The 144,179-nt window shown below is 40.6% G+C and overlaps 5 protein-coding genes across 5 annotated transcripts; 4 read left to right on the forward strand and 1 right to left on the reverse strand.

The window, feature by feature from the left end:
- Positions 1 to 2,712: 2,712 nt before the first annotated feature.
- Positions 2,713 to 25,364, reverse strand: LOC124259424 (probable leucine--tRNA ligase, mitochondrial). Its single transcript, XM_046693567.1, has 25 exons — positions 25,095 to 25,364; positions 21,973 to 22,086; positions 21,130 to 21,234; positions 20,671 to 20,799; positions 19,808 to 19,899; positions 19,466 to 19,526; positions 18,724 to 18,813; positions 18,224 to 18,367; positions 16,788 to 16,901; positions 16,417 to 16,539; positions 15,995 to 16,019; positions 15,469 to 15,579; positions 14,799 to 14,905; positions 13,967 to 14,020; positions 13,421 to 13,531; positions 11,956 to 12,074; positions 11,634 to 11,800; positions 10,782 to 10,955; positions 10,135 to 10,226; positions 7,427 to 7,517; positions 6,672 to 6,829; positions 5,517 to 5,594; positions 4,372 to 4,527; positions 3,757 to 3,825; positions 2,713 to 3,041 (listed from the first exon to the last, which is right to left on the reverse strand). Exons 2-25 carry the CDS (start codon positions 22,075 to 22,077, stop codon positions 2,739 to 2,741), a joined length of 2,778 nt encoding a protein of 925 aa, XP_046549523.1. The 5' UTR covers positions 22,078 to 22,086; positions 25,095 to 25,364; the 3' UTR covers positions 2,713 to 2,738.
- A 238-nt stretch (positions 25,365 to 25,602) lies between these two features.
- Positions 25,603 to 52,926, forward strand: LOC124259427 (nibrin-like). Its single transcript, XM_046693569.1, is given in 19 exon segments — positions 25,603 to 25,743; positions 26,189 to 26,268; positions 26,602 to 26,735; positions 30,896 to 31,038; positions 31,539 to 31,698; positions 32,967 to 33,070; positions 33,732 to 33,849; positions 34,489 to 34,682; positions 34,812 to 34,903; positions 35,929 to 36,031; positions 37,707 to 37,779; positions 40,182 to 40,246; positions 40,847 to 41,097; positions 41,099 to 41,949; positions 47,454 to 47,534; positions 48,534 to 48,725; positions 49,468 to 49,581; positions 50,981 to 51,030; positions 52,808 to 52,926. Coding segments are annotated over 18 exon segments (2,793 nt in total). The 5' UTR covers positions 25,603 to 25,743; positions 26,189 to 26,237; the 3' UTR covers positions 52,845 to 52,926.
- A 3,451-nt stretch (positions 52,927 to 56,377) lies between these two features.
- On the forward strand, positions 56,378 to 77,244 carry LOC124259426 (phospholipase A2 group XV-like). Its single transcript, XM_046693568.1, is given in 7 exon segments — positions 56,378 to 56,488; positions 60,002 to 60,158; positions 64,388 to 64,506; positions 71,901 to 71,999; positions 73,578 to 73,759; positions 73,761 to 73,806; positions 75,670 to 77,244. Coding segments are annotated over 7 exon segments (1,218 nt in total). The 5' UTR covers positions 56,378 to 56,388; the 3' UTR covers positions 76,185 to 77,244.
- Positions 77,245 to 89,009: 11,765 nt separating this feature from the next.
- Positions 89,010 to 102,599, forward strand: LOC124259386 (ankyrin repeat domain-containing protein 7-like). The gene is made up of 6 exons (XM_046693511.1): positions 89,010 to 89,231; positions 93,912 to 94,010; positions 95,786 to 95,884; positions 101,585 to 101,683; positions 101,972 to 102,070; positions 102,450 to 102,599. The coding sequence occupies exons 1-6, from the start codon at positions 89,010 to 89,012 to the stop codon at positions 102,597 to 102,599; spliced, it is 768 nt and encodes a 255-aa protein (XP_046549467.1).
- A 929-nt stretch (positions 102,600 to 103,528) lies between these two features.
- Positions 103,529 to 114,988, forward strand: LOC124259432. The gene is given in 10 exon segments (XM_046693574.1): positions 103,529 to 106,442; positions 106,815 to 106,897; positions 106,899 to 106,962; positions 107,390 to 107,579; positions 107,799 to 107,898; positions 109,862 to 110,135; positions 111,033 to 111,116; positions 111,855 to 111,936; positions 113,541 to 113,656; positions 114,461 to 114,988. Coding segments are annotated over 10 exon segments (3,957 nt in total). The 5' UTR covers positions 103,529 to 103,617; the 3' UTR covers positions 114,600 to 114,988.
- The last annotated feature ends 29,191 nt before the right edge of the window (positions 114,989 to 144,179 follow it).

Here is a 144,179-nt window from a genome sequence, read left to right on the forward strand (position 1 = left end):
AATGGTGACATGAGGTAAGTTGTTTCAAATCCCTATTCCATTCCCTCAGGTGATGTTAGTAAGGTTGCAAAAATGTGAAGGCAAACTTACCTTAATCATCTCATAAAGATATCAAAACATAATCCTATTAATCACAAAGTATAATCCAATGGATGTTAAGTAATCCAATGAGAAATACACACGCAGGTATGAGAATGGGAGTATATCCACTACTTGTAGTCACTTCAGAGGCTGATGTGTGAATGAGTGAGTGAGTGAGTATGGTTTTACACCGCTTTTAGCAATATTCCAGCAATATCACGAGGGGAGAAACAAAAATGGCTTCACACATTGTACCCATGAGGGGAATTGAACCCGGACCTTCAGCGTAACAAGCGAACACTTTAACCACTAGGTTACCCCAACACGCCAAGGTGAGAATGAATTTCCAAACACTGTTTCGGTCTATAAATTTTGTCTGAATTTATAAATAACCTGTAGGGAAAACCATATTCTAAAAGTAGAACATGACTCCCATCTAAAAATAGGCTGTTTATATGGGTAAGGTCTAAGAATAGACTCATTTGTTCATCAAACAATAGGCTTGGTGTTGATGACGTCATAATATAAAATGGCCGATTTGGGACTTAATACCTCATCTTACAACAGCTTTTGCTTCGAAAATTGTAGAGGCAACATTGGTCCACATGTCACTGGTTGCATGTCAGTTGTGATAATCAACTCAGCAATATTCCAGCTATGTGGCGGTGGTCTGTAAATAATCGAGTCTAGACCAGACAATCCAGTGATCAACAGCATGAGAATCGTTCTTTGTAATTGGGATACGATGACATGTGTCAACCAAGTCAGCGAGCCTGACCACCTGATCCAATACTAATCCGGGATCTTCACTGGTCGATTCTTTACTGTTCCTATGTGTAGTATATGTTGAGTTTGAGCAATCTGAATCATTGAATAAGCGTTATTTGTAGCAGTGGCGCTGTACCAGTACCTTGCAGATACACGATCATTGTGTGCTGTCCACATTAATAGCCACGTGCTTGAGTATCATGCTCCCAAGAGCACAAAAACAGCGAATTGTTTGCAGTACGTTAACATGAAACTATGAATCTCAATCTCTCAAGTCGAGGTGGTGTCTGCAGGAATATATATTCAATATTCATTATTTTATTACATGATTAAATCATTTCACTGCATTATTTCTGAAGCAGTTATATTTTTCGTTAGTATATAAACTGAAAGCCATTAAAAACGCACTTGATATTTGTTGTCCTAGAACTTACAAAGGTTCTATTGAAGATTTGGTTCCTGCGATACAGAGGATGTAGGGGTAAAAGGCTGTTATTCTGTCCCAGAGCATTCCTCACATATGAACTTCGATCCTTAAAACTGAACCTTTGACATTTCTCTTAAACACAACCACATTCAAGAAACACGTTGTGCACGTGCATTACCTGCACCCAGGCCCATGAAAAGCACAAGGAATTGTGAAACTCAATCACTTTGAGAAAATGCCACGCTTGACACAAGACGAAAGGAATCAGGCTATCAGTATGGTCAGTCAAGGTGCTTCAGATGTGAAGAATGCCAGGCACTTTAATGTGCATCCATCCACTGTTGATCGACTCAGACAACGCTTTTGGGCCACCGGAAGTGTTGCTGATCGTCCTCGACCTGGTGCAATACCTGTGACGACAGCTCGACAGGAACGCAGTATATCTGAGTTTCACACTTGCGAAATCGGTTAAAAACAGCTGCTGATACGGCAAGAAGGACAACTGGGCCAAGACAACGTCATGTCAGCGCCCAAACAGTGCGAAGACACCTTGCTGCCTTCAACATCCCATGTCGTCACCCGTACCGTGGTCCAACCTTATTGCATCGCCAATAACATGACTTGGCAACAGGCCATGGCGAGATACCATTTCTTTAGATGAATCCAGATTTAACGTATCAATTTGCAAATGGATGTCAACGGATTTATCGACGTCGAGGAGAAAGACTTGCGCCAAACTGTGTGCATGAACATGATCGTTTTGGAGGGGGTGATGCCATGATCTGGTGTGCTATCAATGCCAACTTCCGATACCAGATGTTAGTGGTTAACGGCAATCCGAATGCTCAACGTTATGTGGACAATATCCTTCGTCCGGCTGTTTTCACAATGACGGATCAACATGGCGGTCGTAACCAGTTTGTGTTTCAGCATGATAATGCACGTCCCCATGCAGCCAGGGTAACAAGGGACTTTTTGAATAATAAGAATGTTCGTGTGATGGACTGGCCTTCATTGTCCCCAGACATGAACCCAATCGAGCATCTGTGGGATGAACTTGGGAGTTCGAATCAACTTGCACCAAGGACAGTTGCTGAATTGACATAGGCCCTTCAACATCACTGGCAGACCATCCCACAGCTGTTCCTGAGATATGTGTGTCTTTCAATGCCCCGGAGACTGCAAGCATGTCTTGTAGCTTACGGTGGACACACACGATATTGACTGGAAGTGACCCCTCCTTTGTTTGTTGTTGCGTCACTGATGTTGTTGTTGATTGGACATTTTCAGATGAAATTATTCACAGATGTTTACTTAAAACATACCTGCCAGTTACATTTATATGTGTTGATATTTGTGTGAGTAAAAAAAGTATGAATATCAAATTGCGTTTTTAATGGCTTTCGCTATATGCTCAAACCAGAGACCATATAATATATGTACATAATTTATTGACAACAAATCACATCACACTTTGCTTATTCTGTTGCTTCATTTGTTTCTTTTTTAGTTGCATTTCCTTTTTCCTCAGTTTCTTTTCCTGTTTGGTCAGTTTCTCCTTCCTCTGGCCTGTCGACGGCACACTGAAGTCTATCACCGCCTCATACCCAGGCTCCATGTGAAACTGGACATCCTCCAACTCACGACCTTCACAGTACTCCTGATACACAGAGCTCATCTTGACAAGGTCATGGGCTGCTTCTAATGTCAAGGCCTCCAGTTGTTGCCTGGCAACGAAAACCTGGCTTGACTCCTGGCCATTAATCTGCAAGGGAGACAATCAGTAAGATATGAATGTAGCAACCATACAATTTTATGTGATGAAGCTCACAGATGATAACTGCTCTCTTGAAACCCATGAGTATAGTGCTACAATATTTAAACGCACAATGTCACGCTTTTTCGATAATATTTTGGTCTATGATATATATATATATTGGGGCATATGCACTCACTTTAGCTTCCTATTGATACAATAAAAACTTATTATCCCTTACGATGTGCTTGAATCCATAATTGAAACTTCGAGGCGAACAGCTTCCAAACAGATAACACTTGCCATATACGGAATGTAAACAATTGCTCTGTACATAGAAAATATTGTAATCTTAATACGTAATTCTTTTTCGGAATAAATTATATGGTGGCTTCACTGGGGGCTGATAGTTAGTATTAATGAGAGAAATGCAATATTGATTTTTTGAGAAGTGTGAAGTGATAGTGTGCCTTTAAGATCCAACCATCAAGCAATGACCTTCTGCTAGTGCAGGTAACCCTAGAAGCAAAACCTAAATAGTTCAGAGTGCAGATGTTAAGATTGTAAGAGACGAGATATTTTAAGTCACAATCAATTCTAATTTCTTTTCCTTGAGTACTAAGACATGTTCCTCAACTTGATCTTAGCGCTGTGACTATGCTAACACTGCTTGCCCAGACAGTGATGCTTCCATGGCCTACTAGTCTAGAACAGCTCCACCCACCTTGATGACAAGGGGCAGAGGGTAATCCTGGTCCACGTCGGGCCACGCCTGCTCCAACACACCCTTGTCCTTCAACAAACAGACGTGTATTAAGTCAAGTATGTCAAGGATGAATTAGAACTTCATTGGCTCAATGGCTTCTTCTGAGATGTTACGGATGAATGGCAGCATCAGCTGGACAACCAACATGAGGCCATGAGGTGAGCTCACTTAACTTTCAGCAGTGAATGAAATAAGGCCCATCCGACCGTCCAAGACGGGCCTGATTTCTGATGGACGGTCTAAATTTACAGCTAGCCAACCCAATGGTCTGGTAAAAAGTTTAGATGTTCCATACATCTGAGTAAATTCACCATATCTTTGTGTCTGGTCTGGTTAAATCCATTTTGGGCTGGTAACATTTTGAAGATACCAGCCCTGATGTCTGGCTGGGTTTTTGAATTGCTTTCAGCCAGGTGAGCAATAAATAGGGAAAAAATTGTGTCAGTGGATGGTGGTAAGGCTTTTGAAAATGTGCACACTTGTAACTCCAGCCATGACTTCCATACACCTGTTATAGTTGGGCTTGTCATGGTTTGAGTGTAACATTACATATCTAACATTTGGATTACCTACCCAGAGGTAGTGATGACAGTGTTTGTTGGGTATACTCGCTAGCCCCGCCCACATCTCGGACGCCAGGTGGGGTGCCAGAGGTGCCATCATCACCACCAGGTCACACAGACCACGCTCAAACTGGACGCTGTGTCGCATCAGGGTGGGCTGGGTTTTCTGAGGAAGTTCAATGCAGAGATGTAACATGATTTCCTTTCTGTCTAAAACATTAAAATCATGCAAAAGTTTACACGAAAGACTTCAAATGCCTAATTTGTTGTGGCCGACAATTTAACCTTCTGGAATAGCAGATGATATGAGATGAAGTATTGGATATGAAAATATTTCATATGATGAAGTATTTCATATGATGTGAAGTATTTGATATGAGAAGTATTTCATATGATGTGAAGTATTTGATATGAGAAGTATTTCATATGATGTGAAGTATTTGATATGAGGATTATGGTACCATATGATAAAACATTTGTTATGAGATAAAGCATATTAAATGAGTTGACACAATTGATACGGCATACGTGATTAAGCTTTTGAGTTTGCATGAACTATATAATTAAAATATTTATACCTGATACAGCACTTAATGTGATTAAGCATTTGATTTCAAAAGAGATGACATGATTTGAGATTCGTGTTACACATTAATTGATTGGTAACCTATTCTCTTGTTAGATATGTTTTTCAACCTTTACTTGCACAGTTAATGTTGCATTTAAGAATCCAAGATGTGACACCACATGTTTGTTTGTTGTTTAACGCTGCACTCAGCAATATTCCAGCTAAATGATGATGGTCTAAACAATCGAGTCTGGACCAGGATATTCAGTGATCAACATCATGATGACATGTCTGAAACAAGTCAGCGAGCCTGACCACACGATCCCGTTAGTTGCCTCTTACGACAAGCAGGGGTTACTGAAGATCAATTCTCCCCCGGATCTTCACGGGTCTGAGCAGATATGAGCTGAAACATGACCCCACAGATAGGCCAGGGCTGCCTACTCTTTTTGGGGTATAGAGAGACATGGATGTTTGGATATTAGAAAAGGTGCGACATTTCAGTGTTTTAATCAGAACTTTATAATAGTTAGGGTTACATGGAGCAAAACAGAGCATCAGAAAACTGTTATTGTGGAGGTACTGACTTTGAGGGCATTAGTCAGGCCCTGAAGACGAGATATTGCAGCATTCAGAAGAAAGGTCTTCCCCATATGGAAGCTGACCTGAAACAAAGTGTTAGAGTAACTGTTATAGAACACTGAGGAAGTTACAGCTGTATCAAAGGTGTGTGTGTGTGTGTGTGTGTGTGTGTGTGTGTAAGTGTTGAATAATTAAGTCTTGATTTGATGAGCCAGTACAATGTGAGCAATAATCTACACAGTCAACGTACAACGTACCATGAAATCTGTCATACAGCCTGACCAGTCAGATCCACTGTGACATCTAATGACCAGTAATGGGTTTTGGGAACTTATTCTAACCCACTGAATGAGAGGAATGTGATGGTGGTGCTGTTGTCAGATAAAGAGGAGAAGTCTGACGTAGCTACCTGTAAGACTGGTGACACTGTTGTGATGAAGTATATGTCTTATCTCTTCTGGATGCTTTTACTTTACATGCCAATGACCTTTGTTTTGATTCACCAAGTGGGTAAAATGTTATGACGCCATTTCTGATTTCACTCGCCATGATATTTGCTGGAATGTTGCAAATCCACATTCATTGACTCATTATTCTCACTTCTACTGACACCCATATTTGACAAAGTGAATGTGCGTCAAGTCTTATACCATTTTAGGGTTTTCCCTTTATCTTTCCTTCATGTAAAATATTTTTTACCTCCCAAGAGGGTGACAACTGGAAAAAATATTACCCGCTGCCACGGTAACGGCCAAACTCTCTGCTGAGAAGCTGTATCGCTAACAATCATATGACGTCATAATATGACGCATGCAGAGTTGAAAACCATTCGATTAGCTGTTTTTGAGTTCACTATATACGCCTTTTTGTAGCAGTGTCATCCCTCGCCTACCGGCTCAGGTGACACTGCTACAAAGAGGCATACATCAGACCATATTACACTCGAGAGAAGCATAAAACTCATTGTGTTATTACACCACGCACACCCAAAAAGGCTTGACATATTGTGATCATGTGGGAAATTAAACCTATGCAATCAGCAGGATGGGCTGATGCTTGGAACTAACCACCCATCAGAGCAACTGCCAAAGACAGGAAGACTTTGGGTCTCAAAGTCTCTTCTGAAGGAGAAATATGGTACTTAATCCATATCACTTTACCTCTTTCAGGAAGTAATTCCTGTTCTCAAACATAAACGTGTTCACTTTATCGATGTCCTCTTGTGACGGTTTATTGGAGTTATCTCCCCTGCACTGTTCTATCAGGTCAGCTACAAGGGCCCACATTCTGCCCTGCCAGTGGAGGATTCCCTTGAACTCTGGGGACAAGACAACACGCTATGAAGCAGGCTTACCACAACAAAAGTTGGGCAGCAAGTACTGGGGTTTATCTTGACCTACTCAGATATTATGCCCAAAGCCTTCAACAAATATATGAAAAACAGTAACATAATTATGTAATTTTTATGATAAAATTGATATTTCATACTTATCCTGACTCATACTTATTGCATATCTCCCTTTCCCTCCGAAGGTTGAGTGGAAACCTCCCAACTGTCCCCTTTCACCACTAACTGGCTTCCCTGTAAGCCTAGTAGGGGCAGATTTCGGAGAGAGTGACAATATGGCCGCCGGTCACATGGGACGTAATGGTGGGAAGGAGGCAGAGAGGCCCTGTTGGGGTGAGTAGGTTTTTGACTATTCTTGGGAACATAAGGACAGAGGTTTCCACTCAACCTTCGGAGGGAAAGGGACATAAGCAATAAAAGATCTCACTGAATGTTGCACCACTGATCTTGAACTTTAAATAAGTCATGCCTCCTTAATAATAACAATGAACTGAAGAAACAAGTATCTCAGAAGTTCAAACATTTCTGAATTCATCCTAGAGTACCATGGTACTTGTGACCTTGTACCTTCGTTGGACCACTTCCTGTTTGACTGTGGGGCAACGTTGGACAGGATACACAGGCGGGTGGAGTCAATCCCGAACTCAGACATCACTTCCTGTAACAACAGCTTACTTTAAATACTGACAGATGAGATTTTTTAAAATTCTTTCCGATTTGCTGCTGCTCCAACAAATAATCTCAAAAACACTGTATTGTTATTCACCTCATAAGAACATTTGTGCACAAAACTCCCAGACCATGTTCAAAAAAAACATAGAAAGGTGTTCTAAAAACAAAATCTAAATGGCCTTTTAAAAATTTTCTATGTCTTTTAGATCTGTGGTACTAACAGATATTTTGAACCCCATTTTGTTAAAATCAAGACATGTAAAAAATCAGAAACAAAATCTGGCCTTATGACCCTTACATAATTCTTCAAATATCAAGATGTGTCTGAAAATGAAGATATTCTCTGGACAAGGTAAGATTAGGCCCATATCATCTGGTAGTTTAAAAAACATTCACTGATTGCTATATGAAATAAAGGTCTGAACAACTGATATAAACCACTCAAAAGAGGGCACACAACACCCAATCCTTTACTTTCACTGCAGTTAGTCCGTCATAACCAAATATCCTCAGCAAGTTTATGTTATTTGGAACTTTTATCAGCTCATCTCGATACATTTCATCCATAAACCCACTCAGGTGTAATTCTCCATGTATCATGACACGTCAGTGTGGGGGAGGAAGTCAAATGTTTAGCAGGTTGTACATGCTTACCACTTCTGGGAAATCCAGATTGATGTTGACGACCAAAGACAAAAGATTTGAGTTAACACACAACTTGTCACAATGTTGTATTTCAAATGCCCTCAAAACAGATACAGACATCTATACAATGGAAATACTTACAGGGTTCCCTGCAGAGTATTTACTGCACTGAACATTTCAAGCAGAAAGACGTGATCAATTACCATTCAAGGGAGATAACCTAAACACATTTAACATCTCACTTGAACGCTCATGCAACTATCACCACATCGATATATGGTTGAGTGTTGTACTGAAGTAAGTGGAGATTCAACAGTTTGCTACCTAACTTTACTCTCAACATTTCTGCTATATGATCCTGATTGTTGACAAAATTTAAGGCACTCAGCAATATTTCTGCTACATGACAGTTTTCAGTGATTGTTGACAACTTTATCACCACACTCAGCATAATATTTCTGCTACATGACAGTGATCAGTGATTGTTGACAATTTATCACCACACTCAGCAATATTTCTGCTATATGACAGTGATCAGTGATTGTTGACAATTTATCACCAAACTCAACAATATTTCTGCTATATGACGGTATCAAGTGATTGTTGACAATTTTCAAACACTCAGCAATATTTCTGCTTTTACATGACAGTGATCACTGATTGTTGACAATTTATCACCACACTCAGCAATATTTTGAGTGTTGTACATGACAGTGATCAGAGATTCAACAATTTATCACCACACTCAGCAATATTTCTGCTATATGACAGTGATCAGTGATTGTTGACAATTTATCACCACACTCAGCAATATTTCTGCTATTTGACAGTGATCAGTGATTGTTGACAGTTTATCACCACACTCAGCAATATTTCTGCTATTTGACAGTGATCAGTGATTGTTGACAATTTATCACCACACTCAGCAATATTTCTGCTATTTGACAGTGATCAGTGATTGTTGACAATTTATCACCACACTCTGCTAGCAATATTTCTGCTACATGACAGTGATCAGTGATTGTTGACAATTTATCACCACACTCAGCAATATTTCTGCTACATGACAGTGATCAGTGATTGTTGACAATTTATCACCACACTCAGCAATATTTCTGCTATTTGACAGTGATCAGTGATTGTTGACAATTTATCACCACACTCAGCAATATTTCTGCTATTTGACAGTGATCAGTGATTGTTGACAATTTATCACCACACTCAGCAATATTTCTGCTATTTGACAGTGATCAGTGATTGTTGACAATTTATCACCACACTCAGCAATATTTCTGCTACATGACAGTGATCAGTGATTGTTGACAATTTATCACCACACTCAGCAATATTCTGCTACATGACAGTGATCAGTGATTGTTGACAATTTATCACCACACTCAGCAATATTTCTGCTACATGACAGTGATCAGTGATTGTTGACAATTTATCACCACACTCAGCAATATTTCTGCTACATGACAGTGATCAGTGATTGTTGACAATTTATCACCACTCAGCAATATTCCAGCTACATGACAGTGAATTGCCCGACAATTTATCATCAGGGCAGCAATATTCCAGTTTCATCACTCTCGTTGAGTGCTAAGATAGTTTCAAGCTCTCTTAGTGCTAAGATAGTCATACATTAACATTAACTTAACTTACAACTATCTTAAGCCAAGAGAGCTTCGAAAATCTAGGCCCTGTTCTGGACCTGACAGGCCAATGGAGGATTCGGGCAACGTCCCATGCTGTTGATGACCGATGGCCCGCAGTCAACCAAGTCACGGAGTCTGACCACCAGATGAAGTCAGCAACGAACAAGCTTAGCTTTCTGGCGACCAAGTCTACACCGATAGAGATCCACAGGGTTCAAGGTCATCTTTATTTGTGGCTGTAGTTTCAGAAGTAACACGAGGAAAGGTTTTAGACCCGATTTTCTCCTGCCATGATCTCACCTGAGGGTCGACCCCATTGTGCTTGGACTTGCTCATCTTCTCCCAGTCGACCACCACCTGGTTCCCGGTCTCCTTCTCCACCGGCTTGCTGCCTGTAGAGGACACGACAATACATAACTGTAGTGCAGCCTCAGTACATCACTGTATTCACTGTTCCTCCATCACCCATGTATACATATTTTGTTGCAAAATGCCGCACTCAGTTAACCCCATGGCTACCAAACCACCCGATGCCTATGTTCATACATGCCAATGCAGACCCACCTAGTGGCTGGTGGATGGTGTATACAAACCTGTGCAGTACTGAGTGAGTGAGTGAGTTTAGTTTTACGCCGCTTTTAGCAATATTCCAGCAATATCATGGCGGGGAGACACCAGAAACGGGCTTCACACATTGTGCTCATCATGTGGGGAATCGAACCCTCGATCTTCAGCGTGACGAAAATCAAACGCTTTAACCACTAGGCTACCCCCAAATTAGAGTGGTTGGCATCTGCCCCTGTGCAGTACTGACTATGAATGTTCTTTAATTCAAGGACTTCTTGAGGGATTTTCAAAAATTGCGTTACTACTAATATCTCCACTGTCTATTCTTCATGTAGCCTGATACCGTATACATTTTCATGACAAACAAGGCTGTGAATTACCTGAGAAGTCTACGTCCTTCGGCTGTATATACCGGCCAGTGCCCTTGACCCTGAAGGTCTGTCCCATCACCATACCCTGGGTCAGCAGGTTGATGAAGGGTTCACGCTGAGGCACAAGGTCAAGGCTGTGCAGGAAGTGGTTGAAGAATCGAGCAAAGTACAGATGTAGGACAGCTGCAAGAACACAGATATATTCACACATATTCATTAAAGAAATGTTCATTATTTAATTGAAATATTCCAAGAACTCTCAGCCACATAAACCTTACAAATATTTCTGAAAATTAAAGCCATGTATTACTTATAAACAGATGCTTCAGGTTTTACAGGGTGTCAACATGGTTGGTTGTATTGGGTATTCCAGAAAACTGACTGACTGACTGAGTTTGGTTTTATGCCGCTTTTAGCAATATTCCAGCAACATCACGGCGGGGGACACAAGAAATGGGCTTCACACATTGTGCCCATGTGGGGATTCGAACCCGGGTCTTCGGCGTGACGAGCCAACGCTTTAGCCATTAGGCTACCCCACCGCCCCTTATTCCAGAAAAAGACAGGAGACTTATATTTTTACTGAAAAGACGACTTCAGGTGATACAATGTTCCTGGACCCACAATCAGGTGGTCAGGCTCGCTGACTTGGTTGACACATGTCATCGGTTCCCAATTGCTCAGATCGATGCTCGTGCTGTTGATCACTGGATTGTCTGATCCAGACTTGATTATTTATAGACCGCCGCCATATAGATGGAATGTTGCTGAGTGCGGCATAAAACTAAACTCACTCACTCACTCATTTCTGGACCCACAACACATTTTTTTTTTAATGAAAAATTACACTCTTCTACTCACCATGTTCCTTGCCTCCAATGTAGAGGTCGACTGGCATGTAGTGATGTGCCAAGTCTTGTCTAAACGGCTCCTTTGTGTTGTGGTAGTCAAGGAAACGCACAAAGTACCAGGAAGAGTCCACAAATGTATCCATTGTGTCCGTTTCACGTCGGGCAGGGCCTCCACACCTAGTGACCACAAGTCTCTTATAATTTAACTTATAACTCTGAGGCAAACTTTATTTAGGCATAGAGTTTTGTCACTTACAAAAAATGAACGGCTTTCAGAAACGCAACCATCTTACCTAAAAAACACCTTGCATCCAAACAAAACACGTACTTACTTTGGGCAGTTAACACTTCCCCATTCTTCATCACTTGCGAGAGGCGACGCCCCCCTGCCGGTCAGCTGAGTGATCACTGGGAGCTCCACAGGAAGGTCAGACTTGGGAACTGGTACTGCCTGGAATAAGGAGGGATAGTACAATATATCAGTAACTATAACCTGACTCTCTACAGGGATCACCATCATCATGATCATCATAAAGCGTCCAGTATGTTTTTTCTCTATCATCCCCAACCTACAACTGGATATCATTATTAGTATGGGGGTAGTAGACTCATAACAGCTGGACAATCTTATTACATGGGGGTGTTGTAGTCTCACCTTACAGCTGGAACAATGATTATCATATGGGGGTGTTGTAGTAGACTCACCTTACAGGTGGAACAGTATTATTAGTATGGGGTGTTGTAGTAGACTCACCTTACAGTTGGGACAGTGTATTATTGGTATGGGGGTGTTGTAGTAGACTCACCTTACAGCTGGGACAGTGTATTATTGGTATGGGGGTGTTGTAGTAGACTCACCTTACAGCTGGGACAGTGTATTATTGGTATGGGGGTGTTGTAGTAGACTCACCTTACAGCTGGACAGTGTATTATTGGTATGGGGGTGTTGTAGTAGACTCACCTTACAGCTGGGACAGTGTATTATTGGTATGGGGGTGTTGTAGTAGACTCACCTTACAGCTGGGACAGTGTATTATTGGTATGGGGTGTGTTGTAGTAGACTCACCTTACAGCTGGGACAGTGTATTATTGGTATGGGGGTGTTGTAGTACTCACCTTACAGCTGGAACAGTGTATTATTGGTATGGGGTGTGTTGTAGTAGACTCACCTTACAGCTGGGACAGTGTATTATTGGTATGGGGGTGTTGTAGTACTCACCTTACAGCTGGGACAGTGTATTATTGGTATGGGGTGTGTTGTAGTAGACTCACCTTACAGCTGGGACAGTGTATTATTGGTATGGGGGTGTTGTAGTACTCACCTTACAGCTGGAACAGTGTATTATTGGTATGGGGTGTGTTGTAGTAGACTCACCTTACAGCTGGGACAGTGTATTATTGGTATGGGGGTGTTGTAGACTCACTCACCTTACAGCTGGCTGGACAGTGTATTATTGGTATGGGGGTGTTGTAGTAGACTCACCTTACAGCTGGGACAGTGTATTATTGGTATGGGGGTGTTGTAGTAGACTCACCTTACAGCTGGGACAGTGTATTATTGGTATGGGGGTGTTGTAGTAGACTCACCTTACAGCTGGAACAGTGTATTATTGGTATGGGGGTGTTGTAGTAGACTCACCTTACAGCTGGAACAGTGTATTATTGGTATGGGGGTGTTGTAGTAGACTCACCTTACAGCTGGGATACAGTGTATTATTGGTATGGGGGTGTTGTAGTAGACTCACCTTACAGCTGGGACAGTGTATTATTGGTATGGGGGTGTTGTAGTAGACTCACCTTACAGCTGGGACAGTGTATTATTGGTATGGGGGTTCCCCAGTACCTCTGTCGTGAGATGAGCCAGTCCCTCAAACGTGAGCTGACAGCATGGCCACCAACACCAAGCGTCTACACCAGCAACAAAACAAATTAGGTGAAAATACTGAATACCATATTTATACAAAACATACAAGCATTGGAATTAACTGTCAAAATAAATTTTGAATTAAAGACACAATTTGGGAACAAATAGACAAGAAATGAATGCAATCTGCATGCATTTATGCCTGACTTTAATCTTTCAATGGTACATTTGTCATTATAACTTTAAACTAAAGTAAGTGTAGTAGGGAAGATATATTTTTAATGCGACATGATTTATATATCTGAAGATCATACATCGCAGTATTTACTTCCCCCTCCAATATAGAATCCAGCACGCTTGAGTACCATCATGCACGTATGGACCAAACAGGACATAGCTGTTTCCATGATACAGTTTAGTATTGCAGACCATCTTGAAACCAATCACCCACTCTCACCCCATCACAAACATGATCTTACCTTGGCATGCTCCATAATGGCCTTTCTTGCTTCACCAGCCGTCAGACCTGAAAACTTTAACAAAATCAAAGTCAGACTTGGATGAGGATTTATAAAATATGACAGAGATGCATCTTATGGACTATTTGTTTGTGGACACATTCAGCAGTATGTCACATTTATGACAATGTATCGTAAATAATAGTGTCTGGAGACTGTTATTAGGGTATGTTGGCAGACTATCAGCTAAAGTCATTGGATGTGATGACCTGATCCATTACATCACTTCTCGCTGCCACCACAGGTTGCTGGGGACCCATACCTGTCAGTGAGTGAGGCCATAGTAATGTGTGACACTGCTTATAGGTTGCTGGGGACCCATGGTTAAAGCATTGTCTTTCCCAGTTCGAGTCCCCACATGGCCATGTGTGAAGTATTTCTGGTGTCCCCCATTGATGTTGCTGGAATGCTACACTGCTTATATAGCAATGTTCCAGAAGTATCATGGCAGGGGACACGTGAAATGTGAAAACCTGGGGCTTCAACATGTCCACCGAAAGGATGGACCATGTGCTCTAGGCCTCTGTTAAGTATTTGAATTCATGGAATTTAGATTTTAGGTAACTTCTTTGAGTGGCATTTAGAAGCTGGTGTGATGAACAACAGGAAGAGTTCTATGGATATACAACTTCTGTAATATAATATGAGCACTTGCATGATAACAGTGTTGTAGCTACACTGAAACGTTGCTCATATTAATAATAAAGAAGTGGTAGATCCGTAGAACTCTCCCCGTTGTTCAAGACATTAGATAGTTACGTTACATACGTCAATGTGTTAACTCTACACATACCTCCTGTGAGTTGACAATAGTTCCTTGTGTATCATCAGACACAGGCGTCCACTCAAACCCCAGGCTGCCAGCTACTTGCTGGTCCACCTCACTCTTACTGGGAATACCTGGTGGAGTGAGTGAGGGAGGGAGTTATAAATAGTATGTCAGACATATCACGGGATGTCAACATAATGTGGGAGGAAGCAGAGACTCTTTCCACAAACCCATATTGGCACTGAGGTGACGATCGCAAACATGACAACTTAATGTGGCGGGAAAGTGATCACAAGCCATTGTTGAGCACATGACTTTATAAGGGTTATTTTTCTTTATAGGATCACCCAGATGTGTCACTGTACGCATCCCTCACCTATATGTGTATCGTTGAACTCATTGTACTGTACAGGATCACCCAGGTGTGTCACTGTACGCATCCCTCACCTATATGTGTATCGTTGAACTCATTGTACTGTACAGGATCACCCAGATGTGTGTCACTGTACGCATCCCTCACCTATATGTGTAGATGTGTGTCGTCCCTCACCTATGTGTATCGTTGAACTCATTGTACTGTACAGGATCACCCAGATGTGTGTCACTGTACGCATCCCTCACCTATATGTGTATCGTTGAACTCATTGTACTGTACAGGATCACCCAGATGTGTGTCACTGTACGCATCCCTCACCTATATGTGTATCGTTGAACTCATCGTACTGTACAGCGTCTGAGACAACAACGGGAAGCTCCTCGCCAGTCAGTGGGTGGACTGCGCGAAGTCTTGTAACTATGGTAACACCTGGAAAAGATATGGATTTATTGGAAATCATTACATTTTTTAACAGAAATAAGTTACATATTTCATTCAAAGTGAGCGAAAATTGATTTACAAAGTGGTAAGCAACAAAACAGTCGCATGAGTGAGTGAGTGAGTTAGTTGGGTTTTACTCAGCTTGTAGCAATATTCCAGCAATATTACGGTGGGGGACGCCACAAATGGGCTTCACACATTGTACCCATGTGAGGAATCGAACCTGGGCCTTTGGTGTGACGAGCGAACGCTTTAACCATCAGGCTACCCCACCACCCCTACAGATGCATGATGCATGCTCAAGGGAAAATATTTGGTCCCTGGGAACAACTAATGGTCATACCTGATCACATAGTCAACACAGGTCGTGATTATCTGTCAAACATCCAGCAGAAATACTCACTCTCATCCTTTGGGTTTCCATGTTCCTGTAAATGAACAATACATTATATGTCACACACTTAGATCTTCCAGGACATTGTCAGTTTACAGTATCTACTAGATATGACCTGATGAGCGAATATTGTTTTATACCTTCAACAAAATGCCAGCAATATTGTTGAACAAAACCCATGTGTGGAATTGAACCCAGTTCTCCATTGTGACAGACTAACTCTTTGCTCAGAAATATCAAGAAGAGATAAAGGTTGTATTCTCTGACAACAAATCATGTGTTTTATATTTACCATAGCAGCCTCAAACAATTTTCTCTCACTATCCTGAAAATCATTGCATGAGGACAATGGCACGGCACCTTTACAAATTTCAGTATCTACTGTCACATATCTCCCATCTACACACCCCATCACCTGCTAGTCAGCATACCTGGCAGTACTGTGGGCTGTTGAACCTGTGTTCTGGGGAGAGACAGATGTGGGATGCTCCGTACACCAGCTCGGGGCTGTCTGTGAACACAGACAGGGGCTCGGGGAGCTCCTCCCCTTCAAGCTGTGACAGAAGGTCAAGGTCATATATCAGAACAATGGCAAACTTATAACGAAGGGCATCCATTTTTATGTGTTATGTTTAATGGATTAGAACTATTTAATTGTATATAATTTCATGATATAAGCCTGCTTATTCAACATTTTCATAAGCTTCATTTCTTTTTGAATATTCATTAATAAACTAAAACCATAACATTTGCATGTTTGTGAATGTGAGAGCAGTTATATAGAATATAACCCGCTTCTGACCTTGAGTTTGAAGTCAAAGCGACAGCCATTGCACTCTCCGATCCAGTGTCTCTGGAGCTGGACCACATCCTTCCACAGGACCTTGTTGACTTCCTCCAGGCCGTCCCATAGACTCTACACAAATACGGATAACACTGCCCCATAGACTCTACACAAACACAGACAACACTGCCCCATAGACTCTACACCCTATAGACTCTACACAAAAACACAGACAACATTCCCCTATAGACTCTACATAAACACAGATAACACTGCCCCATAGACTCTACACAAACACAGACAACACTGCCCCATAGACTCTACACAAAACACAGACAACATTCCCCTATAGACTCTACACAAACACAGACAACATTCCCCTATAGACTCTACACCAACACAGACAACACTGCCCCATAGACTCTACACAAACACAGACAACACTGCCCCATAGACTCTACACAAACACAGACAACACTGCCCCATAGACTCTACACAAACACAGACAACATTCCCCCTATAGACTCTACATAAACACAGACAACACTGCCCCATAGACTCTACACAAACACAGACAACACTGCCCCATAGGACTCTACACAAACACAGACAACATTCCCCTATAGACTCTACACAAACACAGACAACATTCCCCTATAGACTCTACATAAACACAGACAACACTGCCCCATAGACTCTACACGATAACACTGCCCCATACACTCTACACACACATTGATAACACTGCCCCATAGACTCTACACAAACACGGATAACACTGCCCCATAGACTCTACACAAACATGGATAACACTGCCCCATAGACTCTACACAAACACAGATAACACCATCACATAGACTCTACACAACAAAACAATGATAACATCATCCCAAAGACTCTACAACATACAGTGACCTGCATATAAAGGTGCATGAGGACAGCGCAACAGGTGTTCTGGCGTTATCACTTAAGGCACCTGCCACAGGTTTGACAAACTACACCTGTAGGTCTAACCAGAGACCATCTCTATTACTAGTATATGGTCTCTGGTCTAAACAGTACTTCACCACAAGAAGAGAACAGTTAAAACCATAACACCAACGTAGCTTCTAGCATTGAGGCATGGCAACAAGTGTTACAAAGATTCCACAAATAATGTTAGCATACCCTTATCAATGTATATGGATTAACAAGGTGTGCTGTAATTTTTCAAAAACATTTTTAATGACAAGCTACTAAAACTGTGGCAACAGAGGTTGTACATAGATATACCATCACTTGTAAACAGCAGTTTGCTTCCACTGTACATTTATTTCATAAGCAAGGACAAATCCTTTTCGGGATTAACTTTACAAAGGTCCACCCAAAAAGATTTTTCACATTCTTGATCATGAGGAATGTAATGAAAAGTTCTGAAGTTCTGAAAACACGTCGGCAGTGATTTCCTGGTGTACCTGAGCATATGCCGTCGTGCGGATGTACCACTGTCGGAGGTATCGCTTCTCCACCTTCGCTCCAGATCGCCATGAAATCCCTGCATCACTGATCTGCTCATCTGCCAGCACAGTCTGGTCCACGGGGTCCCAGTTAACTTCAGCCTTGACACATACGAGAGGAATTATAAAGACATCAAATGACTTTGGTTTTTTTATCAAAATGTTCTAGCCACATCACGGCGGGGGACACCAGAATACAGTCATTTAGGCTCAGCAGGTTCAGAAAATTAATCCTTTGGGATCAGAAGCTTCCGACAAAGTATTGCTTAGACTTAGGAGGATCACGGCTGATGAGGACACGAGCAACATACGGAAGTTTCTTGATAATAGTTGGATAATGTTCTGTAGCTTCAATCAGCTCAATTGCAGCAGACTGTATTTGAGACAAATTGAATAAAACGGTTTAAAATTTTCATTTTAATCATTACAAATGAGGTTTGGTCATTGTGGCATCTTACATCTTTCTGATAAACCAGTCCAGCTTCAAACATCTTCAGGAACAAGTACTGTGTCCAGCGGTAATACTGGGGATGGCAAGTTGCCAACTCCTAGAAAATAATAAAGCCACTTTAAAAGAGACTGCATTCCTTGGCCTTGTGCCACAAAGCAGTCTTAGCACTTTGACTGTCCTAATGCCATATACATGGAGTGAGTGAGTGAGTGAGTGAGTGAGTGAGTGAGTGAGTGAGTGAGTGAGTGTGTGTGTGTGAGTGAGTGAGTGAGTGAGTGAGTTGGGTTTCACACCACTTTTCGCAATATTTCAGCAAAATCATGGTGGGGGACACCAGAAATGGGCTTCACACATTGTACCCATGTGGGGAATCAAACTTCAGCATGACAAGCGAACGCTTTAACCACTTGGCTACCCCACCGCCCCGTGAGTTAGTCTTAGAACATAAATCACTTTGTGGACAGGTCCTGAGACAAAATCAGAGTAAAGGATCATGTGAAGTGAGCTAGTTGGGTCCAGTCCACTTTGAGGTGTATTTCAGTCATATCATGGCGTGTCAACTCAACATGGGCACAGTGGAAGGAAACCTCAAGTGATGATGATAACGGACATTTGACCCCAAAACACTGGTATGTTGTTGGCAAAACAGGTGACCCACATCCAAAGTGTGACTAAATATATAGATGGAGATTGCACACTGGTAGAGAATCTGAAGCAACATTACCCGCTCCCATCTGAAGCAACATTACCCGCTCCCAGTCGAAACTGCATCCCAGTTCATCCAGCTGTTTCTTGGTGCTTTCAATATTGCTGAAACGAAAACACGACTTGATCAGATATTTGAAAAATATGACAATCAAGGATTGCCCAATTAAGTGCCACTTCTCGACAATATTCCTTCAGCCCTCCTTGAAATAATGAGATAATCAGTTCCTAAATAATGATCACATTCATAAAGATATTTCACCGCAACATGCTTAACGAATCTAAGATCGTTAATGAAGCTTGAGCTGATAGCACTTCTGTTCAATATTTGGTAAATTTGTGTCTCTATGTTGATGGCCAAATAAACAAGAGTTGTCTACCCTTACCCATAGGTCCACACATCCGGCCTTTCCCCTCTTTCTATGGCAGCATTTTCAGCAGGCAGGCCAAACGCATCCCACCCCATAGGGTGGATCACCTGAAGAAGTGGACAGGCAAAACATGCGACAATCAATCAACAAATGGTATGCAGACTTGGCTGGGGCTTGAAAATCCTTTGAAAGACATTCCAGATTTGTCATAGCATATTTGGACCCGTGAAGGTCCGAGTTAGAATATTGATCTTCAGTAACCAATGCTTGTCGTAAGAGGCGACTAACGGGATCGGGTGGTCAGGCTCGCTGACTTGGTTGACACATCATCTGTTCCCAATTGGCCAGATTGATGCTCATGCTGTTGATCACTGGATTGTCTGGTCCAGACTTGATTATTTACAGACTGCTGCCATATACAATGTACCTCTAATAATGCTGAATGCAGCGTAAAACTAAACTCACTCACTCACTCATGGCATATTTGGCACTGACTTCACGTGGCCTTTCCTATGTTTACATTTTGACTCAATATCAGCAGATCCTGTTTCAGAAAGGGATACAACTCTCATTAAGTCATGTTGGACAAATTGGACTGCCAGGTCCCTGGTTATTATGTTTGCATATAGGTCATCTCTTGATTTATCAGTACGGCTCTTGGTATTAACACATTCAAAAGGTACACCACATTATATTACTGTTGGGTGTCATAAAATCCAACTCACTCATTCACAACAAAATAGTACATGATGTATGATATACATGTATTTAATATGAAAAGTTAGTATAAATAAACAAAAACTGCTTGTTTACAGAGGTGACTAGGGTTAAGTCATGACAATCAGATGTTAATAATGGAATGTGAGTCTCCCACCTACCTCCTTGCCTGTGAGCCTGTGGTATCTGGCCATGACGTCGCTGATGGTGTACACTCGGACATGACCCATGTGCAGCTTACCACTTGGGTACGGGAACATAGACAGGACATACTGCTTTGGTCGATCAGTCTGATAAAGAAAATAAATTTTTGAATGCAAGACCATGAATATAAACATATTTCATTATGACAAAATGTAATGCTTACTCACCTTGTTCACATATGAAAACTTTCAAAATTTCTAAAATTGACACTCACACCAACCCTATTAATGGTTAACAGAAATCCAAATAAGTTTTTAGCAAATAGAAGTCTAAACAGTTGCACCTGCTTTTTTATTAAAAAATGCACACAGGACACATTGAAACTTGAAGGTGTTTGTCAGCTGAAGCATAATTCTGACAGGAGTCAGGAACTAGTGTCAAATATGCCTTGCCTCTGTGTCATATGAATAACTCACCTTTATATGATCTTGTTTCAAATGTTTTGATGAATTTTGTTGGTTCAGTATTGGATGCCAGTGTGACTCCACAGCTTGACGGACATCTAGATTGAATGCTTTTTCCTGCCGAGTAATGAATATCAGTATGTATACAATATACTTGTAACCTCTGCATGTAAACGTGATAGTTGTCATGCTGAGATACCCTCACTGTAGACAATATACACTGCTTGAAGTCAAAAGTTTGTTATGTTGGGAAATATGAAGAATAGATATTTATTACCCTTAAGATAAATTTTTCAAATTCTAATTGGTCGATAGTCAAAGCATACCAAACCATGTAGGTGGATTGCCAGGGTGTACGAACCGTACACCCCGTCAAAGCTGTCATGTGACACACTACACAGATTGTATGAATGACCTTGACCTTAGATGGAATGTGGCTGCCAAACAGCTGATAGCTTCGAAATTTTAGAGTTGGCGTATACAATTATGAGTATAAACAGAGTAATAAAATTGTTGCCATAATTTCTTATTTGTTGGTGTCAATAAATATATCAAAAATAAAATGTTTCTGTATTTCACGTGTCATTTAACATAACCTCAAATTCAATAATTTTTATCATAAACTAAGCCATCCCGAGTTATCTCCCTTTATGACCGTTCAGGAAAACTCAAGGCGAAAGGTTTTGTATCTCATTCTGCCGATGATTGAATGTTGTTGTTTAAAGATAAGCTAAATAAAAGATCTTAAAGGTAATAAATTCGCAAACAAGGTCTGATTTTAATGGATGTAAAGTATTTGGTCATACTGACAATGACAATCAGTGACAATAGGTTGTAATATCAATAGATACCCACCCATTGTCCGGTTTTACTGAAGATGCTGCGACAAGAGTTACTATAGTTGATCTTTAATCTCAAATATTTCAAAGTACTCCATGTCAGTGTCTTTGAAGACATCATCTTGTTTTCCTAAATATATGAAAGAAATAAACAAGTCAGTGGGGTTGTAGCACACGTATATATAAACACACACTCACACTTAACATATTTTGTGGTATTTTACCATTGTTGTACATCAATCTGTATAAGACAAATAACTGAAAAGTTACCTAACCACTACTATTGACCTATGATTCAAAAACAGACATACTCATCACCTACCACTCATCATCATTTTGTTTATGTTATTTCTGATATATTCTGTGTTCAAAGTGCAAATTACTATGCAAACATGGCCTTTTTTCAGTCCATGGAGAAAGCTTGTGTCAATTTCTGTTGGAATGCTCCATGAGGGAATAAGAATAGATGTAAACAGGACTCTCTCATGAACTACATCAGTTTTCACTATCCTCTTAACACCATGCACTATGTTTTCATGTGCACCTCTTCAGCTATACAAATGAATTGCTCTATCTCCTGTATCACATTCAGATATTTTCCTCATTCTAAAAATAAGACATTAATGCATCTAGCATTTTGTTATTTGCTTTGAATTTAAAACAATATTCCAAAATTTTGATCTTGCCCATGGCATTCTGTATTATGTGGTACAATGGATTTTACTACATATTCAAGTGGCACCAACAGTCAATTGTCTAAATATTTTTGTGGTTTCTTTTTCCATAAAAGCGAATGTATGTTCGCAACATATTTTTGTGTTTTCGAGCATAGATAAAAAAAAGTGGGTACAGTTCACTCGGTCATGACATGCTCAGCCCTGAGCGATGTCTGAAACACAGATAAGGTTGGTGACAGTCTGATGGATGGTGGTATGCCGCTCCACATGATGATTGTTCCAGGGAGGAAGCTTTGTAGGAAGAGTTCTGATTTCCCTCTTATTTGTGCAATGTTGTTATTAGATGATCCTCTTGTACGGGAGTCAACTCCGTGAATGTACTTATGTAGGTCGGTAACGATGATGTTATTTATAACCTTGTAAAAAAAGGTGGCTCTGGCCCTAGCTCTCCTGAGTTGAAGGGTTTCCCATCCAAGGTGTTGTAACATTGAAGTGACACATCCTTGATCATAATCTGTGTAGTTGTTGCACACAAATCTGGCTGCTTGCCTCTGTACCCTCTCCAACGTATTTACATGAAGCTGTTGATAAGGGTCACAAACTGTGGAGGCAAATTCCATGATAGGACGGGCTAGGGTGGTATAGGCAAGCTCTAAGGTTGCGCCTCAGGAAACCTACAGTTCTTGTGGTGCTCTGGATATACGTCTTCCAAATGTTGACACCCAGGTATTTTGCGGTATCGACGGTTTGAATCCGTGAAGGTTGTAAGAGTGACGTAATATCTTCCGTTTCTTGGAGATGTGCATGGTTACGCATTTGGATGGATTAAAAGCCATTTGCCATCAACTTTCCCACGTCTGAAGGTTATCCAGGTCCTGCTGCAGTTTGAGACTGTCTGAAGGATTACGTATGTGTCTAAATATGATACAATCGTCAGTGAAAAGTCGTACTTCAGAGTCCACTGAATTAGGTAAGTCATTGATGTAGATCAGAAAGAGTAGAGGGCCAATGACTGTGCCCTGTGGTACACCAGATAGTAAGTCAGCTTCAGAGGATGACATCCCATTGAGAACAACTGTTTGTTTCCTGTTCTTCAAGAAGTCTTTGATCCATAGCAGTATGTTGTTATGGATGCCGTAGTGATGTAACTTAAGTAGTAGCCATTGATGCAGAACTTTATCTAAGGCTTTTGAGAAGTCAAGCAGTACTTATTTGAGTTAAGTTCTTATTTGGTGTTATCAAAATATCAAACAATATTTAATTTTGCTCTCAAAAGTTTCTGACAAATATTTCTATATTCTAATGATAATGAGAAAATGCCCAAGAAGTCACCATCACTTGAGCTACAAGTGAGTCCGGTAATTCTGCACAACTGTAATAGCGTACTTCCGTATCGAAGGTAAACATCGTCTGCTACCACATTTACACTTGAAGTCGGGACATTTCTACAAGGGACTGCTGGCTTTGAATCACTAAAGGTAAGTAAATAACAGTAATTGACAGATAAATTGACAGTTTTATGAAACTTCGTTTTCTTCAGACTTTTAAACCTTTTTCTTCATTATTCCTAATTCATATGAAACACTCTTCCTTACATTGATGAAGCGATTTTTGAAAATAATCTGGCCCTAATACGCTTCCATACTTCGGATCTCCAGCTGGATGTTATACACATCAGTTGCTGCGAAGAAGTACCGGACAGCAAGCGATGTCGACAGAGCACCAGTAAGGTTAACCGTATGGCATAATGCAACGTTAGAATCTTATAGTCGTCAATAAAACTGATATTTCTAGGTAAAGATGATACATACCACAGGGGTGGAAATAACCCATTGCCCGACGCCCGAGTCCAGTGGTTTTTTTCTGTCGGGCAAGCAAATTTGTATATCACACTGTACTGGTGTCCAGTTGACTTTCCAATATTAATTATGTTGTTTATTTAAAAATCAACAAGAAAACGGCCGGTATAGTGGAAAAATTATCAGGGCAAGTGATTTTACATGTGCCACTGTACCAGTGTACACTAGCAATTTTAAAGTTATTTCCACCCCTGATACCATGTTGAGTCACGTAAACCACAAAAAATAAGAGACGTTAGTTGCCGTGTTGCGATCGATGTGCTTAGGAGCGCGGAATTACCGGACGGCATTGTATATCAAGGTGTCCGCTATACTGATAGGTCCATGGTGATAACTGGTTGCTTAGATGCTTGGCTGTAATTGCTTCCTAAGAGTATGAAGCTACTGCAGTCTTAAATTGAATTTGCATTATATTTGGAAAGGACCTCTAGCTTTTTAGGTCATTGAACGGATGTCATTAAATCAATGTCAATTCAATAAATTTCATACACTTTAGCAAACAAAATTTCACCGAATCTCGACAACCCCCGTCCGGTAAAATTCAATCTTGGTCTTATTTTCTATTTTCATGATGCAAATATTACAGCACATTTACTACACACCTACAAAACGCAGGAATAGACAGGGGCTTCATCAAATAAGGACGACAGTTACATGACAGATACAAAACGACGTGATGAAATATCAATCTGTAAAGTCTGCATGCCGAACAACATGGGCGCCGCCATTTTGGTTAGTGCTAAAGTGGGGCGTGGAGTACGTGGATAAGGTATGAGTTGATGTTGTTTTTGCCATGCCTCAAATAATTTTAGTCGCCAATTTCACCAGACTCGATTTTCTCAAGTAAATGGAGTCATTAAATAAACTCTGGTCCATATTTCAAGTTAGAATTAAGATGTTCTTCCAACAGTGTTCCATTGCATAGTTCAAGTTTTGTAATGATGCAAACTAGGCTCCATCTATTGATTCAATAAAGCAAACTTAAAAACAACGCGTTACAACCCGCTAAGAGTGAATAAAAACATTCATAGGTATCGGAAATCGCTGTCCGGAGCTTCAAACTCTACGGCTTGCTCCGTTTAAACGGAACAGAACCAGACTAACTGTTCCCGCGAAAGGTCAAGATCATCGACTGAACAGGAAGTGATGGACAAGACGTAATTGACAGATGATGTAGTAATGTAAACATCATCTCTCCGTGGTGTCAGCTGCTGAGATCACCATAACATTTCAGTGTTTGTTCACAGAATTGTGCGTCGCTGTCAGTTTTCTAAAAGCTTGATAATCAGTTTGTGTAGACGTTCGTGGCTTCTAAATACATTTTACTGTTAGGCTTCAAAATGATCTACGTGTATTGATAAAAGATCACAGGCTCTCATGGGATGCTGTTATTATTCATAATTTGCTAAAATATTTTTAAAAATCAACATTTCAGATACGCTCCCCTAATTAGACCTTTGTACAATGTGTGATATATATAGAATGTGGCCACCCAAATCACATGATGCATCATTTTGGATTTTACTGCAGTAGCATTGCTAATTTGTGGTTACACATATCTTTGTCCAAATATTCCATTAAGTGTATTTTGTAAGTGCTGAATATATGTGCTTTAACATATTTACTTTATGGAGTTTCTATGGACCTGCAATTTGCAAATGTCATTAAATTTACATTTACTTTTTGACTATTCCAGTACTTTATCTGGATATAGGACAGAGGAACACTGACGTAACAGTTCCAATATGTGGTACCTGGTGGCTGCAGATAACCCAGGTAGGTTATGCTGAATGAGTTGTAATTTATTGCAGTAATGATTTATGTATTGTGAAATACCGAAATATAGTGAATCACTCTTTCATGTGTAATTTTGTTATAAACCTGAAGAACAATTGTCCAGATGACTTGGTCTGAAATGGAATGATACATTGGACTTGCCTGAAGAGTCACAGGAAATTTTGTATGCATATTCATCCAACCCCCTTATCACTTATTGTATTTGATTCCCAACACCCTGGTCTTTTGAAGTGGGAGCTCAACAGCTCCATCCTGGAAGGTGTCCAAGTCACATGTTGCAGAATAGTTCAGAACATGGTTCATTTCTTCCAGATCTGAAGTATGTGTTGCTGGTTGGCAGAGAGTACTCCGTAGGACGTAAAGACTGTGATATTCTCCTGACAACTGATCCCACAGTCAGCAGAAAACATTCTGTACTGCAACTGACTCATGCAGAATCTAACCTGGTAATTCAAAGACTTTGTTTCAACAATTATGATAAGGATATTGTTCTTCATTCAGAGTATTGACCTTTATGGGATAGGCCATCATAGGGTCTATTTTTATGAGTTTTATGAAAATAATGTCAGCTTGCATAATTATTTACTTGGAACATTTGTAACCTTTCATACTAAATTTATGTTTTACTCTATATATTTGACAAATCAGTGTCAATATATTTGCAGAAGAATTACACGAACAGTGTGTTATGTTTTTAAGTTCATCTTCCTTGACAGATAAAATACCTCTTATGATACATGATAATTCCAGATTATTTTGGGCTGAAGATTTAGGAAATGGTTAAACATTTGCACATTAAGTATTTCCGTCATTTGTAAACATGGAGCATTATTTTAAAAAACAAGTAGTAATATAATGGGGGTTCTATTACAGGGTACCTTATAGGCTTATTTCGACGTAATTCCGCTCCCAGCGCCTAGTGTAAAATAGTTATTTTCGAGCAGAGACATCATTCGATGTACAGCCGAGCTCGCCAGCCTAGACCCTCATCTCATTTTCGCTAGGGCTACCCATTTTTTCAGCAACTACAAATCAACTACTGACTAGACCTGCCGAGTGGAGTTTCCTTTATTCGGGGTCTCGCTCGGAAATTCCCAACGCGTCTAGGTCTAGTCAGTAGTTTATGCGCGTGTGTCCGTATGCGTAAGTCGTGACGCTGTCAATGGCGATCCACTGTTTGGTATCCAGGGGTGACAAGGAGGTTTTATTCAGGGTGATTCAATAGATGTTGTGTTTGTCGCTTCTCAACGCATTCATTCAGTGTTTGAACTTTTTATTCTTGAATAGAGCTTGTTTGAAGAGGGCGTGTTTGATGTGTTGTTTCACAACATATTTCTTGACCACTTTCGCCTTTCGGATCTCACCGTTGTCGGCTTTCAGGATGGAATACATCTTGGGTCTCAATCTGACGTATTCGGCGATGGGTGTGCCTGCGCATTCATCCTTCATCTTGCCGAGGACCTTTTTATTGGTCGTGCTGTGTAGGGTGTGGTCTTGGGGGTAATCGCTGGTGTCGTACAGGTGCATGTGTTTCGCCATGTCCTCGTACACGTCCTCGGTACGTATATTCAACAACAAGGAATCGGTGTCCGTGTACAGCAGCTCGCATCGATCGCCGTACTGTTGTTTGAGTCGGTTGTAGTAGAAATTGTACATGAGATGTTTGGTTAAGTCGAGGATGCTCATCCCCACGTAGACGGGCCTGTTGAGCTCGATGTGGCTTTTGTTCATGTGCAGCCCTGCCAAGTCGTTATCGAATAGCTTGCTTCGGTTGAATGCCGGGCTTGCGATCAGTTTTCTGAGTTTTTCCTCCTGGTGCAATAGCACAAATTTTACGTTGACACGTTTCCTCAAGTTTTCCATGGTTTTGCCGAATACCGAAAACTTGAGTTTGTAGATGTTTTTCTCGAAGTCGCTCGTGGCTCGTTTTCTCAATTCGGTGTTCAACCGAATGTACGATTCCATCCATGGTTTTTGATGAAATTTGAGAACTCGGTGTATTTTGGTCAGCTTCATACCCAGCGACAGGTACAGCTGTAGGTTGCGATAGTGCACGACGAACTTGGTCTTGTTCATCAAGTTCGGGACGAGTTTTTCCACCTGAGCCAGTGTGTTCTCACCCAACAAGTCTCGCTGATAATCGGACATCCAGTCTGGATCGACCATCAATCGTTCGGGACCCAGCGGATAACTGTTGTGCGATTCGTGCAATGCTTCGGGGTACTCCAAATCCACTTCAAACAGGTAGCTTATCTCGAAGTTGTCGGGGATGGCCATAATGTTCTTCGGATTATAACGCTCGCTATTAACCGATTTGAACCCGCCCGTAGGCAAATACTGACTCATAGCCTAGCCGTACAGGTTGTTGGCATCGAGATAGATATGATTGGCGGGCTTGTTTGAATCGTAGTTTTTCACCTACGGGTTGTTGGCTTTCGCGTACCGTTTTGAGACCATGGAAATCCTGCCGCGCATGCCTTTCTCGACGAACAGGTGCATGTCGTAATCTGTGAACAATTCCAGTTTGACGCCCGTTTTCTTTAGCAGTGCATCCCGAGAGAGACCGGGGCTGGTGTAGTACCACGCGGGGTCGAGTTGATGCTGTTTCAAACACGTTTTTCTGAACATCTCGAACACGACGGGCAGCAGGAGCACGTCCGTTTTCAAGTTGTCTGTTTTCTTCCAGGGATGGCGCGACAGTGTTCACCTGTTTGATGAGAGCTTCGAAGTCGGCGTAGATGACGTAGGGCACGGGCATTTGATGTTTGTGGTTGATGAATTTTAAGATGTTTTATTTTCTCGAGGCATATCAATTCTGATCCCCGTCTCTCCCATGCCTCGGCAATCCTCCCAGTGCGATTCTAATAAATCAGCGCTAGAATACCCATGCAGGCACCATTCGCAGAAATGTTTCTTTCTGGCGTGTTTGGATTGGTCATACAACGATCGGCTCAGACTTTTATCGCTAACCCTTAAAATAAAGGCGGTGATTGTTTACCGGTGGCGGTAATAGCCGCCGCGTATCCAGCGACCCTTCATCGATCGAGGAATTCAGCCTCGACTTTACGGGTATAGACATGCCTACCCCAATCTCCCAAATCGCTCGAGTGGAAAAACAAAACCCTGAGTGAGTGATAAAACCGTGCGCAGAATCAATTTATTTCTTGTTGAAAAAGACGGCCAGTACCACTACGCAGCCATTAAAAGTCTGAGCCGATTGTTGTATGACCAATCCAAACACGCCAAGACGCGATTACCTCTCCTCAACCGATTTTACAGCGGCTTAACCGACTCCACCATCTTCAAGGACGATTACGACCACGCCCAGAATGTGTGGGAGAAACTGGGCTGTCGACATTTAGGCGATTATCATGATCTCTACTTGAAAACGGACATGCTGCTGCTGGCCGACGTGTTCGAGATGTTCAGAAAAACGTGTTTGAAACAGTATCAACTCGACCCCGCGTGGTACTACACCAGCCCCAGTCTCTCGTGGGAGGCGCTGCTAAAGAAAACGGGCATCAAACTGGAATTGTTCACGGATTACGACATGCACCTGTTCATCGAGAAAGGCATGCGCGGCGGGATTTCCATGGTCTCCAAACGGTACACTAAAGCCAACGACCAATACGTGAAAAACTATGATTCAAACAAGCCTGCCAATCATCTCCTCTATCTCGACGCCAACAACCTGTATGGCTAGGCTATGAGTCAGTATTTGCCTACGGGCAGATTCCAGTGGGTTAATAGCGAGCATTTTAATCCGAAGAACATTATGGCCATCTCCAACAACTTCGAGAGTGGATTTGGAGTACCCCGAAGCATTACACGAATCGCACAACAGTTATCTGCTGGCTCCCGAACAATTGATGGTCGATCGAGACTGGATGTCCGATTATCAGCGAGACTTGTTGGGTGAGAACACACTGGCTCAGGTGGAAAAACTCGTCCCGAATTTGATGAACAAAACCAAGTACGTCGTGCACTATCGCAACCTACAGCTGTACCTGTCGCTGGGTATGAAGCTGACCAAAATACACCGAGTGCTCTAATTTGATCAAAAACCCTAGATGGAACCGTACATTCGGTTGAACACTGAATTGAAAAAACAAGTCACGAGCAGCTCTGCACCAACGCGACCTTGAACCCTGATCGCTCATGCTATGAGCGGTCAAACCTCTGCACCAGCCCCCTCCCCGTCGCTGACTTGACTCGCAAAAGTTTCTTCCGATACCCGACTCGAACTCGCGTCGCTGGATTACAAGTCCTACCCTCTACCATCACACCACAGGGACTGCCAATCAGTCAGTGTTCGGAACTTTGGGTCTAGGCTGGCGAGCTCGGCGGCACATCAAAGGATGGCTCTGGCACAACCATTGCTATTTTTACTTGAGGCTGGGAGGCTTAGTTCCCCCCAAAATAGCCTATAAGAGGAAGTGGTCCAGAACCATCATTATATAACTTCTAAACAATTGTAAATGATAAGTGGTCACTTTCATTTCCCGAGACAATACATATGCTTTAAAATGGGGAAAAAAACAAGTAAGTTGATAGTTTATGTTCAATCCCTTGATCTGAACAAGAGTTGACTGTTTGTGTTGTGCAGAGTCATCCCCAGAAGTCTGCGCTGGTCACCCTGAAGGACATGTCCAAGTTCGGGACTTGGGTGAACAAGAAGCGCGTGTCAGGAGAAACGCTTATCAAAGATGGAGATGAGGTGGCATTTGGCTCTCCCAAGTCGGTCTTCCTGTGAGTTGGTACCGATATCAATACCTCCTCATTTTGTGTGAAAAGGGGAGTCCCATCAATGAACATTACGACAATTAAGCAGCAATAACACGTGTATTGAGAGACATACTTTGAACTGTGTTTACATAAGATTGTTCATGTTTCATGTTGTCCAGCTATTCACAAGGTTGTGTTCGTCTGGCACAGTTTGTTATCAGGCTAATAGTGTCCTGGAGTCACATTTCTCTCTGTTGGTCATGAATTGATGCATAGCTTACATCTTTTTTATGTCCTTGCAGTGAACGTGCCAATGTGTAAATCACTGCAAATGAAACATGTCCTTGATAAATACATTTTGAGAACAAGTCTAAACTTTACAACCTTATAAGAGAAAGACTGCTTTGAGCCAAAACTTGCTAAAATGGAACAAAAATGTAATCTGAAATTAAACCATTTGAGTAGCGTATGGTACACAGATCTTTTTTTTTGGTTTTTGTCTGAGGGAAGATATTGTCTTACAGTGTTGTGAACGAGCCCTTCATCATTACAACCTCCTGCTTGGATGTACCATCAAAGAAATCTGCGAAAGCAGTAGTACGAACGTTTGGTGGCCATGTTGTGAGCGAGTGGACAAAGAACTGTTCTCTTCTAGTGATGAACAGCATCAGCGTCACCATAAAGGTTGGTAGTCCGCCCTGTGTGGTGCAATATATAAATATATACCAGGTATACTACACCTTTGATTAGGATATATTTTATCCCAAGTTAAAACATAACATGTTAAGTGCATATTTGAATATATCTGACATAATATTGAGTGGTTTAATTAAATTTGTGGGGCAGTGGGGTAGCTTATTGGTTAAAGCGTGGGCACGTCATCCCGAAAACCCTGGTTCGATTTCCCACATTGGTACAATGTGTGAAGCCCATTTCTGATGTCCCCCGCTGGGATAACGCTGAAATATTTCTAAAACCGGCGTAAAACCATACTCAATTTGCCTCCCAAATCAGATTGTGTGTTGTTTAACTATGCACTCTGCAATATTTCAGCTATAGATGTATTACAGCAGCATGTAAATAATCAAGTCTTGGGCCAAACAGACAAGAGATACATGTTACATATAGCGGGCAATCTGTATGGAATACATACATACCTACAAACCAGCTTTCAAGCCACAATCGTCATGGAAGTGTACAGTAATCATTATTTGAGTAATGATAGTATCTGATTAATTATAGTACATCGTCATATAATTAGTTTGTGTGGGACCACAATGCATCTAGGTAAACTTTGCATATTACATATTATTCTTCTAGGAGAGTGTGGAGAGATGATCAAATTGTAAAAAAATTAGCTTGGTCCACATGTGAAAAGGCAATAAATTTGCATAGTTTATAGTATCTTTTGATCTCAGTTTTGATCTGATTAAAGTTTGGTTTGACATCTTTTCTGCTCATAGTCTAAATATTCTCCTTTACAATTATTGGTTGCCTGGTACATGTTCTATCTGGAATGTTACTAAGAGTTCCAAAGTGTAACTTTGTTAGAGTAAATCAGGTTTGTGCAGGCAGCTTAAAACAAAAAGCTAAGATTTGAATTTTGACAGAGGTACACTCATGGTGATGTTCATTGTTTGTTGTCTATTACGCTAAGGCCGGCACAAGTATCTTTAATTTAGTGAACAAAGTTGTTTCCAGAAACTCCCAAGAAAACCCACTCCGACCCCATTCAAGTTTAAAAAGCTGTCTGAGCATCTGTCATCGAACTCTTTGTCCAGTGTCATGGATTGACCACTGGTTTTGTATATCAAGATATCAGTTACTGATTCAAGCACAGGGGAATATTCTGTACTCAATTTATTTAATAACCCATCAATTTCTAATACAGGGTCTAAAATAAGCCAGATGTGTTATCAGCAGAGACCCACGATACACTGCTCTATTTCCAGGTGATTTGTGCCATGATTACCCAGAGGTCCATAGTGCTTCCGTTGTATCTGGAAAAGCTTCTGAATCACCTGAAAGGAGAAGGGGAGAAGCCTGACCCAGATGTGTAGGTTGACAGATGGAGATGTTCTCTTCTGTATCACTTTTACAATTTAAGGGGAAAATCTGATGATCATAAGATATTGATACCCCTATGACTCTTACTACCTGAGGTTGGTGGGGTAGCCCAGTGGATAAAGCATTTGCTCATCATGCCTGGGTTCAGTTCCCCACATGGGTACAATGTGTGAAATCCATTTCTGGTGTCCCCTGCTATGATATTGCTGGAATATTGCTAAAAGCCACATAAAACCCAACTCACTCACTTAGTACCTGATGATTTTGATCAGTAGAATGGAATTTGTTTGAATCATACAGGTGTTGCAGTTGTGATGCAGAGTTGCCTCCTTGAAATATTTGATCAGGCTCGAATCACAGAATTGCCCAGATTATGTTTTCAGGCTTGTCACAGCAAACCTGCTCTTGTGGGTTTCACCAAGATGGTAAAACTCTAAGACTTGGAGAACTTAAGGCTTTACCCCATTTCCAAAGCTGAAAGTCTTTTATATGTTATTGAAAAAGTTTTAAAAGGGCACTGAGGCCCACACGCTCCCATTCGACAAGTGATCTTGTAAGAATATTGTGGAAAGTCTATTTACACAGATCTATCTCTCTAGCATTTTCTTTTGCCTTCCATTACACTAAACCATCTGTACTCTCGTGACCAGATATCTACCCACTGTGTCTGAGACCCAAGTCAACCCAGAGGAAGTGTCTTTTAAACCCAACCCAAACAGGGCCTCAGTATTTAAAGGGATGAAGTTCATATTTCTAAGTCAAAGACAGGTGAGACAGACATATAGCTATTCAGTTACAAAGATATTTATAGAGTATGCCTTGTGCAAACTAAGGTTCACTTTTCTTGAAAATATGTTATGCACATCAAGAAGAGGGTAGGAGATGGCAAGAGGCTGGGAGGGATGTCTGAATGGAAAATGAAGCTTGTTGAAAATAGAAACACTTGTGAAAATCTGAAAGAAACAAAATGGTTTGGTGCAAGTGTTTCCATGTTTTGTATAAGTGCTTGAGCCTCTCTGTGGTCCATCTGTTTAAAATATGTAAAGAGTAAGTGATTAATATTTGTGGTTAAGTACAGCTATGTTAAATAGTATTTAAAGAAAACAGGGTAAAACTAGAAAATATCAATCAAAATGGATATTGTGTGGTTTTATGTTTCCATGTGGTTTTATGTTTCCATGTGGTTTTCTGTTTTCATCCCTAATTTGTATATCAATCATTCCTTCTGTTCAGTATATTTGTGCAAAGCTGAAATTTCAACCTCATTAACTTCTTGCATTTGAAGGCTATAATTCCGACCCAGTTCTTTCACTTTTGCTGCAAATTGGGACCAAACAAAACCATAGGAAATGTCAGCATGGTGAAATGTTTATCTCGTATGATTCTGAAGTAGTTTCGTGTCTGTAGTTCAAGAAGATGAACCTGGCAGTGGAGTTGGCGGGGGGAATGCCGATACTGATGGAGGAGGGAAGTGACGACAATGACGACCGAGTCCTGGTAGAGACTGGAACCGTCGTCATGAACTGTGGCACTGAAGATCTAAAGACTCTAACACCAGCTGGGCAGGAGTGGGTCGCGCACGTCAACAAGTACCTGAAACGGTGAGGGAGCAGAGAGTTATTTAGTTGCATCATTGACATCAGGACTCATATAATATGGTAGATGTTTGTCATAACCCATATTATATGAGGATTGTTTTTAATGGTTTAAACTCAAGATGTATGTTGCAGGAAGAAGAAGAATGTGATCCAGGACGCGGAGGTTGGGTACGCTGTGCTGTACTGCTCCACAGACAAGCACTGTAACCCTGATATAGACAAAGGTATGTCCTTCAACATGGAGGCTGGCTCTATAGACAAACACTGTAACTCAGAATGTGGTATGAGTTTCATCTCAAACTTGCTCGAAAGTGCACTCAGCAGTATTCCAGCTATATTGCAGCGGACTGTACATAATCAAGTCTGGACCAGACAATCCAGTGATCAACAGCATGAGCATCAATCTATGCAATTGGGATATGATGACATGTGTCAACCAATTCAGCGAGCCTGACCACCCGATCCCGTTAGTCGCCACTTACAACAAGCATGGGTTACTGAAGATCTATTCTAACTCAGATCTTCATGGGTGTTGCTTGAATGAGCCTGTCAATATCACAAATATTGCAAATCTAGCAACATCAAATCAAGGATATGCATCTTTTAAATCTTGAAGATTGTCTTTGACATGTTAATAACACGACAGAGAGATAGTGATTTTTGTAGATGTTTCTTTTATTGACATAACCACAGAAACGTTGCCTGCCATTCTGGAGTCTCAGTGTGTTTTGTGTAATTTGTAACTTCTCTGTTGTTGAAGGACAACGGTTTGTGTACTTGATGATTGTCGACTCTTAGGAGAGAATAATATGCATTCACCACACTATGGTCTAACCGATACATGCTGTTCATTGTCCCAACAACAACACAGAAGGGGCGGTGGGGTAGCCTAATGGTTAAAGCGTTGGTTCGTCTCGCCAAAGACCCGGGTTCATATCCCCACATGGGTACAATGTGTGAAGCGCATTTCAGGTGTCCCCTGCCGTGATGTTGCTGAAATATTGCTAAAAGCGGCGTAAAACTAAACTCAGTCAGTCAGAGATTGAACTACCTGATTTTACAAGCCTCTATATACCCCCATGTAGCAGTGACCCCTACCAAACAATATCCTCCCAGCAAGTAACATATCAGTTTCATTCCAATTCACTCTGTTCAACTGAATATGAACTACATATCCAGGTTAGCTACAGTACAGTGCCATCATGTTGTGAAACATTTTGTTTGAAAGGTTCATGTATATTTCTTCCAGCCCAGCAGCTGTTTCAGAACGTTCCGTCCCAGTCTCTGTCTCAGTCGGTAGCGGAACACATGATGCCAGATGTCCTTGTGGCCAACACAGAGACCTCTCCAGGGTACAGCCAGCTTGTAGACAAATCTCATCTACCTAAAGATAACAACGTATAATCATCAAGCACTGTTGTTTCAGTAGAATATATTATATATCTGGTTTAAGACCAAAATTCAAATGCATGTTTTTCTGGCATGTCACAGAGCATTTCTTAATGGAGGCTTTACTGCTTCTGTTTTGCAACAGAAATGCATTGCTGTTTGGTTCTCTTTCATTTGCAGACTTTGCTTGTAAGAGCTGACAAAAATGTATCAGATGGTTAAGTATATGATCAGGTTGATTGCGTGTCAGGGCAGTGTGCTTTGCAGAGTTGTATCCCTTGGACTCATGGGTTTGAATCCTGATACACACTGGATTTCAAGGTTTATCAGAGCAATTCCTGTGCCCATGGGTTTAACCGAAGTGGTTAGATGTCTTAAGACCTGAATTGCTTCAAGCATTCCTCCTCCGTCAAGCTGCAATGCTGTAATATAGCATAAATACTGTTTAAAGCAACAATAAATCCAAGACTCACTCACTCAGGTTTGTAGTGAAAATCTTTTGTAAGACTTGGTGACTTTAATTGGTATTTCATATTTTTTACATTATGTGAATAGTAAAATAACTGAGATACAGATTTTTATCCCCCTGCTGCACGTTTAGAGCAAGCAGGGGATATGGTATTAGGCTCCATCCATCGTACGTACATACAAATTGGAATATCTTAAGAACCGTTGACTAGATTCTTTTCATATTTGGTACCTAGGTTCATCACAGTATGCAAAAGGTCTCAGTCAGGTTTGGTGACCTTGACCTTCATTTCAAGGTACAAGGGGACTTTAGCGTTTTGCCATTGTCAGCGAGATATCTCAAGAACCGTTCTCTGGATGTTCTTCATATTTGAAACCAGGCTTCATCTAGGAAAGACGCAGGTTGACTGGTCATGCTTGACATTTAACTTCATCTTAATGTACAACCTTCACTTTCTCTACTTTTATTCCCCCGCAACTTCGTTGTTGCGGGGGATATAGAAATGAGTTCCGTCTGTCCGTCCGTCCGTATATCCGTCACACTTTGTCCGAAGCATATCTCCTAAACTATTCATGATAGCTTAACCAAACTTGGTACACATGTCAACCATGATCCCTAGAGGTGTCTTTTGGGGGTTAGACCCAGATATGAATTTTATTTTTTGCTGTTTTCAATGAAACGTGACTTATGCTGTGACTATAAAGATGTCATCTTGTCCGGAGCAGATCTCCTAAATTATACACGCTAGCTTCATCAAACTTGGTACACATATCAAGCATGATCCCTAGATGTGCCTTTGGGGGTTACACCCAGATATGAATTTTATTTTTTGTGGTTTCCATGGAAACATGACTTAGGCTGTGACTATGAGGATGTCATCTTGTTGCATTTCCATGCCAACAAGTTAAGCTTCAACTGAATTTGATGGTAGTGCACCTTTCTGGAGCAGATCTTAAAACTTTCAATACTCCCCTTCCACTTTGCTGTATACACTCCAAAACATTTGACATAATCATTGCTAGTAGACATATTCTATAAGATTATTTTGCCCTTGTGGAGGATATTGATGACTTTGTCTTCTTGTTTGTTTTGATAATTTGCGGCAGGGAATTATGTCACCTTAGTGACAATGCTTGTTATGAATTGTGATTCTCTCTTATCTTTTGCAGGAGGAGACGAGGTAAGGATAGAGAATTTACAGGTGACAAGTCTGTGGTTGATGAGAGCATCCTACATGAACAGGTGTGTACTGTAATGTTTACACCTTGAAAGAAACCCATGATTGTAGTCCATGTCAGTCAGTGGTTTGTCTAGTGCAGACTTGATTATGTACAGTTTGATATCGTTAAGCTTAACTGTTGGAATGTTTAGCTTTACACGAACTAACAAATTACAGTGCAGAGCTCCAGATAAGATTTAACTCATGTGGGTACTATACCCACTGTATTTTTTTGGAGTAGGTACTATGAATGTTGAGTGGGTATTTCATTTTAAGTTACCCACTGCTTTCAAATATGTGCATATTTCAGTCATTTTACTCACCTAAGTATTATGTCGTTGAGTAAGTTTACTATGCAGGTATGTTTTGCCTTACGTCATATCTAATCAACTTAAATATAATGGAAATGACTTCATAAAAAATCACTCATCTTATACTGACTAGGGCTTCAACGAGTCCATTTTGTGGACTCGAGTACTTTCGAGGGGATAAGACTCGACTCGGACCCGAAAGTACTCGAAATTCATACCTTTCAAGCAAACGATAGCGTAAATTGCATGACGGTTCCGATCACACAAGTGAACACTTACTTCTTTCCGACTTCATATCGCCATGTGACTAACATTTCCTATTGGTCAGAATCAATATTTGATGTTTACTTGACAAATGTTTTGTTCTTCGTGACTTCTTGTACTGCCTGCAGAACGCAGTGATATACTGCACATGCGGCATTTTGGTTATTTTGCTCTTTTCTCTATCCAGATCAAGATATGCCCATACATATGATTTTTTATCTTCTCGATTATTTACAGACCGCGCCATATAGCTGGAATATTGCTGAGTGCGCGCGTAAAACTCAACTCACTCACTCACTCTCCATGTCTATCAATTGTCAAGATAGTTACCTAATCATTTTAAGAAGTGAAATCTCAAACGATGTATAATAATTACTCTCATCTGCAGATTTGTAACAACTAATACCATACAGCCACACCCAGTGAGGAGTAAGCTATTTAATCTAGGTGTTAATAAAAACATTATCAGATGGATTAAAAAATTCAGGGTACATAGCACTCAGTATGTCAGTGTCAGTGGCTATCAATCTTCTTTGCTCTCAACCTCTACTGGAGATCCACATGGCTGTGTTCCTTCATCCAGTACTCTTCATTTTGTATACCAATGACTTTTACTTGTCAATTTATGACTTGTTCACTGTGAAATTTGCAGATGACGCCACTGTTACTGGCCTAATTTCTGATTCTGAACATTATTATCGCCAAGACATTGACAAAACCATAATGACAGTTTTTATCAAACCTTTATTCAAAGTGTGTTGACCTACAATTTTCTATGTTGGTATGGGGATGTGTCTCATCGCAACAAAACCAAACTTTTCAAAATTGTTAATACTGCTTGCAAAATTTCTGGAGTGTCTTTTGAGTATATTCCCTTTATCTATGAGCGCCAGATTGTCAAAAGGCAGCTAAAATTAGATTTGATAGTTGATATATTTGATCTCACCATTTTGAACTACTTCCTTCTGGACGCTGCTGTCGATTACCTTCCAAAACAAACAGAGCTAGACAGTCTTTCATACCATCAAGTATTCGTGAATACAACAAATATTTTGAATCACACCATCATGTGATTAGAACTAGAATTATTCAGCCTCTTTACCTATGTGGTTAATTGAATTATATCATGTCAGATTTATTTGTAAATAGCATCTCGCTTTGAGCATGTTATTGTGTAGATTTTTGTGAACTGTGTATATATTCATTTTGAGACTGTTTGGATGTATAAGAATTTCCTCCGGGATAATAAAGTTATATCTTATCTTAATATTAGACGTTAACGGCCGCTCGTGCTTAGCACATGGCAGACAGTCTGTCAACGCCAAATAATTCGAAGTTATCTCCCTTTTCGAGTCCTCGAAGTCCTTGAAAATGGACTCGAGTCCAGCTGAACTCCGACTCGTCCCTCGAAAGTACTTCTCGAAACCGCGGAAGCCCTAATACTGACAGTACAAGACTTGTCCTATACTAACAGTACAACTTGATAGCAATCGATGTCTTTTTCATAATGCAAGCTATTATTATAAATATATTCCGCACGCATTTGTTTTAAACTTTTTGCGTATATAACATTTTAAATGTGTAATTGGTACGCAACAATTATTTTTCAATGCGTAACTGGAAATATTCTATGCGTATTTTACCTGGATACGCAGCCTATCTGGGCCTCTGACAGTGACTGTTTTAAAAAATGTTGAGAAAGTACAAATTGATATGGTCTGTAATTGTGATGTCTCACTATATATAAATGACCAAGGGACTGTTTGACATGGTACAAAGTAATGTATTTTAACACCAGTTCACAATGTGTCAAGTTACCATGGTTACAAGTATAGTGTTATACGTTCCAGGCTGTGAAGATGAAGCAGGAGGTAGTCGGGCAGCGAACAGCGGCCACACCCACCAAGAGGAAGAGGTCGGTCGGTCCTGTAAAACATTTGTGTCTCGAGGATCATTAGATGTTAATCTAACAGACTACTTAGAACTAATTCTACATTAATACATGATCACTGGAACCTTCTGCATGACAAAAGTTTTACCAGTGTCTGTGATATGTAAAGCTAGGGGCCTGGATGGCTAATTAGGCTATAGTGCCACAACTTGATGTGCAGAGTTGTCCCCTTACTCGTGGCAGAAACCTGTGATGATGGGGAAGAAATGCCAGTTCACCCTGATGATAGGTCTAGTTTGTCAGCATGACACAAGTGGTAGTGGTTTTCACATATTTGGTAAATGTGTAAGACCTGCATAACTTGAGATTCTTTCAGCCTGAAATGCTGTGGTACAACTGAATGCTGCTCTAAGCCAAACTCACTCACTCACTCACACAAAGAAACCCACGCTCCTCCCACCAGTATTGATGGGATAGCCTTGTGGGCGAAGCATATGCTTGTGTTTTTTAAAATCTAAGGGTTCAATGCTCCACCTGCTTTGATATTCTGGACATGATCTTTAAAGCCTTAACCCATAATCACTCTACTCTCATTATCAGAACTTATTGGTGTGATACTTTCAGGACAGGAGAAGTGAGGGAGGATGAAACAACACAAGCACAAGAATCGAAGAGAATCAAACAGGAAGTGGTGACACCTGCGAAGTCAGAGACACAAAGAAGGTCAAGGTCAGAAGTGTCTCCAGACCGAGATGTCAAGGCAGCCAGACAACCAAAACAGGGCATCTCTCCAGAACAGGAATCGGTCGCCAAGAGCAGAGGAAGAAGAAGCCCGTCACCAGCTGCTGTGAAGAATCCGCCATCAAGAAGCCGTTCTCCATCACCATCTCCGAAGTCGTAGATCAGCGAGAGGGAAGAACGTATCCCCAGCTAAGGAGGTGGTAGTGAAGGAAGAGAATACGTTGCCATCAAATTCGGGTACAGGTTCTAGTAGAGGAAGAGGAAAAAAGTCTGTGTCTCCCCAACCAACAAAATCCCAGAGAGTTAAAGATGAACTGTTTGAAGAACTTGATGATGATTTTGACATCAGTGTAAAAACACCTGCATGGATTTCAGGGAGAAAATCGCAACCTTCTCATGTTTTGAGCGATGAAGACGTTGAGGAGGTTCAATCAGTTTCAAGTAAGACATTCAAAAAGATTAAGAAAGAAAATGAAACTGAAGAGTCAAAAGACTTACCAAAAACCTCTCCATCTTCTAAAACTAACAAGCGTGTCCTGCTTGATGACAGTGATGAAGATGAACTTGGTCTGTGGCAGGGAAGGCAGCGGGGTCAGAAGCAGACGTCAAATGATGACTCTGATGGCTTTTCGGATATTTCGTCTTCCAAACACAAGAAACACAAATCAGATACTAGTGGAACAAGAGGGAGTAATGAAGAGGATAATTTGTTTGATGATATTCCATCAACAAGAACAAATACAGTCCGGTCAGGAACAGACAGAAAAGAGAGGGTGGCTGGACAATCAGGGAAGGGGGCAAGACAGAAGTCCCCCTCCCCGACTCCCTCCAGTCGCACCAAAAGGGAAAAGAAAGATGACATCGAGGAGGAGATTTTGACTGAGCCAACCCAGGTCAATTTTGAGTCCAGACGACAGAACAGAAATGTCACATCCAGAGTGGATGTTGTGGAAGTACCAGAGGAAGAGCCAGACACAATTGTAGAGGTGGGTATCTTCAGATTTACATGATGTGGATTGGGTATAGGTTATGTGAGTTCAGGTGAAGGTTGGTTAATGGCCCATTTATTTATTTATCTTTTTTATTATTGCACTAATATATAAAAATATTGCCCCTGTTTGTGCATACCTGTGAAGGTCAGGGTTAGAATTGATCTTCAGTAATCCAAGCCTGTCGTAAGAGCCGATCGGGTGGTCAGGCGTACTGACTTGGTTGACACATGTCATCAAATCCCAGTTGCGCAGATCGATGCTCATGCTGTTGATCACTGGATTGTCTGGTGAAGACTTGATCATTTACAGACTGCCGCCACTTAGTTGGAATCTTGCTGAGTGTGGGGTAAATAGAGAATCTCACCCAAGTGTCTACTGATATCAAATATATGACCTCAGGTTCATAAAGTTACAAATATCCAAGGCTTGTCGAGGATATTTTTACTTTTATCAACGAGTGTTGATATTTATCATAAAAAATCACTCTTCATTAGTTTTCAATGAAAAATGTACATCAGGTGCCAGGATCGAGCCCACCTATGACCGGGTGTAAAAACCTTGGACTCAACTTTGTGTAGACTCTTTCAGTGTTGTCACAACCCCTAGTGTACAGTACTCAACCCTGTGCACTTAAAAGAACCCACGAATTCGTTGGTATATGACCAGATGGTGGCCACATGAATACGTGTAAACCCCTAGTTGCGGGTACAGCAACGTGCAGTAAAACATGGACAAAGTACGGTGACTATGTGTCCCAGTCCACCCAGCTATGAATGGGTACCTCGTAAGGATGGGAAAGCCGCAGTAACTTGGTGCTCCTTGTGGCAGCAAGAGTTGTATGATCCCCAGGGAGCTGAGATTGATAATACCATGTGCCGTTGAGATTGACATCCAATGATCAAGGGAAAAAATACCAGCGCCTTGAGCATGCACTAGTGTGTGCATATGTGCTCTATATAAATATCCAATAATAAATAATCTGTGAACACAGTACTGCCATAAGACTTGCAGTGCAGCGATGTCATAGCACTGTGACATCATCAAATTTATGACATCATACTATTGTCAGAGCATTGTACAAAATCTACTTGATCTTACATAAGGAATATCTCCTGTGGAACACAGTTTGGGATGATAAAACTAAACTCACTCCCTCACCTGTTTGTGCATCTGCTCTGGTCCTGGGTGCGAGCATTTCACCGTGAGCGTCCCCTAAAGTCCCCATGAAATGAATTTGTATATTTCTGTGGCGTAAACAAACGACACTGCACTGAAGCCTTACAAATGTCAGGCCAGTCTGACCACTGTCGTCATGGGAACACAACCAGGCGAGTCGGTGTAACACATTTGTACAACAATATTGCAACGTCATGGTTAAGAATAGGGACAGCCATGAAGTGAACAATGTTCTGAAGCAAAGGATACAAATATGTTTGATTTCACTGCGCATATTTGGTGGGGGATTCTAAAGGCAGGCCGCGTGTTATTCAAGACCACTGACAGATTTTACATAGGTTATAGCCTCGTCACGCCTTGTTTATTCTGACTGACAAAGTTCAGGCACATATTAAAAGCTCTGACACAATTGACATTTTTAAAGTCCAGACTTAAAACCTGTTCTCAGTATATTACTTATAATCTCGGCTGTAAATATTATCGTGTAAATTATCTGTACACAGCGCTTTGAGCATGCCCAAGGGTGTAGAATAGACGCACTATAAATATGCATTTATTATTATTATATTATGCTTGATACCCAGCGTTCTCACGCACTTGCACCTGAAACCAAGGTGCTCACTACCCTAATATTTTGCTCGTCTTTTTCTCCACGTTTACACTTGGTTGGAAAAATACCGACGAAGGCCCGGATTAGAATATTGAATATAGAACAAGTTTTATGGATAACAACTTCTTTATTTCGTGAGTGCGACGTTTCGATACAGATTCTTGTACCATTGTCAAGCAAGACAATAGGGACAGCCGTGACAACGGTACAAGGATCTGTATCGAAACGTCGCACTCACGAAATAAAGAAGTTGTTATCCATAAAAACTTGTTCTATATTGTACGTCTCAACTTCTAAAATGCCACTCAAACAAGTTAGAATATTGAACTTCAATAACCCATGCTTGTCGTAAGAGGCCACTAACGGGATCAGGGGGGTCAGGCTTGCTGACTTGGTTGACACATGTCATCGGTTCCCAACTGCGCAGATCGATCCTCATGCTGTATATCACTGGATTGTCTGGTCCAGACTCGATTAATCATAGCTAAGATACATAGCGTTCACTAACATGAATGCTTTCGTGTTAGTGAACGCTATGCATCTTAGCTAGATTATTTACAGACTGCCGCCATATAGTTGGAATATTGCTGAGTGCGGGGTAAATAGAGAATCTCACCCAAGTGTCTACTGATATCAAATATATGACCTCAGGTTCATAAAGTTACAAATATCCAAGGCTTGTGTCGAGGGATATTTTTGACTTTATCAACGAGTGTTGATATTTATCATAAAAAATCACTCTTCATTAGTTTTCAATGAAAAATGTACATCAGGTGCCAGGATCGAGCCCACCTATGACCGGGTGTAAAAACCTTGGACTCAACTTTGTGTAGACTCTTTCAGTGTTGTCACAACCCCTAGTGTACAGTACTCAACCCTGTGCACTTAAAAGAACCCACGAATTCGTTGGTATATGACCAGATGGTGGCCACATGAATACGTGTAAACCCCTAGTTGCGGGTACAGCAACGTGCAGTAAAACATGGACAAAGTACGGTGACTATGTGTCCCAGTCCACCCAGCTATGAATGGGTACCTCGTAAGGATGGGAAAGCCGCAGTAACTTGGTGCGCCTTGTGGCAGCAAGAGTTGTATGATCCCCAGGGAGCTGAGATTGATAATACCATGTGCCGTTGAGATTGACATCCAATGATCAAGGGAAAAAATACCAGCGCCTTGAGCATGCAACAGTGTGTGCATATGTGCGCTATATAAATATCCAATAATAAATAATCTGTGAACACAGTACTGCCATAAGACTTGCAGTGCAGCGATGTCATAGCACTGTGACATCATCAAATTTATGACATCATACTATTGTCAGAGCATTGTACAAAATCTACTTGATCTTACATAAGGAATATCTCCTGTGGAACACAGTTTGGGATGATAAAACTAAACTCACTCCCTCACCTGTTTGTGCATCTGCTCTGGTCCTGGGTACAGTTGAAGGAAGCGATCTTAGGGCTGAGATGATTGTAACTCTCATGCCTTTACATAGATGTACAGCTGTCTAAGAACTAATGTTCTTCTTACAACAGCACCCTGATATCACAGGGACTTGCATCAAGGTATATGTTGTCACTGACAAGGTCTTGCCACTGTATGAAAAGAAAAAAAAAGGAGGGGGGTGACGAGCGCAACACACCAAGTTTTTTTCAGGACAAATTCCCCAATTGTATCTCTATAATACTATGCATGCATTTCAAGCCAGTGAGACCCATATCTGTATGCACAATACATTAATTTAAACAAGAAATTTGGTTAGTGCTATATGTTGAGCACAGAGTCTGGTTTGGAATTGAAATTACTATCTTCCGAGTTTCCAAAGACCCTAGCTCTCAAAAAATGGCTTTGATTTTTTTTTATCTGTGTGTCAGATGCAGAATTTGTTTTTGTAAATCAGTTAAAATGTTTTCAAAACATTCCATGTGATATGGAGCAGTGCCATAGAAGTGGATGTTTATGACAATAAATAATTTGAGAAAGTCAATGAATTATATATTGAAACTTCCACCAATTGACTTTGATAAATATTTCCTTATCATACCAAACAGTGTAGACATATTTTCAACCATTGAATATCCCTTCTGGAATCCTGTTTGATTTTCACTGGTAATGTTATTGTTTGCCGACCATTTATGAAGTCGTTTATTGAAAATATTCATTAATACTTTCCCAGGTGCGAGTATTAATGATATGCCTCTGAAGTTAATAGGGGAGTACCGATACCCTCTTGTGAAACTCACATATGATGGCTGTGCACTATTTTTCACAAAATGAAGAAGTTGTTATCCATAAATTTGTCAGTATTGTACTTCCAATAAATGCCCCTCAAAGATGTGAACATTTTGCACGAGTTTCCAGAGTTAAGTATTTGTTTAAATACATAAATACTGGAGCTATCACTAAATGGACTCTTGAAGTGATTCAGGTCAAAAGCCATCACACGCTGGAGCTATATTCTGTTACAGGTTGCCATTGTTTCGTATTGTCTCTATCAGTGGGTGTTGGGTTATGTCAATATTTACCGGATCAGGCTAATGTGGATTACATATCATGCTCTCATACATCACTTGTAACTTTATCTTCTGTCAAGGAAGTGAGTTATCTTGTTAGCAAACGTAATGATAATTCTATTTGTTACTGCTTTTCTTGACATATAATAATAAGAGGAAGGCTTCCTTTTGAGAAAATGCTGATTTTGTTATCTCATACATAATCAATTCTTTAATCAATAACTGTTCATGATTTTCTGTCTTGCTATGACATGTTGATATGAATATGCCTCACTATAACTTTCTGAATAATTAATTCATTTTCTTATAATTTTAACTTGAATTAAGAATGTAAATTTCTGTCTCTATGTAATGGCGTTCTGAACAATCAAGAGGGTATGGGTAAAAGAATATGAAGCATGTGCATTACAGGTGTGTTTTCAAACAACCTGTCAAATTTGGTCTGCTTTATCTTAAAATTCCCAATAGTTGTTCAATTGTAGTTTTTTAAACCCTGAAAAAATCTCTTTGTCAGAAAGTTGGCAGGTGTACACATGCTTGATCTATGCAAGAATTAACTTGGCGACCAGGTCAAGATATTGTCAGTGTAGGAAAGATGTAGAAAATCTTGATCTATGCAAGAATTAACTTGGCGACCAGGTCAAGATATTGTCAGTGTAGGAAAGATGTAGAAAATCTAGCCTGTCCACAGGACTGGCAGGTCAAATTTTTTACCAGTCCTGCCAAAATCTAGCCTGTCCTCCAAATATAAATAAAACACCTTCGGCAGTAAATATTCAAAAAGGTTATAATCATTATATATGTCATTGGTTTGCTAAAATTGACCCGACATGAGGACGGACTAGATATTTTTTTAACCCGTCCTCCACAAAATTCACCCGTCTCGGACGTTGGGACGGGCTATCTTTCCTACACTGATATTGTGTTATGAAATTTAGTATGTAAAGGATGTAACTGCATGTAAGGTAGAAACGGGTTGTAGGTGTGAAACAGGGAATGAATTGTATCCAGTATTGTTTGAAACATTGTTGTGTTGATGGGAAATATTGGGAAAAGTGTTTTGTTGTACATTTTAATGAAGACATATTGTGTTGATGGCTCTCATCCAAGTTGTCTTGTCAGCATGTAATAATGTTATGTTAGTCCCTGTTACAGTACTACAAGAGTCCATTACTTCATGTTCATTGTTGCAGACAAGGGACAGTAGCAGGAAGGATCACCATGACAACAGGACAGTACCTAGAGGGTTCCTAACAACCAGGCTGCCCATCAAGGTAGTGCCCAAATTCTTCTTCTCGTCTCAGGGGCTGTGGGGTAGCCTAGTGGTAAAAGCGTTCGCTTCGTCACACCAAAGACCCGGGTTCGATTCCCTACATGGGCACAGTGTGAGAAGCCCATTTCTGGTGTCCTCCGTCGTGTTATTGCTGGAATATTGCTAGAAGCTGCATAAAACCCAACTCACTCACTCACTCTTCTAGTCTCACCCACAGTGGGATAGCCTAATGGTTAGAGCATTCTCTCATCATGCCGAAGACTTTGGGTTCAAATGAACCCATGGAGGCACAAGTGTACAATGTGTGGTGTGCCCTTCAAGGTCTGTGATATTGCTAAACACCAAGCTGGCGTAAAACCATACTCAAACACTCAAAATCTGCAGTAAACATTTGTCTGATTGAAAACCGGTATTTTGACTAGGCATTCTGGAGAACTTCATAACACTCAGATATCTTCGGATATTTCCTTTCTTCACACCGGAAGTCAAGTTCATTTTGAAGTTATGTTCTTAATTTTTGTTCAAATGTTTCGCAATGTTTTGGATCTGAATGTTCTAAATATTTACTCATTAATGACCAGTGATATGTCCTGACCAGGTCAAGTTGCTGACTAAAATCACAGGGCATTTTTTTTAGAGTGGAGAAACTAGTTCAAACTAGTTATCACTGTGTTGATGTTAAATTGTTCTTTTCCTTGTTTCATTTGTGCCAAATATTATTTACAGTTGTATTTTCTCATGATTAAAAGATTTTATTAAAGCTTAATAAAGCATACGTTTTTTTGTGTGTTTTTGCTTTATAAATCAAACATTAACTCAATTATAAGTAGTTCTTTGTTGGAAAAACTTCTTGCAATATATTGTAATACATATCGCAGTATATGCTTTCACACTGCAATATATATCGCAATATGAAAATTCTCTGCAATACCCACCCCTAATAATATCCCATGTCAGACATGAGCACTAACCTCTAGTTATCTTTTCACTATGGTTACAGGAGCAGACGGTGAAGAGACAAGACTTCATCAAAGAGGAAAATATTCCCACTGCTGTCATGGTCACAGAATTTGCTAGTTTGGTTGCCAGGCAACCTAAACCTCCAGTCAAAAGGTCAGGGAGAAAGGATATACCTGATGGTTACACAGAATGGAATGGCAAACTTGTGAAGAACTTCAAAAGGTTTAGGAAGGTAATGACATATATGATATGAAGTGAGCCCAGGGATTATATTTCCTAGCACGTTATTATGCATAAATCCCAGGGTGCATGGTACATCTTGATCTTAGTGCTGCAACAATAGTAAACAGTATAGCTACTTGTCGTGTTCACTTGTCCGAAATATGTCAAGCTTGTCAAGATATTACCAGCTAAGCAGATTATGTCCATGAGAATTGCTGACCTGAACAGCTTGTTAGTCGTTTATGTGCCTTATCGGGGGACAGCAGGAGACGGCAGACAGTGGAAGAGCATGGACAGACCAGCAGAAAGGCAAGCCGGTTGCAAGGAGGGACGGGCACTGAACCCCTGATCCAATCCATCTACTGCCCAAGCGTCAGTTTGACTTAGACGCCTTCCCCTGATAGCCTCTGTTGGACTCTGTAAACTGTGTGCAAACTGTTCACCATGCCTCACAAAGTTACGTGAATAAAAACACCCATTCTTTGTCTGCCACTGGGCTTCACGTTGTTTCAAGAGCACCGGAGATGTAGTGTTACAAAAGATATGTTAAAGTAAGGGAGTTCTGATCACCTTAGCACTAAGATCGCATTGTGGCGCTTGATCTTGACTGTGCTGAACATGCCTCTCATATTGGCTCACTGAATTGTCCAGACCAGTGAAAAGAAAGATGCTGTTTCACATCAACAGATTCAGCCATTATAGTGTGGTTGCTTAGCAGCACTGTGACTAATGTCGACAAGCTTCTTTTTCAGTCCAGTCATGCAGGAGCCAACTTTCTACCTCGCATCATCGGTGGCAGCGACCTGGTGGAACACGCTGGAAGTCAGCGCCGAGAGTTGGACGACTGGTTTAGAGATGCACTACAGGTATGTGCCATTGTTTGAAGGGCAACCAGTGTTCCAGTTTGGGTGTTCCTTTGTCTTTGATGTGTCTGAAATCTGTGATGATGTGATCACGATGATCATCCCTGTTTGTGGGTTTCACTGAAGGTATATACATCTGGGACCTGCACTACTCCAGGCTTCCCTCCCACATGAAGCAGACACGCCATAACTGATACACTGTCCAGTGTGGTGTTAACCTTGCTCATCATTACAATGTTATAAACTTTGTCAGCATTTAAGCCTGGCATTTGAGGTTGAGTCAGCACTTAATTTAGGAACAAATTGTCTGCAATGCTGTTGAATAAACATATTACAGTTTATTTTCTTTTTCATAATGAATATTGAGATAACGTAGAAAAAGTTCATTTATAACTGGGTTAATAGATGTTAAACATTATACTTCAGTATGTTCATTATATTTGGCGGTACTAAGTAGAGAATGTAAGAATGAATCTGTTTCAAAGCACAGCTGAGTCTTCCTGTTATGTCACTTCCTATCATGATTCAGCTCAGTCGTTGTTTCATCATGCATTTTGAGACAAGGTCACCAATATTCATCTGTAACTAGGACGTTAAATGACAACCACTATACATGAGTATGTTCACTATGTACCCAGTATGTGGAGGTACAGTGTAACAGTTGTGACAACTCAGCTGATACAAATACCGAATGTTGGATATCCACGGACCTACCTGCCTTTGTGTTAACATATCCGTTTCTATCAGAACAAATATTGATTGATTTTACCTAAGGTGGCTGCACTGTCCCATGGTAATAGTCTTTCCATAGAGACAGGTCCACAGGGGTGGAAATAACCCATTGCCCGACACCCGAGTCCAGTGGTTTTTTCTGTCGGGCAAGCAAATTTGTATATCACACTGTACCGGTGTCCAGTTGACTTTCCAATATTAATTATGTTGTTTATTTAAAAAACCACAAGAAAACGGCCAGTATAATGGAAAAATTATCAGGGCAAGTGATGTTACATGTGCCACTGTACCGGAGTACACTAGCAATTTTAAAGTTATTTCCACCCCTGGTCCAGTTCCTAACCCGTCCAACTGGTCAGTATTAACCTGATTAAGTGGGTGATCAGTCAGATGATGAGACAAGTCTTGGGACTGTGGGTGAAGCAACTGCTTCCACATATGTAGATATATTTGAACCATAATTTTGAAGCAGCCAAATACAAGAGAGGATAGCTAAATTTGTCATAACTTGTGGGTCAGAGGTCTTGGAAAAATGACTCACCCAGGATTGATTTCAACAGTCATGTCACGTGGACTCAACCATCATGGTGACAACACAAGATGTTGAGCATGACTCATTTCCTGAAATTGTATTTTATGATGTATTTAGATTTTGTTTCCATATTCACAGGCCGAGAGTCAGGAGAATGAACGAGAGCGAGAAGCTCAAGACCTCTTTAAGTGAGTACAGAAGTTAGTCTCTTGTTTAACACAGCACTGGATGGTGGTTGTCTTTGATTAATCCTGGGCCAGACGATCCTGTGATTGACATCATGAACATCGATCCACAAAACAGGGCTCAGATGACATGTAATCAATAAAGACACTGAGAGTGATTGTCTTTAGTCGCTTCTCACAACAAGCATTGGTTGTAAGGAACTGATATTCTTGTCATTAATCCCCATGGATTGACTCTGGTGTGGGTCCTGGTTGTTCATAAAGTGTATTGGTTGGTCAACATGGAGACTAAGTTGAAAGTGTGTAATGATACTGTCAGTGTGAGATGGTACTCATGATATCTCTCACTAGTTCCTCTGGTCCAGGCTTGCTTATTTACAGGACTCATTAATAATCAACAAACAATAAAACATATCCCAAAGTGCTGTGGGAAAAAGAAGTTACTAGATTTATTACCCTCACTTGAAGAAAGTTGTTCAGCAACAATATGTCAACATCCTATGTTTTTACTGACTTGGCTGACGCTGCTGACCTTGACATGGTAATCCTTCTCTGCAGTCAACCTTGTTAGTACCTCTTTAAGTTAAATGATGCAATGCAAATGCAGGGGTTCAAAATTGTTTTTAAAAGCCACTTGCCACAGGGCAAGTGACTTTAAGAAAGTAACTTGTCCTGACTAATTTTCCACTTGCCCTGGTTTTATGACATAATTATGCTGATGTAATTATGAAAGAAGAAATCAACATGGTATTTGATGTTAATGTTTACTGGACTATTTATTGAAAAGTGATAAATAGCAAAGAAAGATAACTCTACTTTGTTATCATTGCGAAATGTAATAGCTACATTTTGAGCAGATATGAAATTAAATCCAAGTTTATTTGCAGTTTGAATCCATAAGTGGAAATTATCTAGTAGCCCACGGACAAGTAAGATACCATTATTTGATTGCCCGAAATGAAAACTGACTTGTCCCGGGCGTCAGGCGATGGGATTTTTGAACCCCTGAAATGTAAAGTGACTTTTGACTTGTCAACAATTAAAACTGATTTACAAATTATTGCTTAGTAGTGTATAACAAAAGTAAAAATAATCTGTTTGTTCTGCGTCCAACCTACCATGAGGTTCAAATGGATCGCGTGTAGTCCATGTTGAGTGATACCGTGCATTCATGAAGCGGACATTAACAAGCTGTTGTTTCTGTATCCCCTCAGTTGTTCATTGCTGATTGGCTGTCAGTATTCAGACGAGGGGTAGACCCATTAGAAAAGTTTGTAGAATGGTATAGGGGCGGTGGGGTAGCCTTGTGGTTAAAGCGTTGGCCGAAGACCCGGGTTCGAATCCCCACATGGGTACAATGTGTGAAGCCCATTTCTGGTGTCCCCCGCCGTGATGTTGCTGGAATATTGCTAAAAGCGGCGTAAAACCAAACTCAGTCAGTCAGTTGAATGGTTTAGCTGTAAATCCTTCAAGGCAAGGCATTTCTGAACTACAGATCATGAAATATATTTTTCAGACGAGATATCTGTATCTTCAGACATCACTTATCTGCATATACATATATATTGCATATGTATGTATATTGATTGTTTCACAAATAGGCATTAAAATTCATGGAACCAGCGCCATCTTATTTCCTTAAAAGAATGTCATGTTTTCATTTCCATGAATCTGGTGTGTATGTTCAGGGCTGCAATGTCTTCAGTGTCTGACAACAAGATCACACACACATTGTACATGAGATGTCGGTGAATATATAACATTCTATTTATGATTTCAGCTGGGAGCCCACAAGTCGCAACAAGAGGTCACGATAACGGAGAAAAAACAGAAATATGTTGTTAATTGTAATGTTATATACATGTAGATATTCAATAAAATGTGCTCTCATCACTCTTATTACTCGTTTAAATCTCATTTGTGAATTACGGCTTGAAAGGCCATGGTGGATTCCAGTTTAATAGCCCCTGGAGATGCCAGCTTTTGGAGGATTATGTCCTAATAACAGGTGAATCTGGCTTAAAAGACGCTGGGGAATATTAGCTTAATAGCCCTTGGAGATGCCAGCTTTATAGCTTTTTGAGGATTTTGTCATTATTGCTCTTGGGGGATTCCTGAATAATAGCTCCAAGGTGATTCTGGGTAATAGACTCTTGGTGATTCCACCTTAACTCCTAGGAAATTTCAGCTTAGTAGCTCCTGGTGAATTTGGATTCGAGCTGAATAGCTCATGGGGAATCCAGCTTAACACTAATAACAGCCTCTGGGGGATTCTGGCTTAACAGATCCAGGATTACATTCCCTCAGCTTGAGTAAGTCACAGGGGATTCCAGTCTACTAGTAGCTCTTAGTAGGGATTCTAGTCTACTAGGACATGGGGGATTCTGGCTTAGTAGCTCACAGGGGATTCTAGTCTACTAGGACATGGGGGATTCTGGCTTAGTAGCTCACAGGGGATTCTAGTCTACTAGGACATGGGGGATTCTGGCTTAGTAGCTCACAGGGGATTCTAGACTACTAGGACATGGGGGATTCTGGCTTAGTAGCTCACAGGGGATTCTAGTCTACTAGGACATGGGGGATTCTGGCTTAACAGCTACTGGTAGATTCCAGGTTATTAGCCCTGATGGATTGGGTGGCCAGCCTAAGCTTGTCATGGTGCCTCCACAACATGGATCATTGCTTATAATTTGTAACTATTAGTAGACACTGTTATATAACAAGAATACTGCCGAGTGTCGCTTTAAACTTAATTCAAGGAAGTTATTTTGTTGTGTAAACAAATCAATGCAAGGAAAAGTTCTATTTCCTCCTGTATATCGTGTTATCATTCATTGTTAACGGTAACACGCATACCCACACATAGACCCCCAACCCCCAATACACACTTGTGGGAACTCTTGGTTTGAATGGGACAAGGTCATGCAGACTCGAAAGTTGATTGGTTGGTCAGTCTCCGCAACATAACAAACTGTGTGTCAGCATGTTTGCAACAAGCCAGACAGACGGACAGTTTTATTCATATATTCAAGGCCATGGCCCATACTACAGTATGCTGTAACAAGGGTGTACATTGCCGGTACCTTACCAGTGTTGTCAAATGATAATCTGAGAAGCTGTCGTAAAATTACAACAGATATGTTATACCAAATTATCAAAGTATATTTCAGCTCATTAGCTAAAAATCTAATCATAAGTTGATGTAGTTCTTATCTTAGGGACTTTTTATAAAAACTTTGCTAAACTTAACAATTCATTTTGGTCACTACTCGACATGATTCTAACAAAAGTGTCTATAGAATGGTTATTTCTTTTGCTTGGATGAAACATTCTATTCTTACAACACATGCTCACAACATGGAACGTTCATCAACTGGTGGTTTGTGTGCCTTAGATCTAAATACCCTGTTGTCAGAAGCTTTAAACTGCAAACGCACCAAGCAATACATTTTTTACAAATTATATTTTGCTTTCCCTACTGTTATGGAATACTTGAAAGATATGGTATTTTTGCCCAAAACAGCTTTTAAATGAATTTAAACCGTGAAGATCCGGGTTAGAATTGGTCTTCAGTAACCCATGCTTGTCTTAAGAGGCGACTAAGGGAATCGGGTGGTCAGACTCGCTGACTTGGTTGGCACATGTCATCGTATCCCAATTACGTTGAACGATGCTCATGACGTTGATCACTGGATTGTCTGGTCCAGACTTGATTATTTACAGACCGCTGCCATATAACTGGAATATTGCTGAGAGGCGTAAATCTAAACTCACTCTCTTTAAATGTATTTAACCAACATTTTTTTTATATAGTTAATTACAGTATCTTATGCTTGTTGTGTGAGAGGACTAAAATGAATCAGATGGTCTGGCTTTGTGTCTTTAACTGTCATATGCAGATGGCATGGACCTACATCATAATGATGATGCACATAATTTACAGGATGTTGTGATGTATGGGGAAAATTGCAGACTGCATTGTTAAAAATATACTGTTATATACTGAACAATAAAAGAAACTTCACATGTGTTACTTTATGTTCCAAACACACCGATATAGAACTAAGAGTGTGCTAGTGGATAATCTGGTTTATGGACGTAATGCGCATACACGAAAACAGGATTAAGCATTTAGGCAGCGCTTGGTGCACCCTCTAGTCAACAGTAGCATGTGACGTTGCAGTTGTAAAACGATCATGCAAATAATGTAGCCAAATTTGATTGTTCTCAGCATGTGACATGACATTTACATCTGGTTTTAACAGAAATTAGTATATAAAGACCACTATATGAAGGTGTCACTGCCTTAAACTACAAATCTATTTTGTACTCTAATAAATCATTGTATTTTCTGATATTAATTACTTCAATTTTGTAATGATTTTTGTTGGTGTAAAAAAAACTAATTTTGAAAATAAATCTCTAGAGTCTATATGTCAGGGGAGCATCCTCCCGTCTCCACAGAAACATTTTTCCCAGAGGAGCATTTCCCCCCACTGCAGTAACCGTTGGACTTCATGATTTATGTGGAACACACATACTCCATAAAAAATATTCTTGTTTCTCATCACTTTTTCAAAACAAATATTGGTCAGCGGGCAGATTTTATTTTTACATTTTATTTCATTTTATGTCCAAAAACCTCTGATTTCTGTGGAAATGTACACCTTTTGGATGTAGGTCCACCTTTTCTCCGATAGAAAGTCAAAACTTAGAAGCGTAAAAAAATCATGCACCTTTTGATAGTCAAGGCTGCATTTCTCTAGTGTAAAAAATATTTTAAAAACTTCGGGTCGGGTCCAATTTTTGGGTCGGGCGGTAATGAGAAACAAGTAGATCTAGGGCCCTAATTCTGAACAAGTTCTCAATACTTTTGCTTCAATGAATATCTTACTATACTTTAACTCTGATGACTGGAATCATAAGGTATACACTTGGTGTGTGGAAAAGTTTAAACAGATGGGAAGGCTTGAGAAAGCGGTACACGATGTTGAAGCGGCGTACTGCAGTACAGCATTCTTCATTCACTCTCAGAGAAACCAGCTAGACCGACAAGCTTCAACGCGGTGACCGCCCCTAATGATTTACGCCTCACGTTCCTAACGTGTTTGACCTATTTCATAAAGATATGAAAGATACGACTTTGTAAGTTTCCAGGAGCAATGATAACTCAGTCCTGTAATATATTATATAAATATTATGTAACCACACAACAGTACGTCCCATCACATGAAGAACACGAGTGTTGACGTCTATTTTTAGCCAACCACACACCATTTTTCTTATCCAATCATATTTGTGCTATATAGGGCACCTAGTTTCGTCCAATAAATGTTGTCGTAACAAACAGAGGCTTCAGTTATGGCGGCTGTTGGAAAGATGGGCAGCCGAAGTACTCTTCTGCTTGTGATAATATGCCAATTAACGACGTTATTAGATGCTAAATATCCGGTTGTACTAGGTACGTATTGCGTGTTTTACTGATGAGTTGTTATTTCATATATGTACGAAATTTCGAACACTTGGATACAGACCCGTTTGAAACCGGGCAAAATAACAAAAACTCGCCAAGCCAACTCATGAAGTCATGTCATGATCAATGACGTGAAACGTGGTGTTTCACTGACTGGATCATCAGATGTACCTTAATGGGAAAAAATAACGGAACATGTATGAAAGTACATACGATTGTGCGCAACGTCATCTCGTCTCGATCTGTTTTTTTGTCATGTTGGTAGTGATGTATGTGGTCAAACCGTGTGTACAATGTCGTGTGTCCTGTATGATATGTGGGCGTTAGTAATGCACTGGTAAGGGTAGGTTAGCCTCACAACACCCTAAGACTTCACAATCATTAGTATATGACACACCCCTTAACCAATTTGATGGGACATCATGGGGTAAGTATATCGCAAGTATATTCCTACATAACAGTAAATATGCTTTTTAGTGAGTTTAGTTTTACTCCGCACTCAGCAATATTCCAGCTACAGCGGATGGCCATATTATTACGTACAAACATGGCAGACCGATTGTTGACGACAAATTTACGTTGGAGTTCAAAGTGTCATAACTCGTTAAATATAAACATTCTTACCTCAATATTTTGTGATGTGTCCGTTGTTCCTTCTTAATTTCAACATCCGCCTTGGAATCGATGAATAAAGATTTCTGATGATATCGAGGGGAATATTTTCCCAGATGTCCCGCACTTCGCGTTCCAAGTCGGCAGCCGACTGAATGTTTCTTCGGCGTCCCTGAAGTCTATTCTTCAGGTAGAGCCAACAGTTCTCAATAATATTTGCGTCTGGACTCTGTGCAGGCCACAACATTCCAGTAATGTCATTTTGTCGCTTGTAATCTTGAATGACACGGGCCCGATGTATATGGACGTTATCATCTTTGAAGATGTAGTGGTTTCCCGGAAAATGTCTGGCTGTAACAGGCCAAATCATATCATCGATGTTTTCTGTGTATTCCTGAGCCTTTATGTGCCATGAACAACACAAATGGTACCAACACCATGCCAGGTGATACAACCCCACACCATCAAACTGACGTGTGGCTGTCATCCCGGACGAAGACATTGCGGGAGGCATTCTTCACCGGGCTGTCTCTAAACAAAAACACGATTGTTTTCCCCAGTGATAATTTTACACTCGTCAGAGAAGATTACTCGATTCCAGTAATTTTTCACTGTACGATATCGTTGCCCCCTTGCCCAGGCCAAACAATTTCTGACATTATAGTCACGAATTCGGATTTTCTTTCTAACAACACGTCTGTGAAATTTATTTTCATATAATCGTCTCCTTACAGTCCTCACCGATACACATGTAGCCCTATTGTTGTTCAAATTCTAGGTTATTTCACCCAAAGGTGAAATGCTATTGTCTCTGACCAACCTCAAAAGTTGTTGATTGTCCCGAGGAGTCAGTTTTCTCATACGGCCTGTTCTGAGAGCATTCTCGACTGATCCATGTTGATTACACCGCTTTACCACCGAATATACGCTGCTTCGAGGCATTCCAAAGAATCTTGCAATGTTAGAACATTTTCTGCCACTTTGAAACTTTTTTGACAATTAATTTCTTAAGTGACTCCGACAAATCAGCCGATTTCCCCATTGTTGCCGGAAATAACCAGAATATGTAGCAGACGACAAGTGGATTAAAAATAGTCACGTGACAGACACATGACATCATGGTCGATCATGTGACAAAATATTAAGACGATACTCGGTGTCATGTTTGAGTAGCAGTATTTTAAAAACGGGCATCACTATACACAATATCAACGCTGTTACAATTGTACGTAATAATATGGCCACGCGCTGTATATGGCGGCGGTCTGTAAATAATCGAGTCTGGACCAGACAATCCAGTGATCAACAGCATGAGCATCGATCTGCCCAATTGGGAACCGATGACATGTGTCAACTAAGTCAGCGAGCCTGACCATCCGATCCCATTAGTCGCCTCTTACGACAAGCATGGGTTACTGAAGACCAATTCTAACCCGGACCTTCACGGGGTCCTATATGCTTTTTTTAGATTTGTGTGGGGAAATAACTGCATGATTGACGGTGCTGATCACTAGGTTGTAGATTTGAAATTGATAAAGATAATAGAGTGGAAGTGAAACATTTAGTGAAAGCTTCGGATGTCGGCAACACAAGGGAAATAGAAATAATTGGACAAAGTCGTACAGGGATCTTCATTTATTGTTATTGCAGTCTGTATACTTAGTGCAGCTAGTAGCATAGTGTAAGACAGGGTTTCTTGTCCAGTGGTCCCAAGAATGCCAGAACTAATCACAATCCAGAAGGGCACTTTCATTATTTGTAAGTCTGCATCCTGATCACATGTATAGCCCAGTTTAAGTCAAACTCAAACATTGCCAACTTACCACAGTCCACATGGAAAACCAAAGTAACAGATGCCAACAAATTGCAAAATTGGCTTTATAACTTTAGATTATACAACTGAGTAGCTATTATTACTTATTCAATAAATAATTATCAATAATAGCGTCCCATTTAGTTGCACATATGAAGAAATATAATTTATGTTTGAGCTTTTGGATTCATTAAGACTTCTTTGATCTCTGCTTTTTTCACATTTATTAAATATTAGAACTGCACAAAACTAAGAAACTTCAATAAGCAATTGATCCGTTTGAACAAACCTGTTCTCATGGTGAAGATAGAAGATCAAATTCCCACCTACAGTCTGTTTGAGTCAGAAACGGACTGATGAATTGCAAATTTTATCATTGTACAAAATTGCCAAGGTGTTAGAGAAAGGATGGAGACGGCACAGGCTAATGAATCAATAACTTGGTGGGCACTTGTGCACGTGCTTCTCTAACACCTGGTTGTCCCTTTCTCTGCACTCCTCCCTCGTAACAAATAGTGAACTGTGTCAAAATTTTAATGATAGTTTCTTAAAGAACTTTTTTGGTGGAGTCCGGAAAATTTTCAAATATAAGAAAGCTGTTGGGTATTAGTAAATGATAAACGTGTACTATTTATATTTATGTGGCAATTTTGTACAATGATAAAATTTGCAATTCATTGGTCCGTTTCTGACTCAAACGGACTGTAATGCAAACTAAAGACCATAAAAATTAATGATGTAATTTGTGTTTCTACTAATTATGACCTGTGATGTTCCTGGTTAGAATTTATCTTCAGAAACCTTTGTCATGAGAGGCATCTAAAGGGGTCAGGTTGTCATGCCTGTCTACTTGATTGATGCTTGACATGGTATCCCATTCATACTGATTCACCGCCATCATATTGCTGGAATATTGCTAATTGCGGTCGTTAACAACAAACCAACCAACATCGTACTGATTCATGCTCATAATGCCATGCTCTGGATTATCTGATCAAGACTTATCTATTTACAGTCAAAGCTGGGGTATTGCTTCGTGCAGAGCTAAACAAATGAACAAAATATTTTTGTTACAGTTCCTGGTGATGGTGGCAGTCAGTTTTTGGCCAAGCTGAACAAGACAACTGGACCACATGAATTCTGTCGACAGAAGACAACCGAGTACTTTAACTTATGGCTCAACTTGGAGGAGCTGGCCCCTTATGTTATAGATTGCTTTGTAGATAATATGAAGTGAGTAGATTTTTCCATGTCATTTTTTGTACAAATAATTCACTACTATGACAATATTCTTATGTAATTCCTTTAAGTAATCTTTCATTTTTTTCATAATGTTGTTTTTTCTAATTGAATGTTTTTGCTTAACTTCAAGAATCGGTATTGTTTCCACCAAAAGTCCTTTTCCCAAACACCTGCTTGAATATGGATATTATCAAAACAGTTAACTGAAGTATTTCAATTGTCCAGGGTATATTTCCACCCAATTGTGATAATTACACTGGCTTCATTTCCTACCATGGTTTTGAGCTGGAGGTAAATGACACAACACTAATGATAACCATCCAATCAAATAGCTTTTAAGGTCTGAAATATTTAAGTGTTATGTGTGATGACTAATATTCTATGCAGGCAAACCAAGTTTTGTTATATATGTTTCTTTGTTGATTCCCAAGTAGGAACTAAAAAGTCAACCAGGAATTGGTCTGTAAATGAATATAATATAATATAATACAAAAAGCCGTGAATATAGCAATGAAAACATTGATGGTAATATTCACCTCTGCAAACATTAATCCAACTTTATTTTAAAGATATCTGCAGATCTAGTCGAAAGTTTTACAGTTAGTTTTTTGTTACCTGTGTTTGGGCTAGTTGAGGTCACATTCTGCTTGACCGCCTCCGTGGTGTAGTGGTTAGAGCGCCCGCCCGGAGTGCGGAAGGTCGCAGGTTTGATCCCCGACTGCATCATACCAAAAGACGCTAAAATATGGTACTTGTTGGTCCCTCTGCCTGGCAGCTCGGCATTAATGGGTACAACAAGGACTGGTCGGCTCAGAGTCAGTATAATGTGTCTGAGTAGGGTATTCATACTTCACTGCAGCATGGTATCTCAGTGGGCTAGCACTATAAAACCAGCTTCAGTCTGGGCTAGTACAAGCAGCCGCACACAACACACGCATGCACGTCGTCATATGAGCGAAATATTCTCAAGCACGACGTTAAACCAAATTCCACCACCACCACCACATTCTGCTTGATAGTTCAAACCTTCAGGATGCAGTGTCAGTAATAGGATGATTGATGACCGCATGCACAGTACCCTTTGATCTGTTTTTCATGTTTGGCCTCCTTGTTTCCCCTATCCTGATGCATGTTTCAAATCTCAGTCATATTTAGTTTCAATGTGTGTACTTTGGTTGATGTATTTCCAAGCAGATTTGTAGGTAAAGCAGTTTTAGGAGGCAAATAACATTTGAAATATCGTGTGTAAATCCTCGAAGCATGTTTAGTGGTGAGATTTGATGACTTAATTATTTATGTGTTACTGAAAAATAGCTGGAATCTGGTTGAGTTTCTCTACAAGTAACAACCAAACATTTCACTATCCTTAACCTTAATTCAAAGCTTTTTATCAAGTTTCAAATGTCTTCAGTAAACTGATGCAGCCTTGGGTAAAAATACATAATGGTTCATGTCTCATCTTGACCATAAAAAGTTATAGGAAAGATTTTTAGCTAAATTTCTCAAAGGTTCGTGTAAACAGTTGATTGGAAAACCGAAAACACAGGGGTGGAAATAACCTGTTGCCCGACACCCCAGTCCACTGGGTTTTTTCTGTCGGGCAAGCAAATTTGTATATCACGCTGTACCAGTGTCCAGTTGACTTTCCAATGTTAATTATATTATTTATTTAAAAAATCAACAATAAAATCGGGCAGTATAGTGGAAAATTATCAGGGCAAGTGATTTTATATGTGCCACTGTACTGGAGTACACTAGCAATTTTTACGTTATTTCCACCCCTGAAACACACAATTGTTTGGGACTTTTTTCTTTTGTTTTGTTCTGGAAGAACTTCCGTAACTGTTATCATGCAGTCTGCACATATCCTTCAGTCCCTCCTTAACCCACTTGATGTATATTTTGATTTGTCTGTTGTGTCCCTGCCAACTAACCCTTGCCAGGTTAGGCTACATAAAAAATATATTTTTGTTTCTCATCACTTTTTCAAAAAAATATGGGTCAGGTGGGCAGATTATATTTTTACATTTTATTTCATTTTATGTCCCAAACCCCTTGATTTGTGTGGAAATTTACACCTTTTCTCTGATAGAAAATCAAAACTTAGAAATGTGAAAAATTCATGCATATTCAACGAGTAAAAGTTGCATTTTGTCTAGTGTAAAAAAATTTAAAATATCTTAGGGTCGGGTCAAATTTTTAGGTCAGGCGGTAATGAGAAACAAGACTATTTTTATATATGGCCTTATGCTGGCTTACAACAGTCAGCATGTGTTGTTTGTGTTCACCACCCACAGTGACTTGTTTCTCTCTCTGCTGCAGACTTCATTATAATGCAACTACACATACAACAAGCAATACTCCTGGTGTGGACATCGTTATCCCTGGTTTTGGGAACACGTCTAGTGTAGAATGGCTTGACGCTGATTATTTTTTGCACATCTCATCCAGTAAGTTCGTGCTACATAACCTTTTTGTATCTAACCCAGGGCTGCATGTGGGTTTAGTCAAAACTTCATCTGTGAACAGTGTTTCCATGCGGGAGAGATTTGTATTTTGACATGTTTGTTGAAGTGATGCAAATGAATTTAAGTGTCATCGACCTTTTTCATTTTCTTGTCACAATCAGTCTTTGGAAATAGAGTGTCAACAAATCCATATTGAATTATGAAAATAAATCCAATTACGCTGTCTAGTAATCAAACATGTTTTTTGCACATTGAAAAATGTTCATATTAATTGCCACAAAATCTGTGTCCCTCGGTAAAAAATACTACTTCCGTTACCTTATTCAAAGCAACCACAATCATATTATTGCAGCCACTCACACCTCGAATGAAGTGTAGTTGACAGTAATTATAATAATGCCTCGTGTAGATTGTTTGTTAATACATACCGACATCCATTACCTCAGTGATATATATTAATTACAGGTGATCAGGTCTAGTAATCTAGCATTGCTCCGGACATGATGAAACATTCAACTGAGTAGACAACAGCTGAATATGTCTAGGGAATCATCTTTACTTGCTCAGAGGTTGATATTTGACCAGAAGTCTGCTGCAAATGTCATTCACATTACCCAAACTGGTAGCAAACATTTTGGGATTTCCCAGTAATTGCCAAGTTCGTGACTTTGTATGATTACCCTGTTTTTCAATGGTAACAGGAGCAATAGTGAATGAGCAAACTAGTAAGAGCCTTCAAAAAGGTTTTAACATCGAACTTTTTTAACTGAATATGATCTCAAAATGTCATGTTTAAATATCAATACCTCTGAATTTAAGAAATTAGGACCTTTAAAAAATCCCAATTTAGAACAAAACGTAAAGTTTTCTGAATTAGGCCAACAAGGGTGCTTAGTTTGAATCCAAGGTAAATCCCTGTTTTCTGAGGATTGTTTGTCAGCATATTCATTTCACGTCACCTCATGTCTGGATACTCAGGGGGTGATGGGGTAGCCTAGTGGTTAAAGTGTTTACTCATCACGCTGAAGACATGGGTTCGATTCCCCACATGGATACAGTGTGTGAAGCCCATATCTGGTGTCCCCAGTTGTGGTATTTCTGGAATATTGCATAAAGCTGTGTAAAACCATACTTGCTCACACAATTGATACTCAGACAAAAAATTATTACTGACAGAATAAAGTTTGACCGGTAATAAAATTTGCCTGAAATTCAGATGCGTGAGACCTTTGGATCTGCACAAACACAGTAGTCCAACAAATATGAAAGCACAACAATATTAATGCCTTACGGAAAACAACTAGGGATTCGATGTACCTGTACCTGTATATAAATGATATGCATTGTGCATGTTTTGATGTGAATATTCTCAGTCAATAAAATCAATTCCAATTCAAGTAAGGATAGTGTATGTGTCCTTGTTGTATTCAGCCATTGTTTAAATTAACAATCTATGACGGACAATTTCCTCATGATTGTTCTATCAACTTCCTGGTATCTGATATTTCATACAGCATGACCTATCACAATTATCAAAAGAGTCATCATTATTGTGGTCTTCAGGAGTAAGAAGGAAGTATTTGTTATCCGTTGATTCTCCAGTTAAAGTGCAGTGAAACCATGGTTAAATTGTTTTCATTTAATTGATGAAAATTCAGTCTCTCCTGAAGTGAAACACTGTTCAAAGATTAAGTTTGTTCTTCTGTTAGAGCGCAATTCTGTGAACTCAAGATGAAAATTGTTTTCTCGCAGGCTTCTCTATGATAATACAACGCGTAAAACCAGAAACCAAGTTGGGGTAGACATTGTCATCCCCGGATTTGGCAACACTTCATCTGTTGAATGGTTAGACTCCAGTCAGCTCTCAGCTAGTAAGTTCATAAGGGTTCACCATTACATAGAGTTTGTATACTGAAGAATTTTGTATGGACAGCAAACAGTGGCCACATTGTTATCTCCAAGGTTGCTCTTATCTAGAGTCAAACCTCATAACATTCTTATTATCACAATTATCTAAAGACATTTTCCATGCTAACAATCTCTTGATGTTCATATTCGATCACAGCAGGAAATATATTTACAAGTATGATGTACAGTGAGTTAAAAATATCATTTAGTTGATTTTAGTGTAAGGGTTTACAATAGGTTGTTTGTAGTCGACTGTTTGGCACGAAGGCATTCTTCTTCTCAAACTCTGTTACCTACAGTAACAACTGCCCGTGTCACAAATGTAGGTCGTATTCCATGAGTGAGAGAAGCCACATGCTTACATGCATCAGGAATGATAAGGGTGTTTACATCATACAGCGTGTGGTAACACAGGGCTTTATCTTGACCTGCCCAGTGGCCAGTAATTGACCACAAATGTCTATTTTTAGCCCTGTCACGCGTATCTCCTTTCCATAAGTGTTACTGATTAATGCTTATATCTCATGTCCATTGAATCTGCAATCATGATGAAGGGATTGTACCCAAAATAATGATAGCAAGGCTAGGTGTTATCATGGACAGAACATGTACTATAGATATGTGCAGCCTTGGGGTAATATTCATTGTTTTATTGAGACTATCAAGTAAAATGTTTATTTTTCCTTATCCTGACTCATGCTCTTTTGCTTGTCTTCTTCTTCTTGCGAACATAGTGGAACACTTGTATCTCCTTATTTGAAGCTCCCTTCAAAATAAAATCACTAATTGGTACTCACCACGAGTTGCTCCCCTTTGCTTCCCCTGGCGGGAAAGGTGTCGCCACCCTCTGGCCATGTGCTTCACTCTCTCCTTCTTCGCCCAGTGAGCAGGATGTGAGAGCGCCTTGTGTCTCCTTACACACCATATCCTTTGATAATCTCTTAGTTTTTACCTCTCATAGGTTACTATAGAGGTATAGCTAGTATCCTTTACTATTTGTATTGATTAATTATCATTATTTCTACTGTTTATTCCGCGTGTATTAAGTGATTGTTCAGCTAACTTCGTTGATGAAAATCTGTCACGATTTGTAGATTACGTTTTTCTGCCTCCGATCCACATGTAATATGCCCTAGTTGTTCTATGCGTGTGCGTTTAATTCCGCGTTGCAGTTACTGCATTAATTTATCTCATTCTGCATTTAATAAATATCATCTTTTCGCGTCTTAAGGCGTGCTGCAGATAGATCCACGCAAACAAAGGGCAAAACATGGCAGAGAGTCAGATATTCCATCCAGTCAGCTGCTAGCGATCGACCCTCTCCCGTCTGGTGTTCTGCTAGAGACCCCTGCGGCAGAGGCGTGGGGCGCAGATCCGTTACCTCGAAGAAACGACCGGCCTCCCAGACATCCCGTCATTGCAGACCAAGTCTAAGAGGGCCTCATCGTCCGTCTCCAGCGCCAGATTGAGGACACCCAGGGCAGCGCCAGAACTTCAAAGGGAAATCTGAAGACAGCAAGAACTTTCTCAGCGAGATCGTTCCAGCAGCAGAATTGGGCCTCTCACGATGATCAGCCGATAATCATCCCGACTTCACGGCAGAAGAAGCGACCCGTGTCAGCGACTGTGACTTCTGCAGAGATCACCATGCAGCCTGATGCCTCTACACCGGCGTCAGGCGTCATTGATGTGAACCCCATCGAAAAGAGCGCCCGACGACTTCGTCTAGATCATCCCAGAAGACATGATCGCGGCAGATTATGAACATCATGGAGGACCACTACAAACTGCGCCAAGCAGTGAACCGCGAAGGCTCCAAGCGTGAACAGCACCCCAGAGGCACCCCGTCAGCGTAGCAGCCAAAGGCGATGTCACCTTCGCGAAGAAGTCCCGCACCACCTTGATGAAGGACCTAGATGTACAGCCTTGGCGAAGGCCTTCAGCGAAGCGGAGAGATCATCACCATCTTCGATTTCATCTCTAGATATGGACTCAGACCATCAGACATCACGGAAGCCTTCGAAGGTCATATCATCGATCCCCGGACGGACGCAAATGAAGCTTCGAAGGCATTCGCGAAGGACATATGATTCCAGATCTTCATCATCTAGAAGAACATCGAAGGACTGCTGCAGAGCTTGGCGAAGCTATCAACATTCACCTCACAAGTCTCGAGAAGATCATCCCATAGGCGATCTCCGCCGTTCATCACCAGGTCGATCACCTGTCAGATCTCCACATAGAAGCGGCGCAAGTCAACTAGATAAGCCACAAACCTCTTCAGATATACAGACAGCTACCGCGCGGTCCCGAAGAGCATCTACAATTTGTTAATGATGATGGTTTTGAGGATGATGGAGGAATCATATTTTCTGATGCAGAGATCACGGTATTGGATGGTCAATAACCTAGATCTCACATCACCATCTAAAAGTGGCAATACAGGCGCAGGCGTATTTGATGAAGGAAGATGATCCAGATGCAATCACTCTACCCCGATCGACCCGATTAGCGGCAGTGCCACAGAATCTAGATGCAGCTTTCCAGAAGCTCTGAAAGTTCAGATACCACATCTGCCCAACTTTCAAGCCAAAGAAGTTCTCCACGCATAACATGGACTCCTTCTACAAGGCCCAGGACATCGATGAGAACTATAAGATCATCAGCGATGTAAAGAACAAGATTTACAAGATGGATGATGCAGTTGGCTCATATAGAAACCATGACGAGGCGTTATGTTCTTTGGGTTAAATAGATCTAGGGGCGATCAATGAGACTCTTATTACTAGATTCGGGATTCCACGACGGAAGATGATAGAATGATTTATTCTGCCTTACTTATGCAAAGATCAGCAGTTTTTAGCGGATCATCTTACATCTGTTTCAGCAGCACTGACCTTAGCTTCGTCGTCAAGGCCTCCTCGCTTCCTGTAATTGGGGAGAACTTTACAGCCCACTTTATACAGCCCGTGGTCGACAACATCCATCTTTGACGGAGAAATCGACAAACTTCGCCAAGGAAGTCTCTAAGGATTCCAGGGAAGTCCTTATGATTAGATCGATGGACACACTAGCCAGCGTCATTAGTCAGACTTCACAAAGATACTCAGGCAGATCTAAGTTCACGGGCCTACAAAGAGCAAGAGACAGGAAGATAGCCAGCTCTAGAGGTAAAGATTCTTTTAATTAGCCCATATGGCAACTATAGAGGAGGATCAGGAAGAGGCAGGACACCCAGAGGTTCCACTTAATTATAGGCGGCTGAAACACAGGTTGAACGACTGGAGTCTTCCACCCTCAGCCGTTCCAGTACAAGCCAGCTCAAGTGGGTGGGCGCCTCCAACTACACTGGGAAAACTGGGGAATATTGCAAGACCCTTCGTCTCCAACATTCTTCAACAGATTTATTATCCTCTACAGGCCAAGCCTCCGCTGACAATCAAACCCCAAGTTCGGTTACAAAGCAACAACTACCAAAATAAGATAAGAGGCTGTTTCATCACTCCTATCCAAACAGGCCATAGAAGTAATAGATCAAGCAAGCGTCGAACCAGGTTTCTACTCCCCAGTTTTCCTAGTTCCCAAGAAAAACTCCGCGGAGAAATACAGACTCATCTACAACATGAGCTTTTTCAACAAGAACTATCTCGCCAAACCACGAGTTTACATGATACATTTACCTCAGTTACGCCAGATGATTAGTCCTATGGACTACATGGGCAGCATAGATCTACAGGATGCCTACCTGCATCCCCATTCATCCCGTTCCAGGAAATACCTACGATTTACTCTAGAAGGGCTACATTACCAGTGGAAAGTACTCCCATTGAATATCATCAGCCCCTGGCTATTCACGAGATAACGAAACCGATTATCAAATTTCTACATCGTCAAGGGCTCGCGTAGTCGTTTTTACCTCGACTGACCCGGGATACAAGTAGATCAAGATCCACTGCGTCTCAAACTACAGTTAAATTACATCATAAAGCTACTAACACAACTAGGGTTGGTTAGTAAACTTCACAAAAGTCGGACCTAGTACCATCGCCAAGACCTGCAGTTCCTAGGTATTCGATTCATCACAAATCGCAACCGTATTTTGGTACCAGAAGACCGTTGGCTCAAGATACAGCAGACCATTCCACCAGCTCTACTCTCTCCGTTACCACTGGCGACAATGGCAGAGCCTACTAGGTCTTCTCATCAGCCCAAGACATGACTGTCACAGGCAGATTACAGTTCGTCCCCTACAGGTCCTCATCAAGCGCACATCTCAGCGATGTACAACCATTCAGTCTACCCGAAACATCTCAGACCGCATCTACTATGGTGGACCAAGAAATCGAATGTCTGCGAAGGGATTTGTTTAGCAGAGCAGGAATACAAAACCCATCTGTATGTAGGCGGCGTCACTCCAAGGTTGGGGAGCTCATCTCACCAACCACGATATCAGGGTTATGGAATCAGCAAGAATGCAAACTCCATATAAACAGTCTAGAAATGAAAGCTGTAATCAGCGCCATTCTACATTGGAGCACATTTCTACAAAATCTTGGCGCCTAATGATCCATACAGACAATTCGACAGTGGCGTTCTACATAAACAAGCAAGGCTCAACGAGATCGATGAACCTTTTGAACCTAAGCTTTCAACTGTTCGATTTAATACAAGATCTAAATCTACATGTCAGAGCAGTGCACATTCCCCGAGCCAGAAATATACTAGCAGGCGGCTCTCTCTGCGGCCTCATCTACCATCACCGACAGAGTGGATGATCAACAGGGAAATTTTGCACAGATAATCAAGCAATTAGGAGCCGCTAATAGACCTATTAAGCCCGCGTTGATTCAACAATCAGCTACCGACATTAGTGTCACCAGTCCCAGACCCCCAAGCTTGGGCAACGGACGCCTAAGTCTATCATGGGAAGGCCTCAATGCGTCTCGCGTTTCAGCGCATAGCAATGATACCTCAAGTATTACAGAAAATCAGACAAACACAGAGCCTACAACTCACTTTGGTCGCGCCTACTGGCCGTGCCAGAACGTGGTTTCCATACTAATTCAAGAAATGGGTCAACCAACACTGGAGCTACCCAAGCCATAAACCTGTTAATTCATCCTCACACCAAACAAGTGCACGGAAACCCAGCAATGTTCCAACTACACGTATGGACTGTATACAAATGTGTTTAAACAAGAGAGGATATTCTGCCAGGCGGCAAAAGCAGTCATGCTTGCCTTTACGTTACTCAACTCGTGGCACTTGTACGACGACAAGTGGCACAGTTTCAAAAATTATGCAACAAAGAAAGGGTTTACAGCAAGAGAGGCTTCACAACCTCAAGTGGCAGACTATTTGTGTTACCTACGCCAAAACAAACATTTAAAAGGTTCAACGATTTCAACATATCTTGCGGCGCTTAGTTCTGTAATCACCATGAGAACGGGTGTCAAATTGACAAGATCTCCAGAGTTACTGGCCTTACTACGAGCTTTCCGATTGGAGGACCAAAAGCGGAAGTTCCACGCCCCAGCTTGGGATCTGAATGTAGTGTTACAACACCTCACGAGTGAGGTCTATGAACCTTGGAATCGACAAACTTTGAATTTCTCTCACAGAAAACACTGTTTCTGCTATCGCTAGCCACAGCAGCAAGAATGTCTGAAATTCACACTCTGGATTACGAGAGGATACAGTTTGATGACAATCATAACACAAGCACCTCGGGATTAAGATGGGATTTTATCGCAAAAATCAACTGCCAGGTCAACCAGACAGATTATTCCACATCCGGCTATCCTCTATTCTCGGATCAGAAGATACACAAGACCTATCACTGTGTCCGGTAAGAGCGCTCAAAGTTTATTTTCGACGATCCAAAACAAGGAGAAGATTTCTCAAACGTTTATTCATCCCTTATCGCCTACTGAATCAAACAGAAGTGTCACGGACCACAATATCTATTTGGATAAGGACTGTCATTCTCCGTGCCTACAAGGCAGCGAGCTTGGACCCACCAACAGCATCAAATCCACATGAGATCAGGGCACTGGCCTCTACCCCTCGCCCTACGGTAACTGTTCCTTGAACACGATTATGGAAGGATGCTATTGGAAATCTAACATGGTATTTGCTAATCACTACCTGGAGAGACATCACTACAGAAGATGTCTCTGGCATTCACCATTTGGGACCACTGGTCCTCGCTCAGCAACTGACAGTCCCTCAGTGGCGTTAAAATATTATCCTCACAAGATTAATATGTATTTTATACATACTCATCTAGCTTATAACTCTACGGAGTTTTAGGGCTATGTATATATGTTCAGCTTAAGTATTCAACCTTAAGCATATACTTTGGTATAGTCAATTTCAGTGCCTCTATCAGAGTCACCTATATATATATATATAATTTATATGTATTGTTCAATATATTCATAATGTAATTCCCTTTAATGGCTTTATATAACCTATGGTTTTCTTTATACAGGAAACATCCTAAATCTAAGCCTTCATGAAGTTCCGTAGGGATATTACAGTATATCTATACAAAATCACTAATTATAAATCCAAAGTATTCTGTTACCCACCTCCGTTCCGTGTAGGATGCTACAAGCAAAGAGCATGAGTCAGGATAAGGAAAATATGTAATTTTTAGAGTAAAATTGATATTTTATACTTATCCTGACTCATGAAGTTATCCCATCCTCCCCACATAACACTTTGGATTTCCCTGTAAATTCAAGTGTTGGGCTCGCTAAATCAGGAGAGAGTGGAGCACATGGCCAGAGGGTGGCGACACCTTTCCCGCCAGGGGAAGCAAAGGGGAGCAACTCGTGGTGAGTACCAATTAGTGATTTTATTTTGAAGGGAGCTTCAAATAAGGAGATACAAGTGTTCCACTATGTTCGCAAGAAGAAGAAGACAAGCAAAAGAGCATGAGTCAGGATAAGTATAAAATATCAATTTTACTCTAAAAATTACATTTTTGACGTTTCTGTTTTCAGTGACATTTTTCAGAGATTATGAATCTTTTACTAGATATATTGTTTTGCTGGAAACAGTTTTCTTTTTATTTGATGATAAACTTGACACATTTTGTAGATGTACAGCTAAACACATGTTTGTACCTTAAGTTAAGTAAAGACTGGAAACCAAAGTATCTTGTATTCAGCTATTGGAAACACAAAATATAATTGCTGGAACTGAATCATAATGAACATTGTATATACTAATGAGAAGTCCAAAACAATTGTTACCAGCTTGTGACCGAAACAGAATATGATTTGTCAGAAAGGTAACAGCAGTGACAAGTAAACATTAATTGACTCAAGTGTGAATGGTGTCATTCTAGCATCTTACTTCGCCCCGATCGTGGAGGCCCTGGTGAAATGGGGATACAAGCGAGGAGAGAGTGTCCGCGGAGCTCCATATGACTTCAGGAAGGCGCCAAGTAAGTACTGTTTCAGTTCATGATGTACTGATGGGAATAAGCATGGGAATACTGTGTGATGAATCACAGTCAGGACTAGATGATGCAGTAGGTCAGTGCTCAATGGAGACACCCAGTCTCATTAAAACCAGATCTTCATGCTCCCATCCACTACACAAAACAGTAGCAAGCACTAAGAATTTTATAAGATTGTTAGTACACGAGAAACACATTTGAGACTTGCCTTACTAACAAATGAAGTGTGTTTCCACTATTTACTGATCACAGTAAAAGCTGAAAAAAGCAACTATTCATGTGTTCCCTTTTTCATTTCATCAAAATATGTACTCAAAAATTAAATATTGATTTATTGTTTCCTTGTACCCACTAGCCTGAAACTTTAGGTCTGTGACAGTATGTTATGTGTCTGATGGACAAACCTGAATAGTCACAACCCAGGAGTTCATATGCTGCCACACATCCAAAGTTAAAGTATAGTTGGGTTAAAGGTTCTGGTCTCGGCAACACATGGTTTTAATATTTTAAAAACCTCAAGTTTCCACAAATACAAATAATAGTATCTGTCTTTACACTAATATTATAGTGATGTTTTAGGAAGCTGGGTTGTAATTATGCAACTATTACCAGCTAAAATTTCATGGGGGAAACGTATTTGCCGGAGTTGAGATTTTTGCGTCTGATCTGTATGAGAACACAGCCTGCACTGATTCAGGCATGCGCAGTAGCAATCTCATGGAAGCCTGACTGTCACGTGATTAGCTGATAGAACCTGCAATGAAATGCCATGACCATAAGAACATTGTGAAGTCCTTCAAATTCCAACTGGTAACTTCCAAGTAAAAGCTGTTATTTGATTTCCTGAAATATTTATAAAATGGAATTTCACTGAAATCTCTGATTAACTGAGACATGACATTACTGTGTTATTCATGTATGTGTAAATGTTAGTGTCATTATATTAAGGTTAAACACCTTGCGATTAGAAAGCAATACTGTGTACAGGGATCCAGATATTCAGCAGTCACAGGGTCTATACCCCAGTACAGTGTTCGCAGTAAGAAATAGCCCCAAGAATCTTGCGTGTGCATGCAATACAGGTGTATGCCTAAGCCAGAAAGCGGCGAGGTCTTCAGAGGGGTGCGGGGTCCCCCCCCATAAAATTTTGAAATTTAGACGTCATTTCGTTGCATTTTAGAGTATGTTGTCATCATTTGCATGTCAAATTATCTGAGAAAATTTTGTTTTGTTGTTTCCTTTTTGCAAAATACGTTTTTCGGTTACTTGTTCCCAGAACACAGAATGCTTTACGTGCAGAAGACGCAGGTAGAAAATATCATGCATGAAATGTAGATTTATTTGCGTGAAACATGCAGTTTTGGGCGTTAACACGAACACTGCAGTACCTCCTGTGTGTTATAAGAGCAGACTAGAACAGGGATCATGTGTCTTCAGCTGACTCTGTGTGATTGTACCTTGATCACTGGTGAGCCTAGCCAAAGTCAGATTATTTCGATAAGATTATTAGATGAAATAGAAACATATTTCTGAGGTTATAATTTTGTCAATATTTTTTTTCAGATGAATTTGACCTGTTCTACAATAATCTGACATCTTTGATTGAGGACACGTTTGTGAGAAACAACAACACTAAGGTGGTCCTGATAGCCCACAGCATGGGTAACCCCACTACCCTGTACTTCCTCAACCACAGGCCCCAAGTCTGGAAGGACAAGTATATCCATAGCTTCATCACCATCTCAGGGGGTGTGGGGAGGAGCTGTCAAACCACTCCGACTCTTCTCTGCTGGTAGGTAACTTGCTTGCTTGCCTTGCTGTCATGATGGGATTCTGGGACAGAATAGCTATCCGGGACAGATATATTTACGTTTTTGTACTTGTCTAGAGGTCAAGTGGAAACCATCTTAACTTGTCCTTAAAGTTTGTCGCGAAATGTGTTAACTTCTGTCGGTTTGCTGAGTTGAGTTTGGAGAACTGGTAGAGAACTATTGTAGTGAATGTAACGGCTATAAAATGTCCGAGTCTATGCTGGGATTCAAACCTTGAACCTTCTGATCCAAAGCTGGACGCCCTGCCCACATGACCAAAGAGATTAACCCTGTCAGCAAGCTGACATGGTACGGATGTCATCTGTAGGATGACTTCATGCCATGCATCTAGTCAGTGAGTCATGATTTCTACATGTTCTGATCACAGTTTAATAGTAGATTTCTTGTTGTGGAATGTTATTCCATTCTTCAAGCAAGGCAGTTTCAAGTACACAGATGTTCTGAGCCTGATTCTGACATCGTCTCACACATCTGTCCAAAGAGTCCCACAAATGTTCAATTGGATTCATGTCTGGACTTTTGGTTTGCCAAGACATGACATCCATGTGGTTAGCCTGGAGAATCTTTTGTGTGGTACATGCAGTGTGACTTGTGGCATGCTGAAATGTCGTGTTGGCGTTATTGTTAACGGAGAACATGCTGAGCCAGAATCTTGTCCCTTTAGTGCATCACCCTTAGATTTCCACCAACAGAAACAAGAGCTTTGCAATGACCGTGTTAAATTCCAATCCAAACCATTACAGATCTAGCACATCCAAAGCAATCTCTCTCAGCAACATGTGCGTCAGCTTAAGAGTTCATCCCTCTGTCTGTACACCTGATGTACGGGTTCAATTCGCCACATGGGTACAGTGTGTGAAGCCCATTTCTGGTGTCCCCCGCAATGATATTGCTGGAATATTGCTAAAAGAGGCATAAAACCCAACTCACTCTGAGATGATCAGTGGTTACTCCAGTTGCACTGTAATGCTCCCTCAGATGTTGTGTCGAAAGTGAGGATGCACCAAGATGTAATGCAAGCTTTACTATGCCTGTGTGCAACATTTGATGGTTCTGTCGTGAGCATTATTGGGGATTGTTGTTTTATAGGTAATCGTGGGAAAACGAATGTGTTTATAGTGTTTTCATTTAAGATCAAACAACTGCAGTCCATGACAACCAGTCACCCTAACATGCATGCATGACATGTTACTTGGGTTATGAATGTCTTCAGGTTGTAAATGTTTGATAATACTCAATTAACTGTGTGGGTTTGAAACAAGAACATGCCTAGTCTTATCTTGCTAAAGTAAGTTGTTACTGAAACTAAAATAGAAATATGGTTCAGTGAAATCATTTTAAAAATGAGACTTATCTTATCTCCATAATAACAGGGGTGGAAATAACTTTAAAATTGCTAGTGTACTCCGGTACAGTGGCACATGTAAAATCACTTGCCCTGATAATTTGTCCACTATACCGTTTAAATAAACAACATAATTAACATTGGAAAGTCAACTGGACACCGGTACAGTGTGATATACAAATTTGCTTGCCCGACAGAAAAAAACACTGGACTGGGACGTCGGGCAATGGGTTATTTCCACCCCTGAATAATATGTTTGTTTGTTTGTTTATTTAACGTCTGAGTCAGCAATATTAAGGCTATATGGTGGCCGATCCAGGTAGTCACCTCTTACTACAAGCATTGGTTGCTGAAGACCAATTCTAGCCTGGATCTAATTCTATATGTGTAACCTTACATGTACATGTATGTGACATCATAATGTGTTATCCTAGTCTGGTAGTTTAAAAAATACTTGAAAAGGTTCATTTAATTTCAGGTGACAACTTGAATGTTCCCTTTGTTGAGGGTATCAATGTTAGAGAAGAGCAACGGTCCATGCCAAGTTCCGCCTTCCTTATGCCATCAGAGAATTTCTGGTCAGCAAATGAGGTACTGGTCTCCCAGCCCAAGAGAAACTACACAGTCAAAGACTACAAGGCATTTTTCACAGATCTCGGCATTCCAAATGCATACCTCATGCATCAGGACACAGAGAAACTTGTAAAAGACCTCACTCCTCCAGGGGTAGAAATCCACTGTCTTCATGGAATCAATATGCCCACGCCATTGCAATTTCAATTTGGAGAAGGAATGTGGCCTGACACACAGCCTAAAGTGATTACCGGGAATGGGGACGGCACCGTGAACATCCGAAGCTTGCTTGGATGTCTCTCTTGGCAAGGCAAACAGAAACAGAAGGTTTACCACAAAACATTTCCCAAGGCAGAGCACACAGAAATTCTTTCCAATAAGGATGTTTTAGCTTACATTAAAACAGTTGTAAATAGCTAATGCATGAAAATGTTAACAGATTTTTTAAATAGGAAATGAAAGATTGTTTGGGTGATGAAATTAGGATTGGTCAGATTTTATTTAAAATAACAAAGTATCTCGGTCTGATTTGATCAGAATTCCTTGTAACATGATTCATAATTTATAAGATGTATATATGTGTTTGAATACCTGCAAATCAAGGGAAGCTTTTGATGTTAAATTTTGTTTTTAACTCTCATATGACACTTTAAGTTGAAAATACCTGATCAGTAAATATGGACAGTTTTGTAAATGACAGGAATTTTATGGTTAGTTTGTTGCAATCCTCAGGGCTAAATGCATTACTGTATACACAGTGACCTAATCAGAGCCGAAAATGATATTCATGTAGGATTCAGTATTTGTCAGGAACTCTGATTCTTGCATTTGATAGTAGACTAGTCACACTGAACCGTCAGGGATGAACGGATCTTATTGTCTGCCCTAGATGTGTTTATCTGAAGCATGATCATCATACAGATGTAGCTGATCTATTTCCGACTCGTCCTGATGTGACGAGGGAAAATGTCAGTACATAATCACAGTCATTCCATGAGCAACTCAACAATGCATAATGTCTCACTGATTCCTGGGATGTCGTGGTGCATTGTCATATTGACATATCGATAATTTGTTTCATATGTTGATGCAGTACCAGTACAAATTGATGAATGTTAGCTATAAATTTATAATTCACTGTCACTGAAAAGTTTACGTTAATGATAACCATAGTTAAGATAGACAGTCGGAAGGCAGACTGTACAGCAGTCGGAAGGCAGACATTACAGCAGTCGGAAGGCAGACAGTACAGCAGTCGGAAGGCAGACATTACAGCAGTCGGAAGGCAGACAGTACAGCAGTCGGAAGGCAGACTACAGCAGTCGGAAGGCAGACAGTACAGCAGTCGGAAGGCAGACAGTACAGCAGTCGTAAGGCAGACAGTACAGCAGTCGGAAGGCAGACAGTAGCTGTACATCATGGGTTCCTCTATATTATCAATTTCAGGGCTACATGGGCATTTTTTGTTTCACCACATAAAGAAAAATATATCATATTATTTATTAATATATCTCATGGGAACAGTTTGCTAATGAATGTTCCATTAAGCGGGACCTCTAACTGTACCATGTGGAGTATGTTTTGCCTGTATTTATTTTGATACTGTTTGACACATTTTGTCTTTGTTTGGGATGTTTAGTTTCATGTTGAAATTGATTTTGAAAATTCAGGTTTGGTTTTAGTTTGACCAAACTGACTTTGAAATAGTGTAACTGTTCAAATGAAAATACCTTTTAGTTTTATGCCAGTATTGGTATCTTGTCTAATCGGTTTCTAAGCTAATTCAAAACATCAGTGTTCAGGTAGATGTTATGCACAAAAAATGATTTTGATGAAATTTCTGAATAACCTTGAACCATAGAAACGTTCATAAATTGTCTGTGTCAAGGTGATGTGTTTACCAAAGAGAGGATTGTGGAAGCAGCGCAATAAGGAATGTCAATGCAACGTTACCAGCTGGTACAATGGGAGGATATCAAACACAGGGTTCCACTCCAACTTTGGTGTTTACCTGTTTCAATTCATGTATCACTTATGGCAATGGGAATGATAAGAGGCAGATGTTTCCTTCATGTGTTCATGGTGAATTCATTATTAATAAATTTGAGAGATATTTCAAGAATGGTAAGATTCCTACAAATTCAAATCTAAAATGTTTAGACACATCTAATGATGAAGTTAAGGTGGCCCTGCATGGATTAATAGATTGAAATATTGTCAGTCTAGGAAGAAACCGATGATGGGGAAATTGTCTACCTTGGCAAGAAGTTTCGGTTATTTTGCAGTAACTAGAAGTATGACTTGTGTGTCATTATTACTGATCTTTATTTTAACAGTGAGGACTTTCTAAAAATTGTTGAGATAAATTTTCAATTGATCGATACTATATGTATACAAAAGCCTGTAGCACCGAATTGAAAGTTAATTAGAAATGACTTTGTAACTTCAATGTTTTTCAGTTGATTTATTACTTTGCACTGAGTATGGGATTAGGTTTTTTCCACTCCAGTTTTTGCAGACATGTTTAATGACCATGTAATGATCAACCTTGTCACTTTGCACATAATAGCCGTATTATAGATTCAATTTTATCATGGACACTACATAACATGGGTATATGTTGTAGTTTTAAATTATGTATCAGTTCGAAAGAAAGAACTTGAGTTTTACATCCTTCGGGTCTATGCTTTTCCTGTACATGATGTCTGAATGAATTCAATTAATCTCAGTAAGTGCGTGTGTCTTTAAGTTCATTTTGCAGAAATATATGTGAACTGATCTCGTGGACACTTCAAGGTTCATGTGCATCTTTTCCTAACTTTGTACACCGACATACATCATGCTTCTGTACCACATACTCATTCATCATGTGTAACTCTTTGTATAAAGTGACAGTGGATGTGTACATAGGAATATCCTCATTTCATTCTGGTGCTTGCTGTCTGGCATGTCCCCTGTGGGTATTACGGGTTACAATGGGAGCCTGGAAATCTCTGGTGGTCGTGATAGGCAGCCAAATGGTCAGGCTCCGTGACTTGTTGATCGTGTATCACAGTGCTCTGACGCTGTGGATTGTCTTGTCCAGACTTAATTATTTACAGACTGCTATAGTTTTGCTTGAATATTGCTGTGTACAGAATTGAACAGCAGTCGATCCTGCAGGTATTATTTTAGCTGGCCTCAGTTGTATCATTGGGCTAGTATCAAGATATTGGTTGAGGGTTTTGATCCATTTTATTATGATGACAAAATTCCCTCACCTATTTGCCTTTTGTCATCAGCAATGTAAAATAGTGTTCAGTGTATTATCATTGACAAGTGTAAAGTAGACAGTTCCTTCCCAGCCATGTGGTAGGGATCAGCTCAGTTGTCATGTCCTCTGACACACGATATGTGTCTTATCCCTTGACAGAGGTAAAAGGTCAATCTTCTGTTACAATAGCCACCACTATGTCTGTCAAATGCTTTGTTGTATCTCAGGAAAGGTGTATATATGAACCTGATAGGGGATCCACCCCGTTGTGACATGTCACTTGATCTTTACCTAAGTAATCTCTGCTTAACATGAAGTATGTCCAGTCATTCCTCTGTCACAGTCTTTCAACACCACTGATGCTGATTTGAATTAGCATGCTTATGCTGAGTCATACCATCATCATTGCCACTGAAGGCTATGGAGTAATTCTTTAGGCAGTGATTAAGATGTCTTTGAATTTTGGCTTGACCAATATGCAGAGGTAGTTGGAGCACTGATCAGGTGATGGAAGTTGTGAGAACTGAGACCTATAACATGTGTAAGGTAGTGTGACAGATGAAGTCTGTAGCTGTACATGCTCAAGGGCTATACCATGTTTGCTTACATTTCCTTGGTCAGTGTAGTTATACCTTGTTCATATTGGTTCACTAAATTATTGTTCAAGGTATTTTTACATTGAGATATGTAAATATGATGTGTCTGCATTGTGATGTCATGTGCTTGCTTCTACCAACAACTGGCTTCATGATATAGGGTAAGGAGTATAGACTGGTGCAGAGAAATATGATGTTAAGGCGCTTGATTTATGATTTAGGCACATGATTCATAATGACTCTCATTTGAGAGAGACTTCCTTGTTCATCAATTTTACAGTCTGATTCATTGATTCAGTGATGGTTTTAATTCAGTGAATTCAGCTGCAGATATGATCAACGGTAAGTTGAACATGTCAAAATATGACACATTTCCCGTATCCTGCTGGTCCTCTATTGTCACAATAGCTGTGGCAATCACCACCGTCAGATTATTAAAATACTCACCTGTGCCATATATACATTAGTTATGTATTCATGTAGCATTCCCCTTCAACTGTTTATTGAAAACGGATCAATGTTGATGTAACAGCCTGTATAAAATATCAGTTAACATGCTCAGAAGAAAGTACAATAACACTGCTAACATTGAGGAAACATTCTGTTGTGGAATGGTATATTTTATATGCTATTGCATGTCTTCCATTATGTTTCAAGAATAACGTGCCATATCATTTCTTTAATTTGATTAACATTTGTCTGATAAACGTCTCCATTACTGATCTTGTAGTACAACTGTTGACTAATTGCCTGTGTATCAACCACAAATAGGAAGTCCTATGTAATCAATTACTTGAGTTTGTTGTAGAGCTGGCTAAAATGATCGATAATTGGAGAAATACCAGCGATAACAAAATTATTAATGATTATCATAATTTATCAATGTGAAATTGTGTTACATAACTTTACTTTTATGATAGAAAAAGGTTTATTTTTCACACAAAACATACACATTTAGGACTTTTATCATGATCTGCTTCCAAATTATGTTCTGGACGCTGTTTTGTAAAATAATCCATGCAAAACATGTCACCACTCACCCGTAATGTGAAATATGTAAATTTCTTTCAGATGTTTTGTGGCATTTTGCACACATTCTTTCCATTATTTATGGATAATCAATTGATAGTTTGTAAACAGTTATTGATCTTTATGATCCATATTGATAGCCAGCCCTAGTTTGTTGGGATCAATACAGAGTGTGCTTGTTACCTGACCTCATTGACATACTGTTGGTCCTCACAGCAGTTTAAATTCGCTTCCCATAAATTGTTTCAATAACTACCAGTGTTTAATATCTGCTGAGAACCACTATATTTTAATCAAAGTTGAAAATCAGAGAAGTGAGTTTTCAACAGATGTCTTAAGGAACCAGATGGATTGACAACAGAATAGTGATGTGATGCTGACAAATATATTTCCCAGATTGGTTACACTGGACAATAACTTTCATAATCTCTGGAGACGTGTTGATTAGTTGACATATTGATTAAAGTAATATGTCATGATTGTGTAGCAGACTGTACATGTACAGATCCTGACCATATGATGATTGTGTAGCAGACTGTACATGTACAGATTCTGACCATATGATGATTGTGTAGCAGACTGTACATGTACAGATTCTGACCATATGATGATTGTGTAGCAGACTGTACATGTACAGATTCTGACCATATGATGATTGTGTAGCAGACTGTACATGTACAGATTCTGACCATATGATGATTGTGTAGCAGACTGTACATGTACAGATTCTGACCATATGATGATTTCAGTGTCTTGCAAATGTCCATTTTTAAATTTGTTAAAAAATGAGGAGAAAGTAATGTTTTTGTATTTCTGTCTCAGTAATATTCATCCTATGTTTTAATGTTATTTCATGTTTGTGTTACATTTTAAGTGTGAATAGCTGATTGATAATCACATTTCCATGGTATGGAATGAAGTGTCTCGTGGTGACATGCTTCTGTTTCCATTATACATAGGTCTTTACTGGAGACAGTATGGTTGTGAGGTTTCATAGACCTTATTGTACCATAATAAGACAACTCGGTCAAATGCTGATGGAAGCCAGTGTCTATGTTTACATTATCAGTATATACAATTGTTGGATTGAGCCCATTTCACTGGTGAAAATATTCAGCATCTTAAAAGATTGAAGGGGTTGAATTGTGGTTCTCTCAAAAAGGGCAGTACTTCCTTTTCTCTACCATATTTTTAGAATTTAGGGTATGTTCATCTGTACTACAGGAAGAACTAGAGGTCATACCTCAGTTGTTGCAGAGTAATTTGGTTAAAGATAAATTTTACACTGTTTTGACTCACTATACAGGGAGATGGAGGTTATTTAATGACACCCACACCAGTGTATTTTTATTAGCTTGTTGAATTACGGTTCCCCATTCTTGACCGAATCATCATATTTTAATGGCTTCGTTGTGTTTCGTAAAATTTGTAAATATGAGTTTTAGTGTAAATTTAAATAAATGATTGATTTTGAAGCTGAGTTGCATTGTGTTTGTGTCTGTGTGTGTCCAGTACAGGGACTGACTGAGTTTGGTTTTACGCCGCTTTTAGCAATATTCCAGCAACATCACGGCAGGGGACACCAGAAATGGGCTTCACACATTGTACCCATGTGGGATTTCGAACCCTGGTCTTCGGAGTGTCCAGTACAGGGAACAAGTGTGGAAAATACATCCATAGTATTGGAGTGAGTAAGTTCAGTTTTACGTCCCTTTCAGTAATATTCCAGCAATATCAGGAGGGGGACACCAGAAATGGACTTCACACACATTGTACCTATGAGGGGAATCGAACCTTGATTACATGCACAACGAGCCAACACTTTAACCAGTAGGCCACCCCACCTCCCCCGCAGTTTTGGGGGGTTTACAGTGCATCATATGGGGTGAGAAAGTATGGATATTTGCAGGGGTGGATGAATTGGTGGAGTGAACATTAATCGGTGGTGCGTTTTTATCGCAACATAAGCTATGCCCATTCTGTTTTCTGCCAGTCAGGTTTCAGAAGCATCTGGTAGGCTTAGCCTTATTTGTGTTGTTTTTCGGTTGATACAGGCACATGTAAATGTTTGGTTCTTACAATTTATTCATTACAAAGAGAAATGTTCAGTCCTATTTATGGCTTTTTTTAAAAGAAAAAAGCACACGGGCACATATCTGACCAATTACTTTGTCACTTATGCTGTATAAATCCTGTCGATTAGGCCAAGGACAGAAGGATATATATATATATGAACAATTGAAATAAGTGAGCTAGATTGATATCAAGTATTTTGAAGAAGGTCGAACCAAGCATAGGTTTTCATACGGGCCAAAGGGAAGCAACTCTGAACAGCAAACTGAAACGGCATCAGTACCTGTACTCACCACACAGACCACACGCCAACTGTCCTCTTAATTCTCCATATGCTGACTGTCGAGCAGCGGATTCATTTGATTTTTTTCTACTTCTTACATGTGACAACAACACCAGAACTACGTAAAACATCTGAATAGTCGTAGCTACCATTATAGACAAAAAAGCCCGGGCTTACACATAATTGTTGCCAAAAAGGTTGGGCAGGTCCTCAATACTATATAAATATTAAGCTTTCCAACCTATTAGGCTTACACAAAAAAATTGTCTTGCTTCGCGCCTGTCTCCTTTCAGTAGGCCAGGGTGCCGTTGTACAAAACATCTTAGCGCTAAGACTACCTAAGTCTATGTTAAGGTATGGAAGTTACCTTAGGGCAAAGATCGCTTTGTACAACGGCACCAAGCACCTTCTGACGTTACTATATAGCTTCCTCGGTAGCAGTTCTCTGGAACACCTGTCGATTAGGATATCATCTTCTTCGTCCCATTTTAAGACGGTACTAAAATCAATCTGTTAGCAAAATAGTGTAAAATGAACATCGAATCCGAAAATATACTGTTTACAGACCCGCCAAAATCCGTAACACAGAATCAATGGGGGAAAAATCTGAAAGACTGAATACAATAAGTTATAATGTAAGGCCGACCAGATTTGACTTCATAAACACGTGCATAGTACTGCAAACCACTTACAAGGTTCAGAAATATTCTTTTTAACTGAATTGCTACACAGTAAAAAGTGTTGCACCCCTATCTTTTTCCGGGGTATGATGTTTTTGGCATAACTGAACGATAACAGAATGAGAATTAGAACCTGGATGGTGCATACACCAACAAAACAGTCTTGTGCCTATAAAATGAACTGAAATGGGGTATCCCCTGACCTCATGGTATGTAAGGATCTTGCCCTTAAGTATTGCGTTCAAATTCAAGGAAAACGAGACGTTTTAAGTATGGTAAAAAATGAAAATTTAATGTCGAAACAAAACTTCTCTTAGGCTGAAACTGACATACAGAGAGTGGACAAACACAAACAGTCAATATCGTGAACTTCCGCCCAGTACTTGGATAACAGCTTCCAGTCTTCGTCTTATACCCTCACCAGACGTCGAAATCGCTCTATGGGCAGCTGCTGCCACTCTTCGTGCAATGCTGCTTCCAGTTCCCGCACGTTCTGTGGAGGAGGATCCCTGCGTTGTATCAGACGGCCCAAAATGTCCCATATGTGTTCCAGGGGATTGAGATCTGGACTCATTGCTGGCCATGGGAGGTGAGTCAGTGCATTGTTCTGGATGACCTGGGTCACAGCTCGTGAACGATGTGGCCGAACATTATCATCCATGAATATTGGCCTGGTTGCAAATGGATGATTGTTAAAATGGGGCACAACAACTGGATCAAGCACTTCCTGAATGTAGCGATCGCCCGTTAAAGTGCCTAGGATGGTCACTAGATCCAGCTTACAGTCAAATGAGAAGCAACCCCATACCATAACCGATCCACCTCCATATGGTACCGTTGGCATGATGTTCCTAGGTGCATAAGCTGTACCCGGACGCCTCCAAACTCTGACTCTGCCATCCACAACATGCACAAGAAATCTGCTCTCGTCTGACCAGTGGACTCTTCTCCAAGACCTCAAGTTCCACCCTTGTCTCTGTCTACACCAGGCTAGACGTAATCTCTTGTGGTTCTCTGTGAGTTGGAGGCGCTTGATGACTCTTCTGGACCTCAATCCAGCAGCCTTGAGTCGATTTCTCACTGTTTGGCGGCTGATCTGACGATGAGGAAGCCATTGGCGTTTGAGGATTGCACTTGAAGCAAAGGGTTGCTGCCTTACAAGCCTGACTATGGTTATACGTGGTCTGCCTGAAGGTCTGCGATTCTTTACATCATTAGTCTTCGCATGTTTTCTCTCCAGGCGGCTTATTGTGAAGTAATGACGCACGGTTCTTCTGCCAATCTCCTTGAAGGACACACCTGCCCTATGGAGTCCAATAATCTGCCACTTGACTGCATCTGCTATTCTCGCACCCGGCATGCTGCGTTACAATGGATTAAACGGCCAGAAAAACATTTTTTATAGGCGAGATTCATCACATGAGCATACTGCAATTTGCAAAAATCATGAAGAATGATATTCACGTGCAGGTTGCTACGTTTTAGAGATCGTTTTCACTACGAAAACATAATGACTTCAACACCAAATCCTATCAGAATGGTTATCATCAACAACCTATTCGGGTGTTTTGGATATGCCAACGTCACCAGAGTTTTAATATGGGGGTGCAACACTTTTTTTACTGTGTATTTATGCAAGGTTTGGCCAGTTATGAATCATATCGGAATCTTGTTAATTATTTTCAAGGTTTTGGGCGATATTGTAAAGGTGGAAAAAGGATACTGTTACCCTTGCAATATGACGTCATTGGTACCAAACTAATAAACGAATGACGTCGTTAGACCTCATATTATAAGACCCATTTAACGTGGTGCAGGTGTGTGGTTCTTGTGTCTCGACGCGCAGGCTACTGTTTTAATCCACTTGTTGCCTGGCCGTCAGCTGGCTATGTGTACCAGTCAGTTCCACACTGTGATAGCGATTCGGCATGTCTTCGTTGATGTCGAGAAATCATCAAAATGACGAGCTTGCTACACACTTTCTATACTGACTAGTGAAATGTTAGATTGTTAATATAACTTAACTGCAGGAAACCTGTTAAACTGAATCAGCACCAACACAGGAAATGACTCCTCATCTACAGTCCGTTTGAGTCAGAAACGGACCGATGAATTGCAAATTTTATCATTGTACAAAATTGCCACATAAATATAAATAGTACACATGTTCATCATTTACTAATACCCAACAGCTTTCTTATATTTGAAAATTTTCCGGACTCCACCCAAAAAGTTGTTTAAGAAACTATCATCATTGAAAACGCAAAAGTTGTTATCTGTCGCGGCGGGGTGAAACCGAAGAAACGGAACAGCCACTATCTCGTCGTGCACGGGATACACATGCCTCATGAAAAATGAAGTTGAATGCTGACGTGAAACAGTTGATGATTAAAGTGTACGATTTTTTCCGTGCTGAAGCCGAAAGGGGCAAACCATTTTATGCCATTAATAAATTCCGTAAGCGGGCAGCAAAAGCTTTAGGAGTATCAGCAAGGGTACTGACAAATGTTCTGGAACACAAACATTGTGAGGGTGATGCGAAGCAGGTAGGGGTCGTGTCAAAATCACACAAATTAAAACATTTTGACAACTTTCAAAAGAACCTTGTAAGGCAGTCTATCAACAAGCTCTATTCTGAAAACAAATACATGTCGCTGAAAATTTTTAAAAAGCATTTTAAGCAAGAACACAACCTCAGAGTATCAAAGTACACACTCTGGCGACTCTTACACTCTTTCGGGTATCGTTATAAGAAAATTTCGGGGGAGAATAGGTCAGTACTCTGTGAACGCCCTGATATCGTTCGCTTGAGGAATAATTTTCTCAGGGTTATAAAGAAGAAGCGCGAGGAAGGGTTCGAGCCAGTGTACTTGGACGAGACCTGGGTCAATGCCTCGCACACTGCCAGCAGTCAGTGGGTACCCGATGGGGGTGATAAGGGGTCACGTAGAAAGCTGCCTCTAGGGAAAGGAGAGAGACTAATCATTCTCCATGCTTGTTGCTCCTTCCTCATATGACGTCACTGCAGTGCTCTGGCGACAGAGTTACGTAACCTGTCTGTGGTTTCGTTGGCGGGCGAGAGTGAAGCAGGCGACTTTTTGGCAACTTTTAATCGCTCGGTATTAATTAACCACAAGTCCCTCCTCTTCAACCTTCGCTTTGATGTCGAAACCACATCCACGTCACGAAGATAAACGCACTTCGCAGTTTTGAATCATGTTTGAAATTCTGTTCTAAGATATCATCCGCTCATTGTGGGCAGGGGAAATGTATTGGAAATTACAAACAACGCAAACCTCGCCAGTTATGACACATTACTAAATCACCATTCACAGCGTTTTGGACAATTTATGTCTTAATTTCAATGTCGAATTTAACTGGGAGAATTGAAGATTTTTGTGATCACCGGTATTTTTGTTGTTGTTTGATTGAATCACCAATGGTTATTCTGAAACATCGTCGACTCTGGCCTTTTAGTTCGGCCAACAAAGGCCTTATTATGCAAAACATTTCAGCACTTATAATGAGAATTATACCTTCATTGTAAGAAAAATGAGTGTATATATAATTTCAAGCATATCTATCAGTAAGTTCAAAAATTCCATTTTGTTTGACATAAGAAAAACGTGAGTTTTTTAGTGTACACTTCCCCTTTAAATAGCACTCACGACACGCTAATCCAGGTGGTGAAAAAATACTGGTTACTTTGCGGTTGTAGGAAATCCGTGTGTGTACGATTGCTGCGTCAAAATATGGAATACTACTTACGTTCAACCACTTTAACCTCCTGGATGCGAGAGGGACATATATGTCCTTCCTCTTCAACCCTCACGTTGAAATCCAATAAATGGCTTATTCTTGGAAATTCTTGATACTAACCACTATCATCTTAGACAAAGCTTAAGTGCTGAAAATGACCTTTTCATATTGAGGTGAGGTGAAATTGGGTTTATCGTCGTTCTTGAGAATATGTCGCTCATATGACGACGTGCATGCGTGTGTATGTGTATGTGCGGCTGCTTGTACTAGCCCAGTCTGAAGCTGGTTTTATAGTGCTAGTCCACTGAGATACCATGCCGCAGTGAAGCATGAATACCCCACTCAGACACATTATACCGACTCCGAGCCGACCAGTCCTTGTTGTACCCATTAATGCCGAGCGCCAGGCAGGGACCAACAAGTACCATATTTTAACGTCTTTTGGTATGACGCGGTCGGGGATCGAACCCGCGACCTTCCGCTCTCCGGGCGGACGCTCTAACCACTACACCACGGAGGTGGTTTTCATATTGAGTGTATAACGTTATATATAAGTACACAAGCCCATATACGTATGTCGTTCAGGTATCAGGTGGTATTTCGTCCGCTCACACTTTCCGTAAAGATGCGAAATACAAACATTGTCGCACAGTGCTTTTAGCTGGTAAATTTACTATTTTTTAACCCACAACAAAATTTTAGACAACACTTAGCAGTGTCTATTCTTCAAACCGCCTAAGTATTTGTGCTTGGGTAATTTTATAGGCGTAGATAGATCTAATGCCGCGCAATTGGAATTGTCGTGCAACGTTCACTTTTCAGATCTTATTAAAATGTGCGCCAGTAAAATTCCTCGGCATCCAGGGGGTAAGATCGCAATCTCCTACCCAGAGCTCCATGCGGCAAGCCAGCACAGTACCTCTGCCACAGGCCAGAAAGATGTGACGATTCGTCCATTCAATATAATGTACATATTTCTAAACTCTTTTATTTTTGACGAGTGTAAACATCTAATTAAACATCTTTGATAGAATGGTTTAGTTTCACTGAGAAAATATCCTAAAACATGAAACACTATTTCGATTTGCGTAGCGATCCTTTGTTTACATAGGTTGTACGGCTCCACGTGCTGTCATCGAAGCCGACAGAGAGCAAACGATGCAACCAGTTTGATATCTAAATATGTACTGTCATAAATGTTACTGTCGCAGTTGTAGAAGAATATATATGTAACAATGTAAAACATTGTAAAGAGCGCGCCGAAAAGCTTGCGTAAGACCAGTCTCTTCTTATTATGAATATGCGCGTTTGTTTACAAACAAGAGAAAAGTCCGGTCACGTGATATGCAAATTATCCTGTTGCAGTGATGTAATGCTAAGTCATCACTGCGCCGGAGTGTGGTAAGATCGCTATTAGATCTGTGACGTCAAAACATTATGACGTCACTCCTTTGTGACGGTCATTGCAATGAAGTCGCCTGTGGCAACTCTGAAGCCGTTTCAGTCTGTCGTTTGACAGTCAAGTTGCAATGATATCTTATGCGAGGAAAGGGTATACATTATGATTTAAACATGACAAAAGCCAATGGTTTGAAGAATATTATGTTTATGAAGATGAACGACAAGAGATATAAAGGAGCCGAAGCAAAGCCAGAACGACATGGTGGAAGAGCCGTTGCCAAAATTCCAAAACCGAAACCCATAAATGAGACAGAAGGGTATCGGATCATAACTGATCTGTTCAGACGAAAAGATGCCAAGGCCATTGTGAAAATGGGATCCTCGGTTGACGTGGTGAGTTTCATTTAGCAACACCTTTACAATTGTCAAAGACATAGGAGTTTACTTCAGAGTTACATAATAGTTATTTTTGCCTCAAATAACTGGTGACATTAATTTATCTGCAAATTTGCAATATGTAAAAAATGCGCGTAAATTTCATGTTCAAAACCAGGGGAAACTAGCTTGCTTGTATCCCTAAAACGGTGAGGATATTATAAGTTGCAGCCAAATCTGGGGCCTCGAACACTTCAAACCTCAGTAATTTTAACGAAGCGGTTGAAAAACACAGAAATCTCGTCTCGCTAAAAATACAGAGGTTTGCGGCGTCGGGCGTCTGGTTTCGTGTCTCGTCACCCTAACGCTATCCCTAAACCTTACCCTTACCCTAACCCTAACCCTAAACCTTACCCTAACCCTAAACCTTACCCTTACCCTAAACCTTACGCTTACCTTAACCCTAAACCTTACCCTAACCCTATAACCAGGGATAATCTACGTCTTCTATTCTCCCTGCCCTAACCAAAAGTAAACTCGCTTGCTTTCAAAGATGGCGGAAGGTATCCGGTAATCTGTAATCTTGCCCCGGTATTATCTTAGCAGCTTCGTGGTAAATGGAATAGGGTTGGCTCTTAGGATATTTTGTCACAGATGTTTACCTGGATGTGTACAGTCGTCAGTCGTCAGAACGTATGAATGAATGAATGAATGAATGAATGTCTTTATTTCCTCCAGATAGGTCCGAAGATCCTCAAAACATCATGGTTATATAATTAATATATATCTAACAGAATACTCAACAAACATACATACACACACATATATATATACATGTACATGCATAGAATATGGGAACATTTCCCCAAATATATACAGGTTATTTACAGTCAGGTATTGGCTAGATTATTACCACAGGTGATTGAGGATATCTTTTAGTTTATACAAATACTTTGAGAATTCTATAATAGTAACATGCCACGTTATTGCATCAATATCATTGTTATTGGCCCCAAGAAAGAATGCCAGCATGTCGTGCTCTTCCATCATCTCTATTTTGATATACATGTCAATGTCAAGATTATCTATTAGAGTTGAGAAAAATACATCTCTCTCTGAAAGTAGATATCCACAGTTTAGGATAACATGGTGATAGTAATCATTAGCGAAGGTATTACATTACATTCTTTTGATAGTTTTCTTCCGGATCCAATCCTTATTACATATTGCAATTCTTCTCTCAGTTCTGGGTATAACAATGCCATGCTGTATAACACATGAGGTGAAAGTGCTGTATGGATTTTGGAATATCACGACAAGTCAGCTCTGCATGATAGTTTATATTATCATACTTCTTCCTCGTGGTTGCTTATTTCATTTACTACAATCTTTCTCTACGTATGTTTCGCCGGGATTCTCCTGCAGATGTAGTGAAATACATAATGAAGTAAGTTATATTTCTTAGCTGTTGAAAGCAGTACTCCACATAAACTGTCTAAGTTCTTGGTATGAGAATAATAGAGAGAGGTAGATGCACAAAAGATTGTTTTACAGATTGGGACACATGATAAGTTACAGAGACGCCCAAGCAGCTGTAGTCTGCATTTATCTATATAGCCAACCATGCTCCAGAGTCCTAGATCTGCAATGGTGGCATCAAGAAGAGAGCGTTTATCAAAACCTTGTACAATCCTGGCAAAGTAGCGCTGAGTGCTTTCAGTTACTTCAAGGTCTTTACCATGGAAAGTGAGTAGTAATTCACAGCCATAAAAACTCGTTGTTAATGTCATTCTTTTCCATATCTTAATACTTGAATATTGATGTAAATTCCTACTGTTTAGACCAACAGAGAGGAGGGAATTAACAGTGCGCCTTGCTTTAGTACAGCTCTCATCAATATATAGTTTAAAAGAAAGATTACTTTGGAGAAGAACACCCGCGTACTTTACACTATCAGACAGGGGTATGTCATGATCTCCAAGGTGATAAGCATGCATACGCATTTTTTGCTTCTCTTTTCAAACACCACAATGTTACTTTTTGATGCATTATAGGTTAATCGCTATTTGGATGCGTAATTAACAACTGTGTCTAAAGCTAGTTGTAGACATTTAGGGCTGTAACTAATAAGTGTAGTATCATCAGCAAGTAATACACATTGCAATCTAACGTTATATATACATATTCCAGTGTCTACCTGCCGGAGCTCAGTTATGAGGTCATTTATGTACACGAGAAATAACCAAGCTGAGATAACTCTACCCTGACCGATGTCTTGTTTAACAGCAAAAGTATCAGACTGTTCACCCTTGAACGCACGCATACATGGAAGTGTAGCAGTGACGTAACAGAAACCACATTTTACCTCTTAAGTTTAACGAAGAGACCCGATTGCCATATTCGGTCAATGGCCTTCTCGTTATCTAGGAATGCTGTGTAGATACATGACCCCCTATTAAGATAGGTTTGCACACATTCAATAACGGTAAATAGCGACATGACAGCGCCATGTTCTTTCCTAAATCCAAATTGTAGCACATCGGGAAAATTGCAAGCATTTTGGGAGGTCCACCTTTCTAGTAAAAAAGTTTACTTAAACAAGATGTAAGCGTAATACCTCTATAATTGGCCGGGTTTGATTTATCCTTTTTACCCTTGTAGAAGGGTATAATCACCCCGTGTCTATACGCAGCAGGTGTGTACTGAAGTCTGAGAATAGCATTGTATAATAGTGCTAACTTCCCTACCAAAAGCTCACCACCAAACATCACATGCTCATTATAAATTTTGTCAGGTCCAGGCGATTTGTTTCTACTCAGTTTCTGTACATATCTTGTGATTTCGTGAACGGATATGTCTGCACAGAGTATAATATCAACACATGAATTAGTTTCATTGCTGGAGGCTAATTTGACAATTTCACGGTCAATTCGATGTTTGAAATCTTGATCAAATTGGTCAGAATCGTACGGTTTTGCTAAATCCGCAGAGTATCTACCCCAGAGCTGACAGATGTCAGTGGGAGATGTGGCACTGAAGTTATCATACGCAAGTTTATCAACTCCGAATTTGTGCCTACGTAGCTTTCGCACAGACTTATAAATCGTATTCACATCGGTCTCCTAGGTAGTTTCTAGGTCCGAGTACAGATTCTTAGCATAGGCCCGCTTTGACTGTCTATGGCGACATCGGAATTCTCGCTTGGCCTGCTTATACGATGTATATGAATCGAAATTATCCCCCCTTGTCTTATCCTCGCACAACCATCGCCTCATATCAACGCGCATGTTAAAATGTTCGTTATGCAGCCCATCCTGCTTCCAGTAAGGTTTTAAACGCACTTTAAAATTACCTACTGGTAGAGACTGACTACTGGCTTTAATCATACATTCGCTTATAACTGTACTGAATGATTCAATAGCATCACCTGTATGAATTGATGAACAAATCTCTGCATTGTTAAGCAGGTTATCGAGACCGTTCTTCCATGAAGAGATCTCAATGCTGGAAGCTTTGTCCCATTTAACAAAATGAGCTTCTTTAACCTTTGCCTTTGTATTACCATTTATTTGTATGGTAGCTACGCATGGAAAGTGATCAGATGTATCATAATTAGTGAATACTACTTTACTTGATGTGACATTATTAAGTAAATGTGAGGGAATCATGATGTCATCAATGAGAGATGTGTTCATGTTATCCTTGCTTCTGAAAGTATGTGAACTGGTATATTGAATAACATTCACTAAGTAACGAGTACTAACAAAGTGAGACAGAAGTTAGTAACGTGGTCACATAAATCGCTTACATATATCCGAGTTGAGATCGCCAAGCATACTTGTGTCGCCCTGAACACACAGCTCATCATATAAGTCACAAAATTCGTCGAGTGCCGTGCTATACGTAGAGTGAAGGGCATTGGTGGATGGAAGCCGACATGCAATCACATACATGTCGGCGGAATTTGGGTGAGTTAACTTAACAACAATACAACAGTTGGCAGACGAACGTACACACTGTGCTTTCCATTTAGAATTAGTGTTCTGCAGTAGAGCAGTACCACCAGAACCTCTTGTGCAGGTAGTTACATCATCACATATGTAGGACAGAAGTCTACAGCATTTCAGATCTTTCAGACATTGAATATTGCTTGTTTTTGACCAGTGTTCTTGTACAGCAATGACGTCGACATAGTCCGGTAAAACAGAGTTGATTTTGTGGGTCTGGTGCATCACACCACGCACATTCCAGGTCAACACACTTAGCGCGACCATCACACACACCAGAGTTAGTATGTACAGATCCATGTTATTAGTAGATGTTGTCTCTGTATTGTTGGTGCTTCTGATCATTTTGACGATACCATGGCACATAGTCCCGACACACAATGTCCTCAGGCCAGAAGTATTCGTCATTGATCATGACGTCATAATCATTTAGTGGCAGGTTAACTTGTACAGTTTATGTTTCAGATTTATCGAAGTGGGTCCGTTTCTTAACGAGGCGGACATACGTTACACGGACGTGACGTTCTTGGGCATAATGGGATATGACGCTCTTCAGTTCCTCAAAGGACTTGTCTGCCTTGATGTTAGACAGAACAATCCGCTTCGTTCGAATATGCGACACACCCTGGGTAGGGAGGTGCAAAGCGGAGTTAGATTTATTCCACTCATCCTGTCTTCCTGTCTCTTCCAGCTGGGGATGTCTCCACTCGCCCTGGCTGCCAGTGTGGGTCACAAGGACGCCGTTGTCTGCCTCCTCACAGCCAACGACAACGTCAACCGTCAGTCACCGGTATGTCCTACGCCCCGAAAACACAATTAATGACGCTGAAGGGGTCGTTGTCGGCACGGGGACTAGAGATGTTTACCCCATGTATGTTTCTGTACATAAAAACGTATCAGGGGAACGTATCTGTAGTCCCCGTGCCGACAACGACCCATTCAGCATTAATGACAGCCCCACCGGAGCAACTTCTCTTGAGGACGGTCTCTGTCGTAGGTCACGCGTCACTAAGACAAGTAACCAGTTTTGTGTAACAGCGTGGATGTAGATCCTTGATTTGCATTTTAGAAGATGCTATTTGATGAACATAAAGAATTTTCTGGATTTCATCTTCTTGTTCATTAGTTTTACCTGATGATGGGACCGGAACAGGCCCCGAAACGTTGTATCAAAGAATAAAAAGAAGATGAAATCCAGAAAATTCTTTATGTTCAGCGTGGATGTAGCTCTGTCGGTTAGCTGACGGGCTAACAATCCGAAGGTCACGGGTTCCGGTTACACAATTTGAAACGTCTAACTGTAAAACAAACTGTTCTCATGCATATCCCTTGTTTTGGGTAACTTGGAATTCAAGTTAATGCCCTCACTACTACGTTCGCCAATTACGTCACTGGGGCCGGAAACCGTTTTGACCTGTCGTTTTACATTTCATGAAATTTGGATATGTCTTGAAAGAATTTATGGGCGAGATTTCTATACATATGTTGGTCTTATTTACTGTGTGATAAAACCTTACTTGTCTCAAGAGGCCAAAACGCTATCAGTTAGCGCTGAGGTGACCGTAACTCCCACACCTTGAAATGTGAGTGAGTGAGTGAGTTAAGATTTAAAGTCATATCGGCAGTATTTCAGCCATATCGTGACTAGTTCTAAATTCATAATACATACATATAATATATACAACCCTGTCAACGAAGGACAGTAAAACCACTAGATTATCACAGATTGAGTGAAAACTAGCTAGCATATATATTTAAAAGTAGAAAATTATTTCTGGACAATACAATGTAAAACTGGGCTATAGATCGCCAACAACTAAAGGTAGATCACCATACTAGGGACCATGGGGACTTACAGTGCCTTTGCTACCTGCATGGACCCTAGTTGGATTTACACCATCCCTTCAGCCGCTGGCGATTGTAGGACAAGTTTAGCCGAAATTTAAAGGAACAAATATACTACGTTGAAAAATCGGGTAAGCCAAAATTTAACTTTGAAAGTTTTGGGACTTACGTACCCTCTGAGGAGGACAATAATTTTACGATACTTCAACCCCTTCGAGGATACAGCCACTAACAATCGCAGTTGCAAATTTATACTACCATGTTTAAAATACCATTTATCTATTTACAAATCATTTAACAAATCTAATTCTTTTAAAAATGCAATAATTAAATGAGAACTTACATTACTAAAAAGATCCTTCATAGTTTGTGATTTGAAATAGATATCCCTTGTGATGGAATATTCAACACAGTCAAGCAGGGCATGCTTGACCGTGATTCTTTCATCACAAGGGATACAAAACGGAGGATCCTCACCTTTCAATAGGTCTTCAATGAGTCCATGGAATGTACTAAGAACAGTCTTAGTACTAAGGTTGTTCCATACAACGGCACCCTGATCCCAGTGCCTCGATGCATGCTCATGATGTCGATTACTGGACGACATATTGAGCAGTGCAGTGTAAATAACAAACAAACAAACAAACAAGTGGAAATATGAGCTGGGGTTCGGGAAAGATCCATATGACAAGAATGTTCCGCCATGATCCCTTGTTTCAGGATGGGAATTATCCTCTCATTCAAGCGGTGCGAGGAAAGTTCATGGAAATCACAGAGCTGCTCCTGAAGAAAGGGGCGTTAGTGACGCTACAAAATTACGTAAGTTACATCACACAAGTTTCATTTTCTTTCGCCTTTGTTAAACTATTGCGAAATGTTCAAAAGTTTACTAAATTTTCTCCTCTACAGAATGCTCAACTTAAAAAAGGCCTAGAGCACACGAATCTTAATTCGACCACAGCCTTCTAGTTGTCTAGCACACTCTCCTTCCTTCATTTATACACTCGTGAAGGTCCGGGCTAGAACTGATCTTCAGTAACCCATGCTTGTCCTAAGAGGCGACTTGGTTGATACATGTCATCGTATCCCAGTTGCGTAGGTCGATGCTCATGCTGTTGATCACTGGATTGTCTGGTCAAGACAACCCCCCGCCATATGCAGAGATTATTACACGAGCAAGTGTGTCGTACGACTTATACGAAACTTTGTGTGAAATTTTGTATTACACAATTTTGCTTGCTAGCGTAATAATTTCTTTATTATCCATTTTATTCATGCACATTTGTGCAGTAAAACACGGTAAGCAAGTGTGACTGCCTTGTTCATTGACGTCATGTTCAATTGTTTAATGACGTCACAGGCTAAAGTGATATGTGCACTAGTGCACATATAGAGAATACTACACGAGGTCTCATTACATACGAATTATACGAAACGAGTGTCCTTCCTATGGTATCTGACCGAGCGAAAGCGAGGTCAGATAACATAGGGAGGTCACGAGTTTCGTATAATTCGTATGTAATGAGACCGAGTGTGGTAGTTTATTTATTACCCACTTCTTACATGCATTACATTGACAAAATAGCGTATTTTTGTTATTTTTTGGTTTCAAACCGAAACCGGTTTCATAAAGAGGTTGCGGAAGAGTTTTGTACTGTAGTACAATATTTGCATGACGTAACACTGTAATGACGTCACTGCCTTGGTAACCGACGTCACGATGCATGTCAGTTATTAACGAGCGACATGGTCGGTTTTTTAGCTGTTTCGGCCTACCTTTAGAATACAGCACCACAAACTTTAAAAATACGTCATAATACCCTTTAACGTAATGTAATGTGATTTTGTTCGAAAGCACGTTCTCGAAACAATGCCCTATGACGCCTGCATGGCAACACGGTTGTCTGGCTCAGCGAGTGCGTATAAGCTCCGCTCACTGGTGTTTCATCTCTACGAGCTATGTCATTGCATAAGCCCAACGATGTTGAGAGTTTCCAGTAGTTGTATACCGGCGGATGCGCAATATTTTGCAAGCACCAGTTTGAAATATTTTTCTTTTTTCACTAATACGCTCATATTTATTTGTATTACGGGCTGCTGAGGTGTTATGTTTTGTGTATTTTGTATTTTGTAATTTTTTTAATTTACATATATATTTTTGTCATTCAGTAATTTGCACCATTACATAGAAAAGTGTTTTATTAGTATTTTATTTTTCGACGCGGTAATAATGCATTACACTAGACACGTCAGTCGTGTTTGTGCCGGTTCGGTCAATGCATTCTATTTATTAGGATTAATTCAAGGGATTGGGGTTAGGGCTAGGGCTAGGGCTAGGGCTAGGGCTAGGGCTAGGGCTAGGACTAGGACTAGGTTTAGGGTTAGGGTTAGGGGTTTAGGGTTAGGGGTTGGGGTTAGGGTTGGGGACCTAATGCAATATAGTAGGTACATGTCCGGTGGTTCGGTCAATGCATTCTATTTATTAGGATTATTTCAAGGGGTTAGGGTTAGGGTTAGGGTTAGGGCTGAGGGTTTAGGGTTAGGGTTAGGTAGGGTTAGGGACCTAATCCAATATAGCAGGTACATGTCCGGTGTAATACGTGAGTACCATTTGTTGTTTTTCCTTTTTGCATTTTAATACTTTTTTTTCACACAAAAACGGGAAACCAAAAACGTCGAAAGTACATTATGAAATGGGTTAATGTAGAAATTTTGGGCTAATGGAAATTGGTCTGGAATTTGCACTCAAGCCTCTTTCACACGCAACATAAATTTTGTAAAGTAATGATTCGAAGGCTAACTCACCGGAGTGCCGTCACTACACATGCTCATGTCTCCCTCGTTCCTTAGTGCGATCCACATTATCCTTACAGTGTTCCCTACATCACTTTTCTGTCACAAAATCACCGATTTATATAAAAGCGCGTCATTCATGCATGCACCGTGAAATCTACGTCTGACGCCTGACGTCAACAACCCTTTCCAGTTTGAGGCATATCGGCTCATTCCACGCCACACGTTAATTTGTAGATTACGGAATGGGACGAGTGTGCCAAATGGCATCGGATCCATTCGGCAATTGTCCGGAGAATAAAATCACGAGACACCAAGTCTACCCGTAGCATTCGTAATTGTCCGTGACCTATTCGACTCTTTCCGTTCATTTCCGTGACGTCACAGGAATGACTCGATAAATTTGCACATTGTGCAACAGTGTGGACGTAGCTCAGTCGGTTAGCTGTCGAGCTAACAATCCGAAGGTCGCGGGTTCGCGTCCGACGGGTTCTCACAAACTGGTTGCTTGTCTTAATGACACGTGACCTACGGCAGAGATCGTCCTCACGAGAAGTTGTGGTGCTGTATTCTAAATTATTCCATCGAGAAATGTATGCATATGACAAAACGTCCGTCCCACTTCTGACCAGTAAGCATTTAGAGAATAACCAACGAGGTACAAGTGATTAAGGGATATATGCCCGAGTTGAAATAATGTTCGCAGTGCCGAAATAATATTATTTTCCTGTTCCTTTGCTGAAAAGCGAAGTGCACGCGATTAAAAAGTTACAGAAACGGTACTAAAATATTCAACAAAAGACTTTCTTTGAAACATGAATTAATTTTTGAAATGGACTGACTGAGTTTAGTTTTACGCCGCTTTTAGCAATATTCCAGCAATATCACGGCGGGGGACACCGGAAATTTTTGAAATGGAAGTGGATTTGCCTTGTATATCACATATATACGCTTGTAAGAGAAACAATCGTTGAAAACACCAAAGGAAACCATGGTAACCAGACAGAAACTAGTGTATGAGTGATTAACTCATTTCATATTCTCATGTACAAATTCACAAATGTGTTCGGAAAGTGAGTGTGTCTTTCTTTCTTCTTAAACCAGGAAGGCGACAACGCTTTTATGATTTCCATAGTAACGGGAGACGCCAATATCATCAACAAGGTGTGGCCTTACAGAGGTCACCTTGACATTAACCAGGCTAACAAAGTGAGTATCGTTGTCATTGTGTAAATGGCGTCCTTGTTTTCTCAAGAGGCTAGAGACTAGCTGTCTTTATATAGGTTATTATAATGTAGAACGTATAAAAAATATGTGTTACAATTGCTCCCCATCGCTCTAGAAGATATATAATGACCCGAGACTCGTTCTGTAGCATCAGTATGAGACACATGCGAATGTAATATTTTCACCAGTTCGTCGTTCTTTTGAGCTCCGCTGTAGAAAAAAAAGGCTACTGATCACGATCCCGCCTCATTCTCCTACCCAGAGTTCCATGCGACCAGCATAGTACCTCTGCCACAGGCCAGAGAAATGTGACGATTCCTCACATCTTGCATAGTCCATTCAATATATTGTATAAATTTCTTAGCGCTTTCACTTTTGACGAGTCTTCACATCTACTTGGTATTCTCTGACAGAATGGTTTACTTTCACTGAGAAAATATGCAAAAACATGTCACACTACAGGGGCGGATACAGCTTTTTTAGAAAGGAGGGGTGCATACACTATTGAGAAAAGGGAGGGTGCACATTTCATTTTCACCCGTGTTTCAATTAGGGGATAACTGTACTGTGTTTAACGAATTGGGGACGTATACCGGTAGTTATATAGCCGCAAATTTAGTTATACCGGCGACGCGTACTGTGTTTGACTAATTGGGGACGTAAGAGAGCGTCGCCGATATAACTAAATTTGCGGCTAAATAACCACCGGTATACGTCCCCAATTCGTCAAACACAGTACAGTTATCCCCATTCTAATTCAACTCGTTTTACGCTGTTTTTTCGTGAAAGAAATTCATTATTTAAACCAGGTCAAAGTTCCTCTAGGTCAAAGGTTAATCATATCACTCCTTGAACTTACACCATCGCCAGAAAAAGTAGTTCCCTTTTCAAACTACACACGTTTATTATGTGCACACCGTCTAAATCTGAAAATGATGAATAGATCATAGTATTATACATAAAATAGACGGAATTATGATGAAACCGCCCTCTAGTTACAGAAATGAGCGGCCCGTTGATTCCTCAACTACGGGCCATTATCAGTTCTGTTGTCAAATGACGTCACTGTAGGTGACGTCACGCTCCATAATGACGTCATAATCTTGTTTCATGATCTAACAGTGTTGGGACAACAGCCCGTTGCTAGTAAGTTGTTTGAACTTAAAATTAAATTTATGATGCTGTTTTGTCTTTTGTGACACAAATTCCACTCATTTTAACTGGATAGGGGAGTTAATTGACCAATGGCTTCTGAAAATGCCCTGAAAAACAACGTTACCCCAAATGCGTAGGAATACTTTCTAAGGTTTTGGTGAATCGGTTTTCAAATTGCGACCGTATATGCTGATTATACGGTCGGAAATTATAGCATTGACCAATCAGAACTCGTGTTTCATACTAAGTTGAATTGGAATGGTCATTTAATAAACTTTCAGGACAAAGGGTGGTGGGGGTGGGATGGGGTTATTCGCAAATCGAAATAGTGCATAGGCGAATCCAGAAGGGGGGTGCAGGGGTGTAGGGGTGCGCTCCCCTTCGGGGTCCGCCTATGCACTATTTCGATTTGCGTAGCGATCCTTCGTTTACATAGGTTATGCGGTTCCACGTGCTGTCATAGAAGCTTCATGCAGAGCAAGCGATGGAGTAACTTTGACTGACTGTTGCAATTGTAGAAGGATATCTATATAACAATGTAAAACAATATAAAAGCGCATCGGAAAAGCATGCATAAGGTCACTCTCTTCTGATTTACGTATATGTGCGTTTGTTTACAAACAAGAGAAAAGTCCGGTCACATGATATGCAAATTAGCCTGTGGCAGTGATTCTATGCGAAGTCATCAGAGCGCCGGAGTGTGGATCCAGTTGTCGATTGATGAAAACGTTCTTTAGCTCTTGGTAGTGTGACGTCATTCCGACTTTACGTCACAATTTAATTCGAATGACGTCACCACTGCTGACGACGCAACAGTACAATATGTGCGATATTTGCACAGGTACATATATGAACTATATATTTCAAGACAAAATCGATAGTTTCACGAATGTAGCCGAGATGAACATGGCGATTAACGATGGTCTGACTCATTTTGTTATTTCACTGCCTACTCAAACAGTAAAGATAGTTGGCTATTTCTGTCAAATAACGTGTTCATTTCAAAAGTAATATTTTTGTGCGTTTCGTAGTCAGGAGTGTTTTCTCTGGGTTATCAGAAGTGCTGAAATCAGTACTCAAACACTGGACTCTATCCACGCAGCTTCATTCAATCGCGTAACTGACACTTCATGGTTCGGTTTAAATTTGTCATGAATGAAGGTGAGCAATCAATGTTTCCCATTCTTAAATTAAATTAAATTCTTAATCGACATTTCTAAGCATAAAATCAAGTGTCAATATTTTCCATAAACATAGTTCTGAAAAGAGTATATATTTGATATGGACGTACGTGATGGATTGATGATGTTCGTGTTGTTAACGTCATTGCCGTCACTGTTACAGTATGGGACCACAGCGCTGCACCTGGCGACGGAGAAGAAGTGGGAGGGCTGTGTTGAGTTCCTGCTGTTGAACGGAGCCGATGTCAACAGCCGCAACGCTGTGCGTAACGTCATTATCTCCATCAATACACGTTATCGTCTTGCGATGGACATTTAGCAATCTTTTGATTATTACCATCACACTTTAGATTCCGTGTAGAATTGCAGTTGAAAATATATGCTTGTCGCATTAAGCCATTGATATAGATTTTTCGATTCGATCCCCTATAATGAGTCAACCATGTTACGACCAAATCAAAATTTGAATCTGTTGCTTTAATACTAGTATCGAAAAGATTATGTCGAAAACATCTCGCAGTGTACTGGGAATGGTATGGTTTGTGTTCAGAATGGCTGCACTGCCCTCTTCATCGCCGTCGTCACGGGCGACCTGAAGCTGACGGAGAAGCTGGTTGCACAGGGTACAGACATCCTAATCGAGGACAATGTGAGTAGCTGCTGCTGTTGCTGCTACTGTTGTTACTACCCTCATCCTTAGTACTGTGATACGTTACCAAGCCTCAACGTGTTTCGCAGAAATGTGTTAACTCGTTTCGAAGATGCTTTAATGCAGATCCACCTCTTGTTGCTGTTGGGTTGCAAGCCACAGAATCAGTTAATGGCCAAAGTAACAGGCGTGGGCCGTGAGATCCTGCTCAATACATCGTTAAACTCACGTCACCCACTCACGACAGAGTGTATAGTCGTGTATGGGAGGGGACCTGGATGTTGTTTATCATGTCAATGCATTTTGTTTAACCTCAAGGCACTGACGAACAGGTAACAACAGTAGTTTGGTGATTGTTTTCGCGGTTTTGTGCCAACAGGATGGCTTCTCCGCCATATGTCGCGGCATCGAGGCGGAGAAGGAAGACATCGTCAAGTACCTGATGACCAAACTCAGCAACTCCCAGAAAGAGTTCTACGCCAAGGTAGGTCCAAAGCGACAAATGTTCGACAAGAGGCGATGGAAGTGAAGTGTCTCGGATTGGGGCAGTGCTGCTTTCAGATTAGAATGTATCCTTAGTAATATATCATGGATTGGATGGTCAGGTTCAGCGACTTGGCAATTTACGTTTCTGAAACGGCATGGAAAGTTCTTGATAAATTAGTCTCTGATTATATCAATATTGCAATTTGCTTTTCTGAAACGGCATGGAGAGTTCATGATGAATTAGTCTCTGATTACATCAATATTGCAATTTGCTTTTCTGAAACGGCATGGAAAGTTCATGATAAATTAGTCTCTGATTATATCAATATTGCAATTTGCTTTTCTGAAACGGCATGGAAAGTTCATGATAAAATTAGTCTCTGATTATATCGATATTATATCATACATGTGAGAGTGAGTGAGTTCAGTTTTACGCCTCTTTTAACAATATTCCAGCTATATCACGGCGGGGGACACCAGAAATGGTCTTCACACATTGTACCCATGTGGGGAATCGAACCCGGTCTTCGGCGTGACGAACGAACGCTTTAACCACTAGGCTACCCCACCGCCCGAATACTTCCTTGAAGAACAACAAAACAAGAAATATATACAGACTTAATAGACAATCAAACCGGCAAAGCTTTCATTGGGCCTGTACACAAATCTGACTTGTTGATGATGTGTTTTTATGGATACCAATAGATCTATATCGGTTTATGTATTGGGTAGCATATTGTTACCCAAATAATTTGTGTTTTATCAAGTGGGTGTTTTCTGACCACAAACATGATTTCCCATGTACATATTATGCGGAACGTCTGTAACCTAACACATTTACTCATTCCATATCTTCTCAATGTTGTTCAGGGCCGCCTAGACAAGCTGCGATCGCTGACGATTGAAGAATTAGATAGTCACTGCAATGAGGAACATGATGCCTTCTTCGAAACACTGTTCACATTGTTCCAGTCTGATATATTCAAGGACACTCTCTATAAGATCAAGGCCATCCCCAACGTCTTGCACGCCTCTCGCCAATACACGGGGAGGCTGACATCATGTCCACCATCTTCTTTCTCTGCAGCATGCTGATGACCGACTTTGGTACCATCATAGATGAACGGTTCACCCTGCAATTCATCAGGACACAGGGACACGACCTCGTCATGAAGACCATCAAGCAGAACCCTTACATCGAGAAGCTTGAACAGAGACAGGAGAACGAGACGGACACCATAGCTGGCTTGTTGCTGCCTCTGATATGCATGCATGGTATTGAGGAAGGGAGGGAATGGCTGCAGAGGAATCTCAGCAACCTGCATCTGGTAAAGATGACGGATTACCTCCGATCCGGATCAACGCTTGAGAGCTTTTTCAACTGCGTCAAATGTCCGCCTAGGTTCAAGAAGGCCTGGACTTCGTACCTTGAGTTCTTCGACAGCATGATGCTGGACAGGAGGGTGGAGAACCAGACCCATCTGTTGATGAACGAAGAGAAGGACAAACAGAAGGCTCAGAAGAAGAGGGACAGGAAGAGACTGAGGAGGCAGAAACAGCGAGAGGCGAAGGAGGTGAATGTCAATAAGAATGCCAATGGAAAACACTCCGACGAGGAGGTCAGCAAAGCTGTAGGAGCGGAGAAAGCCTCAAAGAGGACAGACGAAAACGTTAGGTACGACCAGCATGTGCTTATGCCCGACTGGAATGTGTGTATCGAGACCGTGAGGGAAAGTGATGGCAATGTCATCCAGACAAGACATGACCCGATGCAGTTCAGATACAACTACGTTGAACCGACACATACTAAGAAGTCCAATGGCTACCACATGCATCAGGCGGCGCCGCCTTTGAGGACCAACAAGAACGATAAAACTGAGTGGCAGAAAGTTGAGAACAGACGAGTAGCAGCTGCAAAGACAACAGCCAACAAAAAGGCCCAGAGAGACCAGAATGTTCAACACTTAAGGAAACCAAAGAAGCAACAAAATAAAGCCAATGATGCTGCTAAACCGACAGTAGCAAAGCCAGCAAAACGAGTCATGGGCAATGTGTGTTGGGCTGATGTTGCTAAGGGTAAAGTTACGTCACAGCACCTGCAGGAACAACAGGAAACCCTGCGGCAGACTGAACAATATCGGCTGAAACAGGAACAAATTGAAGAACGCCAAAAGCACCTGCAGTGTGTTGAACAACAATGCAGAGACATGGGCGCTCGTCGTAAGGAGGTTTTCACGTATGAAGACGATTTCCCTAACCTACCAGAAGAGGAAGAAACAGATGTTTCAGGAGCTCAATCGACTTCAACGGTGTCTTTCCTTGGGGAGGAACAAATCGATCTGATTCCCGATCCAGCAGTGGATTTGGACACCATTGGTAATGTACCCGTTAATCAAGCTTATTTAGATGATAACTCTATAAATCCGTACATCCAGATGCACCAACTTCAACAGCAGCAGCAACAACAATATCCACAACATTTCCCACCTCCACCGCCCCAGTTCATATCTCCATATCAGGTGATGGGTCAAATGCCAGTGCCAACTCAAACGTGGATGTGTAGGTATGGACTGAATCCTGCTTCACGACCACCTCCAGGATTCCAGCCCCGCTTGATGCATCCACAAATGCGGCCACGGGTGCCCCAGATGCACCAGCAGTACGGCTTTGGAGTCAACTTTGCTCAAGGACCAGTATTCCCTGCACCGCAGATGACAATGGCTAACATTGCACAGTCTCTGCTGCAACCTTATCTCATTGAAGACAAAGTGGACGGAAAGAATTGCCATGGTGTGGAAGTAGAGCAGAATCCTGGGGAATGTCAGCTTCAAGAGAATGAGGAGATTGACTCTGACAAGAATGTGACTGCAGAGGACTTTTTGACAGTGAGTCCTGTCTACCACAATGTATCTCCCAATGTTACGGAGAATATCTGGACAACAGAACAGCCAGATATCTGCTTTCTGGCAACACCTGAAAGACTCAATGAGACTGGAACACCTGGCTCTAGGCCAAGCACCCCGAACAAAGACACAACGACTTGCAGTAATGAAGAGGTCGTCATGCCAGATCCAGACAAGCAAAGGGAACAGCAAAATCTTCTTCCAGACAAGTCTCCTGAAGCATGCCAAAGTCATGGGTTTCTGGAGCAAGGGAGCCAGCAGGGACTGAGTGAGGAGGACTTCGGCAAAATAATCGCACACATTGCAAGATGCTTAGCTACATCTAAATCCGAATCTGTCCTCTTTCCAGAGACTCTGAGAGATGAATCAGATACGTCTTCTGCAGCAGGATCTCTGGCAGCCACGGCCTTTCCTCAGAACCAGGAGGTGTTCCCCGGATTCCATGACATGAAGAGTTCGGTGGCTGGAAACGAGAGTCTGAATCCATTTCTGCTTGAGAACATGGCAAAGGAACAGGTGAAACGTCAGTACAGGACAATAGCTGGGAAGCCAATGCTTGAAAACTCAGTCTACTTCCACGACTTTGACTACTACGCTTCTCTCTATGGATTAACAACAGAGGAGTTGCGAGTCAACGCCGCACAGTATGCCAGCGTTAATAAAATTCCCGTCGATGATGTCATCAAGAGCAATGCTGGCCAAGGGGATGGTATCATCAACCCCGAAGAAGGCATGGCGACTCTAATGAATAACGCTACAAAAGGGGATGAGGTGAGCAGTCACGTGATTGAGCAGCACACGACCTGTATCAGCCTGGAGAAGCATGACCCGGAGGAGGTGGTCCCCGAGGTACAGTGGACGGCCCAGAGCCGCAGGTGGAAGGATAAACTAGCTGAGCTTATCGATCTACCCTACACCATGAGGAAGCAGATGGGAAGGATAGTCATACCACTCAATACCGACGACTTCAAGATTAGCAAGTCGTGAGTAGCTGTTGTATTTTGACAGTTAGACGTATGGACGATAGTCATAACATTAAGGTTGCTTTGTGGAACGAGACCAGTGAAATTGCTAATTTGGGGACAGAGAGCACAAAAATATGACAGTATCTCAACTTTGACAATTTCTCATTATGCATTTTTATGTTCATGCGATAAAAAAGTGAAACAAAAAATTATCATGCCTAGGTTTTTTCTTAACAACTTTCTATACTTTTCTAGTTAGGCGTGAGGGTTCTTTTTGTGGAAATTTGCTGAAAAGGAATTTTGATATGATTCTAACCATGCCAAACAGTCCTAACACGGTAATATGATATTCACTACCAACTGATCATGGCAAAACTGGATGTGTTCAAGGGTTGAAAGCGTGGTGCTGGGCTTCCTGACGGACGGGTGTGAGGTGGGTGTGAGGATCCTGGAAGCTGAGAGGGAGGTGGTGGACAAAGACCTCATCAAGAAACTCGCCGCTTCTGACACCAAGTACAACTTCCTGCTCAGATACAAGGTTTGAGCAACAAACATTAGATCACTTATTCTATTGCCTAGGCGACGCCCTGTAAAAATCGTCCTGATGATATGTCAAATAGCATGTTTATCTCATAGAGTGAACTGAAAAACCTGATATTTTCTTGACTGTAATACTTTCAGCCCATAACAAATAGAATGTTTGCGTTTATTATCAAATGAAACATCGTCATGTCATTTTGACAACATCACAGTCCCAAAAACATTTTATTTATATATTTCTCTGTCGTGTTACTGTATATCAATACTAAGCACATAAGTAGCAGAAATGTCTGGGGAAAAGCATTTCTTACTTCATGGTGAGTGACGTCACAGTATGATGACGTCAGTGCTTAGTAATCTTCGTGTTTTTCGCTCGCCCCCAGAAATACAAATGTACGGACACACAGACACCCTGGCGGGATCAGGTTGGCGGAGGTTGGGAGTCAGCACTACCTGGCCACCGAGCTGTGCGACTACAGCCTGGAGGAATACATCGCCATCACCCGTCTTGACCACAACCATGACCCGCTGGCCGCAAACAGACTCGCCTGGCAACTCCTCAAGGGCATCCGATACCTCCACGACGACATCGGCATTGTCCACGGCAACCTCAGGGTGAGTGACTGATGACAGGGTGAGTAAATAAGTTTCATACCAGTAACATCATATCTGTATCAAACGGTTCGTTGACCGTCGGGTCAAACTAAACCACACAATCATTGATTTGTGGCATCAACACGAATCATTAACAAGGAGTATTCGAAATCTTACTTTCGTTATAGGCATATTTCAATCAGTTTTATCACGTGAAACGTCTTCCTTAACGACTTTCAGCCAGACAACATCTACGTAGACAGCGAGGGCAAGCTGAGGGTGGGCGGTTACGGCATCATCAAGAGGGACAAGTTCGGCCACTTCTATACACGCCCAACAGGTGAGACATCAGTTAACACCTCCAACAGGTGAGACGTGATGATCAGTTAACACACCCAACAGGTGAGACGTGATCATCAGTTAACACCTCCGGCAGATGAGACTTGATCATCAGTTAACACATCCGACAGGTGAGACGTGATCATCAGTTAACACATCCGACAGGTGAGACGTGATCATCAGTAAACATATCTGACAGGTGAGACGTGATCATCAGTTAAGATATCAAACAGGTGAGACGTGATCATCAGATAACACATCCAACAGGTGAGACTTGATCATCAGTGAACACATCCGACGGGTGAAAGGTGATCATCAGTTAACATATCTGACAGGTGAGACGTGATCATCAGTTAAGACATCAAACGGGTGAGACGTGATCATCAGGTAACACATCCAACAGGTGAGACTTGATCATCAGTTAACACATCCGACAGGTGAAAGGTGATCATCAGTTAACACATCCAACAGGTGAGACTTGATCATCAGATAACACATCCAACAGGTGAGACTTGATCATCAGATAACACATCCAACAGGTGAAAGGTGATCATCAGTTAACACATCCAACAGGTGAGACTTGATCATCAGTTAACACATCCAACAGGTGAGACTTGATCATCAGATAACACATCCAACAGGTGAGACTTGATCATCAGTTAACACATCCGACAGGTGAAAGGTGATCATCAGTTAACACATCCAACAGGTGAGACTTGATCATCAGTTAACACATCCAACAGGTGAGAATTGATCATCAGATAACACATCCAACAGGTGAGACTCGATCATCAGATAACATCCAACAGGTGAGACTTGATCATCAGATAACACATCCAACAGGTGCAACATTTTTCACCGTTCTCATCCGTGCTCATCAGATAGAATGTTCAGTTAGACATGACCATCATATGACACCAGTTTATTTAACTGATCTACTGCCCGAAAAAGTATCACAGTTAAGTGACCATAGATTAAGAAACAGTAATAACATTCAAACTATAAGATGTCGTAGTGATTTGTATAGCAACTCGTTTTTACCTGATACAATACGACAATGGGATGATTTGCCTGAGAATATATACGATATTGAAACCATAGGCCAATTCAAAAATGCATTCCAATCATCAAAACCACCCAATTTGAATATATTTGATAAAAACTTTGGTACACGTTTCTGCCAAATTATCCCCTCACGCCTCAGACTTGGGTGCAGTAATTTGAAAGCGCACATGTTTGAACGGCACATTTCAGTTGATCCATTCTGTTCCTGTGGTCACCCCTATGAGGATACTTTACATTACTCCTTTACTTGTCCTAATTATTCTAACATCAGACATCGCATGTATTTTTACGAACATGGATATAATTTACATTCTGTCCTAAATGGTAATCCAAACAAAAATGTACTTGTAAATTCTTTCATACTACAATCTGTCCATACTTTTATAATATAATCGCATAGGTTTGATAAATGATTAATAATGTTTAATACGCAGGTTGCTTGCTTTCCTATCATGCTGCATATTATTTAATATTTGTTTTATTCATGTATCAATGAAATGGAGAGGTATTCAAATAAGCCATTACGGCTTGTTTACCAATCCTAGTTCAATTTATTTTGAATAAAATATGTTTACACTACATGACCATCAGTTAACAAAAGTGATTATCAGGTCTGTCGAGATTATCGGATCACATTCTCGGCAGGTGGGAATCGCTCATCAGCTAGTATGCCAAACAGGTAGGACGTGATCATCAGTTAACATGCTCAACGACTGAGACTTGCTCATCAGTTAACATGTGCGACAAGTCATCACATATCATCATCATCATCATCTGTTACGATTCTCATCAAGGGGGGACGTGGTCGTCAGTAAACATGGCACAAAGGTGATCATCAGGTCTGCCTCGCGTTGCGGCAGCAGTAGAAATTCACTCACTCATGCATCATCTACTTGCAGGGACAAACCTGTGTTGGCAAGCAACCGAGACCTTTGCTGAGGATGACAACTCCATGCCAACAACACGGTCGGACGTACAGGTCGTCGGCATGATCCTCTACTACATCCTCACCGGCGGACGACATCCCTACGGCAGCAACAACTTTGAGATTGAGCTGAACTTATGCCAGAACTGTACGGAGCTCGCCTTCATCAGCGAAGAGGCTAACGACTTGATAAATGACATGCTGTTCTCTGATGTCTCGGCTAGGCCGTCCGTTGACACCTGTCTCAGGTAGGAACAGACATCATTAACATACTGGGATGGTGGGGTGGCGTTCGCTGGTCAAGCCGAAGACCCGGGTTCGATTCCCCAAGTGGATACATTGTGTGAAGTCCATTTCTGGTGTCCCCCGCCGTGATATTTCTGGACTATTGCTGAAAGCGACGTAAAACCATTCTCACTCACTCACTCACTTATCACATGTATGATAATAATTGACAGTCAAATCGTTGGCTATCAATATTGGCCCTTTGTAATCTGATACAAATATTGATTCTGACTGAAAGAATATTCACAACGATTTCACAAAAGAATTCTTAGTTTTCAAGACAGTCCACCTAAATGGTCCACCAGGGGCTCTTTTTACGAAGCAACCTTTACTAAGGTTAACCTTAACTCCCATTCTTTAACATTGCACTAAGGTTACCTAAGTGACTTACGATCACCTTAGTGTTTTGTGAAAGGACGCCCAGTTCCACAAAGCGATCGTACAGTCACGAGAGACGTAAGCCCGTTTCTAAGATATCAGACTTGCGACTGCCCTTCAGCAAAGGCGGTATTCATAAAGATACTTAAAATTTCGAAGCATACGTTTTTGAAATCTTCGTGAACACAAACCAGCTGATTGCATGAACAATAGAACGCCTTATACCAAAGATCGCCCTTGCTGCTGACAAATAAATCAAAGAATATAATCAGGTCAAATCCTGGATTAGAACCTACGATCATAGGGTCCTGTCGCGTGTAAGACGCAAATGCATCAGCACAGTGTACATCGGCTCCGACGACCAGACATCTTTACCTTCCTTATGATCTATAGGCATTTTACGATCTTTGTCGGAAATAATGATATTTATAATAATAAATAAACAGTCGCATATTTGTGAGAGTGTTTTGTCCATGGTCCAGGCATCCATTCTTCTGGTCAGAAGAGAAGCGGTTCCGGATGGTGTTGATCGCTGGCTCGGATGTGCTGAAGGAGATGAAGACAGGGTCAGACATCTTGTTTACACTTCTCACTGATATTTGCACTCAGGACTTCCAAACTTTGTCATGGCGCCTTTAAAACGATCACAGGGGCTTGTAACGCTAAAACTGCCATCAAGGTATATACTGTCACTGACGGGGTCTTAGTACTATATAAAAGGATCCTGGTGGCAGTGTTTAGCATTACAAGCCCCTGTGAAAAAGATCACAGTGGCGGACAGTCCTGCGATAAGTTACACTTGTTTGAGTTACGTCATGAAGCTGTTCCCTGCATGACCTCGGGTATCCTTGGTAAAATAGGTTACAGTTATACCATTCCTGTCAATCAGAATGGCACATCCACAGTTGTGATCGGTGAAACCCTTTCTTACAGTCAGAGGGATATAACATGTGGCTTTGGCAATCCTCAGAACACAAATCAGTCAAGAGCGTCTCGCACGAATGGTGACAATTTAATGTGACTATTGCCCAGTTAGACATCAAAAGGTATTGAATGAAACTCAAAAGTGATGACGTAACTTAAACAACGAAACATCTTATAATATACATTTATTGTTCGCTAAGTTCTGTATAATCTGTATTCATAAACGACCGTCATGTCAAACTAATTCTATACTGCAATATCTAGCGTTACACGATTCACTGTCAAATCTTTCAATATCTCAGTGAAATGTTACCTAGTAACGGATGAACAGATGAGACAGAGAGGTGAACCCGTCACTGTATTTTATAATCTCCTTCCAGAATTGCCCTGACTGGCTCGGGAAGCACCACCATGACCGACTTCCTGAATGTGTCAGAATACCTGGTGATCAGCGATGGTTGGGTGAGTGCCTGAACGTGTCAGAATACATGGTGATCAGCGATGGCTGGGTGAGTGCCTGAACGTGTCAGAATACCTGGTGATCAGCGATGGTTGGGTGAGTGCCTGTCACAATACCTGGTGACGTAGCTGCGTGAGTGATGGAATACATGGTGATCAGCGATGGCTGGGTGAGTGCCCGTCACGTGTACTGCGACAGTTTAGGACAAATGTTTCGTCCCAATGTACAGGGACATATAAATAAACTGTAAAATATATTTTCAGCGAAAGTTCTCGTTGCTTCGGTTAATTTCTTGTTGCTTAGAGCATTTTATTGTTCATTCAACATTCTTTAAAAACCTGAGGTAACGTGAAAATACTGGAAGCAACGAATAAATCCTAGAAATTTCAAAATTTGACAAAAACTTGAAGCAAAGAGAAAATATTCGAAGCAACGAGAACTTTCGCTGAAAAAAATATTTTATGCTACAAAAGTGGCAACATTGTGCTTTCGTGATGACATGCATCTCGCATTCATGAAGTTGCCGACGTCAAAGGCTGTCCCACGGGCTCTAATGTGCCACGTTTTGTATATAGCAAAAGTTATGTAGGGTGTGAATGCACCTTCAAAACATCATCCATGCCGCACACAGCAGACAAATTGTCTGATCCAAATTGCGGCAGCCTTTGCAACAGAGCCGTAGAGCAGTGCTGCCCTGTTTGGTCTATTGCTGTCTTGGTTATATGGAAGTGTGCGTTTGGCTCTATGGCGTTCTCATAGTCTCCTAAATCGTATGCTGTACGAGTGAACTGCAGGCTCCCAAAATCCCCGTGTGAGTTTACACCAAAATAAACCTGCACCTGCTCAATTTAAAATGTATTCCCCTAGTAGTTTCATAGCAAACACATACAGAATCAAAAGTAACAGATGTTTTGGCGTGAAATAGATTAATATTTTTCATATTCACATTCCATAATCACCACGGCTTATGTCCTTTGCAATATGACATCTTTGATGTCAGTTTATGAGCGAATGACGTCACTTGGCATATTAAGGTGATAAACATTAGGTGTATTGAGATTTGCAGGTGTTCTTGTCGATGCCCCAAATTTATGGCAGGCACTGCATGCGAAAATAGGACGGACAATTTACCAATCAGAATATAACACATGTTCCCATTTCGTTTACAAAATGCTTATTAGTTTTGCCAGGTGGCTGCTGATTAAATGTAAATGTACACTCACACCTTTGATATTTGTTCATGCTGTCAATCACGATTGTGTCTTGTCTAAACTCGGTACGTCAGACAAGCAGCTCGTATATTAGCATTTAACAACAATCCAACTAGCACACACACCCTTTCACGTTGTATGTTTTTGAATCAGAATAAAACAGGTATTGATATTAGGTAATGTATTTCAAGTCAGATCAGGAATAACGGAATAGACTAATAGTTAAAGCGTTTACTTGTCACGCCATAAAAAATCGATTTGGATTCGATTTTTCTTCAAAACGGCTCAATGTTTAAAGCCCATTTTGATGTTGCCTGTCGTGATTGTGGGGGAATATTGCTGATATCAGTATCATATTGCTATTATAGCCTAAGACTCTCACTCACTCTCTGCAGATCAACGTCATCGACAGCGCCGTCCTGAAGGAGATGCGAGCGTTCCGTCAGTACAAGAACACCCTGGCTGAGATGGTGCTATTTATCTACAACTGTTGTTTGCATTTTGACAAGATGTGAGCAAATTCTCCTTCTGTAGTAAAATATATGTGAACACTTTTCTGTTATAGAGTTCCGTATATATAGATGTTTTATGTGTGTTTAACGGACAATAACTTTAAGAATTTGAATCAGAGAAACACCTTAGTTTTGAAACCTTTTCATTTACTTTGACAGCAGGTTTAGAGTACATCAGTTCAGTCAAAACATACGTGTTTGAAATTTTTGTGAACACAAACCAGTTGAATGTACCAACAATAGAGCGCGTTAAACCCACGATCACTCTAATGTTGTTGACAAATCAAGGAATAAAATCAGGACAAATCCTGGATTCGAACCCCGACCACAGGATCCAGTGAGGCGCACATGCATCAGCACTGTGTGTCGCCTTAGACGACCAGTCCATCATTACCTTCCCATTGATCTTTACACATTTCATTATCTGTAATTTATTCACTCCCATATGGGGGATCTCTCCTTGTTGATGATCAGATAGTCAATAGTTCCAATGGCGGAGTAATGTTGACTAATGCATTGTTGCCAAGTGTCGTAACGGTAATACTAGTGAATGCCAGGTTCGAAGAAACGTTAGCTTTAGACCTACTTACTCTCACATTGGTGTATGGACTTCTATATCCCGAAGGGCAAAAGTAAGGACGTCGACACTATTGACGTCGTGTACGATGGTAAAGATCAATACAAGAATATGTACTCATTTCGATTCCCATTCCCTGAATTGACAAAAAATGTTATTTTCATGAGGCAACAAACAGATCTTATATAGAGCATCAATACATTTTATAACGTTTGTTTATTCACAGGTCACATGGTGCCCGAGACGTACTTGATGACCCCTGTCGATACTTCCTGGCGCGGTTCCCTCCCTTGTTTATGGCTGTGTACAAAGCCATTAAGGCCTCCGACAGAACAGATCGCACTTGCTATAGACCATTCTTCTAGAATCTTCTTTCACTAATAATGTATGTATAGATATTTTGAGAAATTTTATAATCCCGATAAAAACATTAGACAGATTCTTGACCTTCTATAGGCTCGTTTATTTTAGAGAAAAAATACTATACAATTACATATACACGATATACACTAATACGTTTAAATAGGTTTTATATATATTTTCAATGTGCATTATTATAATGCTTGTAATAACGTCTTTCAATTTCTTGATAGGATGTAGGTATTTTTATATATATTTAGTCCATTGGTTTTACATTAGGCGCATTTGGTACCTTTGTTTACACCCGTCCATTGCTAAATGAATATCGTTTGTTGATTTATGTCGATGTTTGTTGCAATATTATATTTGACACTCGTGAATAAAGGATACACTGTTATAATAACTTTTGTTGAGCTTTGTTGTAAGTATAATGGTAAACCTACAACGAAGGGATAAAATCAGGCCGAGAGCCCTGATCCACAGGCGAACATTTAGATAGCTTTTGAGGTCAATACAGTAACTACGGTTGGGATGTCTGTAAAACAACGATAGTTATGTGACATATTGCCGTCCCGTGACTCGCGAGGAGCTACGTCCGGATATAACACTGTCGTGTACATCTGGTGTACGAAGTGAGAGGAAATGGATCCTAAACGCAGTTACGACACAAACGTGTGTAACGCCGGTTTCAACGCTATATAGGCCTGTCGGTTTTGATACGGGAGGTGATTCCGACGTTTACCACCAGCACTGTTTTGTAATGAAACTGAATTTTAACCGACTATGGTTCGCAGGGGACGAAAACAGCCATTAATCCACCAGACAATCCAGTGATCAATAGCAAGAGCATTGATCTACGCAATTGGGATACTATGACATGTGTCAACCAAGACAGCGAGCCTGACCACAGAATGCCATTAATCGACAAGCATGGGTTACTGAAGACATATTCTTACCCGGATCTTCACGGGTTCGGAGAGGCAACTCTTCACAGCAAATCGCGAGGCAACCACATTTTATATACTCGTGGCTACAGATTTACAGAACAAAGACAAGGACCTTCAAATGCAGTGTTTATTATATACATAAGCTACACATAGTTTACGGTTTAGTATATTCAGGGTATATACAATTATTGAAGCACTTGCGATGTTAAAGTTTATACATGGTTCAACACACGGTGGATGGGTACACCGGCGGGCATGGGAATCCTGGGAATGGAGACATCATGGCGGGTGTAGAGACCGGATAGTGGAACTGGGGCATCATGGGAGATAAGTAGTTGAATCCCGGGGAAGACGACATCATGGCGGACATGCGTTGTGAGTTGAGGTGCTGTGTCTCTGGGGTTCTACATTTCCGGCGAGCTCGCTTGTTCTGGAACCAAACCTGCAAAAGACAGAACGTCACAATTATGATTGTCATGCGCATTGCTGTGGCAACGGTCAACGGGGGACACGGCACAATACAATTACAATCCATTCTGATGATGATTATTTGGAGATTTAACGTGCGCTGTTTGCATACGGACCATTTGGAAGTGATGATCGAAAGCGGGGATTTACCGAAAGTGCGATAATACAACCATAATAGTTTAAATGTAATGTTTACCTTAATTCTCTTGCTTGGGATCCCAGTTTCGGTGGACAATTGTTCAATGACGTCATAATCCGGATACTTGCTCTCGAGAAAAACCTGTTCCATTGCGCGCACCTGTTTCTGTGTGTAGCAGGTTCGTCCACCCGCTGTTTTGCGCGTCTTCTTTGTTGACGGTGTCACAGGGGAGGTGTCTGGGCTTGGGCTGCACACGTCACCACTTGAGGAACTGTCTGTGGGACTAACCCTTCCGGTGCAGGTCGGACTGACACGAGGGGCGACATTTTCGGGATCTGTAACACAAGACATATGTACATTACATACTCTCTAACCATTACATACTCTCTAACCAGGTATCAAACAACTGACAGGTTTCAGAGGCATTTGACTTTATTAGTATTACAGAAGCGTGTATTGCTTACCGTGGCAGTTGTTGAGATGTCCCTCAGGTATCTGTGATGTGGCTGGGGGAATGAACATGGGGTAGGCAGGCGGAAACACCCCTGACATGGGGTACATAGGGTACGAGTTATTTACTGTCTGGGGTAGTGAGATTCCCTGATGTGCGTTGTTCATTGGGTTTGCCAGACCCTGGTATATGATAAAGTTGGAGCAGGTTTCACTTCCAGTAACAGCTGTTGACATGCCTTGCGCTGTAGTTACATCGGGTAGGGTTTCTCTGCCGTCTGCTGGAGACCTCGTGGTGTTGTCTGCTGGTGACCTTGTGGTGTCGTCTGCTGGTGACCTTGTGTGGTGTCGTCTGCTGGTGACCTTGTGGTGTCGTCTGCCTGGTGACCTTGTCTCTGCTGGTGACCTTGTGGTGTCGTCTGCTGGTGACCTGGTGTCGTCAGACCTGGTGGTGTCGTCTGCTGAAATGGCTGTGGTGTTCCTTCATGGCGTACTCTTTGTCGTTTTGTATACAAGGTACTGTTCTTCATCACTTGAACGATCAAGGTCGATGAGGAGAGCGTCACTGTCACTATCAGTCGACCCGACACTCTCATCCGGCGAATATTTATCTGGCTTCATGATGTCGACGATGCTGAAGGGCGTAAATGTCCTCGGCTTCTTCATGGTCGAGGATGTGGAAGGCTGCAGGTTCGTGCTGACTGGTGAAGCGCTCTCGGGGATGAAACACGACAGCGGAGTTCCAAAGGAGGTTTTCTGTAACGACAATAAACTGTATATGATGACGGGATAATTACTACCGTCAAGGCATTGACAAAACCGTAATGACAGTTTTTTATCAAACCTTTATTCAAAGTGTGTTGACCTACAATTTTCTATGTTGGTATGGGGGTCTGTCTCATTGCAACAAAAACAAGCTTTTCAAAATTGTTAATACTGCTTGCAAAATGTCTGGGGTGTCTTTCAAGTATATTCCCTTTATCTATGAGCGCCAGATTGTCACAAAGGCAACTTAAATTAGATTTGATAGTTGACATATTTGATCTCACCATTTTGAACTACTTCCTTCTGGACGCTGCTGTGGATTACCTTCCCTCAAAACAGAGCTCGACAGTCTTTCATGCCATCAAGTATTCGTGAATCCAACAAATATTTTGAATCACCATCACGTGATTACAACTACCAAGCATGGGTTACTGAAGACATTAGATTCTTACCCGGATCTCTCACGGGTTCGGAGAGGCAACTCTTCACAGCAAATCGCGAGGCAACCACATTTTATATACTCGTGGCTACAGATTTACAGAACAAAGACAAGGACCTTCAAATGCAGTGTTTATTATATACATAAGCTACACATAGTTTACGGTTTAGTATATTCAGGGTATATACAATTATTGAAGCACTTGCGATGTTAAAGTTTATACATGGTTCAACACACGGTGGATGGGTACACCGGCGGGCATGGGAATCCTGGGAATGGAGACATCATGGCGGGTGTAGAGACCGGATAGTGGAACTGGGGCATCATGGGAGATAAGTAGTTGAATCCCGGGGAAGACGACATCATGGCGGACATGCGTTGTGAGTTGAGGTGCTGTGTCTCTGGGGTTCTACATTTCCGGCGAGCTCGCTTGTTCTGGAACCAAACCTGCAAAAAACAGAACGTCACAATTATGATTGTCATGCGCATAGCTGTGGCAACAGACAACGGGGACACGGCACAATACAATTACAATCCATTCTGATGATGATTATTTGGAGATTTAACGTGCGCTGTTTGCATACGGACCATTTAGTGATGATCGAAAGCGGGGGATTTACCGAAAGTGCGATAATACAACCATAATAGTTTAAATGTAATGTTTACCTTAATTCTCTTGCTTGGGATCCCAGTTTCGGTGGACAATTGTTCAATGACGTCATAATCCGGATACTTGCTCTCCGAGAAAACCTGTTCCATTGCGCGCACCTGTTTCTGTGTGTAGCAGGTTCGTCCACCCGCTGTTTTGCGCGTCTTCTTTGTTGACGGTGTCACTGGGGAGGTGTCTGGGCTTGGGCTGCACACGTCACCACTGGAGGAACTGTCTGTGGGACTAACCCTTCCGGTGCAGGTCGGACTGACACGAGGGGCGACATTTTCGGGATCTGTAACACAAGACATATGTACATTACATACTCTCTAACCATTACATACTCTCTAACCAGGTATCAAACAACTGACAGGTTTCAGAGGCATTTGACTTTATTAGTATTACAAAAGGTGTATTGCTTACCGTGGCAGTTGTTGAGATGTCCCTCAGGTATCTGTGATGTGGCTGGGGGAATGAACATGGGGTAGGCAGGCGGAAACACCCCTGACATGGGGTACATAGGGTACGAGTTATTTACTGTCTGGGGTAGTGAGATTCCCTGATGTGCGTTGTTCATTGGGTTTGCCAGACCCTGGTATATGATAAAGTTGGAGCAGGTTTCACTTCCAGTAACAGCTGTTGACATGCCTTGCGCTGTAGTTACATCGGGTAGGGTTTCTCTGCCGTCTGCTGGAGACCTCGTGGTGTTGTCTGCTGGTGACCTTGTGGTGTCGTCTGCTGGTGACCTTGTGGTGTCGTCTGCTGGTGACCTTGTGGTGTCGTCTGCTGGTGACCTTGTGGTGTCGTCTGCTGGTGACCTTGTGGTGTCGTCTGCTGGTGACCTTGTGGTGTCGTCTGCTGGTGACCTTGTGGTGTCGTCTGCTGGTGACCTTGTGGTGTCGTCTGCTGGTGACCTGGTGGTGTCGTCTGCTGGTGACCTGGTGGTGTCGTCTGCTGATCTAATTTTGTCGTTTTGTACAAGGTACTGTTCTTCATCACTTGAACGATCAAGGTCGATGAGGAGAGCGTCACTGTCACTATCAGTCGACCCGACACTCTCATCCGGCGAATATTTATCTGGCTTCATGATGTCGACGATGCTGAAGGGCGTAAATGTCCTCGGCTTCTTCATGGTCGAGGATGTGGAAGGCTGCAGGTTCGTGCCGACTGGTGAAGCGCTCTCGGGGATGAAACACGACAGCGGAGTTCCAAAGGAGGTTTTCTGTAACGACAATAAACTGTATATGATGACGGGATAAGGACTACCGCACAGATTAATTAGACCTTCTGCTCCAGTATACTGAGTAAATGTTGGCAATGTGGAACAAAATGATTCAAATTCACGATCTGACAAAAAAGCCCAAGCACAGGTTTGTTTATATACATATTAGACATTACAAACATATATTGCAATCTCAGGTAAATAACAATTAATAGTTTCAAACGTTATTTCCAGAAGAAAACGGTACTTACGTTGGAGTCCATGTTGTATAAAGGTAAGGCAATGTAGTGGTATCTCTATTGGTGAAGACAACGTGGCACTGTTGTTGATGAAGTTATTGCCGGACACGACATCTATATATACTTCACAAGTGTGACACCTGGGACTCACCTGCCCTGCCCTATCAAGGTGAGGGGCAATCAGCGTTAATCCGACTGAGCTATCTCTGTGTGATTACTTTCATTAGGCCATTGTTTTAGGTTTGAATGTGTTGGGCTTGGACAGCAAGACTGATTGTGACGCACGACTCACCCAGGCTGTTCTGATTGGTTAATCCTTGTTGTAAAGACCAATCAATCTGACCCATCTTGCCCTTTGTGGGCAATGAGTTCAGGTTGACACCAACGAGTAGTAACTGAGTTTCCCAAATCGTTTAATGAAGATTAACAATCAACACAAGAGATTACAGATTCCAAGATTCAAATAGATAGGATTACGAGATCATCATCACCACATGTCTTTTAAATATTCTCACAACATACACATAAGTACTGTTTGCGTATCCAAATCATTACAGGACTTAAACGATAAATATTGATACAAGAACATAAATGCGACCTATACACAGCAGAGGTCTCCTACATGTGTCGAAATTATTCAAATGGTTGCTAAAACTAAATTAATGATGGGGTGAATACTAAGTCTATCTTTTAGGGGGGACGGGTGGTCACACAGCCTGTTTCTGCAGCAAACGAGAGGCTACCATATATGATTTTACGTAAAATGTAAAGATACTTTCGTTCAAGTTAAAACAAAGATCCTCCTTGAATTGACTGTTGACTGTATGGTTTCAGTTTATTACCAAAGGTGTTTGTTGATGTATTTCTATATCTGATTCTGCCATTTCATGTATTTTGTGGAAGCCGCGGTAGCTGAGTCGGTTAGGCGGCTGACCTCACGTGGTGGCGATTGGGTATCTGACACTGAGGGTGTGGGTTCGAATCCCAGATGCGACTCACCCACTCAAAAGTACTAGAATTTGTATTTTATAGAGAAAGTGTCATCCCATATATAACATTTGGCATCACCGTTATTCTTTTTCTTACTTATCCATGCACTGTCTTTTTGTGCCATCGAATTGCCCCCTATTTGGTTTAAACATATTTTTATTCAAATTAAATTGAATAGGGATTGGTGAACAAGCTGTAAGCTTATAGGAACACCTCTCCCTTACAAAAACAAATAATAATTACATAGTTTGGCTGTTAGTTATGTATACGCTGTACATTGCCCCCCTATTTATTAATGAGTTTGACCGAAATGCTGTCGAGAGATGCCATGAGTGAGTAGGTGAGTTAAGATTTAAAGTAACATCGGCAGTATTTCAGCCATATCGTGACTAAATCAAGTTATTGATTCATAATAATTAAAAGTAAATTTATCAACACCTGTCAACGAAGGACAGTAAAACAACAAGACTATCACATATATAAATTTTAAACTAGTAATTAAATCTAAAACACTTTAACTATAGAGGACGATACAATATAAAAACGGACTGAAGACCGCCAACAACTGAAGGTAGATCACCATACTAGGGACCATGGGGACTTACACAGTACTTTAGCTACATGCATGGACCCTATATATATCACTTCATTTTCACCCGTTTTCAATGGTCATTTAATAAACTTTCAGGACAAAAGTGGGGGTGCGCACCCCTGCACCCCCTCTCTGGATCCGCCTATGAACAACTAGTAACAATACATCATTCATGCACTTTCAAATCGTAATTGTCCATGAAGGACTTCAATGTCGTTTACGCGGATAGGAAAGCAGGGTCAGCGAAATACTTTGGACAAGTCAAAAGATTGATTACACAACAGTCTCGTTTCCTGTTGACTGGGTTCCGTCCTATTGCGCAACTTAGTACAATAACCAGTCCAGAATTTTGAGACTAATTGATTCAACTGGATACATAAATATTAATCAGTATTATTTGATACATCTAAGCACTTGTATATTGCAACACTACACTCCTTCTAATCCTTGCAGACACGTCGTGCAGCGTGCTTTGTCATGCAACGTGCTCTGACAAACAGAAATCTGGAAATCTCAAAACGAGGCTCTGCCGCTAGAAAAAATTGGCGGTCTGGTACGGACTTGATATTATATCAGTTACAAAACTACTCTGAATAAGCGCAAACAACACATATCAGGTGTAACCAGTGAGACAGGTGACTTGTGAATCATTTTACGACCTCATCAAAGGGGCTGTCTGTGACGTCTTAGTTAATGTCATGCTGCCTACACCTCGCCATAAAATATAGAAATACGATGTTATTAAAGTTTAAAATTAAAATTAACTTGTAAGTACCATTTTCTTATGAAACAAGGAATTGCAATTCAGTGTAACCATAGTTGTTTGTGGTGTCTCTTTTCACTTTCACACGAGAAAATTCGGATCGGCTGAAAAGTAGGTCATTGTCTGAATAGGTTAATGAGACTCATGTTTCGGTTTGAATGTCCGAAAGAGCTATGATTTCGTTCAGTTCTGGATAATGATCGTGTTACCGCCATTGACACTTGAAACCTTTAATGTCGGACAAATGTTTTATTTTGTTTGTTGCTTAACGCTGCACTCAGCAATATTCCAGCTATATGACGTCGGTCTGTAATTAATGGAGTCCAAACCAGACAATCCAGTGTTAAGCATCATGTGTATTGATCTACGCATTTGGGATGCGATGGCGTGAACGAGCCTGACGACATGCTTGGGTTGCTGAAGATCAGTTCTAACCCGGATTTTCACAGGTGGGTACAAGCAGTAAGGGATATGCAACCCATGTCACCCGTTGATCACGAATAAAGAGGTTCATGGTAAACGGGAACCTGTTCTAACGTATTCCCAAAGAAGGTAATAGACAACCATCACTCATCAATAAATTGTCACTCCCATGGAAAAGATTCAGCGCGAATATGAGGGCAGTCCAAGGCTGAAAGTATTCTCTCGTTAAGTAGTATTCTCGGGTTCGACTCCACACTTGATCTCAGAGCGTGGAGCCGACTTCTGTTGTCGTAAAATTTCAATTCTTCACTTACTCTGCTATACACTGTGTATAGAGTGTATAGTCCATCACATCATGTTTACACAATGATGTTATACATATTCCATGATGGGTCACTGACGGGGTTAAGGGTCAAGGCGAGCAGTTCACAACTGACCACGCCCATGGACGGAGCCCTTGAGTTGAAGGCGTTGCAAGAAGCCTTTCTGAAACACATGTTGGCACAGTCGAGTTTCCCGATGTTTTCATGACTAGCGATAATATAGTCAGGCCCTCTGGCTCCTGTGCTCTGACGGCTGAACACGACAGGTGACTCTGGAATATGAAAATATAAATTTGTAAAGCTTTAAAATATAATCGTTGGAAATGTGGAGGATATTTCCCGATGCTACGCATTTGTGACCAGAAGCATGACCAATGTATTTCAATATTTTAATTTACCATTAATTTATTTTAATGTTCTCGTGTTTTCAGGTAAACAATTACCTTGTCTTTGCATGAGATTTTGTCTTGTGCCACCGGTAAGGAAGGTGTCCCCTTTTCGTAAACCTGGTATCGTCACTACTTTATAGTGATTTATTAACACATGTTCATGACATAGTCGGACCTGTAAAATCGACTTCTCTTTCTTATGAATATGAAAACTGGTTTTATGATTGATATTTACCTCCACATGTGTTGTGCAAAGATGTTCCTCTCACCACAACTTCGCACAACGTTAAAGCCTTATTTCCGGGACTGTATTTGACGATTCTGACGTAACGTCCAATAGCGTTGAGGGCACAGGTCAAGTCTACCGTCATACCGCTGCCTACTGTGCCTTCATGCCAGTAACAGAGTTGGAGGCCAGAGTTGTTGCTGGTCATCGGATCAGAAGTATGGACCTCCACCGTGAAGTTGGTTAATCTGTCGTCTGCGTGGAAGAAGACGAGGTAATAATTTAGCTTCAAGCCTCAGATGCACACTCCTGTTCAACGTCAGGCAAATGCTTCATATTGAACAGCACCTTCACAGACAAGGAAGGAACACCCAATCCAAGAAGTGCTCACTGGAACGGAACATAAATTCCAAACGCCAAAGACACGAACGATGTCATTTCAAACAATTGCCTTTGATCACCTTGGATCGGATTACACCAGGTCCGACGATACCAGGTCGGATTACATTGCTTTGGATGTTGGATATGATGTAACCGAATGAAAAGATAAATGTTTTCTTTAGAAAATATATAATTTTGGGATTTATTAGTTTGGGAAGATTTGAAATATACATATTTTAGTATAAATAAATTTATAATAAATAGTATTTGACATAATATTCCATTCAGTGCAACAGTAATAAATGAGTAGTTTTATCGGGCTGTTTGAAATGCATTTTAATATGACATTTACCCTCATGTTCTAAAAAACCCAAATACGATGGATTTGAAAGTGTAACTACCAAAGAATATTGTTTACAAATGTATTAACGAGGCTTCACTGTATAACCGAGTTTCTGTGACTTACAGCAACAATCTCCCCTATTGGTGATGGAGACAGTTAGGCCTGAAAACATCTCCTGCAGATCGACCTGCCACCAGTCTAGCGACGGCCCCGGAACGATCGCTACGTGGGCACAACTTCCTCCAAAGTTGTCAGTGTTGTTGTTGCCATCAACAGCCAGATCAGATGTCCTTGTTTCCTGTACTGAGCTCTGCTCTGTGGGCATATTCAGTGCAATGTTCGACAGATCCAAACCTGGACACACAGAACATGTCTGATAAATTACATTTAACTACTGTCTAGGAATCAGTTTATAGTCGTCTATCCTGCCGACTGGTATATGTAAAGAATAGAAGAATTAAATATATTTTCCTCCCAAGAAATTCCTTCAATGACAGTAAATGATACGCAGGTGAACAGATACGGTACTGTTATTACGGATGCAGTGGATTTAGGTGTAATTGATTATTATGAATACGCAACGTCATTTAGAAAGTGGTCAAATGTGACACTTGTTATATACTGAGTCAAAAAAGAAACTTCACATTCTTTCTTCAGGGCACTATAAAAGAACAAGAGATGGTAAGATGGTTAAATTGTTATGATTTCATTGCTGAGATCTGTGTGATGTACACGATACACTGACAGTGCCATAATCAGTTCCATTAGGCTACACCGCCGTTCCAAAACATGGGTATACAGAATGTCAAGTCACAAGAATAAAAAATGCGAAATTTCTCAGTTCAATAGCGTGTATGGCCGCCCCGCGCATTCACCACTGCCAAACACCGTCTCCTCATCGACTGCCTGATGCTTGTGAACACGTGGTTGGGGATTCTGCGCCATTGCTCGTGCAAGGCAGCGCCAAGTTTCTGCAAATTCTGAGGTTGGTTCCTAAGACCACGAAGCCTTCTCCCAAGTGCATCCCAAATGTGCTCTATTGGATTAAGGTCAGGGGACCTCGATGGCCAGTCCATGACGTTGATTCCAGCGTTTTGAAGGAAATTTCGTGTCAACATCGCGGTATGCGGCCGAGCATTATCATGCTGGAACTGTAGACCTGGGCCATGAGCCGCCATGAAAATAACGAGTTCAGGGGGTGAGCACCTGGTCGCGGTAAGCAGCAGCTGTGAGGTATCCACGGATGACCAGAAGTCGGGAACGGTTGTTCCCACAGAAAGCACCCCACACCATGCAACTTCCGCCCCCGAATCTGTCGACTTCCTGCACACAACATTGGGCATACCGTTCACGACGTCGTCTCCAGACTCTATGCCTGTCGTCCGCGAATCTGAGGGTAAACCTGGATTCATCGCTAAAGACGACTCGATTCCGGTCTCTCTGGGTCCATCGGAGGTGACGTTGGGCCCACAGCAGACGTTGACGTTGATGAAACGGCGTCAATATTGGCCCACGATATGGACGTCGAGAATGGAGCTTGGCAGCCCGCAACCGATTTCGAATGGTCTGTGAGGACAGTCGACCTCTAAACATCTCAGCCTTGGTTCGTGTAGCCGGCAGAAATCTGTCACGTAGGTGACGTAGGACGATTTGACGGTCTTCTGCTCGTGACGTCACACGTGGACGACCCGACCTTGGGCGATCAGAAGTGGTGCCAGTTTGTTGTAGACGACCTCGCAAGTCATACACAGTACGACGGCTGCATCCCATTGCTCTTGCGACGTCAATAACTGATCTTCCCGCTTGCAACATGCCAACGACACGTTCACGTTGCACATTTGACAATCGTGGCATTTCAAGTACCGTTAGAACTGTGGTTTCAAAGTTATTTTTCAATTCTTGAGGCCAATGCAAACACGTGCATATGACGAAAACTTCGATGCGAAGATCACGTGATCGACTGCACGTGCAAAACCAGATTTGGCACTAACGTCATTTGCACGACGAATGGATGGGTTTGAGTGGGTTTTGCTAACGTTTTTCTAGAGTCGAAAGATAGGGATCCCATTTCGGATACATAGATGTATCATCAGAGAAAAAATTATTCATTATTTTTCAAATTACATCTTGTGAAGTTTCTTTTTTTGACTCAGTATATTTGCGATTACGCTTTCTTTGTAAAGTACAGATTCTAGTACTTTCGTTGGGTTGAGTCCCATCCGGGATTCGAACCCACACCCTCAGAGTCAGGCACCTAATCGCCAGCTTTGTGGAAGCCGCGGTGGCTGAGTGGGTTTGTGCGCTGGCGATTAAGTGCCTAGGTCTGATGAATATATTCGTTTTACCGCACACGCTTTCTATGAATGATACAAAGGTTTGTGGTTTTGAAAACAATATTATTCGTTTTGTTAGATGACAACATTTACTATTTGAATGGTTCATTTGGTTACCGAACTCGTAACAGATACGTCGGCATGGAAGATGACTTCGTTTTCAAAAATATTATAAAATTAACATTTGTCAGAAAACATTGCATGGAATGTGAAGAACATCCCCAGAACGAAACGTTTTGACACGTGGTCTAAAATATAGGTTTGTTTTCTTCAAAATACACATTGCCTTTTCTTTCTTTGAAAAAATGACAGGTACGTTACTTTCTGCTGCAAATGTTAAATTTTGTGTTAGTATGAAAAGGAAATCTTAAAGATCACTTTTGAAATTCAGTAAAAGTAGATTGGAGCATAATAGTGAAGAATGAATGTCTAACTCTGATCAAACAACGATTGGGCATGAGACGTTGCTTAGGAAAAGCAAATTAATAAAGTTCTTCTTTAACCCTCATGTCCGCCTTCTCAGAATAACGATATATAAATTGAAACATGCAATGGATGTGAAAAAGGAATTAGAACCTAAAATGTGAAAGAGATCCAAACCTGTCACGCACAGCAGTGTCGGTACCAATACATACACCAGGGCGTTAGTCATCCTCCTCCTGTATGGAATACCTCACGGTTTTGCAGTCCAAATCTTGAGGGTATTTGTCAATAATGCTGTAGTGTGTTAGCATATCACTATTGAACTTCGATATCACTAATATTTGAAACTATCCACAACGTTATATGTATAGATGGTTTGCAAACACCACCGATAGCGTAACATTACTAAAAATTTATTTGTATATTCTACCGAAGGACAAATAGCAGCCTTCATGAGGATCCATTGTCGGATATCTGTGGAAACTATTTGGCCAAACTAGGCCCTGACCAAGTGCGTGAGTATGGATTACGTCGCATTTAGCAATATTCCAGCAATATCACCACGGGGAACACCAGAAATGGACTTACCCATCGAACCCGGGTAACGAGCGAACGCTTTAACCATTAGGCTACTTCATCTGCAGTGTTGTAGGAAGTTTCCATAAGATGAGACGTCATAAGCTGATGATAAAAAGGACAAAATTACGTCCACAGTCATAAGAAAGGTCTGCTTTTATCTTTGTGATGCTGGAAATATCCACCTGTGATGACTGTTTGTCACAGTTTCATTATAGGAATAAAACTATTTTAAACAAGTTAAAAAATTCAGAGTTACAATTCAATTTGGTTGAGTGACTGAATACTTAACGCCACACTGGCAATATTTCAGCCATATCGTGATGAGAACAAATTTAACATTGATAAAAAATGCATTTATACCATAGAAACCTGTCGTCAATGGATTGTAAAGGAACAAGAATGTCACAGATAGTATTGAAACTTGAAATTGAAAACTGGAAATTGAAACATGTAACATTAAAATAATAGCACTATCCAGGACAATACGATATAAAAATAGGCTATAGATCGCCAGCACCTAAAGGTAGATCAACCTACAAGGCACCATGTCAATGCCAATTATTTGGTTTATATGTATAATTAATCAACATGATTCCATCTAAAGCAATTTGTCTATTAAATATTTATCGCCAGGTTCCTAACAACATTCACATTCGTCAATGGCAAAAGCATATCATATTTGTTACGCGGAGGTTATGGTATAACTTTAGCAGGTATGTACTTCTCACGAGAGTGTTGTATACCGGACACAAGAGATACAAAATGTAGCCTTCACTACACAGAGTGCACAGCCCAATATTTATAGGAATATATATTAAAATAACTGCTTGTTTCTATTTTGATACCACGAAAATTGCTTCATGGCTACGCGGAATTTTGCAATTGGTCATTGTTTGATTCATAATTCCGTTTCAAAGGTACCTTTAAAGAAAGTATGCTTTCTAGTTTTGGAACTGTTGAAAAGAGAGGAGTGCCGACCTGTTCAAATGAACATTTATATTAAGGAAGGATAACAACATATGGATGAACAATTTCTTTATTGCTGTGAGAGCGACGTTTCGGTGTAGGTTCTAACACCGTTATCAAGCAAGTGATGAACAGCATAAGGATGAAGGGGCATATATATACAAGTTAGAGCAGATGTTTGTACAGTGGGGATTAGGAAGCCAGACACAAAGACAACACAAGGTCAAGGCAACGGTCATTATGGACACAGCCCATTTCAACAGCCTGACCGACACCATCCTCCAAGACCAGACGACCCACAAGAGACTAAAGAAGGGCCCTACCAACACACTACGAAAAGAGCACAAGGCATTACTCAAGAAACTCCTCAACAACAACGAAATCGGCCCCACCCTCCACACAAAGCTCATCACCCCTCATCCCAAGCCACCATATGCGCGTGCCACCATAAAAATTCACAAGGACCCTGTGAAAGCCCGTCTTTTGGTCTGTAGACCGGACACAATCCACTACAATATAGCTCAATATCTATCCCGCCTCCTCTCACCACTCGGAAAAACTGCTAAATCGTTCATCCCAGATTCATCCACTTTCTGTAAGAAGATCCATGACATCCACCAACCACCTATTTTCGTCGTTTACCTGTTCACCAATTTTCCGTGTGACGAAGCCATTGAAATCCTAAGACACCGCATAGATGAAATCCGCCCACCCCTAGAAACCAGTCTAACAACTGACAGTATCATCCCCACTATCACCATAAATCACTGAAGTCTTCATGAATAGTCTACCATTGTTCAATTTTCAATATTAGGTGTGTCAACTTCAGGTGTCAAAACGCATGCACGCTGATTTTCTGTAAGCCGTGGCATGACGTAGGCGCAGTTACGGTTGAAATTAACGTGCTGTCCACAACATTCAGAGGGTGGGGAATAATCAACCGTATGCGCACTTCAAGTGTCACAAAGAATAAAAGAAGCGAATAACTGTATTGTGCACACTGTGCATGTGCCAAGCACGATTCGTGACATCCAATTTCATGCAAAGTATATTAAACAGATCAAAAGCTTTTGCAAAAATCCACAAATAAAGCAAAAAAAGCATTTGAAGTTATAGCCTAACTCCAAATCATCCTCGATAATCTCCAGGGTATACGTTACGATCAATCTCCACTATACCCTGGATGCATCCAAGGCTTGGCCCGATACTTTTATTACCTCCCTTTGGTGGCTCCGCATTCTCACAGTAGCCAATCAGCTAAGCCGCCGTTACAACCGAGCTTGCCAGTGTGAACAAAGATAGCGGTCGCAGTCGCGAAGGTTTGTTCGCAGTGCCACTCAGACTTTTTGGGAAATAATACAGACAAATTGACAGATCTGAAACTTCAAAACAATATATGAAACAACTCCTTCTACAGCTTTCAGAGTACCTCTACATCAATTGTGTTGCCAAGTTTAAACTGTTGGATAATTTAAGAAACGAAAGTGAGTTGTGATTGGTACGCTCAACTTCCCAGCGTAGACACCTGATTTGATAAAAAGCAGCCAAGGGAGGTAATAAAATCATCGGGACAAGCCCTGGATGCATCCAGGGTATAGTGGTGATTGATCGTAACGTATACCCTGGAGATTATCGAGGATGAACTCCAAATCGGTTCGTTCTCAAACATTCATTTCAACGCAGAATGTAACGAAAACATCAGATCAACTCTGGAAAATAGTTTCACAACATTTGTCTCAAAAACAGAAAAGTTACTTAACAAACCGTCATCATTTTGTTTTGATTTTCTATGTAAAGTTTTACGAGGGTAAAGTAACAGTAAACTGGAACAGCTTAAAGACTACAGATGTTGAGGCGCTAATAGCACGTCATGATGTCTTAGACTTCAGTCTTTCACCTCAGAAGCCAGTGGTCAGTCGACCAGTAGCCATTACCCAGAATGGCAGTTATCTTACTAAAGCTTGATGGATGGAAATTTACTTTGAATGGTTTTGGAATTAGTACCCTCTAACAACCTTTGAGGATACAACCACTAACACTCTCGGCTGCTAATCTACCAATTATAACTCATCTATTTACAGAAAAAGTTTTCAATCAATTATATTTCGTTAGCAAAACCCATTTCTTGCATAATGAACTCTTCAAATCTGGACTGACAGCCAAAGCAAAAGTAACCAATAGTTGGTTTTATGTCATGGTATATATTTATACCTACTCTTTTGCATTAGATGACGGATGTAAGATCCATTCACCGTTTCATAATCGTAGCATGGGATGAGAAGTGGTATCACAGATTTGTCCAGTGACAAAAAGAAATAACAACATAGCTGAGTAACCAACAGGACACGCTAAGTATTGGCCAGTAGCAAGATCATTATGCAATCCAAGTCCTTCGATTGCAAGTGGATGTTCCATGGCGAGGCGTATTTTTATTGCCTTAAGACATGAGTCTGAAAACCGTTTATATTTGGAGGGTTTATTGATATGTAAGCTCTCTTAATATGTCGGTTGCCTCTGCTGTTATCTGGAAATCGAGAAGATATTTTTTTGGATCCAATGACGGTTGCACAAGAAACTCTGCCTGTCACCAACTTCAGATCAATTTGATTTGTATGTATAATGATCACTTCTTATTTAATTACATTCTTGTTCCTACTGTTTCAGAACTCTTAAATGTGGACAATGTGAGGTCTACTTGTTGGTTTCACAAACTGCGATGGTGGAGAAGAGAACTGGCGAAAGGGCGATATATTTTCGAGCTCAATGCTAGCAGCAGGAATGAAAGGTGTAATTCCAAGGGGCAGAATAAGAGAAAACAATTTTTAAACGAATTCCCATGAAGCGGATAAACTACGCAGAGGCATGAAGGATTTGATCAGTTGGAATCTGTTTTGTAGCACATTGCAAAAATGTAATGCGGCGTTGTTCCCAAGGTCATGTAAATCATTTAAAATGCCATGCTTACAGGTTAGATTGTATCGTTTGCTTTCTCCAGATCAAAGGAAATTTGATACTGCGTGTTGTTTAGTTACTATAGCATTTTCAAAGGATTCCAGTCGTACACAATGATCAATAGTACTTCGATTTTCCGAAAAAACACTGATTATTTGTAGCTAGGCCATTTGTTTCAAGATAATAAATTAATATACCATTCGTTCGATGGTTTTACAGATACAGCTTGTTAAATATTGTGTTCTGTAAGTGGATGGATCTGCATGATTCCGGCTTTGGTGTATGGATATTAATGGTGTTATGCCATAAAAGAAAAAAATCCACATTTGATAAAATCTAAATCTAAAAGGGTTTATGAGGCAAATGCTTCAAGGGCTGATAGTGATTCTTATCAGCCCCTGCGTTTGTATCATGAGCTTGGTCAAGGACAGAACGTAGGCCATGTTATGAAACTAATTCATTATTATCTTCACCATTGTCTGAGTTGAACTATATTCTTTTCTTCTCCTGTTGTGCTTCTGATACTTAGGGACATAGTTTGATCATAGAGAATGATTGATTGATTGATTGATTGATTGATTGTTGCTTAACGCCGCACACAGCAATATTCAAGGCGGCCATGGAGAATGCTTGGCTTGAGTTTCACTAAGAATATGTGCAATGGCAGCTTTAGCAGTGAATATATTGTCACAATCCTTCAGATGGTGAACAGCAAAATTTTCAACCTTTTCCATTGTATCATGTTCCCCATCTTTGCCATCGGTGTACCAGAACTCAATCTAGAAACTTAATTCCGTTCTGTTTAAATGTGCCTCGAGACTTCGCATTTGAAATGTTACCTTTATCTACTTTAGGATGTCGGCGAAAATGTTTTTTCTTTCGCTTTCTTCCTACACATTCTGGCCTGTATGCAATCATCATTAAACAATGGCGTAAGAATATGTTGAGTTGCAGAGGAGTTTGGTATTGTTTGGTCAGCAATGCCATTCTGTAAATGCGAAAACAACTGTGTAGGATCTGTTCGTGAAAAAGTTATGTTTTAAGTGTTCAGTTGATAGTGTCTTGTATAATGACCAATCAGCTTTGGTGAAATTCCTTCTTGATTAAGGTGGATAGTCACCAGGGTTGATAGGGTTGCGAAAGGTGTGGAATCGATCACTCCCACATATCATCATTAATATACACAGATTAGTCTCTGAAATATATTCCTCAAGGATCTTCCCCATGGACGAGAATATCTACCCGGTGATTTTCTTGTGTGTTGTGTTATTGTATGCATGAAAACCCATGTCTTACCGTTTCGATGAATCGTCAGCATGTAAAAGTGTGGTTGTTATATCTTCAGTTTGTTGACCAGTGACACACGGACAATACACATTGGTCGCCCTATAAAGTAATTTATGGTTGAACGATTCCGACTATATCACAAACATGTGTTTATGAATCAATGTAACATAGTAATGATACCAGGTGTTCGCGAAAAAGGTGAGCGTATCCTGCACTATTTGTTTTCACCCATTACAAACACACGCAAAGGCAAAGTAATTGTCAACCTGAAAAATGTACTCCTCATTTCCACCATAAAACGATGTAAACTTGATCGACCAACCTTTGAGCAAGAGTTGTATGGCACCGTGTACAATCGATGCTCTGTTGTATAATGACGACTAACACATAAATTAGCTGATTACATATTGCTCAACATAAAGGGACAGATGATCATTGGATCTACTATAGAAATGATGGGAAAAGAACCAATATATTGCCACACATTCCCTTACTTACATCGGCAGGGCTTGTTAAGACTACTACTATTGTTATGTCAATATCATATATGTCTATTGTTCATCGTCCATACCACACCCACACATAACGCTGTTTATTGAGCGTATATGTTTATTTGCAAAGGGAACTTGTAGGCCATCGGCCCATGGTACATTGATCATCTGTCCACAGTTAGTCATACATAATACGGTAAGTGCAACACGTTTCATAGTTGTAACTTAAGTAAACATACATCGTTGATAACAGAGTTCAGTTTGCGGCACATTTCATGATTTCAACATGAGTATTGGCCCATAGTACATATATCATTGGTCCATAGAGTTTCGAAGTTTGCTTGCACGTAGTACAAACATTGCAACACGTCTCATGATTTCAACATTGATATTGGACAATAGGATGTTAAATTTATGAATTGTAGGGTTTACGAAATACTTATGTGGTATAAACTGATTTCTAAGGTTACTGTAAGCGCTACATACAAGTAGAAAATGAAATTCATTTTCGACCTTACCATTATTACAGAGTTTACAAACCCTTTGATTTCTTGGAATATTATGATACCTCACCATTTCGATGTTTAAAGATACCTTCGAGTACCCCATATACACATATAATTTCTCAGTGGTAATGGGTCAAGTTATTACATATTAACCAATATTTGTGCCTGACACGTGGCATTATATATATACCCCAAAATATTTGGGAAGAATTGGTAATGGAATATATTTGGTATATAGTCTTCTTGCAGGTCAGACAGAAGAGCTTTGAGCGAGACACAGTGCAACTATTCGAGACACTAAAGACTTCACATTACCCTAACGGAATACTCTCTATCTTTGATACATTCATTATACATAGTAAATATTTGTGTACATTAAATTCTGAACATGACATAAGCCAGTTGGGATATGCACAATGGTAAAACTAGTGCAGCAATATCCGTTGTGACAAGGAAATTTGTTATTGGTTATCTTGTGATTACCAATTTTTGTTTTTAACTTCCTTTTTTATTGCTAAAGGCGGTGTTTGACCTTACTCTCCAACATTGCTATGGGCTGTTTTAGTTATGTTGTACTTGCTGTGGTGCCCTTCATGGTGTAAAGGACCCGTGAAGATCCGGGTTAGAATATTGATCTTCGGTAACCCATGCTTGTCGTAAGAGGCGACTAACGGGATCGGGTGTCAGGCTTGGTTGACACATGTTATCGCTTCCCAACTGCGCAGATCGATGCTCATGCTGATGATCACTAGATTGTATTGTCCAGACTCGATTATTTACAGACCGCCGCCATACAGCTGGAATATTGCTGAGTGCGGCGTAAAACTAAACTCACTCACTCACTCATGGTGTAACATCAGTATAACTTTTTGACATGGTACAACGATTGAAGTATTGTCGAAGCCACGTTATAATGTTCACTAACTCACTTTCTCATATATATTATGATTAACTAATTTTGTTAAAAAAGGTCGTTCTAGTGCGCATTCATTTACTGTAATGCCCTTGATTATATCGGTAGGGCAAAATACTCCTTCTCAGTGAAAGTTGTATGGGTAAATCGTACTCGGATGTGAAAATATTATCTGATAAAACGTGTCTCTTTTAACACCACTTAGGTCTGACAAGTGAGTATTCCAAGTCCCATATTGTCTTTCTACTGTTTTTTTTATAAATCGATACTCAGGCAGAACGAGAATATTTGTATCTGAAAAAACAGAGGTCGTAATACTGTTATTGATTGCTGATTGTATTTTGTTCGAGTATGCCTTTTTGCAAAAACAGTGATGTATTATGATATATCATTTTAGAACATTATGCTATTAAATGGAGACTCAATTCAATGAAGAGTAATTTGTTCTCTGGGAACACACACACACACACGCCAAAACGCAACATGGTCCCAATAACAAGCATCTGTCACGAAACTTCGTACGAATCGTGCATTTTTCAAAACGTGGAAAACGTAATTGTGGGACATTTGTCCAAAATGCACGTGCATGATTGTAGCGTAAATACCGATATTGGACGGAGCAAACATGTAGTAACCCCCCACCAAAAAAACCCAAACAAACAAACAACAACAAAAAGAAAAAGAAAAAAGTTGACTTTGCCAAGAGTTACACAAGCGCAGCGAGATAGGGCGATCGTTATGGCCAATATGGGGTATTCACAACGTCAGCTTGCAAAAATATTCAACTGCAGCCAGGCCAAATTGATAAACCGCTGCCATCAAACAGGTAAGACCCAAGTTCGGCCGGAGACCGCGACATCCGTCAGTTCAGTCATCCAAGGAATTTATTAGAGTTAACATTACCTTATGTAACGGAGACAGTAGGTAACAATTGTATATTCTTTAGTATGGTAATCTACCTTCAGTTGTTGGTGATCAATAGCCCGATTATGTTTTGTTGTTTTGAAATGATTTAACATTTTACACTGAACTCAAACTGGTTTTAATCGATTTGTGATATTCTAGTCGTTATACTGTCCTTCGCTGACAGGTTTTTAAATAAGTATACATATGTTTATTCTTAGTATAACATTACTTATTGTCGTCACAATATGGCTGAAATATTGCCGATGTGACGTTAAATATTAAAGGGCCACTGATGCAGAGCGATTCTTGTTTCGTGCCAACGTGTTAATTGCCGCGATCGGCTGCCGGGTGGGCAGTGTCTGCTCTCGACCGTGACAGACACCGGGACTGGGCATCTGACCATCTCGGCAGACTTGTCATTCGAGCCGTCGCGACGAGGAACCCCCTTTCTGTTATCTGAACGCTGATTGGTTCGTTACACCCTTATCTACCCAGACCACAAACAAGGACGACAGTCAACATGGCCAGTTTACAGGACATCGTATGCAACTGCAAAAATATGTGTACCCGTATCGAAAAGAGGATCGTGTCCGTGTCGTGCCGCCGGGAAACCGTGCACGAGTTTGTGTTCTTGTGGATGCATGGTGCCATGCATCAACAAGCCAGAATGCAAGCCTCCGAAGCCGAAGATGATCGACGTGGACTTCGCCGATCGCGTACGTTATATGTTTTACTTGCATATATTTTAATATTTATATATATATTTGTCTTCACTAAATGATTACGCAAGATTATGCACACACACAAATTTGATCTTCGTATAATCTCACCAAAACGTAAAGCATTATGTCAGTTGAAGATTAGAAATTCGTTGACCACGACAAAATAGTATTTGAATGATCTTTTTTTGCTTTTACTATAAAATATAGTTTCTGAATATTTGTTTTACAAAAACTTCCTTGCAACGGTTGATTGCTACAGTATTACACTAGCTGACAATCTCAGCAGATTCTCAGCATGGTTTATGTAAATATAGTTTCTTATGAAAGCATGTTATTATTTTATCTTTCTCACAAATGATTTCAGGACATGGATGGTGACATTGATCACACCCCTCTTCTGCCAAAACCCAACCAAAAGAGGAAGAGGAAGGCTGCAGCTGATACTCAGGTGCGCAGAAGGCTCGAGGTCGACCAAGTTCAAGTGCAGGTAATGTTTTTGAAATAAATGTTCATTCTCATTTCATCTTTGCTAATTAGTAATATTTAAGTATATTGTTATTATTAGCTTTTATCTCAACAAACAAAATGTGAACAGTGGTGAAGCAGCGCCCCTTTGTGTTGCACTTATCAGGATAAGCTAAGAAATTACTAATTCACACATGTTCACAGAATGACAGCACAGATAAGGAGCTGGGATCTGCACCAACAAGACTTACAACATGCTGTCCAAGTTCACCCAAAGGCCCATCAACACACCATCAGGCAGTCAAGGTATGGTTTTTTAGCATTGACTTGCATATGAAGTATCGTTTGTCTAAAATATGTGTTAAAATAAAATGGATTCTGGAACTCTTGTTTTGGTTTTAAGCTTGACTCTAATTCTATATCTCTATGTATGTTCAGGAATTTGCTGCTTCATTAGATGTCACGGAACTGCGGACTATTGTGACAGAACTGCTGTTTCGGGATCAGGGGGCGTTTGAAGACTATCGTCTGGGATACAGGCCATGGGACGTTACAGGCCATACAGGCAGCCACAGCCTGACGACCTACCAAGATGGTGCAGGTGTGGCAACTGTAGGCCCATGCCATCAGCGCAAGAGGACAAGTGCTGCTGGCAGACTGGCTCGTCCCAGTGTGTAGTGGATGGGCCAAACTTTTACACTGTAATTTCACCTGCAGTGCTTGATATCGCCATGGCACACTACAACGACTTCTTCGTCCACGATCAAGAACGGAACAATACAGCCTACAGACACCAAGCCTACAGACAATTTACGTTACAAAGGTTTGGACGTTTAGGTCATGGAAACAGACGTGTAGTTCCTTCATGTGTGGTTTTGGCTATACGTAGGAGGTTTCCAGATCCCAGAGGTATCTACATAGGCAATAAAGCAATGTAAATAAATCATTTTGTATATTTTTTTTGTTTTGTATATATTTTGTATGTATATATTCTTTGTTTTGTATATATTTTGTATGTATATATTGTATGTTTTGTATATATATTTATTGTCGTGTGTTTTATGAATTGAATCTTAATGAAATATTAATATTATGAAAGTTGTTGATTTATATCTTAATCCTTGATTGAAGTGAAACCAATTGTTGTAACCAGCTCACGATATCTAACCAGACCAAACACACACAAAGAACACAAAGTGGAGCTTTACCTGACTGATTGGCAAATAACAGAATGTGACACACCTGTGTGTATTCATGTCACACATAACTCATAAATCTACATACCTCAAGAGCAATTACAAACAAAGTGAGTCTAAGGTAATAAATCTACATACCTCATTATGAGCAATTACAAACAAAGTGAATCTAAAGTCATAAATCTACATACCTCATTATGAGCAATTACAAACAAAGTGAATCTAAAGTCATAAATCTACATACCTCAAGAGCAATTACAAACAAAGTGAATCATAAATCTACATACCTCAAGAGCAATTACAAACAAAGTGAATCTCAGGTCATAAATCTACATACCTCAAGAGCAATTACAAACAAAGTGAATCTCAGGTCATAAATCTACATACCTCAAGAGCAATTACAAACAAAGTGAATCTAAAGTCATAAATCTACATACCTCATGAGCAATTACAAACAAAGTGAATCTAAAGTCATAAATCTACATACCTCAAGAGCAATTACAAACAAAGTGAATCTAAGGTCATAAATCTACATACCTCATTATGAGCAATTACAAACAAAGTGAATCTAAAGTCATAAATCTACATACCTCATTATGAGCAATTACAAACAAAGTGAATCTAAAGTCATAAATCTACATACCTCATTATGAGCAATTACAAACAAAGTGAATCTAAGGTCATAAATCTACATACCGTATTATGAGCAATTACAAACAAAGTGAATCTCAGGTCATAAATCTACATACCTCATTATGAGCAATTACAAACAAAGTGAATCTAAAGTCATAAATCTACATACCTCAAGAGCAATTACAAACAAAGTGAATCTCAGGTCATAAATCTACATACCTCATTATGAGCAATTACAAACAAAGTGAATCTAAGGTCATAAATCTACATACCTCATTATGAGCAATTACAAACAAAGTGAATCTCAGGTCATAAATCTACATACCTCATTATGAGCAATTACAAACAAAGTGAATCTAAGGTCATAAATCTACATACCTCAAGAGCAATTACAAACAAAGTGAATCTAAGGTCATAAATCTACATACCTCATTATGAGCAATTACAAACAAAGTGAATCTCAGGTCATAAATCTACATACCTCATTATGAGCAATTACAAACAAAGTGAATCTCAGGTCATAAATCTACATACCTCATTATGAGCAATTACAAACAAAGTGAATCTAAAGGTCATAAATCTACATACCTCATGAGCAATTACAAACAAAGTGAATCTAAAGTCATAAATCTACATACCTCAAGAGCAATTACAAACAAAGTGAATCTAAAGTCATAAATCTACATACCTCAAGAGCAATAACAAACAAAGTGAATCTAAGGTCATAAATCTAGGCACACCTGTGTGTAATTCATTAGGTATGTTACATACACCACATCACATTTATGGGTGTACTGTCACAACATGTATGTGAGGATAATAATTACACAAGAGTTGAGCAATTACTAACAAAGTGAATCTAAGGTCATAAATCTACATACCTCATTATGAGCAATTACTAACAAAGTGAGTCTTAGGTCATAAATCTAGACACACCTGTGTGTAATTCATTAGGTATGTTACATATACCACATCACATTTATGGGTGAACTGTCACAACATGTATGTGACGATAATAAATACACAAGAATACACAGTTATACCGGTAATGATATATATATTTAGAATGTATATTCCACAATAGGACTCAACACATAGGAAATAACAAATGATTGCTGGGATTTAGAGCCAATATGGACAATCGTTATCATAATTACAAAATGTAAGGTAGATGGTCCAAAGACAATAGTTTAAATATCTATCTGGGCGTGGAACTGAATGCAGTCTAAACTCTTTCACTTCTTGAATCGCGTCAGACACTGATTTACAAGTTCTGCCATTGGGGGACAGGGTCTCTTTGCAATTGTTGACGATATACGCCTGGGATCGTCATCGGCCATTGGTGTTTTCCTTTTCAGGCCTCCAGTCTGCTCATTTTGTCTTTGCTGGAAGGCCAGCATCTGTAGGTCCCATCTGTATGAGTAGTTCTTCTCGACTTTGGCAGTCCTTGGTCTCCAGCGCTGGGTTCTTTTACTGTACACACCTGAGGATCCACAATGTAATAATAATAAAAGTAAGGTAATATGTTAGCAACATTGGTCAATGTCTAATACATTTCATGGCAAAAACCTGGTACCCTCTATTTCTGTAACAGGGAGAATAGAAATTCCCCTGCCATATATGAATATATAAGTAAGTTTGTATGATAAGTAGTCTCTCTTAGTAGCATGCTTACATTGTTTCACCGTCACTGGTTCTCTGGTCTGGTCGATGGAGATGGTGGTTATGATCAATTGCAACGATTATATTTCAAAACAAACAGCCACATTATCCCTTTTACCTTAAAACGAGGAAGCTTGGAGACGTATAAAAACAGTCGTACTTATATATAAACATATCCGTTTTGTTATTGTAACTCTCGTGTAACCAAAATATCAAATAAATTCATTTCTATTCCATCATCCTAACCAAGAAGTAATATTTTTGAAATCTACAAACTGAATGTAACACACGCGACAATATAAATAAACATTGTAGCAACGTCTACGTACCAGATGTTCCGGGAGTGTCAACATGACCACAAACTGGAGTGCTGAAATCATGTCCAGGCGGGAAAGGAAGCTGCGGTGTTCCCGATGTTGATATTGACCAAGTTGCTTCATGATCATCTGTAGCCTTTGTTTGAACACTGAATAAATACCATAACGTATAAACACAATAAGCATACGTCGGGACTATATGCGACCAGGTATAGAAAGGAATCTACTTTGTTTACACAATTTACTACACCGTAAAATCATAACGCAATCAAGCTACAGGAAACAGCAAATAACAAGTTGTACATCTTTTATTTATCTCTTATGTGATGAATATTAGGAAAAACTTACTTGCTGCAGTCGCAGAATTTGTCGTGGACATCGAGCAGATGTCTAATGATATCGCTCTTGCTTGACCCAGTGTTTTCCCGCAAGCTGTTGAATCGGTCATAGTGCACTCCTAAGCAGATTCGAGACTGGTTCCTCCTCTTCCCTTCTTCCTGTATTCTTCGTTTTTTATGATTCTGTCTTTCGACCCATAGCCAGAGCGAAAGTAAATCCAGTTCGCCGAGTGCCAGGCTTTGTTTATAAACAGGGAGTTACCCGCGCTAGGTGGCGCTGCTCTATTGTTTATAAACTGGGAGTTACCCACGCTAGGTGGCGCTGCTCTTTCACGAAATATGTGCGTTCACGACTGTGCCGCAGCAGAGGTCACGAACTAGTCAAGAATTCTGGGATATCATCCGGGCGCTCATGGGAGAAAAACAATAACAAGAGCAACAACCAGTCCACGGAAATTGCTCTGTATCAGTGGCCGTTCAACTCACTCAAAGTTTTTCAGATGTCGCCAGACATGTCTAAAACAAATGATCCTATTTTATCCGCTCTAAATGCGTTCGTAACAAATCATAGAGACAATATACAGACATAAGTTGTTGTTTCATTTCTTTGAAAATTTTATTTGATCGCCTTACATTACAAACCACTATTCGACAAGATTGATGAAATGTATTTGGGAATTCAAGAGTTGGTTAATCATCGACTGAGTCCATCTTTGCTCCTAGGTAAGGAAGTAAAGAAAGCTTTAAACATGATTCAGAAACGCCTTAATCTGGAATATCAGTTGTTTCACGTTGCTCATAAGGATCCAAATTAGTATTATAGTTAACGTGCTGTTCACTGTTCTCGGACTGGAGAGGCAATTTTGTTTTCGCATATTGTCCCTATTCAAACTCCTTCCACTCTCCTCGATGTACATGTATATCGAATCAATCCATTCGGCTTACCTATAATTCAGTCTGGTACGCATGTCACGCAGGTTATGAATTTACCTGATTAATTGGCTGTTTCAGAAGCGAAAGATCAGTATATTGAATTTTCTACCAGAAATTTTCAAAAATGCTTCGTTGAACACGAAAAACACTGTCAAATATTTCATAGTCCCAAGCCAGACACGGTTCTCATGTGCGCATTTGCTTTGTTTAATCAAGACGCACCAGAAATTAAATCCTTGTGTGATGTTAAATACAGATCAAATGGGCTTTGTTCGATGGCTCTCGAAATCAAACCAGGCCTTATTCTTTCCAGTGGCATAAAACCTATATTATATTAACTTGCAATGGTCGCATTGAGAAGCGTCCAGCTTGTCAGATTCGTATATTTAAAATTCCTTGTCACTTTGCGCTGAAACTGATGAATTCGACATAGACATAAGCATTCATAATTGTCAGAAAAAGACAACTTCAACGTTATACCAACGTCATCTTTTACTCTTTTCGGATTATTTTTCAATTCGTCCGCATTCAAACCTTTCAAAACTTTTACAAATTATGCTTTTAAAATTCCACATTTATGACTTGATAATAAAGTGACAAGAAATTTCAAGTTGATTTACACCTTACTTCCCAGCGTATGAAAGAGCGTATAATAATTTATAATTGATGGTGGTTGGAAACATTCCATGTTTGCCGTGAGATTATGGTCTCACTATTCTATTTCCCCCCGTGAGTTGACATTATCAGTTAGAAATCCTCTGATTAATTTTTATATTCCACAGGAATGCTATTCTTACAACTTACGTTTTGATTTATCCTCTTTGCAAATTCCTACCCATCACAGTCTACACATTTCTGTGAAGATTTATATCAGCTGGTTAAAAGCTTTTCTTCCTATTGTACAAAGTAATTATTCTGGGATGCCGGTAGGTACAGACTATACATTACACTATTCTCCAGTTGCTTCTCCTTAATATTACTTTTTATTTTTTTTATTTATTTTTTTCAGCATAGTAGGTACATTCAGATGGGTATGAACAGTTGAACAAAGTTCAAGTTCCTGGCACAATGTTTATAAAGGTGAGTAGCTGTGGCAGTGTGCCAATACTATATAAAATCGGATGTAGGTTATCTTATTGGATTTGTACAGGCAAGTTCAAGAACGGCACAATGTTTGCCAAAGAAAGTGAGTGAGTGAGTTAAAATTTAACGTCACATCGGCAAAATCTCAGCCATATCGTAACGAGAACAATTTAATTTATATCATTTAGGCAACAATAAATTGAGAACATAAAAACCTGTCAGCGAGGTACAGTAAAACTACTAGAATATCACAGCTCTTAATTTAAACCTAACACGCTATCATAAAAATATATCACTATACACAACAACACAATATAAAAATAGGCTATTGATCGCCAACAACTGAAGGTAGATCACCATACCAGGGTCCATGGGGACTTACAGTGCCTTTGCTACCTGCATGGATCCTAGCTTGATTTACACCATCCCTTCAGCCATTGGCGTTCACGCTGAGATTTAGCCATACATTAAAATGACAAAAATACTACGATTAAAAACCTGGTAGACTTAAATTTACTTGAAATATTTTGGGACTTACGTACCCTCTCAGGAGGACAATAATTTTACAGTACTTTAACCCCCTTTGAGGCTACAGCCACTAATCTAAACTACCAATCATTAAAATACATCTATCTACAGAACATATTATTCACAAATCATCTATTAAATCTATTTCTTTTAAAAAGCCAATAATTAAATGAAAATTAACAGTGTTAAAAAGATCCTTAACTGTTTTTCACATTGAAATACTTATCCCTTATGATGGAGAATTTTTAACACAGTCAAGCAGGCCAAGGAAAACTTTATGGCTGTATGCCAATAATACATGAAGTCAGATATAATCATTGTTTGCGATACAAAGTTCAAGAAAGGCACAGTGTATACAAAACAAATCTCACGCCAATAGTATATTAAGTCGTATACAACTTATGTAATTAGACAAAAAATAAAGGTTGGCACAGTGTTTTCTAAAAACGGAAGTCACTCAATGGCTATAAGCCAATAACATAGCAGAAGGTCAATAGTACACTCAATCGGATGTAATCTGTCTGACTAGAGTTGTACAAGCATGTAAGAAAATACATAGATTAAGAGAGTGGCACAATGTTTGCAAAGAGAGAGTCACTCCATG

The sequence above is a fragment of the Haliotis rubra genome, unplaced genomic scaffold (genome assembly GCF_003918875.1).
Source record: "Haliotis rubra isolate DU_JTF1 unplaced genomic scaffold, ASM391887v1 Scf72, whole genome shotgun sequence".
In the NCBI taxonomy this organism is placed as follows: Eukaryota; Metazoa; Mollusca; class Gastropoda; order Lepetellida; family Haliotidae; genus Haliotis; species Haliotis rubra.

What these genes read in the sequence shown, in the direction of transcription:
- LOC124259424 (XM_046693567.1), bottom strand. Translation starts at nt 22,077, where the DNA reads ATGATGTCTTCAAAGACACTGACATGGAGTACTTTGAAATATTTGAGA. An exon ending in CTATTGTCAACTCACAGGAG is followed by an intron (nt 14,021 to 14,798) that starts GTATGTGTAGAG and finishes ATTTTGTTAAAG; the next exon opens with TTTTCAGGTCTGACGGCTGG. An exon ending in CCATTATGGAGCATGCCAAG is followed by an intron (nt 13,532 to 13,966) that starts GTAAGATCATGT and finishes TTGCTGGTGTAG; the next exon opens with ACGCTTGGTGTTGGTGGCCA.
- LOC124259386 (XM_046693511.1), top strand. Translation starts at nt 89,010, where the DNA reads ATGACAAAAGCCAATGGTTTGAAGAATATTATGTTTATGAAGATGAAC. An exon ending in TAGTGACGCTACAAAATTAC is followed by an intron (nt 95,885 to 101,584) that starts GTAAGTTACATC and finishes TCACTGTTACAG; the next exon opens with TATGGGACCACAGCGCTGCA. An exon ending in ATGTCAACAGCCGCAACGCT is followed by an intron (nt 101,684 to 101,971) that starts GTGCGTAACGTC and finishes GTTTGTGTTCAG; the next exon opens with AATGGCTGCACTGCCCTCTT.